A 134,951-nucleotide genomic window follows, 5' to 3' on the forward strand; every position below is an offset into this window, starting at 1 on the left:
TTTATTTATATTAAATATATGCGGGGCGGGGAATCCCTGCGGGGATTTAACAAATACCATACTTGCCCCATATTTTGGCGGGGCAGAAAATCATTCCCCGTCACTACCCCATTCCCCATATTAGCGGGGCGAATCTGCCCCATTCGGGGCGGGTTGGGGCGGGTTCCCCATTTTCCCCACCCCATTTTTAACCCTATGAATCATATTCTTCCGGTTTAAAATAAGAGTGTGTCTAGTGTGTGCGTTGTTGAATTTACAGGGGAGTCCACCACTATAAAAAAATAGGAGTCGATCAAAATCTCTCAAATTTATAAATTTTAGTGTTTAATGTGTGCCCATGAGCACACCATAGAAAAACCGTTAAAATAATAGGCCAATTTTCAGAACCTATCAATTGTTGTGTTACCTCTTCTGTAAAATTTCTTGGAAGATAAGGGATGAGACTCTGTAAAATAAAAAATCTATTAGCAATCTGCTGTTTTATGATGATAATCAGTTATTAATGAAAAATACCATCGAAACTATTTCAAGAAATATATATATATATATATATATATATATATATATATATATATATATATATATTCTACTGCGTATCTTAGATGTACATATTTAATTTATTTAGAAAAGTAATGAGTTTCAAGACAAAAATTATTTTCTACTTAAGTATGTTAAATGTACGTATTTAATCCATTTAGAGAAGAAATGAGTTTTAAAACAAAAACTCACACCAACCGAAACTCGGTTAAGATCTCCCGGATAACATCTCATGAATATATTAATGTTAATAAATAGATAAGAAACAATTCTTTCACACAAAAAAATCCCAACTTTACCCATGTCAAAAACCCCGGATAACATCTTATAAATATATTAATGTTAATAAATAAACAAGAAACTGATACTCTCAAGGTTTTGATGATGACACTAACAGCAAGCTAATAACATGAAACTGATATGTGTTAGCATGCTATCAAAGGTTGTTTATGCGGACTAACAGTATTTCAGGATGTTAGCATGATTATAGCTGTCAGCAAGCTTACAGGGTTATTTACAAGCTATCAGCAGGCTTACAGCGTGAACAGAGAAACAATCGGATAAAGATCAAAGTCTATTTTCAAGGAGATTTAATAGGAAACGACTTTGTAAGGATTCTAATATTTATATATATCTGATATAAATATTAGAGCTCAGTTTTATAAAGAGTTTTGTTCAAAAACGTTTTCCTAACAAATAGGAGATCTTATTTCAAATCGATTTATCTTTAACTAACTCCTACTTTGTTCAAACGGTTTTTTAGTTTAATTATCTTTACTGAGATGATTTCAAACTTGACTCATCTTTTACTCAGTAATCTTACTTCATTCAAACGTTCATCATTCAATTCAAATTTAAACGTGAGGTTGTTACCAAGATCGTTGGGAAGTTTGTTGGATTATGACCGTTGGTATGATGTATATAAACTTGAGTGTGGTTTCGGTTTTGAGGACAAGGAGAACACACCAAGCTTTCTGAAATACAACTCTTTACATTGCTAAATCTTTTATTGAGCTCTAGTACTTATATTTGCATATATATCTATATTGAGAGTTCATAGTTTCGGTTGTATTACACTTATTCATTGTATTGTTCAAGGTGTAATGTTTTGTTGCTGTGTATCGAGCTTGTGAAACAAGGGAACAAGGGAACTAGTTAGCTAGAAGAATATACTTGGGAAGTATAGGTCTTGGTAGGCTTTTGGTTCGTGGTTCAGGGGTTTCAGCAGGCTGATAACAGGAACAAGGGAGAAAGGGAGTTATATTATTGAATCTTGTAATCGTTGATATTATTGATTAATAATATAATCTCTTACCAGTTGGTAGGGGACCAGGACGTAGACCATTAGGGTTAGGGGTCGAACCTGGCTAAAATTCTCGGTGTTGCTAGCATACTGCTTTACATTATCTGCATTGCATTTATCTTATTAGCAGGCTAACAGTTTACTCTGGAAATTAACAGCAGGCTGTCATTGACAGATTAATTATTCGGTAACTTATAAAAATCGGGTATATTAGCCATAACACCTATTCACCCCCCCTCTAGGTGTATAATTTCAATTGGTATCAGAGCGAGGTTTGTACTAATACTTCTGTAACAGGAATAGTATCGATCGATATGGCTGATAACTTTCAGGGAAAGTCCGATTTTAGAGCTCCTCTCCTCACGGGTTCTGACAACTACAATTGGTGGAAAGGCCAAATGGAGGCTCATCTATCCAGAGATCCCCTAATGCAAAGAGTGGTGCAAAGAGGTCCTTATGAATATCGTGATAGCGATGGCAAAGTCAAGGACGTTGATGTTCTCACAGCGGACGAGCTATCAAAGGTTGCTGCCAATGGAAAAGCAAGGAGTACATTAATCAATGGGCTGAATCAAGCTGAATATGACAAGGTCTCTTCTCTCAAATCTGCAAAAGAAATTTGGGATGCATTGGAGACATATCACGAAGGCTCAAAGGCATTAAAGAAAGTCAAGCTCGGAAAGCTTATGAAAGAATTTGGAAGCTTCGCTATCAAGAAGGGAGAATCCATTCGTGAAAGCCAAGCTAGATTCCAAGTCACTCTTAACAGCCTTGAACGACTTGGCAAAAAGATTCCTCAATCGGAAATCAACATGAATATTCTAAATGCCGTTCCATTCGAATATGGTGCCAAGGTCACAGCATTGGAGTCAGCTCTCAACATTGATACTATGGATCACCTGGCTATATTTGCTGAGTTGGAACAATTTGAAGCAAAGATTGAAGCTAACAGCTCAGAAAGCAGCAAGCTGCCAACAGAGAAAATGAAGAATCTTGCACTGCACTCCTCTGTCAGCAAGCTGGAAACAGATGAGGAAACAGAATCAGATGAGGATCTAGCTCTTATGTCCAGGAAAATCAAGAGAATGATTGAAAAGAAAAACAAAATGAAGCGAGAAAAGGGCAAAGCGTTTGGTGCAAAGAAAGATCCAAAGGATGATGCATGTTTCGAATGTGGCAAGAAAGGGCATTTCAAAAGGGATTGCTACAAGCTGAAAAACAAGTCAAAGCCGCCTAGACAGCAAGCTGATTATAAAAATAAAAAGAAATCCAAAGCACTTCTAACTTGGAGTGATGATGAAGATGAGTCAGCTTCTGATGATTCTAGTGATGAGATGGTGAATTTGGCTCTTGTTGGTCTCGATGGCTCAATTGATACAACCGATTCGGATTCAGAGACTAATAGTGAGGTACATTCTATTAATTCTGAATTACATACTATTGATACAACTACTTGTGAACTAACCATGCAGGATAAGAATTGTTTATCAATAATGGAACTCATTGATCTAAAGAATGAGAATTATGAGCTCGAGAAAGAAAATGTTCACTTGAAGAAAGTCATAGGTGATTTCTTAAATGAAAAGAGTGCCAAGGCAAGCAGTGGAATCATTGCTACCCTCAAGGAACAAATCTCACAACTTGAAGGGAACAACATGCAAATCCAAAGAAGGAATGATACACTCATGAAGGAACTCAGCTCGCTGAGAGCAGATCTTAAATCTAAGGATGCAAGCTTGGAGGCATTCGAGTTAAGCAAATCCCAAAGCTTAGCCGAAATCTCTATTCAAGCTGAAAAGATCAAGTCATTGGAACAAGAAGTCAAAGATCTTCAGAAAGCCATGGGAAAGTTTGTTCAAGGAGAAGAAAGTCTCAAATCTATATTGAAACAAGCTAAAGGTTCTCATGACAAAGGAGGCATTGGTGCAGCTTCTACATCCACATCATCAATGAGATATGAAGGGAAAAATGGCATTCCATACAATTATGCCATGCCTTGGGTGACTTGTCACAAGTGTGGAAAGAAGGGCCATCTTGCTAATAATTGTCCAATGAAGAATACTCAATCAGCAAGCTGGGGAAGGAAGTCAGCTCACTGGCAGTATGCTGACAACAGAAACAGACAGAAGACAGCTCCGGGACAGTATGCTGATAAGACCAGCAGAACATGGAAGAAGAGTTCTAAAGTGGTCCAAATGTGGATCAAGAAATCTGATCTTAATGTTCTATATGTTGTATCAACTAACACTGCTGGACCCAACAAAATTTGGGTACCAAAACGTTGAGTTGTTTGTGTTTGTTTTGTAGGTTTGTCTCGTGTCTAAAGTAAAGCCAAATCAATGGATATTGGATAGTGGATGCACTAGGCACATGAGTGGAGACAAATCTCAGTTTCTAAGCTTGAAGATGAAGAAGGGTGGTCGTGTCACAATTGGTGATAGCAAAACTCTTCCTATTCTAGGCAAAGGAACTATAGGTAATAGTATCATTTCTATTAACAAGGTACAATATGTTAAAGGTCTTACTTATAACTTGCTTAGTATAAGTCAGTTATTTGATGATGGTCATATTGTTAACTTTGGTAAGGATGAATGTACTATACTTGTTGGTGCTAACAAAACTCCTCTAGTTGCAAAACGAGAAGGAAATATATATGTTTTGAACTTTGAAGAACAGGAGGCAGGTGTGTGTTTAGCAGCTGTGGATAATAATCCAGAAATTTGGCATAGAAGGCTTGGACATGCTCATATGGATCATCTCAGCAAGCTGTCAGCAAAGAAGCTTGTTCGAGGACTACCAAAGCTTAAGTATGTCAAGTTGGAGACATGTTCTGCTTGTCAATTAGGAAAGCAAACAAGGACTCCACATAAGGCAAAGAAAATGGTATCTACTTCTAAACCTTTAGAGCTTCTTCACTTGGATCTTTTTGGTCCCGAAGCTTATAAGAGTATTGGAGGTAAACAATATGCCTTTGTTATTGTTGATGATTATTCTAGATTCACTTGGGTATTATTCTTGCGTACTAAAGATTGTGCTTTTAGTGAATTTGAGAAACTAATCAAGTTGCTTGAGAACAAGCTAGATACAAGACTTGTAGGTATTCGAAGTGATCATGGTGGGGAATTCCAAAAAGACTTCATAACTTATTGTGAAGAAAGAGGAATCTCACATGAGTTCTCAGCACCTCGTACACCTCAGCAAAATGGAGTTGTAGAGCGTAAGAACAGGTCCTTACAAGAAACAGCTAGGACATTGCTGCAGGAGAGCAAGCTGCCAAGGAGTTTCTGGGCAGAAGCTGTCAACACAGCATGCTATGTTCTTAACAGAGTGCTTATCAGGCCAATTCTCAACAAGACTCCTTATGAATTGCTAAGGAAAAAGAAGCCTAACATCAGCTATTTCAAAGTTTTTGGATCTAAGTGCTTCGTACTCAAAACCATTGACAGGGATGGTAAATTCGACTCTAAATCTTATGAAGCTATATTTTTGGGTTATTCTTTAACAAGTCGTGCTTATAGAGTGTATAATCTTGCTAAACATACTGTTGAAGAGTCTATTGATGTTTCATTTCAAGAGTCTACTGATGATCTTGCAAGGGATGAGGAAGAATGTGCAGGTACAGGTACTGGCAGCAAGCTGACAGTGCAGGAAACTGGAAATCAGCAAGCTGACAAGTCAACTGCCACAACTTCAGAAGGCAATAAAGCTACTGAATCCACTCCATCTCTTGAAGAAACTTTGGATAAGATGTCTAAGCTCACATTGGATGAATCCAGAGGTCAAACTTCATCAGCAAGCCAAAATGTTGTTGATAAGACTCCTCCTAGGCAGACTAAAAGGAATGAAGAGGTCATAGCTCAACATAATCTACCAAAGTCAACTAGAACAGTGAAGAATCATCCTCCTCAGTTGATCATTGGAGATAAATCAGCTGGAATCAAGACAAGGAAAGCTCAAGCCAACATTTGTGCTTATGCTGCCTTCATAGCTCAAGAGGAACCAAAGAATGTTCAAGAAGCTTTACAAGATGAAAATTGGATCATGGCAATGCAAGAAGAACTCAACCAATTCGAAAGATGTGATGTTTGGGAACTTGTAGATCCACCAGAGGATGCTTCAATTGTTGGAACCAAATGGGTGTTCAAGAATAAAGTTGATGAATTTGGTACTATCACTCGGAACAAAGCTAGACTTGTTGCACAAGGATACAATCAACAAGAAGGGATTGATTTTGATCAAACATATGCTCCGGTTGCAAGATTGGAATCTATTAGGATGCTATTGTCATTTGCATGCTACAAGAAGTTCAAGCTACATCAAATGGACGTCAAAAGTGCATTCTTAAATGGATATCTAAAGGAAGAAGTCTATGTCAAGCAACCACCAGGATTCGAGGATGAAAAATATCCTAACCGTGTCTACAAGCTCAAGAAGGCACTTTATGGATTAAGGCAAGCACCTCGATCATGGTATGAAAGGTTAAGTGAATTTTTGATCAAAAATGGTTTCATTAGAGGTAAAATTGATCCTACTTTGTTTACTATTATTAAAGGTCAAGATATATTAGTTGTTCAAATATATGTAGATGATATTATATTTGGATCCACTAATGATTCTTTGTGTAAGTGGTTTTCAAAGTGCATGCATAGTGAGTTTGACATGAGCATGATGGGAGAGCTCAATTATTTCTTGGGACTCCAAATTAAGCAAACTCCAGAAGGAATTTATGTGCATCAATCCAAGTATATCAAGAATCTACTCAAAAGATTTGGATATGAGAATATCAAGGCGAAATCAACACCAATGAGTGTTGTCAGCAAGCTGACAGCAGATGAAAATGGTAAAGATGTTGATATTCGAACGTATAGAGGTATGATTGGAAGTTTACTTTATCTTACAGCCTCTAGACCTGATATTATGTATAGTGTTTGTGTTTGTGCTAGATTTCAAGCAAAACCAAAGGATTCTCACTTACAAGCTGTTAAAAGAATATTTAAATATTTAAGTGGAACCATTACTTTGGGCTTATTCTATCCTATCACAAATGCTTTTGATCTTGTTGGGTATAGTGATGCAGATTATGCAGGTAGTCAAACTGATAGAAAAAGTACAAGTGGTGTTTGTGCATTTTTGGGTCAAAGCTTAGTTTCTTGGTTAAGCAAGAAGCAAACTTCAGTTGCTCTATCTACGGCTGAGGGGGAGTATTTAGCAGCTGGTAGCTGTTGCTCTCAAATGCTATGGATGAGACAACAATTGAAGGACTTTGGAATCAAATGCAAGCAAACTCCTATCTTTTGTGACAACACAAGTACAATCAACATTTCAGAAAATCCAGTCAATCATTCAAGGACAAAGCATATTGATGTTCGACATCATTTTCTGAGAGATAATGTTGCAAAGGGTGCTGTCAAGCTAATATTTGTGGCTACAGCAGATCAGCTAGCTGACATCTTCACAAAACCTCTTCCTGAAGAACGTTATGTCGTGCTGAGAAGGGAATTGGGTATGTGTGATGTGCAGTCAGCAGGCTCTTAAGCATGGTCCGGGTACTATCAGCTTACTCCTAGCATCTTATATAACTTTTATTTATTTTGCATGCCGGTCAGTTTAAGTGGTTATTTGAGATATGTGAACTTAAATGACATTACCGTTGTGTGCTTAGACTGATGAATTTTTGTGTTGAATTTTGATACGTGAGTTTGTGCTTATCTGTGCAATTTATGATAGATTTTTTAAAATTCAAATATGTTACACTGGATATATATATAGATGTGATAAGTGATAAGTTGTTATTTGCTTTAAATCTTTCGGGAGCAAATAGATTAACATGAATTGTTTTAGGAATATCACTTCGTTTAATTTTATTCCTAAAAATACTCCCCTGATAATCGTTAAAAGAGTTTTGAAATACATACTCTCTCCACGCCTCTTCAACTACATATACAACCCTCCCCGAGACGCTAGGGTTTTATCTCACCTACTCCGAAAACTCTCTGTAATCACAATTGCATCAATCGGTTTGAGACTAGCGATGAGGAAGAAGACTCGTGCAAATGTCAAGGCTCACACCCCTACTCCGATATCGCAAAAGCGCAAGTTGATTGACGAAGACGAGGATGAGCTGGTGACTGTTGATAGTGGTGACGAGTTATCTGGAGTGAATCGAGATGAGGTCGGGGTTGAATCCACTCAGAAAAAGCCCAAATCGGAGATGTTGGCTGTCCGAGGTCTTGCCGGTCGCAAGGTTATTTTGGGTAAGCCTCTATCTGGAAAAGCTTTGTACTCTTGTGGTATAGTTAAGCTTTTTGAGGATTTAGGGTTTCAATCGTTTTTAGTGGATTTGCCTAAAACTTGCTATCCTGCATTAGTTAGAGAATTTTATGCGAATCTACAGTTGGTTGGATCTGATCAGTATGTGTCGTATGTGTCTGATGTGAAGATTTGTCTCTCCTCTATGTTTTTGGGGGCTATACTTAAATGTCCACCATCTACTCTGTCTATACATACTAAAAGAGGTCCTAAGGATATTGAAGGTTTTGCTCATTCAGATCAGTTAAAATTAATCACTGGGTCTGAAATAGTTTCTGAAAATGCTTATCCGTCTACTACACAATTGCTCCCACTGGCACAAGCTTTATTTAAGCTGTCTATTGAGAATGTTAGTCCACGTTTGGGAACTCGTTCCAATTTATCTTCTCAAGATATTGTTGTGGTTGCTATGTTGATGGGTGGTCGCAAATTTGATCTGAGTGATTTAATTTTGAAGAATATGTTGGATTCTGTTGAGGGTAAATCCACAGGTGGTTTACCATACGGTCTGTTGTTGACTCGGGTTTTCGAGTGGTTTGGTGTTTCTTTTGTTGATGAGGAAGCGGTTGTTGCTAAGGAGTTTTTGGATGTTAAGTTTTTAGGTCAATCCAATTTGAAATTGGATAAAGATGGGAATTTAGTAGCTGTTGAAATTCCTCCACCTCCACCTCCTACACAATCTGTGAACGTTGTTGATTTGGGAATCTCTGCACAAGAGATTCAGGAATATATGGAAGAGCTTCGTACTAATCATCAGCAGCTGGTGGAAGGGCAGAAGCAGTTGTCTGAGAAAATGACTGAGTTAAATTCTCAGTTTGCTTTCTGGAAGGATATGGTGTTTGGGGCTAGGACTTCCACTGCTTCTGAAAAATGCAGCTCTGGAAGTTTTGCTTATGAACTCTGCAAGCGGATGTATGGGTCAGGTGGTTCTTCTGATGTCAAGGCCACTTTCACTTCAGAGGATGATGCTACTGATAGTCCACGGCAGAGATCATGTATGGATGCGCTCAAGGAAGCTGCTGGAACAGACTCCAAGTATGCTGCTGCAGGGGAAGAGATGCTGGCTAGGAACGCGATTGCGGCAGAACTGGCCAAGAAGTATGGACTGGAGAAGGATGCACAGGACAAGCCTGGAACCTGATTTTCTAACCTTTTTAATGATTAAGGGGGAGGAAATTAGGAAAATAAGACTTTACTTAAGTGTTTATCTGCTTAAGTACATTATTGGCCCTAAGTTTGTTTGTTTCTAAGACTAAGTTTGTTTTGTGTTGGTTTGGATTTGAATTTGCTGGTCTCAGGTGGTTTATCCTGAGTTAACTTGGTTTGTTTTGTTTGGATAATTTTGTTGGATACCAGGTGGTTTATCCTGGTTAGGATTATTTGAAATATTTATGCAATTTGCTTTGATTAATTGTTTCTGTGTTAAATTTTGCATATCTGTGAATTAGATATATCTGCTAGATTTTATTCTCTGTGATAATTGTGAAAGTTTAGTGATATTAGATTGCTATATTTAGGGGGAGTTTATTACTTTTCCTAATATAGTGTAATCATCAAAAAGGGGGAGATTGATACTCTCAAGGTTTTGATGATGACACTAACAGCAAGCTAATAACATGAAACTGATATGTGTTAGCATGCTATCAAAGGTTGTTTATGCGGACTAACAGTATTTCAGGATGTTAGCATGATTATAGCTGTCAGCAAGCTTACAGGGTTATTTACAAGCTATCAGCAGGCTTACAGCGTGAACAGAGAAACAATCGGATAAAGATCAAAGTCTATTTTCAAGGAGATTTAATAGGAAACGACTTTGTAAGGATTCTAATATTTATATATATCTGATATAAATATTAGAGCTCAGTTTTATAAAGAGTTTTGTTCAAAAACGTTTTCCTAACAAATAGGAGATCTTATTTCAAATCGATTTATCTTTAACTAACTCCTACTTTGTTCAAACGGTTTTTTAGTTTAATTATCTTTACTGAGATGATTTCAAACTTGACTCATCTTTTACTCAGTAATCTTACTTCATTCAAACGTTCATCATTCAATTCAAATTTAAACGTGAGGTTGTTACCAAGATCGTTGGGAAGTTTGTTGGATTATGACCGTTGGTATGATGTATATAAACTTGAGTGTGGTTTCGGTTTTGAGGACAAGGAGAACACACCAAGCTTTCTGAAATACAACTCTTTACATTGCTAAATCTTTTATTGAGCTCTAGTACTTATATTTGCATATATATCTATATTGAGAGTTCATAGTTTCGGTTGTATTACACTTATTCATTGTATTGTTCAAGGTGTAATGTTTTGTTGCTGTGTATCGAGCTTGTGAAACAAGGGAACAAGGGAACTAGTTAGCTAGAAGAATATACTTGGGAAGTATAGGTCTTGGTAGGCTTTTGGTTCGTGGTTCAGGGGTTTCAGCAGGCTGATAACAGGAACAAGGGAGAAAGGGAGTTATATTATTGAATCTTGTAATCGTTGATATTATTGATTAATAATATAATCTCTTACCAGTTGGTAGGGGACCAGGACGTAGACCATTAGGGTTAGGGGTCGAACCTGGCTAAAATTCTCGGTGTTGCTAGCATACTGCTTTACATTATCTGCATTGCATTTATCTTATTAGCAGGCTAACAGTTTACTCTGGAAATTAACAGCAGGCTGTCATTGACAGATTAATTATTCGGTAACTTATAAAAATCGGGTATATTAGCCATAACACCTATTCACCCCCCCTCTAGGTGTATAATTTCAGAAACAACTCTTTCACACAAAAAAATCTCAACTTTACTCATGTGAACAACCTGAACCTTTTAGATTTGATCGAAGAAAATATGATTTTTCGTATAAATTATAGCTACTTTATCCATCCTCTCAGTTGTGAGACTTACTCTATAAGTGGGAGGAGACTTAGACGAGAATCCTTGAGATAGTGAATAGACCGACTCGATAACACTTCCGACTCTTTGTTTGGCAGTTTTTTTTTAGTATTAACTTTTATACATCTATACTATACTATAATATAATAAGCCAATATAGGTTTAATTTGTAGTCGTACAAAATTTTGGTTTGGTCATCTCCTTTATAACTACAACTCGGTCACATGTAGACTTCTCTTCTCTTACAATATTAAAGAATTTTATACCGTTCAAATTACAAACACATGTAATACAAGATAAAAAAACTCCACCATTAGTCTTTTAAATATAATTTATATATAATTTAAATACTATATTATAATAAATCGATATTGGTATAATTCGTAGTCATCCAAAAAATGTAATCAATTGGTAAATATAATCTGGTTAAAATCTAATTCATTAATACTAAAATATTAATAAGATGATATTAAAATTTAAATTATAATTAATAAATTACGAATTTTATACTCATCTGTGCTTCGCACGGATTAAAGGCTAGTATTAATAACAATTGAGATTTACTCGCAAAGAAAATGGAGTAGCATTTATATCCAATTTTCCAATTCGAATTAAGTTTTGAGCAGATAATATTTGAAAGCCATTCTACCCAATACGAATACTCTCAAACACTATTAGAAAATGTTATTGTACGCTAGCCGACTAAGAGCATCTTCAGCACGTTACCTATATCATGTCCTAAGCTAAAAATTTAAGGAATATGAACAAAAATTCACTCCAGCAGAATCTTTACTCATTCCCTAAACTTTAGAATCCACTTTTTATTCCTCATAAATAAGTAACCCCTAACTCATTCCTCATTTGTTTTTTAATGATTAAATATTCAACTCTTACTTTTTGGACACTCTTTCCCATATTTTTCTTATTATTTTTTTGTTAAAAAAATTTGAATTTAATACTATAATAATAATAGGGAACACAAATAGGGATCATTGTTGGAGTTCTCAATCAACATAGGATCCCTATTTCTTAGAATTTGAATTGTTTATTATATATTTAGAGAAACTATTTAGTACTCTGCTGGAGATGCTCTAACTCGTAACATGGCTTTTAAATAAGTATACGAGAATAATGTGGGAATCAGTGGTGCCAAAGGATATAATATCAGTATCTTCTTTGCATGAATTTTAGTGAAAACCGGTTTTAAAAATTTCAAAGATTTAGATTCGATGAATAACTAGTCAATTACCTTTCATACTTTGATTCAGTAAAAGCGATTGATCAATAATCTCAAGGTGAGTTAGTTTAAATCATACTGTAAATAGATTTTCATCTTTGATGGTACAACATCTAAATAATATACATTCTTCTAATTATCATATTCTGTGAAGTCTTCATTTTATAATTTTGTTCTTTTTTAATAAACATGTATCCATTGATACTAACACTCTAAAAATATGTGTGTGTGTCACCGTGAAAAATTTATTAATCATATCATGATAAGTTTGACAAGTTTATTAATCGTATCATGACACGTATGAAATATAATTTCAACTTTAGTCACCACGACTGTGACTTTTCTCTCTTTCGACACTTATAATAACAATTTTTTTTAAGTATTATTTTCTTATAATTTTTTACTACCTTTAATATATCATCAAGCGTATAATATCCATCATATAATAACTTTTATCTAAAATACATAAATTTATAATGATGATAATAATAATATTCATTATCTTTTATCGTTTATTCAATATTAACCGGATGACATACTTATTGATCAAAACAATTATTGTAATCATGAATTTTAATAAAAGTTAGTAAATTTTAAGCCCCATAAGAAGGATAATATTAAATTTTGAATGATAAATTAAAGAGGAAAGTTAAGAAAATTTCTTCTATTAAATTATCATTTTAAAAATTTGTTTTCAATTATTTATACATACATACAGTAAGACATGAACCAAAATCTGTTCATACAGCCTTAAAATTAAAATAAAAATAATCAATTTCATTATAATTTTTGTGATTAATAATTTTTTAATTATATACTGGTAGTAGTAATGAACACAAAAGTCGAGATCCAGAAATATCGGAGTATTTTTTCACATATCAATTTTTTTCAACTAAATATAATTTAAAAACAATAAAATATTTTAAAATCAAAGATTTAAATCGGAAGTTTCAAGAATAATGCAGCACCTCCTGCTCCTTATGTGTTCCCGTCGGAGCTACAAATATCTAATACTACTGCACAGATTCGTATCTGTATCTAGTCTAGAGAGAGAAAGTGATTGACGGGACTTTCTCTCTCTACAATCATGGAAACTGCTGCCTCCTCCGTCGATCCCTTCCTCGTTGAGGCTCTTCAAAACCCTCGTCATCGTCTCACCAGTATGCTCATTTTTTATTTATTTATTTTTGTTTGCACTCGAAAGATCTAATTGAGTTGATGTTATAATTAGGGTTTCGATTGTTACATATTGTTGTTTGTTTCTGTGTGTGTCAATTGAGTGCTTAGGGTTTGAATCGCGTAATTTATCGCAAAGTTTTGGGGATTTTTGTGTTTGATTATGGGGGTATAAACGGCTGTTGTGCAAGATTTCGGGTGATTTCGGGTGTCTAAATTATACGAGTTTACGAGTAATCGAATAGAAAATATTCGAGTGATTTGACCTTAAGCTAGTATAATTCTCTCTACGTGTCAGAATAGTAGTTCACTTTAGAGAAATAAGCATATTAAGGGAATGTAATATTGATAAGAAACTTCTGTCAGTACCCGTTTTAATAGCATTGATTGGATAAATGTATGCAAATTGAGTTAATATTGAATAAGGTACTCTTGGGAGCTTATTTGGAATATTATATTGGATGATTGAAAGTAGAAGTGGACAACTAATTTGAAACAATATTTGTGCAAACTGGACCGATATTTTGAAGAGAGTAGTATACTTTATAGGGTACAAGTCTTTATCGTTTTATCACTTATTAAACAAAAACAATGGTTCATATTGTGATAGTGTTTCTGGTGAGATGGGTAATATATCTTTATATTAAATCGATTATGTTATTTGATTTTAGAACCAGACTTTATGTGAAGCAATGACAAAAATTCTGAGGGCAATGAGCGTTTTCACCCCATTCTACGTGTAGCCTACGACGAGATGTATATTATTTTCAACTTAATACATAAAATTCAGACACACACGTATGATGTGTATCTATACCCCTAAGTTAACTTCTAAAGTGTATCCAAAGGTGTTATCCTGGTTATGCATCACTCGTATCAAGAAATCTAAGACCCGCATATAAGAGCTGGTTGCCATGGCAGAGCACGAGCTTTTTTGGTTTTAAAAAAGATGCTGAGTAAAAAGTAACACACAACTCCATGGTTTGTTTCTGACTTTCTGCTAAGACAATGTTCTGGTTTATTTGGTAAGATATATGCAATTATAAATGCTACGTATTGTGGTAAAAATGGCAAGTATTGGATGCTAGTGATTTGGTGAAACACCCATTTTATTTCTTGAAGTAATCATATGCCATCACTAAATTGAGATAAAAATGAAAAAAGAGAGAGAAAGAGAGAGCTTCTGAGAATGTTTCAGTGTCTGAAGGCGTCCTCACCGAAAGTAATATAGCTACCAATACTTGAAGTTTCAATTCTATCATCAACCGAAAGTTCCTACTGGAAACAGTCTTATGCTTGAACATTTCTAAAGAAGAACATCTTATTTCCTTATCAATAAGAATACTTATGTGCTAACAAAGGAATGTGTCGCTTAGATCACTATAATATATTGTAATTGTATAGAGCAGTGAAACATGTCGATAGTGATTAAATGAATAGTTTGCATGATTACATGTCATGGTTATGTGAAAAATGGATTCTTAATATGTTTGTTCATGTAATCATGTTGTAAATATGCTTAGTTTGGGTTTTAATTGAACCTCCTAGTTTTTGTCAGGATGTGGAACGAATCATTTGTTGCTATGTACTTTTTGATAGTTTACTTACTGTTTTAAGTACAAGGGGATGGGGGAGGAGGATCTTGACCATAACCTTGTCATGGGAAGGGGGTGGGGATTAGCCTTTGCACTTAGTTTATACCTGAATTCCCCTGGTTTATATGTTTTTTTTTTACCGTATCCAGCTATCACATACAAGTTCTATTCTAGCTATGTGAATTCGTTTAGATTTGTGTATAAACTGTATTAAGTCAGCATAGTTAATCTACAAGCCTAGATGCTTGATATTCTTAGCTTTTTGTATGGCTGTATCATCCCAATTGTTGTTGTAAACTTGTATGTTTCTTTTAGCTTCTGAATGTGTCAAGTAACTGGATTATCAATTCATCGGCCGCTAAGGAAACTGTTTGGATCGCCTCTTAAGTCTGATTTGATGATTATTAGCCTATCAATAAGTATTAGAATTAATTATTAAACTCATCATTCATCGTGTTCAAATGTATCAATTTAAATATTGAAATCGTAGCAAAAAGTGACCTACCTTGGTCACTAATTTAAATATTTGTATCAATTTGGTCATTAAAAGTTTGAAATTTGTATCAACTTAGTCATTGACAGATGATCTCCTTGGTACAAAATTTGAACTTACTGACCAAGTTGAGTCATTTTGCAACGAGCGACTCAAATGATACATTTGGAACTAGTGATAAATTAGATAATAAACCTGAAATTAAATGCGGTAGCAGTGTAGAACTGACATTATCTCTTTTCCTTTGACAGTCTTGCGGATGGAACTTGATATTCAGAATTTCCTTCGAAACTCTAAACAACAACAGTTTGAGTTTCAACATTTCCCAACATCTTACCTTCGTCTTGCAGCACATCGTGTTGCTCAACACTATGGTCTACTAACTATGGTTCAAGATTATTCCTTAGATGGGCAAGGAATGAAAATTGTGGTGAAAAGGTTGGCTAATAGTAGTTACCCCGCTGTTTGTTTGTCAGACGTACCAGTTCAACAATCAGACAATGACAAGCTTGAGCAGAAAAAGTTTGTCATAAGACCAAGGCCCAAATCCTCGAATGGATCTAGTGAGTTGGAAAAACGAAGTTCCACAAGAACTGTAGAAGAGAGAAAGGAAGAGTATGACAGGGCTAGAGCTCGTATATTTAGTGGTCCTAATAGTCCTGAGTCGGAAGACACAGTATCTCAGTCCCCCCTAAACAGAAAGATTGAAAATTCTGTCGTGGATGAAAGTGAAGCAAGTGACTTGGATAGAAACTTTAGCGCAAAGGATGGTAGTGTTCCCTCGCGTGTGGCTATTTTTAGGGATAGGGAGAAGGATCGTTCAGATCCAGATTATGATCGGAGCTACAACAGGTATGTATGCTCTATATGATATATAAATGGTCAAGCAGATTAATGTGTGCTTATGCTATGTGCATACCTTTCGTCCTTATTGCAGTCCTTTATTTCTGAAATGATGGTCTATGAATGAACTATATGATAGTCTTTGTCCTGTATCTTTTGGTACCTGATAAAATTGAATGTTAAGGTGGGATAGTTGTAGCCATTTAATGCTCTTTTGCTAAATATAGGAGATGTTCATTGGACATACAAATTGTACCTCATCATTCATGCTTATATCCTTGTATTCTCGTATGTAGTGTTATAACCACTAGTGCAGCATTAGCAACTGCGTCAGTACTCAGTAAAGCTCTAAATGTTTTTATATTACATATTTCTGCTTAGTTGAGAAGTATCTCATGATCTACGCGGCTCTAAATATATATATACTACACGTCTACAAGTTCACAAAATGTGGTGACGTGTTTACATATCGACCAACTGCTTGATGCATATGTTGTACTTTTATAATATAAGGCATTGTGGAATCTTGACTAGTGTGGATCCCTGTAAGTTCAGTTGTATTGCTTATGTGACTAAAGGATTTATTATTATTGGTGGATGCAGGTATGTCAGGAATGTTCCTAACACTCAAAACCTTAACTTGGCACCTTTCAATATGCAGAGTTTCCACCCTCCATATCTGCATTATGATTCTGCTACGCCGCAGTTGGGACAGTTGCCAAGCTCCCAAGCTTCCATTGGATATAGTAATACAGTCATGAGCCCCTACTGTGCTATTGGACTGAATCAGACATCACGAGATGCTGTCTATATGCAGTGGCCATCTCATGCCATGATGTATCCACAGCCATATGATCAGTTTACACATGCTGTTTTTCAGGTATTTATTTTCTACTCCATGTTAAAATTAAGATTCCATGATGATAAGTAGCAAAAAACAAATTTTAAAAAGGAAAGGGAAGAGATTTGGTGATATCTTGTTAAGTTTGAGCCATTTACCTTATGTGGATCATGAGAATTGAGGTAACAAAAAAAAAGAAAGCAATCTGAGACGAGCTTAATGGATAAGGATTGGGGTAGAAGGTTTATCTGCGTAACATTTTAGTGTTGTATGTGAGTAGTAAATTTTTTGATCTCTCTATTACCAGCAAATTAAGGACCAGTAAAATATCTTTTGTTGGGCTATATGCTTTTAGTTATGCTTAATTTATTATCATATAAATTGACCTTAAAAGATCAACAAATCACTGTGGAGGTGTTTGGTTCAGGGTTAATGAGCCCAGTTAACGGGAATTGGAACCTCAAACTCATGTGTTGGTGTTTGGATTAGACATTTTGTGGTATGGAATGGGAACCTTATTCCCACTTAATGGATTAAACACTTGATGTGTTGATTCGCTAGGTGTTGGGTTCAATAATTTGAGTTAAATAAGGTTTATCAGTTGATTGATATTCTTTTTTAATCATTGCAGGCTCCTTTCTGTCAGCAGCCCCTTAGTTTTGAATACTCTCACAATTACTGAATTCTATGCCTTAGCATCTGAAGGGCTCACTCAACTCATTCTTATCTTCATTCCTATTTGAGGTTCCTTTCTAGGATTGTTAGCTGTTTTAAATGTTCTTTAGATTTCTCATTGTACTTTATGTTAGATTTTGTTTCATTTTTTCTGGATCCTACTATGTGAGGGATGGAGAGAAATATATATTATACAATTACTCCAAAGCACTTGTGCTTTTTCAGAATTACCTATTACGTGTCTCTATTTGGCTTCTCTAAGAAGCTTTTGCTAATATGTCATGATTTCAGATTTCTCATGGGCTCTTTTTCTTCTTATGCCCATCAAAATTAGGGTGTGTAGCCTCTAAACTTTATACTACCTTTCTTTGAGTTGTGAAGAGAATCAAGTGATACAAGTCTTGTCCAGTCAGCTGGTAACATTTGATTACCCTGACCTTGTGTGAGTACCAGGTGAATCCAAATCTGACCAGCTGTCTTCTAATACATCTAGCACTCGATACCAACACAAAACATGTCTTTACACAATCACCATTGCCAGCATCGGCCATAGGGGTGGTGTTAATTTTACTAGCTTATGCTGAAATTTGTTATATGTTCTCAGTTTTTTCCAACTTGCATCTCATATTTGTGTCGAAGTTTTTTTGGATCGATGTGCTCAGATGGATCCAAAATTCATATTCCTTTTGGATCACGTCAAATGTCGAATTTTAAATGGTCCAGTTTATATTCTGAATCTGACATAAAAGTAATCCTTGTAGCAATTTGTTGATTGCAATATCAGAAAATGATCGACTTATGATAGCCAAAAAGAAATATTAGCCGAAACATCAACTCGTATTATTGCAAGTTTATACGGACAAGAGAGTTACGTAACTGTTTAGTGTTTAACATATGGTTCTCGATTCTGACATATTTGGTTCTTACGTAATTCAATTTGGGCTTAGACTTCTGTTGTGCAGGGAATACGGTTCTAAAATTACGGTTCCAGGATCAACAAAAAAAGTAATATAAGCACAGCATATAATCTTCATCTTGTATCTTTTATTTTCATTTTGGATGTATAATACTTTTTTTACTATTAATAATACTTCTACATAAATTTGTCAAAATATGAATCATCAATCTTTCAAAAATAATTTGGAAAAATAAAACAAACTAATACGTAATACCCCCATCTGTCCGCCTAAATTACATCGGAGAAATGGAACTGACACATATTTTTAACACACCTTTGAAATATACTTTCATTAAAATTTTAAATATTTTAAAATTTTCACCTTTGAATGAAAATTCAATATAGAAAAATTTATATAAAAAAGAACTTCAAAAAAATAATTTATGAATTATGTTCATATATAATTTAATATATCAAATAACAAAACAATAAACAAACGAGAGACGTAGAAAATATGATTTAGCAAACACAGTAACTTAAATATGTCCCAGTTATAATTTTAAAGTTCAATCAAGCAATAAAGCTATGCCATCAGTATTGACCACCACCTTAAATAAAAAAAACTCATCTAGATCCAAGGAGCAAAGCCATGTGGTTCATACTCAAAACATAATTTAACTATACCAACTTTTAATACACTCCTTAACCAATGAAAGTCAATACACACAACAAAGGAGATGAAACTAAAATTATTCTCTGATTCATGATTAACAGCCAAGTACATCGAGCATCCAAAATCTTATTCTCCCTCAAACAAAAGGTGACAATAATATCACCTTTTAAAAAACTAGATTATCTTAATTACTTACTAATCCAACACCAAATTGATTGATTCCCTTATCAACAACAACTATTTAAGCTTTAAAAACAACTTTACAAAAGTGACCTAACTTGGCATTTTTTTTTAAATTTTTTATCTTCTAAGTAAATGTTGTAGATATATAGGAGATTCTCTCTTCGATAATCCCGATTGCACCTCAACCGTACAAACCCTACTTGAAAGATAATGTTTTTCTTTTTTCTACTCTAAATCACTTGAAAGATAAAGTTAACAGGTTTCATGTAGTTTTAACTTTTGATTTACCCTTTTCGAGCGTGTGTTGTACACTTGACTATATATATTTGAGGTCTGCAACATGAGATACCGAATGAAGCCGATGAAGATAGTGATGAAATTAAATTTTATATTACGAAAATTTATTGATTTTAAAAATATTTTAAATATAAAAATTGAGATATGCTAAAATTGAAAATATAAGATCATCTTCAACCACAAAAAGCATTTAGCTAAATCGTAAGTTGACATGTCAAAATTAAAAAATATAACCAACCTCTTCAAAAACCCACACTCTAACCATACTTAGAGCATCTCCAATAGCCTCTTTATAGTGGCTCTTAAATTGAAATTTGAAGAGCATTGTAATTTTGCTTGCTTGAATAGACTCTTAGTCACCCTTACATTCTCTAAATTTCTCTTCTCTCTCCTCAATTGTAAGAGCTACTAGTCACTCTTAACTAAAATTTTATAATAAATTTGTAAGTACTCATTCTCTCTCCATCCATTTTCTTTTGTACTTTTATGCACATGACTTTCTTTTAATAATATTAAAACAAATAAGGAGTGAATATAAGAGGTGTTGTTGGAGTTGAACTTACATTAAATCACCAAGAGTCAATATTTTATATTATATTTAGGAGTGATTTAAGAGAATATTGGAGATGCTCTTATTTGTTATCTATAATTTTAGCCAACCTTTTGTGGATGGTTATATTTGTCAAACCATACTTATCTGTTATCTAAAATTTTAGCCAACCTCTTGTGGATGGCTATATTTGTCAAACCTATCTGTAAAAAATGTAGGAAGATTGGACATCATTTATTACCACATATATTCTATTTTAACAATCCAAAATATTAATAACATACTATTTTTACCACATATATTCTATTTTAACAATTATAACCAACGTTCCGTAAATGTGAATAGGAAATTATTTATTTAAGGAATGTCTTTTATCTTACAATTTTCTGTATCTCCGTACTTAAATCACAATTAGCTATATTGGTTGGTTATAATTTAAAAATAATATGTTATTAATATTTTAAATTAGAGGAAAGTTCTATGGAGACCGCATTTTTATCGGAGACCTCGGAGACCACGTATATTCTGCAATCAAAACACTGTAAAATACATTATTTTGTAAAATATGTTCTACAAATATCATGTATTCATTAAAATTGTTGAAGATCATCAATGTTTAATAAGTAGATAATGCATGTTTTGCAAGTTGAACAAATGTTCTGCAAATTAAACATATTTCATAGAACAAAACATTTTGTAATGTTCTACATGTAAAACTTATATGATATTCAAAATTTTAAATGTAATAATGATTTCGGAGAACATGATTTGTAAAATTATACGTTTTGCAATGTTTTTATGAAATATTTTACTTGCAGAACATATGTGGTCTCCAAGTCTCCAGAAAAAATGTGGTCTCCATTGAACTTAACTCTTTTAAATTATTACCACATATATTCTATTTTAACAATTCAAAATATTAATAACATACTATTTTCCGTATATATAACATGAAATCACAGAGTCGAACATTTTGAATATCGGGGACTGCACTTGAGAGTTAGGGACGACTTTTAAAGGAGACAATTTCAATAACATCTTTATAAGTCGCATGAGACAGTTCACAGTTCTCCCGATTCGCATATGACAAAAGCAGCAGTAAAAAATCTGTAGGAAGCTTAAATCAGAATACTCTCCTTTCCATCCTCTCCCTGCCACTCTCGACGCCGCCGAGAGTCTCCGTCGCCGACACGAGCTCCGGCCGTCCTCCTCCATTCCTCACTCACTATCAATTTTCACAGTCTCATCAAAACCCCTTCTACATGTGAGTCCAATTGTACGTGTGCAAACTCCTCAAATCCATTTACAACCCTGGCCTGAGTTTGATTTTTTATTATTTATTTATATATTGTTTTTGGTAGAGACGAAGACTTTGCTCTCAGAAAGCTTTGTATTCTGATTTCTCTGTTAAACTAAAATAGCCAGATTTGAACCATTTCATCCTCACCTATGATTTGAATCACAAAATCGATTAAAAACTCGAGGATTCCTAATCTTTTTTTCAGAAATCCCATAGCTGCGTGTTTGCTTTGTGTGTTTTTTTTGTTTTTTTAAGGGATATATAAAAACTAAAGAAAGCTACCGACGAGACTCGGCTAATGACTTCACGATCTCGTACGGGAGAGACAGGATAGCGGTGGTAGCCGAAGAGGATGGTGGTGACGGCAGCAGTTCCGGGATCAGAATGAGATATGTGTGTCGGTTTTAGAAAAGATGCATTAATTGTGCCTTAATAGCGACGTTAATTGCGGCGTTAATGTTTTGTTAATTGTGCCTTAATTGAAGGTTTAATTGTCTCTTGAGTTATGTTTGTGGAATATTTTGACCACAATTAAGTGTCATTTATTGACGTGTTTTTATTTTTAATTAATTACTATTTAATGTTGGTGTATTTGAATTGTTTCAATACTATTATATCTTTAGTGTTCGCTAACTATTTTTATTTAATGTTTATAATATCTTGCAGGTTCAATGTTAAATATTGCACTCTACGGAATTTTAGAGGTAGCAGATGTAAAAGGACATGAGTGTACAAATCATTTTAGCATCGGAGGATACGAGTTTTATCTTATAATTTCTTTGTAAAGGATGTATATTTGCTTTGTAGGGTACTCTTTTTCCCCCTTGAGTTTTTTTCGCATAGGGTTTTTACTCTTGAGGGGTTTTAACGAGGCCCAATTGGTGGGTTTTCTTTTCGGACATTAAAGGTCATATCGTCTAAGCGTCCGGAAGTACTAGCTTACTCTTCGGTTAGATGGTATACTTTTGTGGATGAAAGAAACCCTGTTCCGTCGGACATTGTATCTTTGATATTTAGTATCAATGGAAATTTATTTTCCTTTCAAAAAAAAAAACATTTTTATAATTTGGAGACTTTGTGATGATAACATTTATAACTTGTTCATGATATATTTATAGCAACTCCAATCTTGATCTAAATATTTAAATTTGTTCAGTTTTATCTGAAACCATTTATTCATGAACTAAAATATAATTAAGAGTTGCATCATCTTATGGTACTTTTCTGCTGCTATTCACCAATTCAATTTTTTTTTAATATTAAAATATTATTACTTATTAATATATGAGAATTTTATTAATTTTAAAAAGGTAAATTAATTTAATTTAAAATGTAATTAAAATAACGATTAATTAAAAATAAAATTATAAATACTTAAAATTTGAAAATAAATGAAAATTAAAAACATAAAACAAAATAATATATTAACAAAAGATACACGTGATTTGGATGCAAAAATTAGAGAGAATTTTGAAATTCCGGATAAAAAAATTGAGATAGTTTCAAATGATTAAAATACGTGATTTCAATTATTTATCAATTGCTACGAAAATATCAAAAATAAAGATGATCATCTCTTATTTCGAAATGTATTAATTAAGCATTTGCAAGAAGAATATACTAATTATAAGAATTAAAATTCTATATAATATTGCCACCAGTCAATTTGTTAAGACATTATACAAAGATCCGAACACTTTGTCGAATCTTTTAATATTTTTTTTGTATTGTTTTGTTTTTTTCGAATTATTTTACAATATGCTATTTTTGTTGAACCGTTGATGTTATTATAATTAATGATAAAATTAGTCATTCTTTTCTAAAAATATTTATAATCAAATGTATATGAATTTAATAATGATAATTGAATTTGAATTTATATTTGAATAATATGATGATTTTGGATCTCATCCTAAATTTAAATCATTTGATAATTCAAATTTGAATGTATGATCAAAGTTAGTCTTATTATTCATATACCCTCACGGCTGGCCAATGTTAAGCATTCGTTTAATTTTAATTAATCTAAATTAAATATGTTTTAACATATTTTTCAAATATTTTTATAACATGCAAAGTTTGTTAGTACTAAAACCTTAAGATGTTTTAATGTTTTTTGAGATTGATACTAAAATTTCACCTATAAACAACTTATCTTACCAATAATAAATATTTTTTTTAACCAAAGAGTTTCTTATACACTTAGAAAAACCTTAATAACTTCCACACTTCCATGTTGTACTTGATTCTATTTTTATTTTTATCATTCGGAGTACTAAGTCCAATTAATATTTTTAAACTACAAATGGTACATTTGGTTCCTCATTTCGTTGATACGTCTTTCATGTTCTACAAAAAATATTCCGTTCTTTAAGATATTCCTCTGTTTAAATATAATAGTCTTTCAATTTTTTTACACATAATTTTAAAATTTTGACAATATATTGAGAATTATTATTTTAAAAATTATTTGTGTATAAAAATATTAATATCATATTTTTATTGAGAATTAAATAATATAAGAAACTAATATATCTAAACAAAAGACCGTATCATAAATATATTATCTCAGCTCAGTATTGATGATGACATAATACACCCATGACTAAATGCTACGACAAAGAATTCCGTTGCAAGATTAATTTCAAAATGTTATTTAAGCATTTTATAATCATGCATGACATTTAAGCTAGTCAGATAATATAAAAATACCGAATTTCAGCTTTATTTTAATTTATTTCATTCCGTTTCTATTCGTAACGCCACCTTTCGTAAGCGAAGTGGACCCCAACCGGGGCAGCAACCTCCTATGAGAAAACGTGAGTAGTAAAGCATCGGCAACAGTTACCTTAGCAGTAAAAGCTGAAGCAGAAATTATTAAGAAAACAAAGATCCACCTCGAACACAACTCCATTTATCCCCTATCTTTCCTCCCCTGCACCTTCTCTCTCTAAGCTCACTATTATTTCTAGAGAGAGAAGAAGAACAACAGCACAAGATGATGAACCCCATCTCAATAATTTCATCCCCCTTTAATCATTCTTGATCAAGTCAATCTCAAGTCTTTTTGCTTTTGGTTTTTTCCTCGTTGTTTTCTTATGACAAATATCTAGCTTCATAACTTCTTGACCCACCAAAACAAATTTATTGTACCATTCTTGTTTTCATATTTAGTCAAGTTGTGATAATCTTGTACAACAGGAGAGAAAAACATGAGGGAAGATGAGTCAAATTGGTTCTCGAAATGGGAAGAGCAACTCCCATCACCTGATGAGCTCATGCCTTTGTCTCAGACGCTGATAACTCCTCATCTTGCTGTTGCTTTCGATATCACGAATAATCCGGTTATTAATACGAGTCCGGGTGGTGTTGCTACGTTGCAGGTGCAACATAGTTTACAGCCTCCACCACCATTATCTATGCCTCTTCAGTCGCCCAATTCAGGAGAATTTGATTCGTCTGAATTGGGTGGTGGTGGAGCTGCAGGCGACGAGCCTGCAAGGACGCTGAAGAGGCCTAGGCTTGTGTGGACACCGCAGCTCCACAAAAGATTTGTGGATGCGGTGGCCCACCTGGGAATCAAGAATGCAGTTCCCAAGACAATAATGCAACTCATGAGTGTGGATGGATTGACTCGCGAGAACGTCGCGAGTCATCTGCAGAAGTACAGGCTGTATCTGAAAAGAATGCAAGGTCTTTCTGGAAGTGGCGGTGGAAGCCATGCTTCTAGTGGAGATGCCGCCACTGATCATTTATTCGCTAGCTCACCGGTGCCAGCTCATTTTCTGCATCAGGGTCGTTCTAATTCGGAACATTTCTTGCCTTTTGTGCCTGTTTCTGCGCTGCAACAACAGCAAATGGTGGCTGTTGCAGGACATCCACAATATAGGCACGTGCCTCATTTTGGCTCTCCTTCTAACGCGCAATTTGAGCATCCATTTATGGCGAGACAGCCACATCAGCAGCAACAACAGGTTCACAGGATGGGGACACCTGTCCAGAATACACTGCAATCTTCTTACATTGAGGATTTGGAGTCCGGGAACGCGAGGAAAGTACTCACGTTGTTTCCGACAGGAAATGACTAATTTGGATTTGGTAAAATTGTGGTTGCCTTTTCTTCATTCAAATAATCTTCAGTGTGGGTCTTATGTATGTCTGCAGCAACTTGTTAGAGCTGGAACTAACATCTATAATCTAGTCATTTAAATCGAGTTCGTGTTATTCCATCATGTAACTGAAAATTGGGTAGATGTTTAATTTCCTAGTGTTCAGACAGAATTTTGTCTTGGTATCCCAGCAATAATGTTGCAGTGACAGGAGGAATAATAATGTCGGATCAATGATATTTGCGAATTTTCACCAAGATTGCTGTTGGAAGAATGAAGTACAGTTATTTTTTCGGAATGGTCGTTTGCAGTCCTCCAGTACTCTGCAATTGAATTGAACTACAAGGCACCGGATTCTCTAAATTTCTCTAGTATTAACTTCTGGCAGGCGATATCTACCTGAACGAGTAGGTATCAAAGGATGGCAAGTTCATTCAGTTCCAGTTCATCTGCTTGTATATTGTTTGATATTTTAAAGAATCGTTCTACATGAATGTTAATTTAATGTGAATGCCTTTCCTGAGTTAATTTAGTGTTAATTAGTTGATTTGTTTGGCGATGCTAGTGTTTGTTATTGCATTAGACGTGCAAGCCGAATTGAAAAGAATCCTAGTATCTGCAGCTTTATTGTATCGTTTACTTGCTGCACCAGATGCATCAGTTGAAGTACAATGATAATTAATCTGTTTCTGAACCAACTATAAAACGTTGGAATGCAGCTACTTCTGCAAACCTCAAACAAGATCTTGTCTGGTACGCCAGTTCGATCTGTTACAGAAAGTATATCTGTTTACAATGTTTAAAACTCCGACACGTAGCTGGCAAAATGCTGAGGGTGTCATCAATCACCAAGTGATCCTCCTCAGACTTTTCTCAAAAAGGTTCGCGGAAACAACATCCTTACTATCCTAACAACCTGATAACAAGGCGAAAGGGAAATGAACGTACATCTAACGCTCCTCGGACCTACTACATTCGTCGTGAGACACACTGGATAGGCAGTGTCTCCATACTGAACAGACACTGAGAGTTGCATATCTACTTGATATTGTTGTCTATCCCTTTCGAACTTTAATTTGTGGCTCTAGTCAACATTACATGAGCATGTTTGTGCTGTATAAGTTCATATTTACAAAAATTATTAAGCAGGACCACTGGCACGCCACATGAGCTGTTACCAAATTTAATTAAATTAAGTATGCCCTTGTATAATGGTGGACAGATCTAGTTCTGATAATGGTCCATAAGATCCCATGATTCTTTCAAAAATAATGCTTCACTGATTGAGATCATCTCTTTATCTTATATTGTACGGCTTGTGAATCAATCTTCAATTATCCTTCCAACCTTATTGTAATATAAAGAATTGCTGCAAGCTAGCACTCAACAACCAATAAGATCAACCAGATTTAATACTAGCACCGAAACAGATAGAGAACTACTTGCATGTCATACGACATGTTTTAATTAGTGATTCACTTACAAATCAACATATGGCTGTAATTTGGTCAGAGCGAGCGAAGTTTTGAACCGGACGTAGTTCGAGCCAAGGTTAATCGAGTTGGGCGAGTCGAACTCGTTTAACTTAATCGAGCCAAAACCTTAACCCGAACTCGACTCGTTTAAGTTTATAAATCGAGTCGAGCCGGCTATGTAGCTAAACGAGCCGGTCGAGTCTACTCGTATAATTTTACACTTAATCAAGTTTAAATCTTTAGATACACTGGGTTGAGTCTTAATAAACGAGTGTGAGCTCGAGTTGCCAAGTTCGGCTCTTACGATCTCGAATCCGGTCGAGCCTTATTAAACGAGTCCGAACTCGGGCTGCTTGCTCTTACGATCTCGAATCCGGTCGAGACTTATTAAACGAGTCCGAGCTCGAGCTGCTCGCGAGCAGCCCGACTTGACTCGAATTACATGCCTAAATCAACATTTATCCATGTTTTGACTCGTCACACCCTGCACGAGAAGTATTTAAGGAACTAGCTAATTCGAGATTCATTTCGGTATCGCGGCATTTTTCAATAATAATTGCACTACAATGAATGAGATAAAACGAAGCTGGCGGTCATGTGTCATGTATTCCAGGTCATGAAATGGTAACATAAACAGCCCTCGACCCATGTGTTTCCTCTTCTTTTGGAGATCAAATATAAAATCTACAACTTGGATTTGTTTGATGCACGGTGACTTCATTTCCACACATATAATATAATATATTACTTCCTCTTATTTGTCCCCATGTTCTTCGAGCAAGATGATTCAGATTTTGCAGTTCCGTAAAAGGAGACATGACAAATTGTTTTCCGAACACCCTTCGTTCTCTTTTCATAATAATCAGAAACCTCTTCTGTGATAACCTCTCGAAAATTAGAAGACCACTCTTACCGTTTCTGTGATAACCTCTCGAAAATGATATCTTCTTAAGTGTAAAACTTTTTATTAAGAGGGGTTTTAGTCTACACATGTTTATTCTTAAGTTAAACTTTTCAGAAAGTTCATCTAAGGTTCGAGTCTCTTTCCTTACCTAATCTACCAACTGTAGATAATCAAGTTTATCGGATTGCTTAAATATAAGATATCCATAAGAATAATGGAGGTTACATGCAGTTCATTAGCAGTACTTTGTATACTAAGTATAAGACTGTAAATTATATATTATAATCATTAAAAAACTTTCTTAAAAGCATCTTACAGGTCAGATATCATACAAGATCTGTCGATTCATGATTGAAATATGGGGGAATACAAAATTAGTTTAGATTACTAAAGATTAATTAAGACATTAAAAAGTATAACCCTTGCCACAAATCATGCTCCACGGACGAAGCTAATTCTCATTTCTCTCTATTCTACAAAGTGTACGACTGTATCTTCTTGTATTAAAATTATTAATACTTCTACGATTCTTTATAATGTCGGTTCGAAACCTCAACTTCCCGTAAAGAGATTTATAACTTCAATAATTTCCATGTTTCATCATCCAAACAGATTTATAACTTCAACAATTTCAGGCTGGATCGGAATCAGAATTTCCTTTCTTCATCTTTGAAGAAAAAGCACATTTATATTGTGTTAATTGATAGTACATTCTATGCAACATGTCTCCACACTGAGAAAAACGAAAACTTGGTCATATGAGACTGCGAAATATTAATAGACAAGTAACAGAGGATCAGGAAGCTGGATACAGAAGGTACAAAAATCTTGCAGGTCAACTTTCATTGTTTTTGTGTGTGGTTGTGTCGTGTGTGCGCATGCACGCCCTCATTCGTGTGTTATTGTGATAAGGCTAAATTTGTCTCTAGCTTTGATCCTTGAATGACATAGTGAGATTGTAGAGCAGTGTATGTTGTTGTCAATTTGATCCTGCAAAACAATGCTAGACCGGGGGTTTCAGGTTTGGCCCGTTAAGCACCGCTGGTGTGAGAGTAAGATGACTGATCTTTTGTTACTCAGTATACCAAAGTATGTGTGATAAATAGTTCCTTACCTTCCCTCAATGCACCATGTCTTTATTTACGGGGCTTATTGGTTTTTCTACATAATATATTATCAAATTTAACGGGAAGCCATGAATGCTAATGTAGAGTTCATTATCGTGTCGAAATCATGTTGGGTCTAGATTCGTAAGAGTATACAAAGCACCCAAATGTTATGGAAAAAAAAGGAGCTGAGGAAGTACGGAGATAAATACTTTACATGAGTTGCTGGGAACTGGCAAAGCTACTGCAATACTTCATAACAGATTTAATACGTTTTGTGCTTAAGATCAGTCCAAGAATCCTTAGATATGTAATTGCTCTGAGGTCTGAGCTTATGGAGGTGATCCGACGAAATGGTCATTAAGGAAATAGAATAGGAAAAACTCTGCAAATTCAGTAACTAATGCAACTGTTGGTATTGGATAGCGCGCGAGGAGCGGATAGTTGGAGTGTAACCCTTTCAGAGAGAGAGAGAGAGTGCAGAATGTACAGCAAAGTTACTTATATTCATACTAGATATCAATAAAAGAATGCTAAACAGACTTGAGAAAAGGGGCAAAATGAAGAAAAAGTATCACTTAAGGGGAATGGTATAAGATGACTCACTGGTTTCTTCCTCAATATAAAAAAAGTAGAATCTATGTTAACGGTCTGATGTTGTGCTTGTTATACAAAATAATGGGTTGCGCTGATTAATGGACTTTATGCCGTTTTCGACTTTAAATTGAAAAAATATTTATTTGTTTAATAAGTAATAAGTCGGTTTAAAATTAGAAATAAGACAAAAACCAACTTAATATAGAAGTTAGTTGAAAAAACTTTTTCTGATGACTTAATTTTTTTAAACTTTTTTTTAATAAAAATTATACATAAGAATATAAGTTGCTCATAAATCACTATTATTATATTATTGTTGTTGTTGTTAATTATAATTATTATTAATTCATAAATTATTAGTAAATCAAAAATATCTAAACAAATATTTTAAACTCGCAATTTATCACACAATTTGCCGAGATAATTTAGAGCCATACTTTAGAAAGAGAATAGCACTAGCGATTGATCATCAAAATTATTGTGGGTATTTGGAAGTTAGAGATTTGGAGTAAAATTAGAGGTTTGGGAGTGTTTAGAGGTTTTACCATTTCAATTCGCTAATGTTAGTGTTTGGTAGGTAACGGATTGAAGTAGAGGTTTGGGCTCAAAAAGCTAATTATCAAAAGCTTAGTTTGAGGAGATTTTTGGGTTAGCGGTTTAGTTATGTGTCACAAAACACTCATCAAACAGCTATTTACCAAACAGTTTTCAAGAAACTGCTAATTCAATCCGCTAGTCAAAATATTTATTTAAATCAACTAGTCAAAACATTTAATTCAATCTGCTAACAGCTAACCACTAACCGCTAATTCTCAAAGAGGGCCTGTATCGTTCAGAATCGTCAAATTATAATTTAATTTTAATCACTGTTGCGCACATGAATCTCCTTAAACAAAATGAAGAGAAAAACAAATCCCCGAACTCTATCCAAGAAAGCCCGATTAATAAAATGTCGGCCCGAAGGCCTTAATCAGGCCTCATTATTTTCTAACAAAATTCGAAAAAATCCAGATTTTAGTCCGAATGTAAAATTCAAATTTGGTCATGAAAAAGTTTAATGCAATCCGATTAAAAGAATCTACATTGTCTAAGTTCGATTAATATTCATTTATATACCAGATATATGCGTTTTAAAAAAAATAATGCTAATAAGTATCGTATAACTAACCCAATATAAATATATAAATATAAAATCTATTAAATGGGTAGCCAACGGTAACTTTAGAGCAACGCTGGAAAAAGAATCTTGAGGAGCCAATAATGAGACACGATCACAGCCGTTGAAAGTTGCCCACAAAAATCCTACGGCTAATAATTCGAGAACAAGAATACGACCGTTGTGTTTGAAGCCTCGCTCTGTTTAAATAAGGCCCATGCCTTCTGCTTATACTTTGTCTTTTCTCAATCTTCGCCTTTCATGTGACAAAACAGAGAGAGATTTGGGAGAGAGAGAGAGAGATTTGAGAGAGAGAGATTCTGGTGTTTCGTAGGTTTTCTTAAAGGGTTTAAGGTGGTGTTTTGTGTATTTCAATGGCTTCAAGACCTGCTGTTCTTCAACAAAACAGAGGTAATATCATTGTCTTCTCTGTTCTCTTTTGTCCATTCTTTTTTGGTCTTGATTTCTATCTATATGTATATTCACACGCACACAAAAGGGGAGAGAGGAGAGAGAGGGAGAGAGGAAAGAGAGAAACATAGAGATTGGGGGAGAGAGAGGAGGGAGAGGGAGATAGAGAGATTGTAAGACGAGAAGGGTTTTTGTGTGAGATAGAGATTGGGGGAGAGAGGGAGAGGGAGAGAGAGAGAGAGAGAGATTGTGAGACAAGAAGGGCTTTGATTTTTTTTTTTTTTCATGTTGCATTCAAGATTCAGAATTTAATTGATTATTCCGAATCTTTGTGAATTTAATTGGGTTTTTTTACTTTGTTTTTGGGGGTTATTTGTTGCTGATTTGTATTATATGACAAAGCAGAGGCCGCTGGAGGAGCAGTAAAGCCTAAGAACATGGCAGGCGGAGAGGTGAGGAATCGTCGTGCACTTGGTGACATCGGAAATCTTGTAACTGTTCGAGGAATTGATGGAAAGAAGCAGCCAATCCCTCAAGCCTCTCGTCCTGTAACCAGGTACTTACTAACATATGATGTATGTTATGTTTCCAGAATTGTTGTTATGTTAGCTGTTTAAATTTATACACAATATCGATAAAGTTCTTGATTGATATTTATTGGGATTTCTGAATTTTAATAATTTTAGCTGTTAAACCCCCTCCCCCACCTCCCCCAATGTTATTGATGAAGTTCTTGAATTCTATTTATCGAATTTTTAGAATCGTTGTTTTTAGCTTTTAAAATCTCAGAATACACACACATTGATGTTGGTTTATGTAATTCATAGACTTCTTGAGTGCTAATTTGTGGGAATGTTATTGTTGTGCAGGAGTTTCTGTGCCCAATTACTTGCTAATGCCCAAGCTGTTGAAAAGAACAAGGTAGTTTTCTTATGAGTTCTTTCATAAAACATGGTTTTCTAATACCTCCATTTGTTGAATCTTGGCTTATACCATCTTGTTTAATTTCAGAAGCAAAGGGCAATTGTTGGGGATGGGGCTCTCGAGGTCAAACACGTGACCAAAGCAGCAGTACCTAAGGCTGTTGTTCATCAAAAGAAGGTCAATGTAAAGCCGAAGACTGAAGATGTCACCGTAATTAGTCCAGACACCGAAGAGGAGGGCAAGAAAGTTGACAAGAATTTAAACAAGAAGGCCACAGAAGGGTCTTCGAAGGAGAAGAAAGGGCAGGCTTTTACATCAACACTCACAGCAAGGAGCAAGGTGTGACAAGTATATGTATTATGTAGATAGTTAATCTCTGTTCTATTTCTGATCATCAATATTGTTAAATCTTGCTAATGTAATCCAACATTTTGTAGGCTGCTTGCGGATTAACCAAAAAACCCAAGGTGCAAATTGTTGATATTGATGCCGCTGATGCCAACAATGAGTTGGCAGCAGTTGAGTATGTGGAGGACATGTACAAGTTCTACAAACTTGTTGAGGTACATTACTATCTTCAACAAATTGATTAAAATTTTGCAATACTATATTGCACAAGACTGACTTATTTAACTCTCTTCTGGTGCAGAATGAGACCATGGTTTTCGACTACATACATTCACAGCCTGAAATTAATGAGAAAATGAGAGCAATTCTTGTGGACTGGCTGATTGAAGTTCACAACAAATTTGATTTGATGCCAGAGACCCTTTACCTCACAATCAACATAATTGATCGCTATCTGGCAAGGAAGACGGTGCCAAGGAAGGAACTGCAGTTATTGGGCATTAGTTCAATGCTCACAGCCTCAAAATATGAAGAGATATGGGCACCTGAAGTGAATGACTTCACAAAAATCTCAGACAATGCCTACACTAGTCAACAAGTGCTTGTTATGGAGAAGAAAATTCTCGGTGGGCTGGAATGGAATCTGACTGTCCCCACTCCTTATGTGTTCCTCGTTCGCTTCATCAAGGCCTCCCTTCCCAATGAACCTGCTGTAAGCATCTTGAACAGAACTTCTGAAACCTTTATCCTAACCTTATAGTAGTACTCTTTTAGTAACTGATTAATGGTGAAATGTGTTTGTATAGGTGGAGAATATGACATATTTCTTGGCTGAACTGGGAATACTGAATTATGCGACGATTCTGTACTGTCCATCGATGATTGCAGCCTCTGCTGTTTACGGGGCACGTTGCACTCTCAACAAGACTCCTTTCTGGAATGATACACTCACATTGCATACCGGCTTCTCAGAGCCACAGCTAATGTATGTTAAATTACAGAGCAATTTCAGTTACTTAGGTGTTTGAGTTTTTATCACAAGTACTAATGTTACATGTGTTTAAACAGGGAATGTGCCAAAGCACTTGTAAGGTTCCACTCATGTGCAGCAGAGAATAAGCTGAAAGCGATTCACAAAAAGTACTCGAATGCTGAGCGAGGAGCTGTCGCGCTGCTTCCACCGGCCAAGGCTCTCTTGACTGTTGCTGCTGCGGCGCCACACTAGTGATCAGAAAAGCGAGAAATTAATATTTAGACTAATACATGTTTATCTCTGGAGTCTGTTGCTCTTAGGAGATGATGACTGTGTGTTCCTATAACTCATTATTTGAATTCTGTTTTATGATGTTCTTCATTCTTTTAATCTGCGTTTCTAGGATTTTCCCATAAATTCTTGGGACAATGAAATGAAAATGAGCTTATAGATATTATTATTACATGTTTGATCCAAGGGAGTTGCTGACACTGTCCCTTCTTAATCTGTTAAGGTTTATTGTATTTACACGCTAAGCATTCCGTAACTTGGTTATACAATCGATATATAATTTGATAGAATTTCGGTAACTTATTAATCGATATATATTTGGTTAAGTAGTGTTGCTAGAATTTTCCGTTAGACTGAGGAGTTTGACGATATGTATGTGTTTAATTAGGATTAATTAATAAATATGTGTTGGTCCTTGTTTGCTGCTTCTTTCACCAACGCTGTCTGCTCTTCTTAATACGTGTGTTTGCCGTTTACGTTACTAACAGATATGGAGTTTAGGTCGGGTCTCTTAACTCTGGAAAATATTTTGTAATTAAAATATTTTCATTATCTATCAGTAAAGTTCTATGGAAAGTTCAGTTGGGTCTCTTAATTCTGGAAAATATTTTGTAATTAAAATATTATAAAATTTAAATTCAGGTTTATGATCCTTTTTATCATTTCTACGTTTTCATAAAACAATATTTTTTTATTAACAGTAAATGAGTGACCGATTCATGATTTTTTGATAAATGAAGAACTTAATATTATTAAAATAAAAATTAATTATTGACAAATTTTAATATTAAAAATAAAATCATACATATCAAACCTATCACTAAACAAATTTACGGGAATACTTATATATGTAAAATTCTAATTTTATTATTAAATCTTATTTCTCGTTACACACGCCTCTGTTTATAGTAAAATTCTAATTTTTATTAATATGGCTCTGTTTGAGAATTAGCGGTTAGCGGTTAGCGGATCGAATTAGCTGTATTGACTAGCTGTTTTGACTAGCTAATTGAATTAGCTGTTTCTCGTAAAACTGTTTGGTAAATAGCTGATTGATTAGCTTTTTCTGACACAAACCAAAACCGCTAATCCAAAAAACTCCTCCAAGTAACTTTTTCAAAATTAGCTTTTTGGATCCAAACCTCTATTTCAATCCGCTAACTACCAAACACCAATACTAGCTTATTTTAGTAGTCAAACCTCTAAAACACCTCAAACTTCTAGTTTTGTCTCAAACCTCTAACTTCCAAACACGGCCTATATCTTATTTCTCAAATCTCTAACTTCCAAACACGGCCTATATCTTATTTTCTCACTACACACGCCTCTGTTTATTTGATTTTGATTTTTAACATACATTTTTAAATGTTCAGATGGTAAAATTTTTAATATGTACTATCAAAAATCAAAACATAAAGAAAGGAAGGGAGCCCTGTGCAAATTTCCAGAATCTTTTGTGATGATATTGTGGTGGTGATAAAATGGTGGCACTTCCCACTTCCCACTTGCCAGTCAAAACAGAAAACAAATAAAGTATAACAAACAAAGTACTACCATATTCGTGTCAGCATCGAAGAAAATATAATAGTATATGTTCTTAGTGGCAACTGGATATACAAGAGGAAAGAGCACATTAGTCATCAGGCCCACTTGGTCAACATTTTCAACTAGAAGGGGCAAAGAAAGTCAGTCCTAGACCACATACATTTTCACATGTTTTTTCTTTCAGCAATACAATATAACTATACAATCATATTCATGTTAAACTATGAGTCTGAAAACTATGAGCCTGTTCAATCTGGGTAGTTTTCGAGTTTTAAACTATTTTCAATTTTAATATAAAAAATATTTATTTATATGATAAATTAAAGACTTAAAATTAAAATAAGTCCAAAATTAATAGAACATATCTCTTCAAATAATTTATTTACTATTATTATATTTTTATTAATAGAATATATTTCTTCAAAATTAAAAAAATAATTTCATCATTCAAGTAAATAACCTACCAAATTTACTTATTATTATTATACTTTTAAAAAATTATAAATTATCTATAATATAAAGATATAAAACAGAAAGTTTAAACTAATCACATATCACAACAAATTATTATAAGTTATTATAAATTATAGTCATTATCTTGAACTCTGCTGCTGTATATATTATATACTTAGACAAGAGAGAAACACATGTGAAACTATGACACTAGCCCATCTTGTTGTTATCTCCTAGTTGTACTACAGTTTAGTTGCCCCCTTGCTATAAATGTATTTTAATGAAAAAGTTGACTAAACTTAATAGCCATCTTTGCAAGAGATCCGGGCAAGACTAATTCTTGAGTATTACCAGGTCCTAACTATCATTATTCCCTTTCCAGTAACCAGCAAAGATTCTAAACTTCCAAAACAGCATGTCAACCTGCTGTTATTAGCATATATGCTAAATTTGATCTACATGCACAATGTTATAACTATGTATGCACAAATTTCAGTAACTCATCTGAACGATTACGAGAACAATGACAATGTCATCTGTGTGTTCGATTGTAATGACACGACATCTGTGGCCTAATATGATGGCCATCTGTGACGAGTCAAAGTAACGACTCAAATAAGTTTAAAACCTTAAAATTTATCCTAATTTAAGTTTGCCTCTCTAATCTTGGAAGAATTACTTTTGACTCGACCAGAATTTACTTAACTATACATTCGAACAAGTAATAGGTACCCGGCTGAAGAGCAGTTAGGACAAACTCGAAAAAAAAACATGGCTGGCTAAGTCTGTGTAGTCAGAGAAACTAGCGACGTCTAATTGTCCCATGCCTGTTATGGCTGCCATTGCGGTTTCCTGGTCTCACATGAGGATTCCTGTGACCAAGTCCCTGCTTAGGAAGATCATGCAATTCCATAACTTGTATTGTCCGCTGTCTCTTGGCTGTAATAAGAAAAATTACAAAGCCTTTTAGACTATGATTTTATATCAGAAATAGGACCAATACAAACCACCTAACAGAACTGCATATATATAAAATCTAGCTACCCAATGAAATTATAACATTAGTGTGATAAAATTGAATGTATGCCTATCAAAAGTAGTCAACATGAATCCTACGGGCCAAAGTACCTAAATCACTGAGAGCCACTCTCTTTAGACTAGTTCTCAAATGTTCCTAACTCCACATTACCTATATAATTATATCTGTTTCAAATATTAGAAATCAAAGGTTAGGAGTAGTAGACAAACCGTTCTGAGCTTCTTGGTATCTTTCCTGGAGTTTCCTCTTTGTTGCTTCAAGTTTATCCTCATCTGAAGACTTTGTTTCCTAGTAAAGCAATTTCAATAACAATCAGATATAAACACTCAAACCTTCAATTAACTCATCATTTAAACATCTAACAATGTGGAGCATACCTTCTGTTTAGGTATGGGTGGCCTTTGGCTTGTTAAGTCTGATTTTCTCTGCAACTTTATCTCAGAAAGAACCTTGTTTTCCAAACTCGGTTTTGCAGGTCTATCAAATCCAGATTTAACGATGGGGGGCTTATTTGGTTTTACTAGTGTTGCTTGTTTATTCATTAGTGCTTCGGCGTCCTTCTTATTAAGCTCTTCCTTTTTGAACTTTGGAGTGGCACCAGAACCACCAAGAGGCTGCTGTCTCGGCTTTGAAATGTTATTTCTCTCCACCCGTGCCTTTCTACCACTTTCAGTGTTTTTGTTAAGTTCCTCACAGTTTTGAGGATCTGTAATAGAATGCATAAAAATTATGAATCCTGGGATAGGACAGAATAATTAGCTGAAGAAGATCCATTTCTAACTTACTTAGTTCATCTTCCAAGCCATCGAAGAACTTTGCTCAAGATAATCAAACAAGAGAGAAAACCTATTTAGCTTAACACCACAAAAACCAGAAGCACAGTGCTTTACTTTGTAAGAAGTATGTAGAAAGTCCTAAAGCGAGTACCTGAGAAAACTCCATTGATGAATCATGAGTAGCAAAGAATGCTAAATCTTCATACGGGGGTGTTGGGAGCCTTTCGTCTTCATCAACAATTGATGGATTCATAGACTCTGGCGTACCACCTTCTAAATCACCTAAAATTCATGTATGTCTTGTATATTAATCTTGTTCTCTAAAAATATATAAGAGCACATTTACATCAGACTTCTGAAAAGTTACCTGCAATAGTTTTTCTCGTCTCCACCCATTCATCTACCAATGCTATCCATACCCTGCAAAGTGCAAACAATAACAATAAGTTTAAAGAAAACCACGGGCTTCCAGAAAAAAGCCGATGCACAATGCCCAACAAAACTAAGTTAAGCATTTTAAATTACACAATCAATTCAGAAAAAAACCTTCCTTGGACTAAAAACATAAAACATTTCTTTTCTTATGAAACATGCAAAGATAAGTTATCTCCTCATGTTGGCAAATATAGTAGGTAGGCTGCATCTAGATAAAATTTAGGCCATTCGCTACACGACCATCTTGGGTTTAGAAGTTCGGAATCGGCATTTCCACAAGGGTAGAAGTTACCATATAGTTTTTATTGCTTAAATATCCAAGCATTGTATCCATTTGAAGTAGGATTGACATGCTGAGATAACAGAAAAGCGAAGGTATTTGCACTTCCCTATAGGTCAAAAGCCAATGATAAAATAAAGTCAAGCTTAAAAACTCTAAGTTCCATCAGCCTAATTCTTAAAATGACCGTGATGGTAACTAACATTTAGAACCACATGACATACTTATATGAACAAAAATGAGATAAATCTGTCCGCAGTTATTCAAACCACTTCAGATTCAATTCAATATTAAAAGCTCAAAAACAGAAACCCTAATTGGTTGACTGAAAAGATATCCGTACCTGAGGAGTTTATTAGCAAGATTCCGTATATCTGTTGAGGGATGCTTACGAACAGCTTTAACTGCCTTTCCAATCTCAGTTACCTGTAAGCACATCATATCCAATAGTGAATTAGAATGGTAAACAAGTTGCAACTGACCCTAAACCAATCGCAAGAACCAACTAAAGAGTTGCAAAAAACAATAAGCTCAAACCTGCAGAACTTCTACAGACAAAGGCATCAATTCAAGCCTCTGCAGTGACTCAAACACTAACGAAGTAGCCTGCCCAAAGTTAAACAATCAAAATAAATTCAACAATTTCAGCAAACAATTAAGCAAACCCCGTCACATAAGATTGACCCAAGTATTACAACTTCAAACAATCGATCAACGGATACATAAAATTAATACAGTAGGAGAAACGAACCTCATTATGGTTCTCTAAAATATCTTTGATCCTCAAAACCTCCCCAAATCTTCGAGATTCCTCTTCAAGCTCATCTGTCAAAGCCTCAGCATCCCTATAGCTATAATCGTTTTCAAACTTGTTCACATTCATCCCACCATTCCGATCATCACTAAAACTCTCCACCTTGCTTTCTTTAGAGCCTTCATCCACCTTCCTATCCTCACTTGCCACACTCAAATCAACACGATCACAACCAACACACTTAGTCAATTTAGATGAGAACAAAGTCTCAGCAATTCGATCTCTTCTAGCCTTAAATTCCTGTGGACAATCAGTAGCAGCAACCAAAATCCCATTTTCAATTATATCAAATATATCAGAACCACTACAAGTCCTGAAATAACTCCTCCACTTCTCAAGATTGTTCCCAGGTTCAAAACCAGCCATCACTCAAACCAAAATCACAAATGCCAAAAAGAACCCAACCCAGATCCTAAAATCAAATTCCAACCAATACCCAGATATCAAAATCCAATCTTTCTCAACTTCCCTTACCACCCACAATCCACAAATAAAACTAACCGACCCCCAAGCTCTGATTACTAGTATTTTTTATTTGTTGACTCCAAAACCAGATTGACTCACAAGATAAGGCCAAAAGCTTTCAACTTTGTAACCTCTGAATAAAGAAAAGCTGATTCTAATCAAAAGCAAAAAAGAAAAACCCAAAAATATCTCAGGATTATAAATAACAATCAAGAAAATTCAAGAACGTTATGGCATGAGGAACATATATATATATTAGATGCATGTATCTATTAGTTATGTATGTGTATCTATCTTCAACAAAAGGGAAGTTACAGCTTAAAATATTCTGATAAAATAACAAGGGGCAGAATAGAATTTTGTAGGTGTGTGTATTGTGTATGTATAAAACAAGAGAAGACAAGACACACACAAGAGGAAAGCCCACAAACAATAAAGATATATTTGTTTATGTAGGCAGGAGGTTTTGCACCAGCAGACCTTCTTCTTTTCCCCCCAGTGAAAAAAGGGCGGTAACCTTTTTCCTTCTTTTAATTTTTCACTGCTGATCAAATTTGTGATGATGGTATCTCAAGTACCAGTTCATATTAAATATAAACTCAGATTATCAAATACTCATGTATTCCATAAATGATGCCCCCATGTTCTTGTTAACTGCACTCATAATAAGATTTAGTACCATTTATGGGGGTCATTATTGATGACATTTTATACCTTTAATGGCTTTTAGTGCCATTTTTATGGCTTATTTTACCATTTTGATGGTCATTGCATTTAATATATTTAATTACGTGTTAAACTCTAAATTATTAAATTTTAATGTGTCTAACCAAAGGATTTTCCTTTGGTTAGATATTTATTAATAATTCTATATTATATATATATATATATATATTTCCTCTCTATTTTTTTTATATATAAACTCTTTTGTTTTTGTTTTTATTAGATTTTCTTGTATATTAATTTATATTTTGTTTGATTGTTTTTTCTCAGGATATTGTGGAAGCGAGCTGTATGGGTATTCTTTTCTCATTCATTTAAGCTTTATTGTCTAAACGTCCGGAGTTATGCTTGCATGGCTTTCGGTTAGATGATAAACTTTCTTGAAAGAAAGAAATCCCAGTTGCGGTTTATTGTATTTCGATACAATTCATCTACGATTATGTAGACCATACAAAAAAAAAAAAAAAAAAATATAAACTCAGATTATCAAATACTCATGTATTCCATAAATGATGCCCCCATGTTCTTGTTAACTGCACTCATAATAAGATTTTTATAAGAAGTACTGTGCATGTTCAGGTGATTTCGGGAACTATAAATATTCACATAAATGATTCGTCTATATCCGCATAAATGAGATTTTAGCCCACATAAATGAGATTTTACACTAATATCTGTAGTATGTATGTGATTTCTAAGAGATTTTGTCGGATTTCATCGAGGCTTTTTTGTCACTTTGTTTATTTTGATTTTTTACTAGCGTTTTAACCCGTCAGAAGTACGGACGTTATATATTTTGTAATTAATTTTTTATAATTTAAATTTTAATAACATTTTATTAGTTTTTTAATATTAATGAATTGAACTTTAATTAAATTATATTAACCAACAGATTATATTTTCTCACAGAAATTTAGTTTTTACAATTTATTATCTATTTAAAAATATTTTTTAGAAAAAATTATGTAATTATTCGTGTTTGTATTGAAATAGAACATGTTAGAATTCGAAAGAGTTATATAAAGGTTCTTGTTAAAAAAAATATTCAAAATTATATATTTATAATTTTATCGAAAGGTATATGTGTGTGATGTTTTGGATCGGTTTAAAACTTGTATTTATTATCAGATAGATTTGTAGTGTTGTAATTTATTTAAAACTTGTACTTATAAAAGATAATTTTTTAGTTTTATAATTGTGTAAGACTTGTACTTATTAAGAAGAGATAGACTTCTAGGGGGATTCTTTTTGTTTTTAACAATATAATAATATAAAAATGACTAAAAAAATATGACCAAACCAAAAAAACATGAACAAAATTTAGGATTACAAATTATACCTATGTTGCTTATTATAGTATAGTATAGATCACTTTAAGTTGATTTTATTTTCTCCCTCCTCTCGTATCTGTATCATTAACAAAAAGAATTTTATAAAAATATTATGCATATTCATGATGATTTTGGGTATTTAATACTCCCTCCGTCCCGTCAGGAAACTTACGTGCGCATGTATTTTGAGACTCTTTCTATAACTTATTTTTAATTTTATTTTTTTTGAATACAAGTTTAAAATTCAAACTTTTTTTCTGAATTTTTTTAAAAAAAATTATATAATGTAAATATAATTTATAAGAGTCTTAAAATGCGTGTTAAAAATAACGTAAATAATCTGATGGGACACAGGGAGTATTTAATTCAGTGATTCCTTTATATTTGCTTAAGTGAGATTTTGGTCCACATATACGAGACTTTATACTAAGATTTGTAGTATGCATGTGATTTGTAGGAAATTTGGTTTAATATGTTTGTTCTTTTCTTGCCACTTTCGTTATTTTGATTTTTTGTTATTTAAAGTTAATTGTTACTCTTGCTCGCTCTCATTTTTTATATGATTTTTTATTATTTAACACACATTTTCATTTTTTTTTATCATTTCTAACTATCCGACACACATTTTAAATTGTATATAATATACAATTTCTTAATTTTACTTTTCAAAATTTTCTTTCTTTTATAAACATATATAAATTAAATTTTATTTAAAAGTATAAAATAAATTACGAAATTACTCTTTATAGAAGGTCAAGTCTTCCCTCCCCAAGAACCAGAGATGGAGTATATTCTAGAAGATTAATTCATGAGGCTCACCTCATAGCATGTTAAGGCAAAATAAATTACTCCCTCCGTCCCATTTTATGTGACCCTTGTTCCTTTTTGGTACGTCCCAAAAAGAATGAACCTACAATACTTACTATTTTTGAACACTACTTTTCACTATTACACCCACTACTTTCTTCCACTATCTCTTTTCTATAATAATATAAACACTATTACACCCACTATCTTCCTCCACTATCTCAAATCTATTATTAAATATTGGTAGGTCCCACCACTTTACCCACTTTTCAACTAAACTTACTACATTTTTCTTAATCTCCGTGAAAGTCAAACCAGCTCACTCTTTTTGGGACGGAGGGAGTAGATCATAGAGTTGAGTAACTAAACAAAATCATTCAAATAAATAAAAATTAAATAAAAATGCGAGAAATCATACATCACTCCTGATATCACGTACTCCCTCCGTCCCACCAGATTCTTTACAGTTTCCTTATTTGGCCGTCCCACCCATTTCTTTACATCACAAAACTTTCCTAAAATAGTTAATGGGTCCCACCACTTTCCCACTTTTCCTTCTTTTTCACACTATTTTTACTCCACTAACTCTCTTTTATATATTAAAAATCAGTGGGTCCCACCACTTCACCCACTTTTCCTTCTCTTTTCCACTACTTTATACATATTTCTTAACCTCCGTGCCCAAACCCAATGTAAAGAATTGGGTGGGACGGAGGGAGTAGTACATATCACCACCCACTTTCGTTATTTTATCCTTTTCTCATTTTATGTGATTTTTTACATTTAGAATATTAATTCATCAGGCTGACCTCATTCTATATCACAAAGATTAAAAATTAAGAATACATAAATCGCTCGTGTGTATATATATATAGGAGGAAGATCCTAAGAAAACTCAGCTTATCAAGAAAACCGAGAAACTCGCTTAATCACCGTTGATTTTATAATCATAATATAAATTATAATTTATCAAAAACTCAATCAAATCTAATTCATAAGGGATATTATAGTAATCTTCTACATATATTTAATGCATTCAATCAGTAATATATTTAATGCATTTAATCAGTACATTTAATAAGATTTGCAATTAATTGATTTCCTTTTCTATATTATCCATATCTCAATCAATCAATCAGTATTTAATTTGAATTTCAAATTTCAAATTTTAAATTTGTCGTAGGTAGGAGATCTCTCAGCGGAATCCGATAAAATATTTTCTCATTTAATTATAGGATAGGTATTTCAGTTTAAGCGTAATGGAATTCCGTTAAGTGTTTATATTCATAAGAATAAGATTTAACAAGATTCCATTAAGTGTTTTGATGCAGATTTTTTTGATGATATATATAAATATAAAGATTCTAGTATTAAAAGAATATCACTCAAAAATAATTTCTTTGAGTGAAAGACTTGAAGAAATTAAAAGATTCTCTAAGAAATTATTAAAAATATTATCACTCAAAGAAAATTATAATATATATTTTTTAATATAGTATTTTAAAAATTATCTTAGAGAATCTTTTGATATTTGATAAAAAATTAAGATTCTTTAATACATTCATTTACAGATTTTTTATATTTAGAGATTTCGCATGTTTTAATATGAAATTATTTGAGAATTTTATTATTTAAAAATTAAGATTCTTCAAAATGTTCGCTTTAATATAAGTTTACTTGACGAATAATTCGAGTTAAGATTCTGGTAAGTGTTCAGTTGTACATTCATTTACAATGTATCTAATATAATATAAAAATAGTATCATAATTTATTATTATAGATAATTTTATAGTAGTGTTCCCGTAAATATTAGATATTTAAAAATAATAAAATAATATGATAAAGGAGTTATGATAATATGAAATTACACATAATTTATTCATAATTATTGTACATGGACAGATTATGCTGAAATGACAAATTTTTGAAAATGATATAATTTTGATCCAACTTTGTTATTAATCTTGATATTCTAATAAATGTTCACTCAAATATGTAGAATAATATATATTAGAATCTTTAAATTGATATTTTACGAAATTTATATTACTTTAAAATGTTCCCTCAAATATTATAGATTAATACATAGTAGAATTTTTAAATATTTATATATGAAGTTGAATTAAAAAATTTATTATAATATGTAGTTAATAAATAGATTCTTTACAATACCCGTTCAATTTTTTTTGAAATGAGGGTTCTCAAAAGTGTTGTTCCAATATTTAAATTTTATATTAAAAGCAAAAGATAATTAAAAAACTTGAGTCATTGTATATAATTTTTAGTAAATTTGTAATATTAATATTATAATATTAATTACTAGAATCTTAATTAATTATCACTTAACTAAATAAATTATGGTAATTCAAATTTTAATTTGTTTAAAAAGAACACATAATAAATCATATATGATCAACAAACGGAACACCTAACAACTTCAAATTAAGTTATAATTTTACTAATATCAATCTCATAATCATATGTTGAGATTATAGTAGATGTTTGATATTGGATTCTAGTAAAGAATCATTGAATAAAAATTGATTTGAATGAATATTTTAAATCAAGTTCTACAAGATTCTACTACTTGTTTTTACTATATGATATGATAAGGGTCCTTGTAATCAAACATATTTGTTAAACATTTTAAAAAATCCTTTAAATAAAAAAAATTAATATATTATTTTTGGCTTGTATTTTTAGATTCTCCTATGTGTTTGATATTGGGTTCTAACAAAACAAATAAATCAATTTAAAAGTTTAAAATAGAAAAAAATTGGTAACTTAATTGAGAACTTATTTATATTTTCTATGAATTTTTTTTAAAATAAATTAAATTTCCAATAACTATTCCAATATTAAGATTCTTTTCGATAACTATTCTAATATCACGATCTTTTCGATAACTATTCTAATAACTATTCTAATATCACGATTCTTTTAAGTATTCTTTTAACTATTCTAACAAGGAAAAGAACATATCCAGTGAAGCATTGTCCTGACGGGCTTATAATTCATTAATCAAACTTCTCACCTAGACATTGTAGTAGATAACCACACCAATTATATTTAAAGCACTGACCCAAATTCCCTGAATACGACAGAATTTTCAAACACATAAGGTGTTCTCGACCCCTGTATTAGAACATTGGTGAGGACAATGAGAAAGTTCAATTTATATCTCAAGTCAACCAATTTCGATGATTCCATAACATCACATAAATTTTTTGCACTAATCCTGTGAGGTTCCTTGTACTCTTTGAACTGTGATCTCCAAACATCTGTATACTCACTATTGTAAGAATCTTCAAACATTAACCCCCCCTTCGGCAAGCCAAGTATATTATGGACATCATTTTCCGAAAAGTTTACAATATTCTCACCAGTTGAAATGCTTGAATCGATTGATTTGTATGACTGCGCAATCAAAAAACTCAAAGGTTGAGGGTATTCATTGATGTTGAAAATTAGAACCTTTTCGAAACCAGTCTCCACAACCCATTGCCTTTGTACATCCGAAAGATTGTCCACGACTCTCTTTAAGAACATAGGTTTTGCTCGAAACAACAAACGGACGGTATTCTCATCGAGATTCTTCTCAGCCATTATATCTCTGAAAAAAAAATATATGGTTGCGGAGATTATACAAAAGTCATAACAGATATATTGGATGAAAAAGTTTTAAGCTCAATGAGAATGATAAGGGTTACAAACCTTCGATCGGTCGCTGTTCTTCCACGACCTAGTAGCTTTTTCTTTTCTTCCAATTGTATATAATCTGCAGCACACTATGTATATGTAATAATTTGAGATTGTTTTACGCGTTATGATTGGATTCTTGCAAGTGCCAAAAATAGAAAATCTTTAATTGATTAAAAACAGATTCGTTACGATTTTGCCCATGTGTGTTTTAGATTAGGATATATATTTGATTGATTTTAATTTGGGAAACAATTATATATGCCAAAAAAAATGAACGGTATCTAAGTGGTTTCCTCGGTTTTCTTGATAACTTGATTTTCTCTGGAACCTCATATATATATATATATATATATATATATATATATATATATATATATATATATATATATATATATTTTGATAAATATGACTTATAATCTTGGTTCTTACAATTAAGTATATGTTCTACGAAACTCTCGAGAGGTGAGTCAAGATCGAACCATGATTTTAGACGACAAAAAATAAGCTCTTAACCACTGAGTTATCCGGCGGCTCATCACAATACAGGTCCAAAAACCCCTGTCAGGCCCAATCCTACAACCTTGGCCCAACCTCATTTCGACTCCCCTCCGACCTCATCCTGATCCAAGTTGGGTCCCTAGCCAAAAAACAATTAACAGAGTTTTGTAAGTATGAGCCAAATTATAGATATCATGACAAATTTATAATGAAAATTTTATAATTTTAAAATAAGACTAATTTCAATTAATATAATGGCATACATGACGGTGAAATTAATATTATTATTTAGTTTAGCTTTCATATTATTGGAACAACATATATTAAATATATACTAAATCATTACATCTTTTATTTTTCAATAATTTCAAATATAATATAATATAATACTATATTTATCAGAATTTGATATTCATTCTGATACCAAATGCATCAAAAGAAATATTCCATCTCATGCACATTCACACATAATTTTCAGTGAATCTCTGTATCTCCTCTAATTTTCTCTCTTATCTATTTACTGATTTTTGTATTAGGATTTAGGTGTGGTTTGAGGTGTTTACTCTTTCTGTATGTGCTTAGATTTAAATATTTAATATATTAATGTCTGAGCTTGAGCATTAATTATTTACGCGCTACTAAAAATTCAGCTTAGCTTATTTGAGAAAAGAAAAGTCCAGATCAACTTGACTATGTTCGTTTTGTGGCCAAACATGTTACTGTTCTGCAATGGCTCATTATAGAACACGCCACAGACATTTACCTCCACATTTACATATGCCTCCTTTCGGAAAACCTACTAGTTACATTTTTCATTACTGTGTTATGCTTTATATGGCTAGTTTCTTGTTCTACATATCTATGTCCGATAAATATTCCTTCTTTTTCTAAAATTTGAAATGTCACTAAACGGGGCAAAATGGTCTGGGCACTGAGATTTGAATTATATTTAAACTAGAATGTAAACCAATCCAATCGTGACAAACAAAGAATTTTAGGGTGTCACGCTTTTTGTTCGTAGCTACTCACCATGATGAGACAAGTCTCCATCCACAGACAAAGAATATTTCATTTCTTGTTTATAAGATAATTATTGGAATTTTGAATAAAGAATTTGTTCAAAATTTAGGATATGAGTCGGAGGAGATACATTTCATTTTAATTTTTAACACAATATTTTATGACAAATCTAAATAAAGGTTTGGAATCGTTCTTATATTAACGGTGAGGAACCTTACAATTTTAGGTAGGTTTGGTGAAAGTTTGTGATACATATGCTATCCTCGATCAATGATTTTTAAACAAATGTGAATTATTATTTCCTACAAACAATGATACAATTGATGGAAGACCTTTAAATGAGACATGATATGGACATGTGAATATGAAAAATATAAGATACAAGGAGGTTCATAAAATTTGTAACGTCCACATTGATAAGATTTAAAATGTTCAGGACTTTATAGATGTAAGTAACTAAAGAATGTGCACCAAGTTGCTATTTCTTCTGAACTAACTTACTGTGGGTTATTAGGAATGCCTCCCTGTTATGAACTTGAGTTGTTAAAAATGGAATTGTATCAGAGTCAGTATGCTGATATAAAAGGCATTGGAAAAGGAGATCGCACAGCACCGGCAGATAGGGTACATAAAGAGCATTTTCACAGGGGTATGTACAAAAATTAGAGGGGAATTAAGGGGGGAGCAGCCTGTATATGAGCTTTTCGAACATCGTCAGTGTAACCTAAACAAGAACTCGCTGCAAAATATCATTTAGACGTCGGTAAGTTCTGTATTCAACACTTTTAATAGATGTTGGGATTCAAACCTGTCCACATATATCAGATTTATCCGAATCCGAAATGACTCACTAAAGTAACCAATCGAGCCGATTCTTAAGCCCTGATCCTCAACAATATTTCAAGAAACAAAAAGCTTACATAAACTCTGGTTAGGGAAGCCCAGTCGATGACCTGCAACTAAAAGATGGCATAATAAAAATTCACAAGACAATTTCCATTTCCGAGCAAGCAAATATTGGAGAGAGGATCGAGCAATTGTGTCTGAACTTTGGATACACGCAAAAAGCACATAGAAGATCAGGACCCGGCAGCTGTTCCTGGAGAACGAATACAGAAGTTTCCCCAATCAACATGCAGAGCTTGTGCATGAATCAAGTTATCCTGAATATCATTTGACACAAACCGTATGCATTCCTAATAATCATACACAAGAACTTATATGATGTAACCTACATATGATGTAGTAACCAATAGTCACCAAAGTAATTTCTAAGCTAAAAATACAATAAATACTTTTTAATGTTTTTTTAGTAAGTTGCGGAACATGTACCGCTTGCAACTATTTGTGCTTCCATTTATGCAAATAAGCAATAAGATACAAGTTTATAATTAATAGCTTGGTCTTTCTTACATTGGATTTGGTTGTTATACGCATACAGTTGTGCTCACATACTGTTTTTGTTGCAGCATTTATATATGAAATAGAAGATTTCAATAAATTAAAAATTATTTCTTCTATTGTTTTAATTATATTTCTATATACACTACAACAAAAACACCATTAGACAACACTGATCAGACAACGCACGGTGAAAAAAGCGTTGTTTGGAAAAAAAACACAACAATTTCTTTTCGTCCTCGAAAAACTATTGTCTAACACCTACGACCTACAACGGTTAAAAAACTGTTGTCTAATAAATTCAATCAGACAACGGTTTCTTAACTGTGGTATTGTGTAATGATGCACATTAGACAACTGTTTTTTGAGCCGACGTGTGAAGAAACTTCAGACAATATTTCACGAAACCGTTGTTGTAATGAGACAAGTGTTTTATTTGTTGTGTTGTTTACGAGCAGTTCAAACAAGAGTTCTATATAGTGTTGTGTCTAACATACAAGTGTTTTTGTTAGCATCGTATCATAGCCTTATAGACAAGCCTTTAACTAATAAAACATTGTCTGACTGAATGACTTTTAAGAAAATAAACGTACATAAGAGAGTGTAAATATTCAAATGTCCTAACCAAAATTATAACAAAATAGTCAACTTCTTCATAGTCATAGGTTTTTCTTGCAATAGATCAAGAATTGATCAAGGAAATGCGAATTTTTAACTCTTAAAAATGAAAATTTATTATACAACGGTTTCTTTCCCATAAACCGTTGTCTACACTACTTTTATACAACGGATTTTCCATGAAGCGTTGTTTGAGCCTAATTTAGACAATGAATTCTCTTACAACGATATACCTTTCATAACCGTTGTGTCATTTTCAATGATACAACATAAGTGCGTATATAAATTGTTGTCTGTAAGACACTACAGGACAAAAAATACCTTTTTATAATAAGACAAAATTTACGTTTGATTAGCATTGTTAAAAAAACATACAAAATAAACATAAAATTTTTTATTTTTATACATGACTAATATTGGTAGTTCTTGACATCCGTACGGTTAGATCATCGATAAAAATATTTATAAATTAATATTGAGCTAATCTTATACATAACAACGATTCTATCCAGTACTCTCTAAATTGTAAACATAAAACACATACTAATACATAAGTCCGAACTACAAAATTATTTTGATATTGCAAATGAACAATACATATTTGCATATATGTATGATATAAATATATTTGTAAAGACAAAGAGTACAAAAACAAGAATTGATCAAGAATATACGAATTTTTAACTCATAAAAATGAAAACTATGATACAACGGTTTCCATCCCATAAACCGTTGTTTACATTACTTTTATACAACGGATTATTCCTGAAGCGTTGTTTGAGTCTAGTTTAGACAATGGTTTCTTTTACAACGGTATAACTTCCGTAATAGTTGTGTCATTTTTAGTGATACAACATAGATGCATATAAAAACAGTTGTCTATTACACACTACAGGACAAAAAATAACTTTTTAGAATAAGACAAAATTTACGTTTGATTAGTATTGTTAAAAAAACATACAAAATAAACATAATTTTTTTTATTTTTCTTATACATGACTAATATTGTTAGTTCTTAACATCCGTACGGTTAGATCATCGAAAAAAATATATTTATAAATTGATATAAAGTTAATCTTATACATAACAAATATTCTATCTAGTACTTTCTAATCTGTAAACATAAAACATATACTAATACTTACGTCCGAAGTACAAAATTATCTTGCTATTACAAATAAACAATACATATTTGCATATATGCATAATATAAATATATTCTTTTAGATAAAAAGTATAAAAATAAGAATAGATCAAGGATACAAGAATTTTTAACTCTTCAAAAGAAGAATTTATTATACAACAATTACTAGGACACAAAATGACAAAAATTACCTTTTTATTGTTAAATTTTTTTTAGGATTATTGTTAAAAAAATTTACAAGATTATTTTTCTAATTTTCTTATATTTATACATCAACTATTACTAGGATCAAATATTTTGTTTACTAGACACAATAATCCTACTAATATTTTGTTAAAAGATCGTATAAGATAATTATAAAATATTTATTTTTTATATCACTAAATTATTATATATTTAAAATGCTATTTTTATGATATTTTGATAATCAACTATAAATGCATACTTACAAAATTCATTTTTTTTCAAATTCAACTACTGTATATAATATATCAAAATATAATATTTTTATTATTTGTAATATACAGTTTTTGTATCTCCACTTTCGAGATAAGCCATTCAATTTCCTCCGTATAATTTTTCGTTTCCCTCCTTTAGCGTCATCCCAAATTTTCATTTCCTCCCTTAGCTCATATGATTTGTTCTATACACTGCACACTCTTGTTGGCCCTTCTCCTTCTCACCAGATCCCTAATTTTCATATCGTCTCTGATCAAATAGAAATGGAACTCTACTTTTCTTCACTCCAGATCTGCTCGGCAAATCTCTCTCTCTCCCCCTCTCCCCCTCTCTCTCTGCCCCCCCTCCCTCTTCCTTTCTTTTCTCTCAGTTTTCGCAAATGTCAAGACCAGGTATATACATCTAATCATTTTATACTTTTATTGTTATTTTGGATTTTTTGTTGTGTGCATTCTAGACTATTTAACTTATAATATTGGATTTTATGGGTGGGATTTTATGGGATGGTAATTATTGATTTGTTGTTGGTTTTCTACATGTTCTCCCTGTAATTGCCCTGTTTCATAATACATGCCCTATTATATTGCTACTGGAATTTGTTTGTTCTAGATGATGGATGTTTGCAGTTTGTTCTAAACTTTTGAGCTTGCTTTGTGTTTTGATTGGAGAAATTTGTGTGAATTCATTTTAGGGATCGTTAAAATTCCTGTATTTCATTTTTTAGTAGCTGTTTTTGTATTTTACACTTGTTATAAAGCAGCTTTTGCCAAACTTTTATTTAAATTATCCCTGTTCAGACTTTAACTTCGAGTGTTTGATTGTTATTTTTTATTATGTTATCAGACTCCCCAAACTCCAATTGTACGCACTGGTACATATGAGAAGTATGGCATTTATGAGTTTCTGTTGGGTACAAATGCAATCGTGACAGTTTTGGCTTATTCAGGGTAAGTTTAACTTAAATCTATCAAGTTTAATTTAATTCAGAGAGAAAAGGATATCCTCTAATAACTTGGCATGATTTGGCTTATGTGTTCTGCAGATATGATATGGAGGATGCCATGGTTTTGAATATTTAGAATTTCTTCACACATTAGCCACAAATCTAGATTTCTATTTTTTTCCTTGCTCTTTACCATTTCTATTTGATTTATACTTTGTAGCCGCTACCTAGCCAAATTCAGGTAAATGTGTTGTTCCTATGCAAAATGGAGAACTTGATGCCAGAGGACTTCTTGCAGCATTGATTCAGTCTGCTGGAACACTAGAATCATTTGAGGTCTGATTTTAGTTTATACAAAAAAGGTGCATGACTTTGCATTGCCAATAGGCGATAGCTCTCAGTCAGTTGGGTAGTTATCTCTCTTGCAGTAGATCTTAATGGGATGTGTCTTTTTTCTATTTTATCATAAAGGGTATCATCTACCTTGGTCATTTTTAAGACATATCATTAGAGATCGGATTCTCATTTCTATATTAGATATGAAAATTTGCTTTGATAAAATGCTGGGACTATAGATCAGATGGTCAATTCCTGGAAACTACTAAACAATTGTTTTAATAACACATAGGTTGTTGTGATCAAATGATGGCAAAAGAATTAGATAGAATAGTGGGAATCAAAGGAATTCCTCGGGGAATAAGTAGAAATTATTTGATTTTATACAAGGGTATGCTACTTTTACTTCTAATATTGTCTGCTTGTAGAATTATTACATGCCCGTACAATAAAATAATTAACTAGACAGCAAGCAGTAAAACAATCTGCCCCATTCTTATTCTAAATATTCAAAGCAGCTATGAGTGAGAACAATCTGCCCCATTTGCTTTGGTGGATATTATTAAAGAAGTGACCATGTTTGTCTTTAAGATCAGGATGCCCTCAGGTGTTAGAGTTGGTCTCATCAACGGCCTGGCTGACTTTGAATGCAGGTTGAGTTTTGGATGCAATGATAAATTGCAACTTGGCTCTTAATTTGATTGCCACTTTCACACGCGCTAGAGCTGCACTGGTTGCCTATGCAAAGTAGTTCCTCTCTTTCCCAGTTGAGCTTTTGTTAGTATATAGAAACTGGTGCTTGCAAGCAAATTGGGTGGCAATGTGGCATACCTTCTGCACTTTAAGGTCCAACCCGATGGTGTTTTAGATTCTAGTATATGTTCTATCCGTATGTAGTATGCAAGTTTTCCCCGTCATTTAACTTATGTCCATTTTGGTGATGACCTTTGGTTTTAGATATTGTATCTTTAGATTGGCTGTGACAATTTTGTATATGTGATTGTATTTTGTTACTATAGTTGGTAATGAAAATTTTTGTTACTAATTTATGGCTTGTTAATTATATTGTTCAACATAGTATAATTATGTTATGTAAAACCATTGTCTGACATAACTAAATGCAAAAGGAAAAGAAAAAGAAAACAGTTGTCCCAAGTCCTACAAACAACACAATTTTAAGAATAAAATCGTTGTTTAAGACATACACAAAGAAGTATATAGTAGTAACAAACCATTGTCTAAGTCAATATTATTCGAGCATTCAGAACAAAAACCGTTGTAGAAGAGCTTTCACACAATGGTTTCATTATATAAATTATTGTTATAAGAAGCCTTACACAGGTGACCACTGATCGAAGCCCGTTGTACAAGATAGTAAAACACGAGCCTCTATAACACAAACAATCTTGTCTGATACTCTTATTAACAAGTAAATACATCCAAAAACTGTTGTGGATATCCTCTCTAACAACATCATTTTTGAAAACAACTATTGTTATGAAGAGTTTCTAACAACACCACGTTTAAGAGAAAACGTTGTTGCTTGCACAACAATTTTTTTAACGTAAACCATCGTGTTCAGCACTATCACACAACGGTGCGCACCGTTGTCTGATACGCATATCAGACGGCGTCTCGATAGACCACGGTTTTCCGTGGTCTCAGACAACGGACAAAAACCGTTGTGTGATGGTGAATCTGTTGTAGTGATATAACATTCGTTTCATCAATTAAAACTTATATTATAGTTATTTTATCTATAATGACTATTTATGAAAATTAGGTACGGCAACGAATAATTTTATAAAAAATAATATTTTTAATTCAAAACTTTCTTTGATAAAATATTATACAACAACAATCATTATTTTCAAAATGAGAAATTTATAACTTATCAGTGACCACTTTTTGTAATACACACACTAATATCATGACAAATAGATAAGTGATTAAATAGTTTCTCATATTCTTTAATCTGACGTCAATTTAAATTTATTTGATCATCAAATTTCCATATTCCAAATTAATGGAGAGAAGAACCAAGTTGCCCGGCACGGCATACAGCTGCAATTGCGGGAGATGCTTTTACTCACTTAACACATGGATAACAAAAGATTTGTATATACATTACTCGTTTCTTGTCAAAAATCTTTGCAACGCTCAACCATAAAAATACAATTTCAACCCCAATTTCTTGATACTCTTTGAACTTTGACACTAAAGGACGGGGTTGTGAACTTTAACTTAGTTTAATTTTCATAGAGAATGAAAAGTTAGTTTGTGTTGATAGAACAATTGACATATGAAGATGGAATTTTTAAAATACCAATATCCAGCAAATATAACTAAACCATATTGTTTTGAGGCGTGATACTATCACTTTGTTTAAGGATTTATTTCGCCCCAATTGACAAACAATTTGCTAAGAAATTATTAGCAAAATTGTTCTCATTGGATACAACAAAGTATGAAGAATGACTCACATCATATAAATAAAAAAATTTAAAGAGACAAACACACAAATATCTTTTTCCTTTTCATTTTATTGGTTCTATAAAACAATATTCCAACAGTTCGTGTATTGCATATATGCAAAGACAGGAGATGAATTCAGTACAGAATTATTAACACAGCTAAGTAATAATGCCTAGGCCTAGCCTTCCTGTCTAAAGCTTTGGATGCCATCCTCTACTGATCCTGGAGAGCCAACATCCGCTCCTCGATGCTGTTTCGGGCAACGATTCGTACAACAGTCACCTCTTTCGTTTGCCCTATCTGGTGTACTCTGTTTATTGCTTGTTCATCAACTTCTGGATTCCACCATGGTTCCAGGAGGTACACCCTATTAGCAGCAGCGAGGTCAACTCCGCTTAGACTGGCAAGCAAAACCATGGGACGACCATTAGGAGCTGGCTCACCGAAATCTTTGATGACTTGAGCCCTCTTTGTTGCGTTCATCGATCCATCCAAACGCAATACGTTGAAGCCAGCAGTCTTCAGAGGCTCTTCAAGTAATGTCAGCATCTTCCTGAACTGTGAGAAGACAACAGACTTTGCTGTGGGGTCCTGATCCCGTGCTTCTGACAGAAGTTTCAAGAGAGCAGTTATCTTCGATGATTTACCGGAAGAGGCCATTTCGGCATTACTTTTTTCTGTTGGAGCTGAGAAAATATCAGACTCCGACAGATCATGCCGGCAAAGAGGGCAGCAGCGTCTGCCGCGTCTCAGAGTCTTCAGGATGCAGGACTGGCATCATATGTAAGCACATCGTGTGATCACAATGTTTGTCGGCGACGAATGCCAATCGGACAGTCAATTTCTTCACCGTCGTCTAGTATTGCAACCATCTTCTTCGACCACCAACTCTGGGTTATTATAGAACTCTGCTTGCATTCAATTACGCTTGTAAGTACGTGTTCATTATGACATCTCTCAAGGGTATACAAAGATTTCATCTCAAAACTTTTTAAACTTTGACATAATTTAGTCAATATAACACATAAGCATATAAATCGAGTTATATAGACACCTTTTAGATCTCGATTTTTGAACATGTAAAAACGAAATTAAGGCATACAGAAAACATAACATATCAATAATAATTAATATCATACCATGATTTACAAAATGATATCATACCATCTCATAACATCTGGATTGTGAAGCAATCCACATACTCATAAAATCCCAAATAATGAAAAATGTTGGGCAAAGAATAATAAAAAGCCACAATAGTGCTACTTACAGGAAGACTTGCATACTTGCGCCGTAACCGATGAAGACCTCGCCAAATCCAATTTTACTAAGGTACCAAGAACAACCTCGATGATAAAATACCTAAAAGATTAAAAACAAGATTTTATCAAACAAATGATTTTAACACACAAATGTAAATCGATTTAATTTTATCAAATCACCACACATACCTGGAAACAACAATTTCAATCATCCCATCTACTTTTTGAATGGATCTCAACCATAGCAATTGCATCGAGATCTACTTCCTTTGGAAAGGACCGTGCCGGCGGTGATGTGATGACTTTGAATATGTATGTAGATCTGTATAACATCTATCAGTAGATGGAGAAATATGTAGATCGGAGGATATGAATATATAGATATCAAGAGGCGGTGAAACCAAGATGAATGATTACTAAAAGCCAAAGCTATGCTGGGGTATTAATTGAGATTTTAAAAGATTTTTTTTCATTTATTAAATTCTGTGATACTGTATTCTGATTTTATAAAATGTATCAAATTCTTGGGATATTCAATTAAGATTATAAATCATAGTACAAAATCTGATCGTATTCAATGTGAATTTTAATTTAAGCTAAAAAATATGATGATATTCAATTGAGATTATTTAAGGGTCATCTTCCCTCACAGCCGTGTGTCTGGGAGGGCTATCATCATATTTTTTAATGGCCCTTAAGATGACCCTTAAAATGGCCGTTAACTCAATATATTAAGGGTTTATATTCAATCTTATTTTTTAATGGATTCGTTATAAATATCCGCCGAACGGGAATTCGCTTTTCAGTGGATAATATTCGCGGAATGAAACTTTTCCGGTCTACGGATATTAATAGCAAATCCATTAAAAAATAATATTGAATCTGAACCCTTAAAATATAGATCCAACGGTCCCCGTATAGTGTGTTAGATAAGCCTTCTCTGACACATGATTGTTAGGGAACAAGACCCTTCTTTAAAATCTATTATTGTAAAAAGCGGGAAATGGACTTAATCGGTGAAGTTACGGAACAAAGATTAATCGGAGATTAATTGGATTGATCGGGGATTAATCGGGTAAATAATGAAATAGTCAGATATTTAATCAGTTCAACGAGCTCCGTATATTAATATTTTCCCCATCTCATATTTTCTCCATGTTTCTAATTTCTTGATAGATTTATCTTGAATTCCTCATTAATATTTCATGATTTTGGACTCTGTTAAACAATATTACAAAATGTGCTATGTTGGTTGAGAAAATTAAGTTAATTAAAATAATTTTGCTTTCTCAACTGGTCATTTTCGTCTTAGGTTTTTTTTAGGCTTTTTCTCAGAGAACAAAGAATAGTATTATGATGCAGACCTATGACACAAAAATTAGATTATACAAAAATTGATTGTAGATTCTCTACCTAATATGATTGGGAAAAAAAAAATTAAAATGCAAAAATTACTAAATCGAAGGAACACATTCCACTTAATTTGAAATTCATTAGTAAAAGAATGATTAACACAACAAATGGACTCGGCATGCACAGTATCAAACCAAGCAAGTCTATCTCATAAATTTTATTAGACATCTTAATAATAATATCTCATAAATTTTATTAGACATCTTAATAATAACATAAACATATCATCTAAAGGAACTCAGAGAAGTTTCGTATAACTTATATGATAGTCACTAATTATCATGTGTGTGAAATTATTGAACAACTACAAAAGATAAAACAACCAACTCAAAAAACTATAAATATTTGCCATGTAAGTGCTAAGATGATCTTCAAGGAAAGAATAAGTATATATATATAACAATAATATAATATTTTGTAGTATATAAGAATACATGTGAGAAAAATATAATCAAGTCACGATACTTTGGACACTGCTGAAATCAACATCTCAAGGATAATTCTATATGACAAATGATATATGACAATAACCTAGATTTCCACGAAACCAACTCTACTATTAATAAGGTAATAAAATAATTGTGATGTAATCTAAAGTTTAGCTTACACTTTAAATTAATATTATATATCAAAAGTGATCCTATTTTCAAATATAGTTAAAAAAAAGTAGGTTAGAATCAAGGAGGAGAAAACTATTTAGGTTATTCTGAAAATTCTAACAAAACTTTATTGGCAATTTGTACTAGCATGAGAAATTTAAAACTAATGTTGAAAACTATAAAGTTAACACTACTTTCCGAAATATATGGATATCGAATGTGACTTTTAAGTCCTATGTATTGTGTATTAAAAAATAATGTCCTTCTGAATGCAAAGTATATGAACTACCAAAATTATAAACCACTATCACAACTAAACCTAACCTAAATTGCTATGTGAATTGTCATTGAATTATGCATTACGGTTGGATTTACTAAGCGAACTTAGATATATCTTATGCTTAGGAGACGAGAGAAAAATTGACAAACATAAAGAAGAATTTCTAACAAACCTTGATAAAAATTCCTCAATCCTTTAAACAAAAAAAATCTTTCCAAGTTCCACTCAAGTTCTTTAAGCTTGAGTTTCATCCAATTCCATTATTAAAAGGCCACATGCACAGCTTGTACCTAAATCAAGTTATCCTGAACATCATTTGACACAAACCATATACATTCCTAATAATAATAAACAAGAACCTATATGAAGTAGTAACTCATAGTCACGAAAGTAAATACCATATCATACAAGGAAGGTAAAATGTACGCAGTCCTTCCCCTACCCTTAAAGTTAGAGGTTGTTTCTGTGAAGACTCCCGGCTTAGTGCATAATAAATAAAATAGTGTGTGTGATATAATATTAATATAATACCTTAGCCCATGGCCTTCTTCACATGGGACTTACCTAAATTCTTTTTGTCGATGATGGGTGACAATGATTTGAAACAAAAATATCAAAGTGGATAAACACTATCATTGCACACTTTCTTGAATTAACTTGATTCCTTCTTGTGTAATCCTTATCCTTATCGGTTCTCCTTAATCTACGCTGCCAAAGCAATCACCGCCAATACACTAACCGTATTTCTTTCCTTTCCCACCCCCATGTAATACTGACCGGGACGTTTTAAAATACACACTCAAAATCAAAACTAATTTGCTAGGAACTCTAGATGATTTGCATTGTAGACTATGTTGACACGAATTAAGACACCCCACCCACAAGAATACGGTTGTCACGTCAAAACCATTTAGAAACCCTGTGAAACCTTGCCAAATTCTTCGACGAACCAACATCCGTGATGTACATCACGAAGATGGTAAATAAAACTGACTTCACAATACCATTCCGCAACCGCCGTCTAGCCAGTCCCTCAATGATATTTTTAGTGACCACAGGCAACATGTGTTGCAGTCTGCTCTTCTCGCAAGTCTAATTTTCTCAAATATAATATCTGTATTCCAAAGGTTTAATTTCCATGAATTGTGATTCCTGCCCGACGTGTACACAATCCAGTGAAGAAGGGAAATGGCCTAACAATAATGAGACAATTTTCTAGAAAATGAGAAGAATATCAAACTCGATCGATAAATCACGCAAATATGTCGAGAGAAATCCAACAATGCCCACAACATTAGAGCAAGTCAATGTGACTACATGTCAATGTCTGATATGTGAATATGTGATGTTCGTACGTATCACGAAGAAAGCAAGCAACACACATGGAATACGTGTGTTAATCGCCAACAAGAGCATCCAGGAATTTTGGGACAAGCATGATGAGACCAGTTTTGTGAACCCTACACAATAAATACTTTTTAATGTTTTTAGAAAATTGCGGAACATGTACCGCTTGCAATTATTTGTGCCCCTATTTCAGCAAGTATGCAATATGATACAAGTTTAGAATTAATAGATTGGTATTTCTTACATAGGTTTTGGTTGTTACACACATATAATTGGAGGCATTGCACATATAATTCAAAATAGCAAAATAGTACAAAAGAAAAGAGTGGAAAGTGTAGAGTTACTTCAACTCTAAACAGATGCTTGCACATGAAATTGGCATAAATTCTTTCATATTTTGAACTCTGGTTACTCATTACGCTGCCATTTTAATTACATGTCATGGCCTTTCTAAATTCTATGAATTTTTTAGCATTCAAATTAAAATTTCTTAAATTATTATATATATATATATATATATATATATATATATATATATATATAGAGAGAGAGAGAGAGAGAGAGCATGATATATGGAAGTCCATAGAATGCATCGGAAACTCGATTTTGCATCATTGACGATGCCCTGGGGAGGAATTTAACACTACTACAAATTTGAACTTACATAGCGGTCATTTTTAAACTTACATAGCGGTTTCAGGCGCTATACAAGACAGCGCTATGCAAGTACAATAAGCTTACATAGCGTTTCTTTTTCCGCTCTCTAAGAACAGTAGTTGTATAGCGTTTAGAAAAGCCTTATGACAATAAGCATCATCTAAGTGAATCTACTTCAATAGCATTTTTATAAACACTATGGAAGTAACAAGTGTATTTTACAATCTTTCTTACATAGCTGTTATTTAAACGCTATCTTAGTGGAAACTTTATGAAAATCCTCAATATTTTAAAAATATTAATATAATTAATTTTATGCATTTTTTACACATACAATTTGAGAAAATTCACAAATTATTTTAAAAGACATACTTAAAAATTACTTAATTATTAATGAAAATATATGTGTACAACCGGATAATTACAAATAAATATATTGAACATAAAACATGAAATCCTCTATAACTCTTTTTCAAGAAACTACTGTACATAACTACAATTTCTAATAAAACACAAAACTACTACATGAGCAACTTGTTCTTGAGAAACCGATGAACCTGTGCTTGTTATTCCGCAAAATATCAATTATTAGCAGAGCGAATAAAGTCCACAAGATTAAAAGAACTTGTATTCCGCAACAATACAATGTTTATATCTGGATTGGCAGTGACAATTTTCCTTTCTGCCGGAAAGAACCTGTTCTGCTTAAATTCCATGTCTCCTATAAGAAGTAAATAAAACACTAATTACCAATGGCAAATAGTAACTAATAATATGTTCAACATTAAAAGTTATTAGCATAAAATAGTAACCAATACTATGTTCATATTAAAGAAATTAGCAGACTTAACATGTGCAATAATTATTGTCGTGAAAAAACTAAAAATAATAAATTTACTGTAGTGTTTATTGCACAAAATAGTAAAATAATAGCACATATAATTAAAAGATAGTCATACCTCCTCCTTCATAAGAGCTCGCCGAAGTAGAGCTGGCTGTCTTCTTTTATCCCATCCTGCCCCTTCAAAATCAATCATATATCATTTAATTACTTGTCATATTGTAGTAGAAACCCCAACAAATGTTCAGAGAAATGATAGGGTACAACGCCTAAATTATATTGATGCATTTCTGAAAGATTAAATTGCAGCAGAAGAGATGTAATCTTACAAGATAACAATGAACTATACCCTATCCATAAGCTCACCAAGTAGTACTGCTAGGCCATGGTCTTTCTTCATTCCTTAGACTCATTGCAGCAAATTGTCTGGACAAGGACTGTGCATCATCAACCAATGCACCTGCCATAACTCGAGCCAGACCACTACCTTTACTAGCACAATCAAACCAATATAGTAAATATCTGCACAATAATGAGAGACCATATTTGCTGTTTTACTATTTTGACTGACCTCTTTATAGTAGAAGGCTAAGTCATTGATGAAACAGTGCAGTATAGAAGAGTTGAATCCAAGTATCACGTAATCCAAGAAGGCACCAGTGGCTAGAATCATTATAATGGTCAGGAGAAAGCCTGAGTTCTAAAATAGATGTACTTCTTCAAGAAAACAGGGAACAAAACAAGAAACTTATAATGGAAGAAACATTGCTAAATCAGATATACATGGAAAAGACAGCTAAAGTTGGGGACCTCCAAAGTGAGGTATAACACCTTATTAACGAAAGTGACAGAGGACGAGCTTGATAGAATCGAAACAGAATAGGAAATCAAGGTTAAAGATTTAATTTCTAAGTTTGCACAGTCCAAACAGAGCCATGCCGACTATGAAATAGTCTTAAAGAGACTGACAAGTTACAGGTCTAGTAAAGAAAAACTCAAGACATGAGTAAGTAATCTCGAGCTGAAACTTACAGTATCTGAATATTAACGGCGATGACTAATAAACGAAATTGCTGGTCTGAAGGGTTAGATACAGAATGTAGCACACTCTCAGGACAACTCAATTTCTTCATGCAAAAGATTAAACAAGTTATATAAATAAGCTTCAATAATAAGCATGTTTTTTTAACAACAAAAGCAACTCACCCAGAATAGGATAAAAAAAAAAGATACATCAACACATCACATGCAATAGGAATTAAATTGTCACAGTCTTCCATTCTAGTTATAAAAACGCCACATTTTCACGCACTTTATACTAATGGTAGACTCAACCAACCACATAGATTTTAGCTATCAATCTATTAACAGGATTCATCAGGACAATGGTGGCAGTCACTTGGCATGGCATGTTCTGTTTTAAGCTTTTTCATTATCATATTTCACAGCAATAGAATAATGAATATTTTCATATATACTTTCATACTTGATGATAAAATTTTCATTGAATAAGAAGCATATCACATCTTTTATATCTAATTGGTACATAAATTGATTATATACACAAGTTGAAATTAATCCAACTAACCATCACCGAGGAAACCAAACATAACGTGCAAATATATACACAAATTAGAACAATAGAGCAGAGCACATAAATCAAAAACCTAAAATCTAAAAATTGAAAAGTTGAAGATAACACAATCAAGATAATTAATCAAAAATCACATATAATAGGAGACAATTGAAACCCCTTGAATATACACACATCTATACAGACAAGTTAGAGCAATACCTAATTTCTTTGATGAATGACTTTAATTCAGCAATATAGACACAAAGGATGTGGGGTGTAAACAGAGGAGTATACTATCAGTGTGTAATGGAGCAATTCTTCACCGATGGTTTTAACTTTTAGCGATGGTTGCAGTTTTGTATCACGCATCAGGGCAGTCTATGAGGGAGGTTATTTTTTAATGTAAAGAAATTTAATTAACTGTAAAAAGAAAGCTACTTGGGATATGTTAACTACAAAAATGGATTTCTAAACGCTATTTAAGGAAATATATAATATAATATTATTTAAAATAATGGACACTTCTATAGCATTTATTGAAACGCTATTCTAGTTTTCCTAATACTACTTAAAATATGTGTCCTTCTACAACGTTTATGAAAACGCTATTGTAGTATCAATAATATTACTTAAAATACATTTACTTCAATAGCGTTTATAGAACTATTATTGTAGTAATATTTCTTTTTTTTCCTTTTTTTAGTACTTTTAAATAGTAGCTTACGTACCGTTTTTTATAAAAAGGCTATACAAGTAATATACTTGTATAACGTATATACAAAAGCACTATTCAAGTACCATCGCATAAGATTAAATTTGTAGTAGTGTAAGTAACTCATCTTCAGATTGCTGAAAATAATTGCATAAAATACCATAGGTGTATATACATGAATAGCTAGGAACAAGAAAAAGAAAGAACAAAGAATAATATTGTAGGCAAAGGTGATTCATTATTATATATACTGTCACAAAATAAGAAAGATGAATTCAAATAAAGAAAAGAAAAGAAAGATGAACAACCAAATGGAGTTGAGAGGAAAAAACGTGAATTTAGAAGTTTATACACCTAAACTGATGAACTTCAATCTCTCTCCTTCAATTTAATCAACCATTTATAGTAAAAACATTATTGGACGACATATATCAGCTGCAGAACTCATAAAGGAGTTACATGAACTCATAAAGGAGTTACATGAAAAAATTGCTGATATAAAAGGTATTGGAAAAGGAGATCATGGGTTGAACGGATTATGTGAGCATTTGTTTATGAATAGGGAACATATAAATGAAAACACCGAGCATTATTTTTTAAAAGGCAAAATTTATAATTTACCCAAAAATACCTTTGATCACCCTTTGTAACACACACTAATATCATGATAAATAGATAAGTGATTTAAATAATTTCTCATATTATATAATCTGAAGCCAATTTAAGTAATAACCTATTTGGGAACCATAATTTCATTTTAAATTCTGGATTTGATCAAATAACCTGTTTGGGAATTCTGATTTGGATTTCATTTGAAATCCAGACATTCAAATATCAGATTTAGAATTTGAAATGACAAGTAAAATCTTTTCATTTGAAATCCATCATTCGAAATGAAATGCATGTTTCCAAACGGTCTCGAAACTTATTTGATCATTAGATTTCGATATTCCAAATTAATGGAGAGAAGAACCAAGTTGCCCTCAGGAGGCCTGATCCCGATTAAAACCACTCATACGTCAATCCCGCGAGATGTTTTTACCCACTTAACACATCACATGAATAACAAAGATTTATATATACTTTACTCATTTCTTATAAAAATCTTTGCAACTGTAGAGCATAATCATAAAAATACAATCTTAACCCCTTGTTTCTTGATACTCTTTGATCTTTGACATTAAAAGACGGGACCGTGAACTTTAATTTAGTTTCATCAAATATAGATAATGAAAAGTTAGTTTGTGTTGGTGCTTGGTAGAACAATTGACAGATGGAGATAGACAATTTTAGAACACCAATCCTGCAAAAATAATTAATATTGATTGCTTTGAGGCATAATACTTTCACTTTTTTAAGGATTTATTTCACCCCAATAAATAGACAATTTGCTAAGAAGTTACTAGCGAAATTATCCTCACGGGATGCAACAAAGTATGGATAGCTCACATTATTTAAATAAAAAACATTTAAAGATACAAAATAGATTTCACAGATATCTTTTCAATTTTATTGGTTCTATTTCTATAATACAATATTCCAATAGTTCGTGTATTGCATATGCAAAGACAGGAAATGAATTCAGTACAGAATTATTTACACAGCTATAAAGTATTAATGCCCAGGCTTCCTGTCTAAAGCTTTGGATGCCATCCTCTTCTTCCCATCCCGGACCTCTGGTATCCGCTCCTCGATGCTTTTTCAGGCTATGCTCCTATCCGAAGTACTCTGTCCATTGCTTGTCCATCAACTGCTGGATTCCACCAGGGCCCCAGGAAGAGGATATGTGTATGCTAAAACTATCTCAGAGATCATGCCTACAAGGCAAAATATACGGGGTCTTGGAGCTTTACAAAACTATGTAGTTCATAAATGTGAATAAAAGATAGTTCTGTAAAATACCTTCTTTATTGCTGCACGGAAGAGTTGCAATGTGATCTTTAGGGCATAGGTCCAGATGAGTACATGTCTGGCGGAGTCGAAGAACTATGCCAAGCACGGCTATATAGTGGATTCTGACTGCCTGTGGAGATGTAATCCTGAACGGCAGTCTTAGCCTCCACTTCCATCTGATCATAACGCTCCCTTTCCTCGGCAGAAAGATCGACAGAACATATTTTCATAATTTTTTGAGGCAATCCGAGTATGTTCTGCTCTTTTGTCCTCCTCAAGCAGATGGCTTCCATTACAGCCTAACACAGAACATGAAAAATCTTTCAAATATATAGGCAAAGAATGTTAAAATGTGTAGCTGATGACAATGAAATATATGTACCTCTAACCGAGTGACCTCACTAGTGTCCACTGGCTTTAGCAGCGTCTTTTTCCTGGAGTGTTTGTCTGTAAATGGATTATATTTCAAAAAGGACATGAGAGAATACAAGTCAATTGTAGTGTTTTGTATGGGAGTTCCAGTGACCAGACACCTCCGTCTAGCATTTAACCTAAGTACAGCAGAGGCTTGTGTAGGAGTGAAGTGCTTAATCAGATGTGCTTCATCCAAAATCACCCTCCACCAAGGTACTTGGAATACTGGTGATCCCGATTCCAGTTCAGACGCCAATAAAGAGTATGTGGTGAGTACCAAATCATACTTTATAAGCTCCATTGGGTCATCAGTCCTCTGTTTATAATACAGGTAAACACTTAACTTCCCCGGCTTCGTGTGCTTTTTCAATTGCTCTTTCCACGTCGAAAACACAGAAGTCGAGGACACAACCAATGTTGTCCTGGAAGCCACAAGATCAATCAACGCATTTCCATCATTACTTAGCTCTCCTACAACTCTCTGCCTTTTCCTCATTCTATCCACCGCTTTACTCCCTCTCGCCCTCTTTGGATCCTTACCTTGATAAATAGCAAATTCCTCCTTACCATCATCCACCACATCACTCCCCGAACCACTACCACTAGCACTACCACTACCACCATCATAACTACACTTATCCAACGCAACCAAAGAAAGAAGAGTCAAGGTCTTCCCCATCCCCGAATCATCCCCCAAAATCCCCCCACGCAAAGCCCTCGGCCTATGCGCCACCCCAACATTCATAACCTCATTAACAAAACTCCCATCACACTGCTCCACCCAAAAAGGTGGCATCCCAGCCCAACTCTCTGTCTTCACCATCCAAGCCAACGCCTTCTTCTGATGCAAAAACAACTCCGTCTTCACCACTTCCCTCGGCGTCTCCACCACTTCCACCACCGCACCATCACTCACAACTCTAGCTTCCAGGACACAACCAATGTTGTCCTGGAAGCTACAAGATCAATCAAATTAGACACATTTCCAGCTGAGGACACAACCAATGTTACTGTGCAAGACTTGCATACTTGCACAGTAACACCTGAAGACCAAATAAAACCCAATTTTACTAATGTACCAAGAACAATCCCGATGATAAAATACCTAAAAGATCAAAAACAAGATTCAGTAATCGCCATCAAATAAATAATTTTAACACACAAATATAAATCAAATCAATTTTATCAAAACACCACACATACCTAAAAACAACAATTTCAATCATCCCATCTACTTTTTGAATGGATCTCCACCATAGCAATTGCATCGATACTTCCTTTGGAAAGGACCGTGCTGGTGATGTGATGACTTTGACTATGTATGTAGATTTGTATAACATCTATACAGTACCCACATATGTAAAACAGATTGGAATTGAAAACTGGGAGTTCATTCTTTTTATCCCTAGATGGAGAGAGGGAGTTCATTCTTTTTATCCCTAGATGGAGAGATATGTGTAGATCTGATGATATGAATATATAGATATCAAGAGGCGGTGAAATGAAGGTGAATGATTGCTTAAAATCAAAGCTATGTAGGGGTATTAATTGAGATTTTAAAATATTTTTTGGATATTTAATTAAGATATTAAATCTTAATACAAAATCTGGTGGCATTTAATGCGGATTTTAATTTGTGCTTAAAAGATAATGGTATTCAATTAGAATTGTTTAAAATTCAATATTGTAAAAAGCGATAGGACTTAATCAGTGAAGTTACAGAACAAGGATTAATCGGGGATTAATTGGATTGATCGGGGATTAATCGTATGATTAATGAAATAATTAAATCTTTAATCAGTTCGACGAGTTACAAAACAGGGATTATTCGGTGATTAATCGTGATTAATCACCAACTTTTAGAACAAAGTTAAAATTAAATTGATGGTGATGAATTTTTTTGGACTTCATAAAATGATGGATTTTATAGGATTGTTTAGTATATTTTAAGATATTTGAATCCTACCAAACTCCATGAGATTTTAAAAGATTTGTTTCATTTATGAAATTAGGGGATATTCAACTCGGATTTTAAAAAATGTATCATAATCTTGGGATATTCAATTACGATTTTAAATTATGTTACAAAGTTTGGTGGTATCCAATGAGGATTTTAATTTATGCTTAAAAATTTGATGGTATTCAAATGATGAGATTGGTTCAGCTGGTTAAAAGGGGACTTGTATCCATGAGATTTTTAAGTTACTTAAATCCTAAAGACTCTACAATATTTTAAAAATTCGTATAAAATTAAAATCACACACAATCTATTAAAATATGTAGACTATATAAGATACATTAAAATCTGAGTTGAATACACCCCGTTAAGTTTTTATTTTTTTTATTGTTGTAAATGTCTTCTATTATTTAAATGACTAGAATTTCTCAATTAATAAAAAGGAAATGATTATTTGACCACTATTTTTTGTGAATCATTTGAATAAAATATTTAACTATTTTATAAGATATGATGAAAAAATGAAATTTAAAATTAATTTGAAAATACAATTGAATTATTTTATTGATATTTTCAATTTGAATCACTATGACAATGATAAAATGTTTCAACGAGGAATAGTGGAAATAGTTGACAAATTATAACTTGTTAAGAAGAAAAATTTTATAATTCATTCTAATTGAAATAATGATTATATTTCTGACCTAATTATTTATACATATATCTTTTTATTATTTAAAAAGTCATTACGAATCAATAAAATATATTCATTTTACTTCTATCACAACATCACAAAATATAGCAATAATTAAAGTTGAACTATTTTACAATGTTGCAGTCTAATCTATATATATTATACTATATCTCATTTTTAATTTGGTTTGTTGGTCACTAAAATTTAAAAGTTATAAAATTCGGCATTTAAGACAATATTTGTAATCAAACTCCAAATTTGTTATTTCTTGAAAATTAATGCTATTTTTGAAAGATATTTTACATGTTTTATCATAATTAAAACAGCATTTCATAAAAAAAAAATTTATTCTGTCCAACCACTATTATCTCATTCTCCTCCATTTTTTTGATTTCTTGAGAGCTTTATCTTGCATTTCCATTTAGTACTTCATGATTGTGTGGACTCTTAAATAATTTTACATAATGCCCTATGTTAGCTACAAATTAACTTTATTAAAACAATTTTTTTTCTTAGTATAGGTCATGTTCATTTAAGGTTTTTCTTAGGGATAAAAGAATATTTTCATGATGCGCACCTATGACACAAAAAAATTATATTGTACAAAAATTGATTATAGATTCTCTACCTAGTATGATTGAAAAAGATTTATAATACAAAGATTCCTAAATCGGAAGAATACATTCCACCTAATTTAAAAATTCATTAGTAAAATAATGATTAACACCAGAAATGGACTCGGGCACAATATCAAACCAAGTAAAATTCTATATCATAAATTTCATTAGGCATCCTAATAATAACATAAATATTTAATGTAAAGGAACTCTAAGAAGTTAAATAACTAATTATCATGTGTATGAAATTGTTGAACAACTACAAAAAATAAACCAGCTCAAAATTGTCAGAATACATGTGAGTTAAGAACTCAAGCGTCAATTATACACCATATATGACACAACCTAGATTTCCTTTGAAACCGACTCTACTCTTAATAAGGTAACCATATAATTGTGATGTAACCTAAAGTCTAACTTACACTTTAGATTAATATAATATAAAGAGTCATCATATTCGCAATTATAGTAAAAAAAATAGATTATAGCTTCGGGAGGAGAAAATTATATAAGCTGAGGAAGCATCGCATTCGAAAAATTTTGAATAAGTTTTATTGAAAATTTGTACTAGTATGAAAAAATTGAAACTAATTTTCAAGATCGTAAACTTAAAACAACTTTTCAAGATATATAAGATATAGAATATGACTTTTAAGTCCTATATATGCACTAAAAATAATATGTGTCCTATATATGCACTAAAAATAATATGTCCTTGTGGATGCGAAGTATGTGAACTACCATGATTATAAAACACCATCACAACTAAACTTAACCTAAATTGCTTCGTGTTAATCGTCATGATTGAAGTATTCATTGCAGTTGGATTTGTTAAGCGAACTTGGATCTTAGGCTAAGGAGAAGAGAAAAGAATTGCCAAACATAAAGAAGGATTTCTAAAAAAACCTTGATAAAAATTCCTCCATCCTTTAAATAAAAAGATCTTTTCAAGTTCCACTCAAGTTATTTAAGCTTGAGTTTCATCTAATTCCATTATCTAAACTCTAAAGGCCACATGCATAGCTTGTACTTAAATCAAGTAGTTATCCATAACATCATTTGACATAAATTGAATACATTCTCAATAATTATACACAAGAACCTATATTCTCGATCACACATATATTCTCGACCGACATATGAAGTAGTAACCAATAGTCACCAAAATAATTCCTAAGTTAAAAATATAATAAATATTTTTTTAATATTTTTCACTAAGTTGCGGAAGATGTACCGATTGCAACTATTTGTGCTTTAATTTCAGCAAGTAAGCAATAAGATACAAGTTTAGAATTAACAGATCGGTCTTCTTTACGTAGGCTTTAGTTTTTACACGCATATAATTGGAGGCATTGCACGTATATTTCATAATAGCATAATCGTAAAAAAGAATTACTTCAACTCTAGACAGATGCTTGCACAGGAAATTGACATAAATTATTTCATAATTTGAACTGGTTATTCATAATGCTGTCATTATACCTGTCATGCCGTCCTCAAATTCTAATCAATTTATTAGCATCCAAATTAAAATTTCTTAAATAATTATAGAGAACAGGAAACATGGAAAACCATTGCAAACAAATAGAATATTAATTTAAACGGTTAAAAAGCATCAGAAACTCGATTTTGCTTTATTTATGATTCCCTTGGGAGGAATTAGAGTAACTCATCTTCAGCTTGCAATGATTTTGAAACACGGTCGAATAGCTAGGAACAAGAATAATAGAGTAGGCAAAGGTAATTGATTCATTGTTATATACTGTCACAAAATAAGAAAGATTAATTCAAATGAAGAAAAGAATAGCCAAACAAGCACATCTATTTATCATCCAGATATGAGATAATAATTCATTTTTATAGAGAATTTACAAACTTTAAAGGCCCAGCATGGAGGGCATAAGTACTAGTTACGATATAAGTGCAAATGTAAATATATACTCTATGATCAATCATTGCACGTATCTAAGTGTGTATGTATAAAAATTAGAGGGGAAAAGGGGAAGGGGGGGGGGGGGGCAGACTGTATATGAGCTTCTTGAACATCGTCAGTGCAAACTAAACATCTTACTCGCTGCAAAAATTTAGTACGTTGGTAGAATGCACTTTTAATAGAAGATGGGATTCAAACCTGTCCACATATATCAAACTTATCCAACTCCAAATGAATCGCTAAAGTAACCAATAATCGAGCCGATTCTTAAGCCGTAATCCTCAACAATATTTCAAGAAAAAAAAAGCTTAGATATATAAGCTCTGGTTAGGGACGCCGAGTCGATGACCTACAAGTAAAAGATGGCATAATAAAATATCGGTCTTTGTAGTGTGTGCCCACAATAAGCACCAGCTCTCATGAAAATGACTTGTTTTTATTGGTGCAATTGGTGTGCATGCATCAACATTTATTATTCATCCACTAATTAAAACTTACTATTCTTATGAAAGTTAGTGATTGTTGTGTGCCCATAGGCACACCATTGATAATCCCATAAAAAATCACAAGACAACTACCTTTCCCATGCAAGCAAATATTGGAGAGAGGAACGAGCAATTGTATCTGAACGTTTGAACACGCAAAAAGCAGATAGAAAAGGACCGGACAGCTGTTCCTGGACAACCACTGCAAAATACACCGACCATATAAATGAAAACACCAAGCATACATCATAGATAGGGATGAAGGAGTAATTTCATTCTCGTTGAATGATGGGCAAGATTGTAATTTCTAAAAGAAATTGGGCTCACGTATCCTTTTTGTTGCAGCATTTATATATGTAATAGAAGATTTTAGTAAATGAAAAGTTATTTCATTTTATTGTTTTAATTATATTTGTATTATATTTTAAAATTATTTTTAAACACATACAACGATGCAAAAACATGTATTTAGATTTAGATCCTCAAAATCTATTTATAATTTAGGGTTCGGCATTTTAAGATTTTATTCCAAGGATTGATTCTTATATTTCTATATATACCATATGTTTGATCAATTAAAACTTATATAATAATTATAATTTTATCTGATATAATGACTATTTATGAAAATTAGGTATGATAACGAATAATTTTATTAAAATAATATTTTTAATTCAAATCTTGTTTTGATAAGATATTAAACAACAACAATCATTGTTTTTAAGGAGAAATTTATAATTTATCCAAAAGTACATGTGATCACCCTTTATGATATACACTAATATCATGACAAATAGATAAGTGATTAAATAAATTCTCATATTATTTAACCTGAAGCTAATTTAAACTTATTTGCTAACTAGATTTCGAAATTCCAAGTTAATGGAGAGAAGAACCAAATTGCCCTGCTAAATATGTAAAAACAGGAGGCCTGAGTCTGATCGCTGCTAAAACCACTATTCCTGGAAGGTGCTTTTGCCCACTTAACTCATGGATAACAAAGATCGTATATACTTTACTCATTTCATATAAAAAATCTTTTTGCAACTGTACAACTCAATCATAAAAATACAATCTCAACCCAAGTTTCTTGATACTCTTTGAACTTTTACATTAAAGGACCCGGTTGTGAGCTTTAACTTAGTTTAATTTTCATCAAATATAGATAATTAAAAGTTAGTTCGTGTTGGTAGAACAATTGACTGATGGAGATGGAATTTTTAAGTTTGTTAAAGGATTTATTTCACCCCAATTGATAGACAATATGATAAGAGATTAGTAGTGAAATTATTCTCACAGGATACAACAAAGTATGAAGGATGACTCAAAACATTTAAATAAAAAATATTTGAAGATACAAAAATGATTTCAGAAATATCTTTTTCATTTATTGGTTCTGTAATACAATATTCCAACAGTTCGTGTATTGCATATGCAAAGACAGGAAAGAATTCAGTACAGAATTATTTACACAGCTAAAGTAATAATGCCCAGCCTTCTTGTCTAAAGCTTTGGATGCCATCTCCGCCCTCTTCTTCTTTTCCTTTTGAAAGGCAACCATCCTCTTCTTCTCATTCTGGAGCTCCAGTATCCGCTCCTCGATGCTGTTTCGGGCAATGACTCGTACAACTGTCACCACTTTCGTTTGCCCTATCTGGTGTACTCTGTCCATTGCTTGTTCATCAACTTCTGGATTCCACCATGGCTCTAGGAGGTACACCATATTAGCAGCAGCGAGATCAACTCCGGTACATGATGCAGTTGAAGGCAGGTGGTCATGATGAACTTTTTACTCGAAATGGGACTTGGGAGATGGAACTTCAACAAGATTTTCTACAGTTTAGGGTCTGCCACCCACGTCCTAGGGTCTTGAGGATGCAGGACTGGCAATAAATGTGAGTGATCACAATGTTTTACTGATGTACCAAGAACAATCCCGATGATAAAATACCTGAAAGACTAAAAACAAGATTCAATAATTGACATCAAACAAATAATTTTAACACACAAATATAAATCAAATCAATTTTATCAAAACACCACCCATACCTAAAAACAACAATTTCAATCATCCAATTTACTTTTTGAATGGATCTCCAATATAGCAATTGCATCGATACTTCATTTAGAAAGGATCGCGCTGGTGATGTGATGACTTTGAATATGCATGTAAATCTGTATAACATCTATACAGTACCCACATATGTAAAACAGATTGGAATTGAAAACTGGGAGTTCATTCTTTTTATCAGCAGATGGAGATATATATATAGAGCGAGGGGCCATGAAACCAAGGTGAATGATTGCTAAAAGTCAAGGCTATACACGCATATTAGTTGAGATTTTGAAAGATTTTTTTTTCATTTATGAAATTCAGTGATATTATACTCAGATTTTAAAGATTTTTGGGATATTCAATTAACTACAAAATCTGGTGTTATTCAATGTGGATTTTAATTTATGCTTAAAAATATGATTGTATTTAATTAATTATTTAAAATCCATTAAAATATTTCATAAAATGATGGAATATATAGGATTGTTCAATATAATACATTTTAAGATATTTGAATCCTACCAAAATCCATGAGATTTTAAAAGATTTGTTTTATTTATGAAATTCGAGGATATTCAACTCGGATTTTAATAAATGTTTGATAATCTTAAAATATTCGATTATGATTTTAAATTATACTACAAAATATGGTGGTATTCAATAAAGATTTTAATTTATGCTTGAAAATCGATGGTATTTAATTGGGAACTCCATTAAAATCTGATCGCATTCAAATGTTTGATGAATTTTTTTTGACTTCATAAAATGACAAATTTTATAAAACTGTACAATATATTTTAAGATATTTGCATCCTACCAAAATTCATGGGATTTTCAACTAAACCAAACCAAACCAAACAAACCCAGTATATCCCGCTTAGAGCAGGGTCTGGGGAGGGTAAAATGTACGCAGACCATGCCCCTACTCATTTAGAGTAAGGAGGCTGTTTCCGTGAGACCCCCGGCTTAGTGCAAGACAAAGTTTTGTGTGAAATATAAGTAGATTGTACCTTGGCCCATGATTGCTAACACATGGGACTCACCTCCATCGGCAATGCATCTGTGCATGAATGATCTGAGCCGTTGCACCTGAGCCTTGTCCTAAAAGCATAACACCAGAACACTCAAAACCCCTGTAAGCCACTAAACCGAGTCTCAACTACTCTAATACGCCTTCGCCAATCATTCTTATCTAATGTCATATCTCCCGTTAGATTTAGGGCTCCCAAGTCCAAACTCAATTGATCAGACCACGTCCGACGGGGCCGACCTCTCTTTCTCTTTCCCCGAACCGATATGCGTTCCACCCTTCGAACCGGGGCTGAGTTACATTTACGCCGAACATGTCCATACCAACGTAAACGCCCCTCCCTTATTTTCTTAGAGATAGACTCAACCCCTAAAAGGCGTCGAAAAGTAACATTCGGTATATGATCTGTCATAGTCTTACCACAAATCCAACGCAACATACGCAATTCTGCTGTCTCTAGGCGACGTTCCTGAGCCTTTTTTAATGGCCAAGACTCAGAACCATATAGTAATGACGGTCTGATTGCCACTCGATAAAATTTACCCTTCAACTTCAAAGGTACACTTTTATCACACAACACACCAGAAGCAGCCCTCCAACGAAGCCATCCCGTCAAAATACGATGAGTCACATCCGCTGAAATATCACCATTACTCTGAATGATAGAACCCAAGTATTTAAATGTATTTGTTTGTCATACACGGGCTTGCCCGATACATACAACTACATCCTCCTCATGAACCTCCTCACTGAAATTGGCACATAAGTACTCAGTTTTAGAACGGCTCAGACGCAACCCATAACCCTCCAGCGATGTACGCCAACGTTCTAGGTTTATATTAACATCGTTTCGAGACTCAGCGATTAATACAATATCATCGGCAAAGGACTTAATACCGACCCTTGATGAAGCCCTACCTCAACTGGAAAATACTGAGTATCCCCAACAGGTGTCCGAACACATGTTCCCACCGCTGAATACATATCCTGTATGGTTCGAATATACACCGCTGGAACCCCGCGCTGCTAAACATCTCCAAAGAACCGCCCGTGGTACACTGCCATAAGCCTTTTCAAGATCTATAAATACCATATGAAGATCCTTACGACGCTCTCGATATTTCTCCATAAGACAACGAATCCTAAAGACTCTACAATATTTTAACAATTTACATAAAATCAAAATCACATACAATCTATTTAAATCTAAGTTAAATACAACTCCCTTAATTTCTTATTTCTATTTTTTTTATTTTTGTGAGTGTCCTCCTAATTAATAAAAGGGAAAATAGATTTTTTTGCCACTCAACTTATAGCGTTTTTCGAAAATTACCACCCAACTAATTTATTTTTTCTTTTAGTCACTAATGTTAGGTTTGGTTTTATTTTTCGCCACCAATTTAGGTTCGGATTTGATTACTAGTATTATGATAAAATTTTTTGTCACTAAACTTATTGCGTCTTTAGAAACTAACCACTCAACTATAATTTTTTTTTTATTTTACTCACTAGTGTTAGATTCAGCTTTTTTTTGTCACTGAAGTTAACATTCGGATTTAATTATTAGCATTACATATTATGTGTAATATTTTGATGATTTGATATATGTTTGTATTTTTATATATAGTACTTTTTATGTCTCCAAGGTCGTTCACCTTGGATGATAAGAATTTTACACGCATTTTATGGCCTTTAAAAGATGCAATTTCAAATATAACTTTATTTTTTTCTTCCGAATGACAATTCAGCGTTTGAATTTTTACACACAAAAAAAATCACAAAAATAAGTTATGGAACTATGTTTTATAAGAGTCTTAAATACGTGCTAAGCAGTAAAAAAAACTGTAAACTAATGAGAGGGACGGAGGGAGTAAAAATAATATAAAATGATGCATTATATATAGAGGACAATCATCGAAAATTAAGTTTTCTTCTCTATGTATTTATCTTGAAAATTGAAATAAGATAAAGTTATTAAAATTTTTGAAGATAAATTTAAAAGAGATCTTAGACTGAGCTAGTCGATTGAAACTTTAATAGCTAAAGATGATGTGTCATATCACTCAATTACAATTTATCTTAGGAGAGGAGGTGAATTGTTTGAAGTCATTAATTTCATATTCATGATTTATTGAATTTTTAGAATCTAATTACGATTTTTCCTGATTTTAATTTTCATCGGCTCATTTTATATTATTATTGCTATATATAAAGATATAAATATGCGACACATCATCAAAATATTACATACTATCATTTTTTTTGGTCAGGTCATACTATCATTATGTATAAATGATGCTACAAAAAATTATCATAATGCTAGTAATCAAATCCGAACCTAACTTGGTGGCTAAAAATAAAACCAAACCTAAGATTAATGACTAAAAGAAAAAATAAATTAGTTGAGTGGTAAGTTTCTAAAAACGCTATAAGTTGAGTGGCAAAAAAATCTATTTTCCCTTAATAAAAAGGTAAATGATTATTTGACCACTATTTTTTGTGAATCATTTGAATGAAATATTTAACTGTTTTATAAGATATGATGAAAAAAATGAAATTTTAAAATTAATTTGAAAATAAAATTACATTATATTTTATTGGTCACTAGATTATACTTAATCTCATTTTTAGTTTCATTTGTTGGCACTAGAATTTAAAATTTATGAATTTTGGAACACAATATTTGTAATCAAACTTCAAATTTATTATTTCTTGACAATTATGCAATTTTTGAAAAATATTTTTCATGTTTTATCATTAAAACAACATTTCATAAAAAAAAAATTCTATCTTTGTTCAATCACCACTATCTCATATTTCCTCCATTTTTATGATTTCTTGAGAGCTTTATCTTGAATTTTAATCTTTCATGGACTCTGTTAAATAATTAAAGTAGGGTTTTGGTCCTGAGAATAGTTGTGAGAATAGTTGTCAGGCATCGGATTTGTATTTCAAGGGTTAGGATTGAAATTCAAACTTTTTTTTTGAATTTTTTTTAAAAAAAATTATATAATGTAAGTATAATTTATAAGAGTCTTAAAATACGTGTCAAAAATAACGTAAAGAAGAGGGAGTATTTAGTTCAGTGATTCCTTTATATTTGCTTAAGTGAGATTTTAGTCCACATATACGAGACTTTATAATAAGAAGTATGCATGTGATTTGTAGGAAATTTGGTTTAATATGTTTGTTCTTTTCTTGTCACTTTCATTATTTTGATTTTTTGTTATTTAAAGTTAATTGTTACTCTTACTCGCTCTCATTTTTTATATGAATTTTTATTATTTAACACATATTTTCATTTTTTCTTATCATTTGTAACTATCCGACACACATTTTAAATTGTATATAATATACAATTTCTTAATTGTACTTTTCAAAATTTTCTTTCTTTTATAAACATATATAAATTCAATTTTATTTAAAAGTATAAAATAAATTACGAAATTACTCTTTATAGAAGGTCAAGTCCTCCCTCCCCAAGAACCAGAGATGGAGTATATTCTAGAAGATTAATTCATGAGGCTCACCTCATAGCATGTTAAGGCAAAAATAAATTAGATCATAGAGTTGAGTAACTAAACAAAATCATTCAAATAAATAAAAATTAAATAAAAATGCGAGAAATCATACATCACTCCTGATATCACGTACATATCACCACCCACTTTCGTTATTTTATCCTTTTCTCGTTTAATGTGATTTTTTACATTTAGAATATTAATTCTTCAGGCTGACCTCATTCTATATCACAAAGATTAAAAATTAAGATTACATAAATCACTGGTATATTTATTTTTTTTTGACAAATATTACTTATAGCCTTCGTCCTTACAAATGAGTATATGTTCTATCAAACTCTTGGGATGAGTCAGGTCGAACCCATGATTTGAAACGACAGAAAATAAGTTCATAACCACTGAGTTATCCAGCGGCTCACACAACACAGGTCCAAAAACCCCATTCAGGCCCAATCCTACAACCTTGGCCCAACCTCATTTCGACTCCAGTCCGACCTCATCCTGATCCAAGTTGGGTCCCTAGCCCAAAAACAATTACTGTGTTATGCTTTATATGGCTAGTTTCTTGTTCTACATAGCTATGCCAGATAAATATTCCTTCTTTTTCTAAAATTTGAAATGTCACTAAACGGGGCAAAATGGTCTGGGCACTGAGTTTTGAATTATATTTAAACTAGAATGTAAACCAATCCAATCATGACAAACAAAGAATTTTAGGGTGTCACATTTTTTGTTCGTAGCTACTCACCATGATGAGACAAGTCTCCATCCACAGACAAAGAATATTTCATTTCTAATAATCATTTGACACAAACCGTATGCATTCCTAATAATCATACACAAGAACTTATATGATGTAACCTACATATGATGTAGTAACCAATAGTCACCAAAGTAATTTCTAAGCTAAAAATACAATAAATACTTTTTAATGTTTTTTTAGTAAGTTGCGGAACATGTAACGCTTGCAACTATTTGTGCTTCCATTTATGCAAATAAGCAATACGATACAAGTTTATAATTAATAGCCTGGTCTTTCTTACATTGGATTTGGTTGTTACACGCATACAGTTGTGCTCATATACTGTTTTTGTTGCGGCATTTATATATGAAATAGAGGATTTCAATAAATTAAAAATTATTTCATTCTATTGTTTTAATTATATTTCTATATATAACATTCGTTTCATCAATTAAAACTTATATTATAGTTATTTTATCTATAATGACTATTTATGAAAATTAGGTACGGCAACGAATAATTTTATAAAAAATAATATTTTTAATTCAAATCTTTCTTTGATAAAATATTATACAACAACAATAATTATTTTCAAAATGAGAAATTTATAATTTATCAGTGACCACCTTTTGTAATACACACACTAATATCATGACAAATAGATAAGTGATTAAATAGTTTCTCATATTCTTTAATCTGACGTCAATTTAAATTTATTTGATCATCAAATTTCCATATTCCAAATTAATGGAGAGAAGAACCAAGTTGCCCGGCACTAATACAGGCATACATGCAATTGCGGGAGATGCTTTTACCCACTTAACACATGGATAACAAAAGATTTGTATATACATTACTCGTTTCTTGTCAAAAATCTTTGCAACGCTCAACCATAAAAATACAATTTCAACCCCAATTTCTTGATACTCTTTGAACTTTGACACTAAAGGACGGGGTTGTGAACTTTAACTTAGTTTAATTTTCATAGAGAATGAAAAGTTAGTTTGTGTTGATAGAACAATTGACATATGAAGATGGAATTTTTAAAATACCAATATCCAGCAAATATAACTAAACCATATTGTTTTGAGGCGTGATACTATCACTTTGTTTAAGGATTTATTTCGCCCCAATTGACAAACAATTTGCTAAGAAATTATTAGCAAAATTGTTCTCATTGGATACAACAAAGTATGAAGAATGACTCACATCATATAAATAAAAAAAATTTAAAGAGACAAACACACAAATATCTTTTTCCTTTTCATTTTATTGGTTCTATAAAACAATATTCCAACAGTTCGTGTATTGCATATATGCAAAGACAGGAGATGAATTCAGTACAGAATTACAGCTAAGTAATAATGCCTAGGCCTAGCCTTCCTGTCTAAAGCTTTGGATGCCATCCTCTACTGATCCTGGAGAGCCAACATCCGCTCCTCGATGCTGTTTCGGGCAACGATTCGTACAACAGTCACCTCTTTCGTTTGCCCTATCTGGTGTACTCTGTTTATTGCTTGTTCATCAACTTCTGGATTCCACCATGGTTCCAGGAGGTACACCCTATTAGCAGCAGCGAGGTCAACTCCGCTTAGACTGGCAAGCAAAACCATGGGACGACCATTAGGAGCTGGCTCACCGAAATCTTTGATGACTTGAGCCCTCTTTGTTGCGTTCATCGATCCATCCAAACGCAATACGTTGAAGCCAGCAGTCTTCAGAGGCTCTTCAAGTAATGTCAGCATCTTCCTGAACTGTGAGAAGACAACAGACTTTGCTGTGGGGTCCTGATCCCGTGCTTCTGACAGAAGTTTCAAGAGAGCAGTTATCTTCGATGATTTACCGGAAGAGGCCATTTCGGCATTACTTTTTTCTGTTGGAGCTGAGAAAATATCAGACTCCGACAGATCATGCCGGCAAAGAGGGCAGCAGCGTCTGCCGCGTCTCAGAGTCTTCAGGATGCAGGACTGGCATCATATGTAAGCACATCGTGTGATCACAATGTTTGTCGGCGACGAATGCCAATCGGACAGTCAATTTCTTCACCGTCATCTAGTATTGCAACCATCTTCTTCGACCACCAACTCTGGGTTGTTATAGAACTCTGCTTGCATTCAATTACGCTCGTAAGTACGTGTTCATTATGACATCTCTCAAGGGTATACAAAGATTTCATCTCAAAACTTTTTAAACTTTGACATAATTTAGTCAATATAACACATAAGCATATAAATCGAGTTATATGGACGCCCTTTAGATCTCGATTTTTGAACATGTAAAAACGAAATTAAGGCATACAGAAAACATAACATATCAATAATAATTAATATCATACCATAATTTACAAAATGATATCATACCATCTCTTAACATCTGGATTGTGAAGCAATCCACATACTCATAAAATCCCAAATAGTGAAAAATGTTGGGCAAAGAATAATAAAAAGCCAAAATAGTGCTACTTACAGGAAGACTTGCATACTTGCGCTGTAACTGATGAAGACCTCGCCAAATCCAATTTTACTAAGGTACCAAGAACAACCTCGATGATAAAATACCTAAAAGATTAAAAACAAGATTTTATCAAACAAATGATTTTAACACACAAATGTAAATCGATTCAATTTTATTAAATCACCACACATACCTGGAAACAACAATTTCAATCATCCCATCTACTTTTTCAATGGATCTCCACCATAGCAATTGCATCGAGACTTCCTTTGGAAAGGACCGTGCTGGCGGTGATGTGATGACTTTGAATATGTATGTAGATCTGTATAACATCTATACAGTACCCACATATGTAAAACAGATTTGAATTGAAAACTGGGAGTTCATTCTTTCTACCAGTAGATGGAGAAATATGTAGATCGGAGGATATGAATATATAGATATCAAGAGGCGGTGAAACCAAGATGAATGATTGCTAAAAGCCAAAGCTATGCTGGGGTATTAATTGAGATTTTAAAAGATTTTGTTTCTTTATAAAATTCAGTGATACTGCATTCGGATTTTATAACATGTATCAAATTATTGTGATATTCAATTAAGATTTTAAATCATGCTACAAAATCTGGTAGTATTCAATGTGAATTTTAATTTAAGCTAAAAAAATATGATGGTATATAGTTGAGATTATTTAAGGGTCATCTTCTCTCACAGCCGTGTGTCAGGGAGGGGCTATCTAACACACTGTACGGGGCCGTTAGCTCTATATTTTAAGGGTTTATATTCAATCTTATTTTTTAATGGATTCGCTATAAATATCCGCCGAACGGGAATTCGCCTTTCTGTGAATAATATTCGCGGAATGAAACTTTTCTGGTCTGCAGATATTAATAGCAAATTAAGTAAAAAATAATATTGAATTTGAACCCTTAAAATATAGTTCCAACTGTCCCTGTATAGTGTGTTAGATAAGCCCTCACTGACACACGATTGTTAGGGAACAAGACCCTTCTTTAAAATCCATTATTGTAAAAAGCGGGAAATGGACTTAATCGGTGAAGTTACGGAACAAGGATTAATCGGAGATTAATTGGATTGATCGGGGATTAATCGGATGAATAATGAAATAGTCAGATATTTAATCAGTTCGGCTAGTTCCGTATATTAATATTTTCTCCTTGTTTCTAATTTCTTGATAGATTTATCTTGAATTTCTCATTAATATTTCATGATTTTGGACTCTGTTAAACAATATTACAAAATGTGCTATGTTGGTTGAGAAAATTTAGTTAATTATAATAATTTTGTTTTCTCAACTGGTCATTTTCGTCTTAGGCTTTATTTTAGGCTTTTTCTCAGAGAACAAAGAATAATATTATGATGCACACCTATGACACAAAAATTAGATTATACAAAAATTGATCGTAGATTCTCTACTTAATATGATTGGGAAAAAAATTAAAATGCAAAAATTACTAAATCGAAGGAACATGTTCCACTTAATTTGAAATTCATTAGTAAAAGAATGATTAACACAACAAATGGACTCGGCATGCACAGTATCAAACCAAGTAAGTCCATCTCATAAATTTTATTAGACATCTTAATAATAATATAAACATATCATCTAAAGGAACTCATAGAAGTTTCTAATAACTTACATGACATTCACTAATTATCATGTGTGTGAAATTATTGAACAACTACAAAAGATAAAACAACCAACTCAAAAAACTATAAATATCTGCCATGTAAGTGCTAACATGATCTTCAAGGAAAGAATAAGTATATATATAACAATATTACAAGATTTTATAGTAAGAATACATGTGAGAAAAATATAATCAAGTCACGATACTTTGGACACTGCTGAAATCAACATCTCAAGGATCTTTCTATATGACGAATGATATATGACACGACCTAGATTTCCATATAACCAACTCTACTATTAATAAGGTAATAAAATAATTGTGATGTAATTTAAAGTTTAGCTTACACTTTGAATTAATATTAGATCAAAAGTGATCCTATTTTCAAATATAATTAAAAAAAAGTAGTTTAGAATCTAGGAGGAGAAAACTATTTAGGTTATTCTGAAAATTCCGACAAAACATTATTGGCAATTTGTACTAGCATGAGAAATTTAAAACTAATGTTGAAAACTATAAAGTTAACACTCCTTTCCGAAATATATGGATATAGAATGTGACTTTTAAGTCCTATGTATTGTGTATTAAAAAATAATATGTCCATCTGAATTATAAACTACCAAAATTATAAACCACTATCACAACTAAACCTATCCTAAATTGCTCTGTGAATTGTCATTGAATTATGCATTGCAGTTGGATTTACTAAGCGAACTTAGATATATCTTAGGCTTAGGAGACGAGAGAAAAATTGACAAACATAAAGAAGGATTTCTAACAAACCTTGATAAAAATTCCTCAATCCTATAAACAAAAAAATCTTTCCAAGTTCCACTCAAGTTCTTTAAGCTTGAGTTTCATCCAATTCCATTATTTAAAGGCCACATGCACAACTTGTACCATATACATTCCTAATACTAATAAACAAGAACCTATATGAAGTAGTAACTCATAGTCACGAAAGAAAATACCATACGATACGTACTCAGTATTCCCGCTTAGAGCAGGGTCTGATGAAGGTAAAATGTACTCAGTCCTTCCCCTGCCCTTAAAGTAGAGAGGCTGTTTCCGTGAAGACCCCCAGCTTAGTGCACAATAAATAAAATAGTGTGTGTGATATAATATTAATATAATAGCTTAGCTCATGACCTTCTTCACATGAGACTTACCTAAATTCTGTTTGTCGATGATGGGTGACAATGATTTGAAACAGAAATATCAAAGTGGATAAACACTGTCATTGCACACTTTCTTGAATTAACTTGATTCCTTCTTGTGTAATCCTCTATCCTTATCAGTTCTCCTTTATCTACGCTGCCAAAGCAATCACCGCCAATACACTAACCATATTTCTTTCCTTTTCCACCCCCATGTAATACTGACAGGGACGTTTCAAAATACACACTCAAAATCAAAACTAATTTGCCAGGAGCTCTGGATGATTTGCATTGTAGACTATGTTGACACGAATTAAGACACCCCACCCACAAGAATACGGTTGTCACGTCAAAACCATTTAGAAACCCTGTGAAACCTTGCCAAATTCTTCGACGAACCAACATCTGTGATGTACATCACGAAGATGGTAAATAAAACTGACTTCACAATACCATTCCGGAACCGCCGTCTAGCCAGTTCCTCGATGATATTTTTAGTGACCACAGGCAACATGTGTTGCAGTCTGCTCTTCTCGCAAGTCTAATATTCTCAAATATAATATCTGTATTCCAAAGGTTTAATTTTCTTGAATTGTGATTCATGCCCGGCGTGTACACAAACCAGTGAAGAAGGAAAATGGCCTAACAATAATGAGACGATTTTCTAGAAAATGAGAAGAATATCATACTCGATCGATAAATCACGCAAATATGTCGAGAGAAATCCAACAATGCCCACAACATTAGAGCAAGTCAATGTGACTACATGTCAATGTCTGATATGTGAATATGTGATGTGCGTACGTATCACGAAGAAAGGAAGCAACACACATGGAATACGTGTGTTAATCGCCAACAAGAGCATCCAAGAATTTTGGGACAAACATGATGAGAAAATCCCACTTTTGTGAACCCTACACAATAAATACAATAAATACTTTTTAATGTTTTTAGCAAATTGCGGAACATGTACCGCTTGCAATTATTTGTGCCCCTGTTTCAGCAAGTAAGCAATAAGATACAAGTTTAGAATTAATAGATTGGTATTTCTTACATAGGCTTTGGTTGTTACACGCATATAATTGGAGGCATTGCACATATAATTCAAAATAGCAAAATAGTACAAAAGAAAAGAGTGGAAAGTGTAGAGTTACTTCAACTCTAGACAGATGCTTGCACATGAAATTGACATAAATTCTTTCATATTTTGAACTCTGGTTACTCATTACCCTGCCATTTTAATTACCTGTCATGGCCTTCTAAATTCTATGAATTTCTTAGCATTCAAATTAAAATTTCTTAAATTATAAATATATATATATATATATATATATATATATATATATATATATATATAACATGATATATGGAATTCCATATAGCAGACATATAGAATTTTAATTTAAAAGGTTAAAATGCATCGGAAACTCTATTTTGCATCATTGATGATGCCCTGGGGAGGAATTTGAGTAACTCATCTTCAGGTTGCTGAAAATAATTGCATAAAACACCATAGGTGTATATACATGAATAGCTAGGAACAAGAAAAAGAAAGAACAAAGAATAATATAGTAGGCAAAGGTGATTCATTATTATATATATGTCACAAAATAAGAAAGATGAATTCAAATAAAGAAAAGAAAAGAAAGATGAACAACCAAATGGAGTTGAGAGGAAAAAACGAGAATTTAGAAGTTTATACACCTAAACTGATGAACTTTAATCTCTCTCCTTCAATTTAATCAACCATTTATAGTAAAAACATTATTGGACGACATATATCAGCTGTAGAACTCATAAAGGAGTTACACGAAAAAATTGCTGATATAAAAGGCATTGGAAAAGGAGATCATGGGTTGAACGGATTATGTGAGCATTTGTTTATGAATAGGGAACATATAAATGAAAACACCGAGCATAATTTTTTAAAAGGCAAAATTTATAATTTACCCAAAAATAACTTTGATCACCCTTTGTAACACACACTAATATCATGATAAATAGATAAGTGATTTAAATAATTTCTCGTATTATTTAATCTGAAGCCAATTTAAATAATGGCCTATTTGGGAACCATGATTTCATTTTAAATTCTGGATTTGATCAAATAACCTGTTTGGGAATTCAGATTTGGATTTCATTTGAAATCCAGACATTCAAATATCATATTTAGAATTTGAAATGACAAGTAAAATCTTTTCATTTGAAATCCATAATTCGAAATGAAATGCATGTTTCCAAACGGTCTCTAAACTTATTTGATCATTAGATTTCGATATTCGAAATTAATGGAGAGAAGAACCAAGTTGCCCTCAGGAGGCCTGAGGTCTGATCCCGATTAAAACCAATCAAACATCAATCCCGCGAGATGTTTTTACCCACTTAACACATGAATAACAAAGATTTATATATACTTTACTCATTTCTTATAAAAATCTTTGCAACTGTAGAGCATAATTATAAAATTACAATCTTAACACTTTGTTTCTTCATACTCTTTGATCTTTGACATTAAAACGGCGGGACTGTGAACTTTAATTTAGTTTTATCAAATATAGATAATGAAAAGTTAGTTTGTATTGGTAGAAAAATTGACAGATGGAGATGACAATTTTAGAATACCAATATCCAGCAAAAATAATTAATATATATTGATTGCTTTGAGGCATAATACTATCACTTTTTTAAGGATTTATTTCGCCCCAATAAATAGACAATTTGCTAAGAGGTTACTAGCGAAATTATCCTCAAGGGATGCAACAAAGTATGGATAGCTCACATCATTTGAATAAAAAATATTTAAAGATACAAAATAGATTTCACATATATCTTTTCAATTTTATTGGTTCTATTTCTATAATACAATATCCCAATAGTTCGTGTATTGCATATGCAAAGACAGGAAATGAATTCAGTACAGAATTATTTACACAGCTATAAAGTATTAATGACCAGGCTTCCTGTCTAAAGCTTTGGATGCCATCCTCTTCTTCCCATCCCGGACCTCCAGTATCCGCTCCTCGATGCTTTTTCCGGCTATGATTCTTACAATTGTCACCTCTTTCATTTGTCCTATCCGAAGTACTCTGTCCATTGCTTGTCCATCAACTGCTGGATTCCACCAGGGCTCCAGGAAGAGGATATGTGTATGCTAAAACTATCTCAGAGATCATGCCTACAAGGCAAAATATACGGGGTCTTAGAGATTTACAAAACTATGTAGTCCATAAATGTTAATAAAAGATAGTTCTGTAAAATACCTTCTTTATTGCTGCACGGAAGAGTTGCAATGTGATCTTTAGGGCAGAGGTCCATATGAGTACATGTCTGGCGGAGTCGAAGAACTATTCCAAGCACGGCTATGTAGAGGCTTCTGACTGTGCCTGAGGAGATGTAATCCTGAACGGCAGTCTTAGCCTCCACTTCCATCTGATCATAAAGCTGCCTTTCCTCAGCAGAAAGATCGACGGAACATATTTTCATGATTTTTCGAGGCAATCCGAGTATGTTCTGCTCTTTTGTCCGATCCTCAAACAGATAGCTTCCATTACAGCCTAACACAGAACATGAAAAATCTTTCAAATATACAGGGAAAGAATGTTAAAATGTGTAGCTGATGACAGTGAAATATATGTACCTCTAACCGAGTGACGTCACTACTTGTGTCCACTGGCTTTAGCAGCGTCTTTTTCCTGGAGTGTTTGTCTGTAAATGGATTATATTTCAAAAAGGACATGAGAGAATACAAGACAATTGTAGTGTTTTGTATGGGAGTTCCAGTGACCAGCCGCCTCCGTCTAGCATTTAACCTAAGTACAGCAGAGGCTTGTGTAGGAGTGGAGTGATTAATCAGATGTGCTTCATCCAAAATCACCCTCCACCAAGGTACTTGGAATACGGGTGATCCCGATTCCAGTTCAGACGCCAATAATGAGTACGTGGTCAGTACCAAATCATACTTTACAAGCTCCATTGGGTCCTTAGTCCTCTGTTCATAATACAAGTAAACACTTAACTTCCCCGGCTTCGTGTGCTTTTTCAATTGCTCTTTGCACGTCGAAAACACAGAAGTCGAGGACACAACCAATGTTGTCCTGGAAGCTACAAGATCAATCAAATTGGACGCATTTCCAGCAGAGGACACAACCAATGTTACTGTGCAAGACTTGCATACTTGCACAGTAACACCTGAAGACCAAATAAAACCCAATTTTACTGATGTACCAAGAACAATCCAGATGATAAAATACCTAAAAGATTAAAAACAAGATTCAGTAATTGACATCAAATAAATAATTTTAACACACAAATATAAATCAAAACAATTTAATCAAAACACCACACATACCTAAAAACAACAATTTCAATCATCCCATCTACTTTTTGAATGGATCTCCACCATAGCAATTGTATCGATACTTCCTTTGGAAAGGACCGTGCTGGTGATGTGATGACTTTGACTATGTATGTAGATCTGTATAACATCTATACAGTACCCACATATGTAAAACAGATTGGAATTGAAAACTGGGAGTTCATTTTTTTTATCCCTAGATGGAGAGATATGTAGATAGGATGATATGAATATATAGATATCAAGAGGCGGTGAAACCAAGGTAAATGATGGCTTAAAATCAATGCTATGTAGGGGTATTAATTGAGATTTTAAAAGATTTTTTGGATATTCAATTAAGAAATTAAATTTTAATACAAAATCTAGTGGCATTCAATGCAGATTTTAATTTGTGCTTAAAGGATAATGGTATTCAATTGGAATTATTTAAAATTCAATATTGTAAAAAGCGATCGGACTTAATCAGTGAAGTTACAGAATAAGCATTAATTGGGGATTAATTAGATTGATCGGGAATTAATCGGATGATTAATAAAATAATTAAATATTTAATTAGTTCGACGAGTTACGAAACATGGATTAATCGTGATTAATCACCAACTTTTAGAACAAAGTTAAAATTAAATTGATGGTGATGGATTTTTTTGGACTTCATAAAATGATGGATTTTATAGGATTGTTTAGTATATTTTAAGATATTTGAATCCTACCAAACTCCATGAGATTTTAAAAGATTTGTTTCATTTATGAAATTAGGGGATATTCAACTCGGATTTTAAAAAATGTATCATAATATTGGGATATTCAATTATGATTTTAAATTATGTTACAAAATTTGGTGGTATCCAATGAGGATTTTAATTTATGCTTAAAAGTTTGATGGTATTCACTGATGAGATTGGTTCAGCTGGTTAAAAAGGGACTTGTATCCATGAGATTTTGAAGTTATTTAAATCTTAAAGACTCTACAATATTTTAAAAATCCATGTAAAATTAAAATCACACACAATCTATTAAAATATGTAGACTATATAAGATACATTAAAATCTGAGTTGAATACACCCCCTTAAGTTCTTATTTCTTTTTTTTTATTTTTATTTTTGTGAATGTCTTCTATTATTTAAACGACTAGAATTTCTCAATTAATAAAAAGGAAATGATTATTTGACCACTATTTTTTGTGAATCATTTCAATAAAATATTTAACTATTTTATAAGATATGATGAAAAAATGAAATTTAAAATTAATTTGAAAATACAATTGAATTATATTATTCATATTTTCAATTTGAATCACTATCAAATCAAGGGCATATTCTTGGGCTTGGGCAGCTGGGCTCTTATCTGTAGGGCAGGAATGTGGCTGGGTCCTAGCCCCTGATCAGGTTTTTCGGACTCAAATCAAGAGAAACTTACAGCTGCTCTTGGATAGGTGGTTTGCTTTGTATTCTTATGTGGGCTTTGTTGATGGAGCTTGTATCAAATCTCAGGGTCAGGCTTGCTCTGCGGGATTGGGAGGCTTTATTCTTTCTAAATCCAGGAAAGTAGTTCTTATTTTCTCTGAGCCTTGTGTGGCTCATAATGGTTTTGAGGCAGAGTCTGAGGCCCTAAATACGCTTATGGGTCACTTAGAGCACAATCCTATTGGTATTCACAGCTGTGTTATTTTCTCTGACTCTCTGCAATTAATCAATTGTATTCAGAAAATTAAGGAGAGAGTGTCTTGGTGCAGAAGCCTAGAGAGAGTGGCCTCCAATACTTTCATTCAGCGAGCTAGTTTTTCTTTTATTCCCAGACACTTAAATAAATCAGCAGATTGGTTAGCCAAGGAAGGCAGGTCACGTAATACTGTGTTGGCTGCTTGGTTTTAAAGCCTATCTGCCTTTATTATGGGCAACTCTTCATGTTTATACCTTGTGTACGATGTTCAGTCTGCTTTAGTTTCTTTAGGGCTTTAGTTAGTAGTTCAGTGCATGCATGTGTTGGAAGAAAGGATTTCACACAAACTCACACAAGACAATTTAGGAGAAGAAATGTATTACTTGAAAAATTACTTGATTACAAATGGCTTGGTACAAGGCTTTATATAGGACTCAATAGAAAGATCTAGATAACTCTTAAACTCCAAGAGACTTCACCTACCAAGATACATGTACCTAGCCAATACGTTGAACATACTAATACATGTACCAAGATACTAATACATGTATCAAGATTATTCTAGATACTCCCACACAATTCTATTATTTTTAATAGTCAAAAATATATTATGTATTTTCAACACCCCCCCCCCCCCTAATTTTGACTATCCCAAGTAGACTTCGGAATTTGTTGAAGGCGTCACTTTTGAGAGGCTTTGTAAATATGTCACTAATTTGATCTTGGGACTTCACATAATTCAACTCCACTTCACGCCTTTCGATGCATTCCCGAATAAAGTGATATTTTGTATCAATGTGCTTGCTCCGTTCATGAAACACCGGATTTTTGGCCAAAGCTATAGCCGACTTGTTATCAACCAATATTTCCGTAGACTCATTTTGTGACATGTTGAGCTCCTCCATAACTCTCCTTAACCATATAGCTTGACAAACACAAGAACATGCCGCCACATACTCCGCCTCACAAGTGGACAAGGTAACAATGGGTTGTTTCTTTGAACTCCATGAGAACAATGTGTCACCCATAAAGAATACATATCCGGTGGTACTCTTTCGATCATCAATGTCACTGGCCCAATCACTATCACAATATCCAACAAGTTTGAACTCATTTGAGTGATGATACAATAATCCATAATCCATTGTACCTTTGAGATAACGAAGAATTCTCTTGGCCGCCTTCATGTGTGTTGTTGTTGGAGCCTCCATATAGCGACTAATAAGTCCAACACTATAAAGTATGTCGGGCCTCGTGCATGTCAAGTATCTTAAACTTCCCACAAGACTTTTAAAGTAACTAGGATCCACCTTCTCACTTTCTTCAAATTTTGACAACTTTGGTCCACATTCAATGGGGGTGCTCACGGCTTGACAATTTTCCATCTTGAATTTCTTCAAAATCTCCCTTGTATAGCTTCCTTGTGATATTAGAATCTCATCATCCATTTGATTTACTTCAATCCCAAGATAGTATGACATAAGCCCAATATCGGTCATCTCAAATTCTCTTGCCATGTCTTGCTTAAATTTCTCGAACATACTTGGACTATTTCCCGTGAATATTAAATCATCCACATATAAACACGCAAGAAGAAATTCTCCATTTTGAGCAACCTTGGCATATAGAGCATGTTCATGAGGACACTTGTAAAATCCTTGAGCTTGAAAATATTTGTCAAGTCTACTATTCCAAGCCCTCGGCACTTGTTTCAATCCGTACAAGGCCTTCTTTAACTTTAACACTTTTCCTTCTTGTCCTTTCACGATGTATCCCAATGGTTGCTCCACATACACGGTTTCTTCAAGAACACCATTCAAAAAAGCGGACTTCACATCCATTTGATGAATTTTCCATCCATTTTGAGCCGCCAATGAGATAATTAGCCTTATAGTCTCCATTCTTGCAACCGGGGCAAAAACTTCGTCATAATCAACTCCATGTCTTTGATTGTAGCCTTTGGCCACCAATCTTGCCTTATATTTTTCCACCTCACCTTGGGCATTCTTCTTCACTTTATAAACCCATTTTACACCAATAGCTTTTTGTCCTTTTGGAAGTGTTGCTAACTCCCATGTGTCATTCTTCTTTATAGACTCAATCTCGTCGTCCATTGCTTTCTTCCACCTTTCATCTTGCACGACTTCTTTGAAGCTTGTTGGTTCGGTTTCCGCTAGAAGACAAAGAAGTGTTAAGTCAGAAATAGCGAGAACCTCTTCCGTTTCATCATATATTTCTCCAAGATTTCTATAACGCCTTGGTGGTGTCTCTTCACCATCACTTGAAGAAGATGAGGGATTTTCTCCATCACTTGTTGCTCATGGTGATGTGGGAGGAGTGATATCTTCTTCACTTTCTTCATCAATAAATGGGAAGAAATTATAATCTTCTTGTGCGTTGCTCCAATCCTATGAGCTTTCTTCGTCAAATACAACATCTCGACTAATAATGATCTTTCCATTGATGGGGTTGTAAAGTTTGTACCCCTTGGCTCTTGCATCATAGCCAACAAACACATACTTTTCACTTTTGTAATCCAACTTGGTTCTCATCATCGACGTGTGCATAAGCTATGCTTCCAAAAACTCTCAGGTGAGCAATAGATGGTCTCTTTCCTTTCCATGCTTGTTGTGGAGTTATGTCTTTAACACTTCTCGTCGGACATCTATTTGAAAAGTAGACGGCACAATCTACCGCTTCGGCCCAAAATTCCTTAGGCATATTCTTGCTCTTTAGCATGCTTCGAGCCATGTTAAGATTGCTCCTATTTTTTCTTTCGGAGACTCCATTTTGTTGTGGTGATCTTGGAACCGTTGCAGGTCGTCTAATTCCATGATCTTCACAAAATTGTAAGAACTCCTTTGAATTGTATTCACCTCCTCGATCCGAACGAATGACCTTTATTTGATACTTGGTCTCCTTTTCAACTTGGGCTTTGAACTTTTTGAAGCATTCAAAAACTTGAGACTTCTCTTTGAGAAAGTACACCCATGTCTTGCAGCTAAAATCATCAATGAATAACAAGAAATAACGATTCTTGCTAAAAGATGGAGGATTAAAAGGACCACATACATCGGAGTGAATGAGTTCAAGTGGCTCCCTTGCTCTTGACATAGATTCCTTTGGAAAGCTCTTTCTTGATTGTTTTCCGAAAAGACATCCTTCACAAATTTGATTTGGATGGTTGATGTGAGGCAAGCCATTCACCATATGCTTCTTTGAAAGTGAATTTAGTCCATCAAAATTTAAGTGCCCAAGCCTAAGATGCCAAAGCCAAGAAGAATCTCCAACACAAGCCTTTAGACATTTTGCAACATCATTTTGAATTTTGAGAATAAACATACGATTCTTGGTCATAGGCACCTTTGCAATTAAATTGTCATTAGAATCTCTCAAATTGAGAAATTTATCTTTCATGATGATGGTTTAGCCTTTCTCCATTAGTTGGCCCAAACTCAAGATATTATTTTTCATGCTAGGCACATAATAAACACTTGAAATAAAATTATGATCTCCATTTTTCAAGCGAATTAGTATGTTACCTTTGCCTTTGATGGGCACTCCCGAAGAGTCTCCAAAAGTGACTTTTCCATTCACTTTCTCATCAAGATCCACAAACAAATTTTTATTGCCACACATATGATAACTTGCGCTGCTATCAAGATACCACAAATTATCTTCACAATTTACTTCTCCTTTATGCGCTAGAAGCAAAGTGGGCTCATCAATATTGCTTTTATCTTCAGCAAAATTAGCTTTCTCCTCCACTTGATTTTTTGAAGCGCGACATTCGGAAGCATAATGACCAAAATTTTGACAATTGTAGCATTTAACATTTGACTTGCCATACCTTGGTGTGACTCTTCCTCTTCCACGGCCTCTTAAATTTCTTGTCTCGTACAATCTTTCGTGCTTTTGATTTTCCTCCCTTTGTTGGCCACGACCTCTTCCATGTCCATATAGAAATCCTCTTCCACGACCTCTTTGGCTCCTCGTATACCTTCCATCATTATCTTTAAAAGATAATTTTGATTGTAAGGCTTGTTCAATTGGCTCCTTTAACATTTTTTCTTCATGGGCTTGTAATGATCCCATAAGCTCATCAATAGTCATTTCATCTATATCTTTAGCCTCCTCAATTGCCACAACTTTGTAATCAAATTTAGAGACAAGTGAACGAAGAACTTTTTCAATAACACGAACATCAGTAACCTCTTCTCCATTGCTTTTCATTTGATTGATAACGGTCAGGACCCTTGAAAAATAATCCGAGATTGATTCGGATTCCTTCATATGCAAAGCCTTAAACTCGCCACGTAGTGTTTGTAGCCGAACTCTTTTTACTTTAGCATCGCCACTAAAAGAAGATTTGAGAGTATCCCAAACTTTCTTTGACGTTGTTGCGGAAGCCACTTTTTGTAACATAGAATCATCCAAACATTGATGAATGATCATAATCGCCTTTTGATCCTTCTTTCTTTGGGCTTGAAGTAGATCTTTTTGAACTTGATTCAAATTTGCTTCATCTTCGGGCACCTCCAATCCTTTCTCCACAATTTCCCACACATCATTTGCTCCAAGGATCGCCTTCATACGAATACACCAATTCTCATAATTATCTTTGGTGAACTTTGGCATTTGCCATTGAGACATTCCATTTGCCATGATCCCCTTCTTCTTTACACCACACAAGCTTTCTTTGAAGACAAAGTAGAACCTCGCTCTGATACCACTTTGTTGGAAGAAAGGATTTCACACAAACTCACACAAGACAATTTAGGAGAAGAAATGTATTATTTGAAAAATTACTTGATTACAAATGGCTTGGTACAAGGCTTTATATAGGACTCAATAGAAAGATCTAAATAACTCTTAAACTCCAAGAGACTTCACCTACCAAGATACATGTACCTAGCCAATACATTGAACATACTAATACATGTACCAAGATACTAATACATGTACCAAGATTATTCTAGATACTCCCACACAATTCTATTATTTTTAATAGTCGAAAATATATTATTTATTTTCAACATCAGGTTCTTGTAGTTTGGCTTGTGTTAGGCCTGCAGGTTGTACTCTCCTTCTGGAGTTGGGTTTATTTTAATAAACTTTTGCTTATCAAAAAAAAAAAATGTTTCAACGAGGAATAGTGGAAATAGTTGACAAATTATAACTTGTTAAGAAGAAAATTTTTATAATTCATTCTACTTGAAATAAGGATTATATTTCTGACCTAATTATTTATACAAACACTTTATCTTTTTTATTATTTAAAAAGTCATTTCGAATCAATAAAATATATTCATTTTACTTCTATCACAACATCACAAAATATAGCATAAATTAAAGTTGATCTATTTTACAATGTTGCAGTCTAATCTATATATATTATACTATATCTCATTTTTAGTTTGGTTTGTTGGTCACTAAAATTTAAAATTTATAAAATTCGGCATTTAAGACAATATTTGTAATGAAACTCCAAATTTGTTATTTCTTGAAAATTAATGCTATTTTTTAAAGATATTTTTCATGTTTTAACATAATTAAAACAACATTTTATAAAAAAAATCTATTCTGTCCAACCACTATTATCTCATTCTCCTCCATTTTTTTGATTTCTCTTCAGAGCTTTATCTTGAATTTCCATTTAGTACTTCATGATTGTGTGGACTCTTAAATAATTTTACATAATGCCATATGTTAGCTACAAATTAACTTTATTAAAACAATTTTTTTCTCAGTAGGTCATGTTCATTTTAGGTTTTTCTTAGGGATAAAAGAATATTTTCATGATGCGCACCTATGACACAAACAAATTGTATTGTATAAGAATTGATCATTATAGATTCTCTACCTAGTATGATTGAAAAAGATTTATAATACAAAAATTCCTAAATCGGAAGAATACATTCCACCTAATTTAAAAATTCATTAGTAAAATAATGATTAACACTAGAAATGAATTCGGGCACAATATCAAACCAAGTAAAATTCTATATCATAAATTTCATCAGGCATCCTAATAATAACATAAATATTTAATGTAAAGGAACTCTAAGAAGTTAAAAAACTAATTATCATGTGTATGAAATTGTTGAACAACTACAAAAAATAAACCATCTCAAAAAACTAAAAATATCGTCATATAATTGTTAACATGATCTTCAAGAAGATAATAAATATATATTTAACAATAATACATAATTTTTTTGTCAGAATACATGTGAGAAAAAATATCATCAAGTTACTATACTAGGGACACGGCTGAAATTAAGAACTCAAGCGTCAATGATAAACCATACATGACACAACTTAGATTTCCTTTGAAACCAACTCTACTCTTAATAAGGTAACCAGATAATTGTGATGTAACCTAAAGTCTAACTTACACTTTAGATTAATCTATCTATACTATATTATAATAAGCCAACATAGGTATAATTTGTAGTCGTACAAAATTTTGGTTTGGTCATCTCTTTTGTAACTACAAGTATGTCACATGTAAACTTCTCTTACTCTTACAATATTAAAGAGTTTTATACCGTTTAAATTACAAACACTTGAGATATAGTACAAGATAAAAACTCCACCATTATTTTTTTAAATATAATTTATATACAATATTATAATAAACTGACATTGGTATAATTTGTAGCCGTCCAAAATATATAATCAGTTGGTAAATATAATCGGGTTAAAATCCAATTTATCAATTCTAAAATACTATTAAGATAATGTTAAAATTTAAATTATAATTAATAAATTACGAATTTTATATCCGTCTGTGCTTCGCACGGGTTAAAGGCTAGTATAATATAAAGAATCATCATATTCGCAAATATAGTTAAAAAAAAATAGATTATAGCTTCGGGAGGAGAAAATTATATAAGCTGAGGAAGCATCGCATTCGAAAAATTTCGACAAAGCTTTATTGAAAATTTGTACTAGTATGAAAAATTTGAAACTAATTTTCAAGATCGTAAACTTAAAACTACTTTTCAAGATATATAAGATATAGAATGTGACTTTTAAGTCCTATATATGCACTAAAAATAATATGTCCTTGTGGATGCGAAGTATGTGAACTACCATGATTATAAAACACCAACACAACTAAACTTAACCTAAATTGCTTCGTGTTAATGGTCATGATTGAAGTATTCATTGCAGTTGGATTTGTTAAGCGAACTTGGATCTTAGGCAAAGGAGAAGAGAAAAGAATTGCAAACATAAAGAAGGATTTCTAAAAAACCTTAATAAAAATGGCTCAATCCTTTAAACAAAAAGATCTTTTCGAGTTTCACTCAAGTTATTTAAGCTTGAGTTTCATCCAATTCCATTATCTAAACTCTAAAGGCCACATGCATAGGTTGTACTTAAATCAATTAGTTATCCATAACATCATTTGACATAAACTAAATACATTCTAAATAAGTATACACAAGAACCTATATTCTCGATCACACCTATATTCTCGACCGACATATGAAGCAGTAACCAATAGTCACCAAAATAATTCCTAAGCTAAAAATATAATAAATATTTTTAAATGAGAATGTTAAAATATATATTTTTTTACATGTTATTCCCTCCTTTCTTGAATATCTACATTTTTGACTTTTCGCATACATTTGAAGATACTTTGACCACATAGCTAGAAATGTTACTTTCAAATATATTTTTTAAGAATAAAAGTATTGATATAATATTTTTATTCAGAAAAAAATTCAAAAAGAAATTTTTTAACTATATAGTCAAAACACTTTAATATGCGTGCCAAAAAGTCAAAAGGAAGATGTTTAAGAATGGAGGGAGTATAATTTAAGGAGACCCATAAACCCAGATAGAAACAACCCAATTAGCATTTTAATATTTAGTTATTAATAGTTAATAATATAGTATAAAACATATTATAAGTTAAAGGGAAGCGTAAACTCAAATACTGATCATAATACTAACCTAATTTTTAATATTTTGATTTAATAGACAATAAAAAATATATATTACAATTTGTTATAAATTAAGGAGGTCCATGGATCGAATATGAAACGGTTTATTAAACTTGATCGACCAATCAACTGAATTTTTCATGTTTCGGTTTTAATAGTACAATAATAGATAGTATAGTATAGATTTGTAATATTATTTTTAAATTGAGACCATTAGAGTACTTAAAAATAACGTTAATATATTTTGGTCAAAAAATATCACCATTTATTTATTAATAACTATATATTAATAACATTATATATATATATATACACACACACACAAACACATACACATACACATATTGCTTGTGTTAATTATAGAAGATCGGTTTTTTTAGTTAGAAAATATTAAAAAGATAATGTGTTTTAGTTAAAAAGGTAATTACTGTATTCTTCGATGTTCATTTTGAAGATTGAATTTTTTAGTTAGAAAATATAAATAAGATAACACATTTTAGTTAAAAAGATATTTGTTTATATAGATAGGCTTGTATTTCGGCCCAAAGTTAAAAAGAATAATTAGTTATTTAGATAGATCCGTATTTCGGCTCAAGTACCGAGCGACCAAACTTTCAATGTTTTGGCTTTAATAGTAAAAAAGATAACATATTTTAGTAAAAAGAATAATTGGTTATATAGATTAGCCTGTATTTCAGCTCAAAGTTAAAAATAATAATTAGTTATATAGATAAGTTCATATTTCGTAGTTTCGTATTTCGAACCAAGTACTGACCGAGCAAACTTTCAAAGTTTTGGCTTTAATAGTAAAAAGATAACATATTTTAGTTAAAAAGAATAATTGATTATATAGATAGGCCTGTATTTCGGCCCAAAATTAAAAAATTAGATTAGTTATATAGATAGGCCCATATTTTGGCCCAAGTACCGAACGACACTTGTAGTAAAAAAGAATTATTGATTATATCGATAGGCCTATATTTCAACCCAAAATTAAAAAAATTGATTAGTTATATAGACGGGCCCATATTTTGGCCAAAGTACCAAATTTTTAATGTTTCGGTTTTAATAGTATAGTATAGATGAGCCAAATTATAGATATCATGATAAATTTATAATGAAAATTTTATTATTTTACTAATTTCAATTAATATAATGGTATACATGACGGTGAAATTATTATTATTTAGTTTAGCTTTCATATTATTGGAACAACATATATTAAATATCTATTAAAAAAACATATATTAAATATATACTAAACAATTACATCTTTTATTTTTCAATAATTTCAAATATAATATAATATAATATAATTATCAGAATTTGATATTCATTCTGATTACAAATGCATCCAAAGAAACATTCCATCTCATGCACATTCACATATAATTTTCAGTGAATCTCTGTATCTCCTCCTGTAATTTTCTCTTTTTTCTCTCTTATCTATGTACTGATTTTTGTATTAGGATTTAGGTGTGGTTTTGGGTGTTTACCTTTTCTGGATGTGCTTAGATTTAATATATCGGTTTTTCTAGTGTGTGCCCTATGGGCACATGCTAAGCACGGAAACTCATAAATTTGGTGTGTTTTGATTGGTGTGAATGCAGGGGGCCATGATTATTAAAAAGATGTAAGCCAATCAAAACAAAGAAAAGCTATCAAATTTTGTGCTTATTGTGTGTCCATGGGCACACCATAGAAAAACCGTTAATATATTAATGTCTGAGCTTGAGCATTAATTATTTAAGCACTACTAAAAATTCAGCTTAGCTTATTTGAGAAAAGAAAAGTCCAGATCAACTTGACTATGTTCTATTTGTGGCCAAACATGTTACTGTTCTGCAATGGCTCATTATAGAACACGCCACAGACATTTACCTCCACATTTACATATGCCTCCTTTCGGAAAACCTACTAGCAACTACATTTTTCATTACTGTGTTATGCTTTATATGGCTAGTTTCTTGTTCTACATATCTAGGGAACACTGATCAATACTAAACCCCTAGTTTTTGTATGCCCGATAAATATGTTTTCTTTTTCTAAAATTTGAAATTTCACTAAACGGGGCAAAATGGTGTGGCACTAAGATTTGAATTATATTTAAATTAGAATGTAAAACAATCCAATCATGACAAACAAAGAATTTTAGGGTGTCATACTCTTTGTTCGTGACTACTTACCATGATGAGATGAGACAAGTCTCCATCCACAGACAAAGAATATTTCATTTCTTGTTTATAAGATAATTATTGGAATTTTGAATAAAGAATTTGTTCAAAATTTAGGATATGAGTCGGAGGAGGACATACATTTCATTTTAATTTTTAACACATAATATTTTATGGCAAATCTGAATAAAGGTTTGGAATCGTTCTTATATTAACTGTGAGTAACCTTACAATATTAGGTAGGTTTGGTGAAAGTTTGTGATACATATGCTATCCTCGATTAATGATTTTTAAACAAATGTGAATTATTTATTATATTCTACAAACAATGATACAATTGATGGAAGACCTCTAAATGAGACATGATTTGGACATGTGAATATGAAGAATATAAGATACAAGGAGGTTCATAAAATTTGTAACGTCCACATTGATAAGATTTAAAATGTTCAGGACTTTATAGATGTAAGTAACTAAATAATGTGCACCAAGTTGCTATTTTTTCTGAACTAACTTAGTGTGGGTTATTAAGAATGCCTCCGTGTTATAAACTTGAGTTGTTAAAAATGGAATTGTATCAGAGCCAGTATGCTGATATAAAAGGCATTGAAAAAGGAGATCGCACACCACCAGCAGATAGGGTACATAAAGAGCATTTTCAGAGGGGTATGTACAAAAATTAGAGGGGAATTAAGGGGGGAGCAGCCTGTATATGAGCTTTTCTACGTGGGTATTTACGAAAATGAGAGGGAAATTAAGGGGGGAGCAGCCTGTATATGAGCTTTTCGAACATCGTCAGTGTAACCTAAACAAGAACTCGCTGCAAAATATCATTAGGATGTCTGTAAGTTCTGTATTCAGCACTTTTAATAGATGTTGGGACTCAAACCTGTCCACATATATCAGACTTATCCAAATCCGAAATGACTCGCTAAAGTAACCAATCGAGCCGATTCTTAAGCTCTGATCCTTAACAATATTTCAAGAAACAAAAAGCTTACATAAACTCTGGTTAGGGAAGCCCAGTCGATGACCTGCAACTAAAAGATGACATAATAAAAATTCACAAGACAATTACCATTTCCAGGCAAGCAAATATTGGAGAGAGGATCGAGCAATTGTATCTCAACTTTGGATACACGCAAAAAGCACATAGAAGATCAGGACCCGGCAGCTGTTCCTCGAGAACGAATACAGAAGTTCCCCAACATGCAGAGCTTGTACATGAATCAAGTTATCCTGAACATCATTTGACACAAACCGTATGCATTCCTCATAATCATACACAAGAACTTATATTCTCAGCCTATATATGATGTGACCTACATATGATGTAGTATATCCAATAGTCACCAGAGTAATTTCTAAGCTAAAAATACAATAAATACTTTTTAATGTTTTTTAGTAAATTGTGGAACACGTACCGCTTGCAACTATTTGTGCTTCCATTTCTGCAATAAGCAATAAGATACTACAAGTTTATAATTAATTGCTTGGTCTTTCTAGCTTGGTCTTTCTTACATTGGATTTGGTTGTTACAGGCATATAGTTGTGCTCACATATTGTTTTTGTTGCAGCATTTATATATAAAATAGAAGATTTCAATAAATTAAAAATTATTTCATTCTATTGTTTTAATTATATTTCTATATATAACATTCGTTTCATCAATTAAAATTTATATTATAGTTATTTTATCTATAATAACTATTTATGAAAATTAGGTACGGCAACGAATAATTCTATAAAAAATAATATTTTTAATTCAAATCTTTCTTTGATAAAATATTATACAACAACAATCATTATTTTCAAAATGAGAAATTTATAATTTATAATCAATGACCACCCTTTGTAATACACACACTAATATCATGACAAATAGATAAGTGATTAAATAGTTTCTCATATTCTTTAATCTGACGCTAATTTAAATTTATTTGATCATCAGATTTTCATATTCCTTCCAAACTAATGGAGAGAAGAACCAAGTTGCTCGGCACTGATATAGGCATACAACAATGGTGGGAGATGCTTTTACCCACTTAACACATGGATAACAAAGGGCCTTTGTTTGGCGGAAGTCACTTCTTCTGTCTTCTGTTTTTCTTGACCCGTTTGTGTAAATAAGTAGAAGCACTTTTAAGAAGCTAAGAATGCTAGTTTCTCTCTCAAAACTTCTATTTTTTTTCCAAACACTTTATTAACTTATTTACTTCTCACTTTTACTCCACTTCTTTAATTTAAGCAAAGAGTCACTTCTTTTAAACTACCCCAAACGGTCCCAAAGATTTGTATATACAGTACTCGTTTCTTGTCAAAAATTTTTGCAACGCTCAACCATAAAAATACAATTTCAACCCCTGTTTCTTGATGCTCTTTGAACTTTGACACTAAAGGACGGGGTTGTGAACTTTGACTTAGTTTAATTTTCATCAAATATAGATAATGTAAAGTTTGTTTGTGTTGGTAGAACAATTTAGAGATGAAGATGGAATTTTTAAAATACCAATATCCAGCAAATATAACTAAATTGTATTGTTTTGAGGCGTGATACTATCACTTTGTTTAAGGATTTATTTCGTCCCAATTGATAAACAATTTGCTAAGAGATTACTAGCGAAACTGTTCTCATTGGATACAACAAAGTATGAAGGATGACTCACATCATTTTTAAATAAAAAAATTTAAAGATACAAACACACAAATATCTTTTTCATTTTATTGGTTCTATAAAACAATATTTCAACAGTTCGTGTATTGCATATATGCAAAGACAGGAGATGAATTCAGTACAAAATTATTAACACGGCTAAGTAATAATGCCTAGGCCTAGCCTTCCTGTCTAAAGCTTTGGATGCCATCCTCTTCTTGTCCTGGAGATCCAGTATCCGCTCCTGGATGCTGTTTCGGGCAATGATTCGTACCACAGTCACCTCTTTCGTTTGCCCTATCTGGTGTACTCTGTTTATTGCTTGTTCATCAACTTCTGGATTCCACCATGGCTCCAGGAGGTACACCCTATTAGCAGCCGCGAGATCAACTCCGGTATATGATGCCCTTAGACTGGCAAGCAAAACCGTGGGACCGTGAGGAGCTGGCACACCAAAATCTTTGATGACTTGAGCCCTCTTTTTTGCGTTCATTGATCCATCCAAACGCAATACGTAGCCAGCAGTCTTCAGAGGCTTTTCAAGTAAGATCAGCATCTTCCTGAACTGTGAGAAGACAACAGACTTTGCTGTGGGGTCCTGATCCCGTGCTTCTGATAGAAGTTTCAGGAGAGCAGTTATCTTGGATGATCTACCGGAAGAGGCCATTTCGGCATTACTTTTTTCTGTTGGAGATGAGAAAATATCAGACTCTGATAGATCATGCCGGCAAAGAGGGCAGCAGCGTCTGCCACATCTCAGGGTCTTTAGGATGGAGGACTGGCATCATATGTAAGAACATCGTGTGATCACAATGTTTGTTGGCGACGAATGCAGATCGGACAGTCAAATTCTTCACCGTCGTCTAGTATTGCCACCATCTTCTTCGATCACAAACTCTGGGTTGTTATAGAAATCTGCTTGCATTCGATTATGCTTGTAAGTACGTGTTCATTATGACATCTCTCAAGGGTATACAAAGATTTCATCTCAAAACTTTTTAAAATTTGACATAATTTAGTCAATATAACACATAAGCATATAAATTGAGTTATATGGACGCCCTTTAGATCTCGATTTTTGAACATGTAGAAACGAAATGAAGGCATACAGAAAACATAACATATCAATAATAATTAATATCATACCATGATTTACAAAATGATTTTATACCATCTCTTAACATCTGGATTGTGAAGCAATCCACATACTCATAAAATCCCAAATAGTGAAAAATGTTGGGCAAAGAATAATAAAAAGCAAAAATAGTGCTACTTACAAGAAGACTTGCATACTTGCGCCGTAACCGATGAAGACTTCGCCAAACCCAATTTTACTAATGTACCAAGAACAACCTCGATGATAAAATACCTAAAAGATTAAAAACAAGATTTATCAAACAAATGATTTTAACAGACAAATGTAAATCGATTCAATTTTATCAAATCACCACACATACTCGGAAACAACAATTTCAATCATCCGATCTACTTTTTGAATGGATCTCCACCATAGCAATTGCATCAATACTTCCTTTGGAAAGGACCGTGCTGGTGATGTGATGACTTTAAATATGTATGTAGATCTGTATAACATCTATACAGTACCCACATATGTAAAACATATTTGAGTTGAAAACTGGGAGTTCATTCTTTCTATCAGTAGATGGAGAAATATGTAGATATCAAGAGGCGGTGAAACCAAGGTGAATGATTGCTAATAGCCAAAGCTATGTTGGGGTATTAATTGAGATTTTAAATGATTTTTTTTCATCTATTAAATTCAGTGATATTGTATTCGGATTTTATCAAATGTATCAAATTCTTGGGATATTCAATTAAGATTTTAAATCATGCTACAAAATCTGGTGGTATTCAATGTGAATTTTAATTTAAGCTAATAAATATGATGGTATTCAATTGAGATTATTTAAGGGTCATCTACCCTCACAGCCGTGTGTCAGGGAGGGCTATCTAACACACTGTACGAGGCCGTTAACTCTATATTTTAAGGGTTTATATTCAATCTTATTTTTTAATGGATTCGCTATATATATCCGCCGAACGGGAATTGGCCTTTCTGTAGTGGATAATATTCGCGGAATGAAACTTTTCCGGTCTGCGGATATTAATAGCAAATCCATTAAAAAATAATATTGAATCTGAACCCTTAAAATATAGATCCAACGGTCCCCGTATAGTGTGTTAGATAAGCCCTCTCTGACACATGAGTGTTATGGAACAAGACCCTTCCTTAAAATCCATTATTGTAAAAAGCGGGAAATGGACTTAATCGGTGAAGTTACGGAACAAGGATTAATCGGAGATTAATTGGATTGATCGGGGATTAATCGGGTGAATAATGAAATAGTCAGATATTCAATCAGTTCGGCGAGTTCCGTATATTAATATTTTCTCCATCTCATATTTTCTCCATGTTTCTAATTTCATGATAAATTTATCTTGAATTTCTCATTAATATTTCATGATTTTGGACTCTGTTAAACAATATTACAAAATGTGCTATGTTGGTTGAGAAAATTAAGTTAATTAAAATAATTTTGTTTTCTCAACTGGTCATTTTCGTCTTAGGCTTTTTTTAAGGCTTTTTCTCAGAGAACAAAGAATAATATTATGATGCACACCTATGACACAAAATTAGATTATACAAAATTAGATTGTAGATTCTCTACTTAATATGATTGGGAAAAAAAAATAAAATGCAAAAATTACTAAATCGAAGGAACATATTCCACTTAATTTGAAATTCATTAGTAAGAGAATGATTAACACAACAAATGGACTCGGCATGCACAGTATCAAATCAAGTAGGTCTATCTCATAAATTTTATTAGACATCTTAATAATAACATAAACATATCATCTAAAGGAACTCGGAGAAGTTTTTTTATAACTTATATGACAGTCACTAATTATCATATGTGTGAAATTATTGAACAACTACGAAAGATAAAACAACCAACTCAAAAAACTATAAATATCTGCCATGTAAGTGCTAACATAATCTTCAAGGAAAGAATAAGTATATATATAACAATAATACAAGATTTTGTACTGAAATCAACATCTCAAGGATCTTTCTATATGATAAATGATATATGACACGACCTAGATTTCCACGAAACGAACTCTACTATTAATAAGGTAATAAAATAATTGTGATGTAATCTAAAGTTTAGCTTACACTTTAAATTAATACTATATCAAAAGTGATCCTATTTTCAAATATAGTTTAAAAAATTAAAGTAGATTAGAATCTAGGAGGAGAAAACTATTTACGTTATTCTGAAAATTCCCGCAAAACTTTATTGGCAATTTGTACTAGCATGAGAAATTTAAAACTAATGTTGAAAACTATAAAGTTAACACTGCTTTCCAAAATATATGGATATAGAATGTGACTTTTAAGTCCTATGTATTGTGTATTAAAAAATAATATGTCCTTCTGAAATGCAAAGTATATGAACTACCAAAATTATAAACCACTATCACAACTAAACCTAACCTAAATTGTTCTGTGAATTGTCATTGAATTATGCATTCCTAATAATAATAAACAAGAACCTATATGAAGTAGTAACTCATAGTCATGAAAGTAAATACCATACCATACCATACCATACCATACGTACAGTATTCCCGCTTAGAGGAGGGTTTGAGGAAGGTAAAATGTACCCAGTCCCATGTACCCGGGCTGTTTCCGTGAAGACCCCCGGCTTAGTGCACAATAAATAAAATAGTGTGTGTGATATAATATTAATATAATACCTTAGCCCATGGCCTTCTTCACATGGGACTTACCTAATGTTTGTCGATGATGGGTGACAATGATTTGAAACAGAAATATCAAAGTGGATAAACACGGTCATTGCACACTTTCTTGAATTAACTTGATTCCTTCTTGTGTAATCCTCTATCCTTATCGGTTCTCCTTTATCTACGCTGCCAAAGCATCACCGCCAATACACTAACCGTATTTCTTTCCTTTCCCACCCCCATGTAATACTGACAGGGACGTTTCAAAATACACACTCAAAATCAAAACTAATTTGCCAGGAACTCTGGATGATTTGCATTGTAGACTATGTTGACACGAATTAAGACACCCCACCCACAAGAATACGGTTGTCACGTCAAAACCATTTAGAAACCCTGTGAAACCTTGCCAAATTCTTCGACGAACCAACTTCCGTGATGTACATCATGAAGATGGTAAATAAAACTGACTTCACAATACCATTCCGCAACCGCCGTCTAGCCAGTTCTTCGATGATATTTTTAGTGACCACAGGCAACATGTGTTGCAGTCTGCTCTTCTCGCAAGTCTAATATTCTCAAATATAATATCTGTATTCCAAAGGTTTGATTTCCATGAATTTTGATTCCTGCCCGACGTGTACACAATCCAGTGAAGAAGGGAAATGGCCTAACAATAATGAGACCATTTTCTAGAAAATGAGAAGAATATCAAACTCGATCGATAAATCACGCAAATATGTCGAGAGATCCAACAATGCCCACAACATTAGAGCAAGTCAATGTGACTACATGTCAATGTCTAATATGTGAATATGTGATGTGCGTACGTATCATGAAGAAAGCAAGCAACACACATGGAATACGTGTGTTAATGGCCAACAAGAGCATCCAAGAATTTTGGGACAAGCATGATGAGAAAATCCCACTTTTATGAACCCTACACAATAAATACAATCAATACTTTTTAATGTTTTTAGCAAATTGCGGAACATGTACCGCTTGCAATTATTTGTGCCCCTATTTCAGCAAGTAAGCAATAAGATACAAGTTTAGAATTAATAGATTGATATTTCTTACATAGGCTTTGGTTGTTACACGCATATAATTGGAGGCATTACACATATAATTCAAAATAGCAAAATAGCACAAAAGAAAAGAGTGGAAATTGCAGAGTTACTTCAACTCTCCACAGATGCTTGCACATGAAATTTGACATAAATTCTTTCATAATTTGAACTCTGGTTACTCATTACGCTGCCATTTTAATTACTTGTCATGGCCTTTCTAAATTGTATGAATTTCTTAGCATTCAAATTAAAATTTCTTAAATTATTATTATTATATATATAGAGAGAGAGAACATGATATATGGAAGTCCATATAGAAAACATATAGAATTTTAAATTTAAAAGGTTAGAGTGCATTGGAAACTCGATTTTGCATCATTGATGATGGCCTGGGGAGGAATTTGAGTAACTCATCTTCAGGTTGCTGAAAATAATTGCATAAAACACCATATAGGTGTATATACATGAATAGCTAGGAACAAGAAAAAGAACGAACAAAGAATAATACAGTAGGCAAAGGTGATTCATTATTATATATACTGTCACAAAATAAGAAAGATGAATTCAAATAAAGAAAAGAAAAGAAAGATGAACAACCAAATGGAGTTGAGAGGAAAAAACGAGAATTTAGAAGTTTATGTACCTAAACTGATGAACTTTAATCTCTCTCCTTCAATTTAATCAACCATTTATAGTAAAAACATTATTGGACGACATATATCAGCTGTAGAACTCATAAAGGAGTTACACGAAAAAATTGCTGATATAAAAGGCATTGGAAAAGGAGATCATGGGTTGAACGGATTATGTGAGCATTTGTTTATGAATAGGGAACATATAAATGAAAACACCGAGCATAATTTTTTAAAAGGCAAAATTTATAATTTACCCAAAAATACCTTTGATCACCCTTTGTAACACACACTAATATCATGATAAATAGATAAGTGATTTAAATAATTTCTCGTATTATTTAATCTGAAGCCAATTTAAATAATGGCCTATTTGGGAACCATGATTTCCTTTTAAATTCTGAATTTAATCAAATAACCTGTTTGGGAATTCAGATTTGGATTTCATTTGAAATCCAAACATTCAAATATCAGATTTAGAATTTGAAATGACAAGTAAAATCTTTTCATTTGAAATCCATCATTCGAAATGAAATGCATGTTTCCAAACGGTCTCTAAAGTATTAATGCCCAGGCTTCCTGTCTAAAGCTTTGGATGCCATCCTCTTCTTCCCATCCCGGACCTCCAGTATCCGCTCCTCCATGCTTTTTCCGGCTATGATTCTTACAATTGTCACCTCTTTCGTTTGTCCTATCCGAAGTACTCTGTCCATTGCTTGTCCATCAACTGCTGGATTCCACCAGGGCCCCAGGAAGAGGATATGTGCATGCTAAAACTATCTCAGAGATCATGCCTACAAGGCAAAATATACGGGGTCTTAGAGCTATACAAAACAATGTAGTCCATAAATGTGAATAAAAGATAGTTCTGTAAAATACCTTCTTTATTGCTGCACGGAAGAGTTGCAATGTGATCTTTAGGGCATAGGTCCAGATGAGTACATGTCTGGTGGAGTCGAAGAACTATGCCAAGCACAGCCAAATAGTGGTTTCTGACTGTGCCTGTGGAGATGTAATCCTGAACGCCAGTCTTAGCCTCCACTTCCATCTGATCATAAAGCTCCCTTTCCTCTGCAGCAAGATCGAGAGAACATGAAAAATCTTTCAAATATGTTCTGCTCTTTTGTCCTCCTCAAGCAGATATCTTCCATTACAGCCTAACACACAGAACATGAAAAATCTTTCAAATATACAGGCAAAGAATGTTAAAATGTGTAGCTGATGACAGTGAAATATATGTACCTCTAACCGAGTGACCTCACTACTTGTGTCCACTGGCTTTAGCAGCGTCTTTTTCCAGGAGTGTTTATCTGTAAATGGCTGATACTTCAAAAATGACATGAAAGAATACATGTCCATTGTAGTGTTCTGTAGGGGAGTTCCTGTGACCAGCCACCTCCGTCTAGCATTTAACCTAAGTACAGAAGAGGCTTGTGTAGGAGTGGAGTGATTAATCAGATGTGCTTCATCCAAAATCACCCTCCACCAAGGTACTTGGAATACGGGTGATCCCGATTCCAGTTCAGACGCCAATAATGAGTACGTGGTCAGTACCAAATCATACTTTACAAGCTCCATTGGGTCCTTAGTCCTCTGTTCATAATACAAGTAAACACTTAACTTCCCTGGCTTCGTGTGCTTTTTCAATTGCTCTTTGCACGTCGAAAACACAGAAGTCGAGGACACAACCAATGTTGTCCTGGAAGCTACAAGATCAATCAAATTAGACGCATTTCCAGCAGAGGACACAACCAATGTTACTGTGCAAGACTTGCATACTTGCACAGTAACACCTGAAGACCAAATAAAACCCAATTTTACTGATGTACCAAGAACAATCCCGATGATAAAATACCTAAAAGATTAAAAACAAGATTCAATCATTAACATCAAACAAATAATTTTAACACACAAATATAAATCAAATCAATTTTATCAAAACACCACCCATACCTAAAAACAACAATTTCAATCATCCCATCTACTTTTTGAATGGATCTCCACCATAGCAATAGCATCGATACTTCCTTTGGAAAGGACCGTGCTGGTGATGTGATGACTTTGAATATGTATGTAGATCTGTATAACATCTATACAGTATATAGATGTGAATTGAAAACTGGTAGTTCCTTCTTTTTATCGGTAGATGGAGAGATATGTAGATCGGATGATATGAATATATAGATATCAAGAGGCGGTGAAACCAAGGTGAATGATCGCTAAAATTCAAGGCATGCACGGGGTATTAATTGAGATTTTAAAAGATTTTTTTGATATTCAATTAAGATATTAAATCATGATGATACAAAATCTGGTGCCATTCAATGCGGATTTTAATTTATGCTTAAAAGATAATGGTATTCAATTGTAATTATTTAAAATCCAATATTGTAAAAAGCGATCGGACTTAATCGGTGAAGTTACAGAACAAGGATTAATCGGGGATTAATTGGATTGATCGGGGATTAATTGGATGATTAATGAAATTATCAAAATTTTAATCAGTTTGGCGAGTTACGAAACAGATATAAATTGGTGATTAATCGTGATTAATCACCAACTTTTGGAACAAAGTTAAAATTAAATTGATGGTGATGGATTTTTTTGGACTTAATAAAATGATGAATTTCATAGGATTGTTTAGTATATTTTAAGATATTTAAATCATACCAAACTCCATGAGATTTTAAAAAATTTGTTTCATATATGAAATTAGGAGATATTCAACTCGGATTTTAAAAAAGTATCATAATCTTATGATATTCAATCATGATTTTAAATTATGTTACAAAATCTGGTGGTATTCAATGAGGATTTTAATTTATGCTTAAAAATTCGATGGTATTCAACTGATGAAATACTTAAAATCCATTAAATTTGATGACATTAAGATGCTAATAGATTTTTTTAGACTTCATGAAATGACCGATTTGTGAAATTGTTCTGTTTATTTTAAGATATTTAAATCCTTCCAAAATTCATGATATTATCAAGTATTGTACTTAAATCCTAAAGACCGTAAACTATTTTAAAAATTCGTATAAAATCAAAATCACACAGAATCTATTAAAATACATAGACTATATAAGATACATTAAAATCTAAGTTGAATACACCACCTTAAGTTCTTATTTCTTTTTTTAGTTTTTGTGAATGTCTTCTATTATTTAAATGACTAGATTTTCTCAATTAATAAAAAAAAATGATTATTTGACCACTATTTTTTGTGAATAATTTGAATAAAACATTTAAATATTTTATAGGATATGATGAAAAAATAAAATTTAAAATTAATTTGAAAATTCAATTAAATTATATTATTGATATTTTCAATTCAAATCAGTATGACAATGATCAAATGTGTCAACGAGGAATAGTGGAAATAGTTGACAAATTATAACTTGTTAAGAAGAAAAATTGTATAATTCGTTCTAATTAAAATAACGATTACATTCCTGGCCTAATTATTTATACATATACTTTATCTTTTTTTATTATTTCAAAAGTCATTTCGAATCAATAAAATATATTCATTTTACTTCTATCACAGCATCACAAAATATAGCATAAATTAAAGTTGATCTATTTTATAATGTTGCAGTCTATCTATATATATTATATTATATCTCATTTTTAGTTTGGTTTGTTGGTCACTAAAATTTAAAATTTATAAATTTCGGCATTTAAGACAATATTTGTAATCAATCTCCAAATTTGTTATTTCTTGACAATTAATTCTATTTTTTAAAGATATTTTTCATGTTTTATCATAATTAAAACAGTCATAAAAAATTCTATTCTGTCCGACCACTATTATCTCATTTTCCTCCATTTTTTTCGTTTTCTTAAGAGCTTTATCTTGAATTTCCATTTAGTACTTCATGATTGTGTGGACTCGTTAAATAATTTTACATAATGCCCTATGTTAGCTACAAATTAACTTTATTAAAACAACTTTGTTTTCTCAGTAGATCATGTTCATTTTAGGTTTTTCTTAGCCTTTTTCTTAGAGATAAAAGAATATTTTCATGATGCGCACCTATGACACAAAAAAAATTAGATTGTACAAAAATTGGTTATAGATACTCTACCTAATATGATTGAAAAATATTTATAATACAAAAATTCCTAAATCGGAAGAACACATTCCATCTAATTTTAAAAATCATTAGTAAAATAATGATTAACACCAATAATAGACTCGGCACATAAATATTTAATTTAAAGGAACTCTAAAAAGTTTGTTATAAATAATTATTCATGTGTATGAAATTGTTGAACAACTACAAAAAATAAACCAGCTCAAAAAATTAAAAATATCGCCATATAAGTGCTAACATGATCTTCAAGAAAATAATAAGTGTATATTTAACAATAATACATGATTTTTTTTTGTCAGAATACATGTGAGAAAAAATATTATCAAGTTACAATACTTGGGACACAGCTCAAATTAACTCAAGCGTCATGTTAGATGATAAACGATATATGACACAACCTAGATTTCCTTTGCAACCAACTCTACTCTTAATAAGGTAAAAAGATAATTGTGATGTAACCTAAAGTCTAACTTACACTTTAGATTAATATAATACAGTATAAGAGTCATCCTATTCACAAATATAGTTTTAATAAAAAAATAGATTATAGCTTCGGGAGGAGAAAATTATATAAGTTGAGCAAGCATCGCATTCGGAAAATTTCCACAAAGCTTTATTGGAAATTTGTACTAGTATGAAAAATTTATAACTAATTTTCAAGATTGTAAACTTAAAACTACTTTTCAAGATATATAAGATATAGAATATGACTTTTAAGTCCTGTGTACTAAAAATAATATGTACTTGTGAATGCGAAATATGTGAACTACATAATTATAAAACACCATCACAACTAAACTTAACCTAAATTGCTCCATGTTAATCGTCATGATTAAAGTGTTCATTGCAGTTGGATTTGTTAAGCGAACTTGGATCTTAGTCTAAGGAAAGGAGAAAAGAATTGCCAAACAAAAAGAAAGGATTTCTAAAAAACCTTGATAAAATTCCTCAATCCTTTAAACAAAAAGATCTTTTCAAGTTCCACCCAAGTTATTTAAGCTTGAGTTTCAACCAATTCCATTATCTAAACTCTAAAGCCCACATGCATAACTTGTACTTAAATCAAGTAGTTATCCAAAACATCATTTGACATAAACTAAATACATTCTCAATAATAATACACAAGAACCTATATTCTCGATCACACCTATATTCTCGATCGACATATATATGAAGTAGTAACCAATAGTCACCAAAATAATTCCTAAGCTAAAAATATAATAAATATTTTTTAATATTTTTCACTAAATTGCGGAAGATGTACCGATTGCAACTATTTGTGCTTTAATTTCAGCAAGTAAGCAATAAGATACAAGTTTGGAATTAACATATCGATCTTTTTTACGTAGGCTTTAGTTGTTACACGCATATAATTGGAGGCATTGCACGTATAATTCATAATAGCATAATCGTAAAAAAGAATTACTTCAACTCTAGACAGATGCTTGCACAGGAAATTGACATAAATTCTTTCATATTTTGAACTGGTTACTCATTATGCTGCCATTATACCTGTCATGCCGTCCTCAAATTCTAATGAATTTCTTAGCATCCAAATTAAAATTTCTTAAATAGTTATAGAGAACAGGAAATATGGAAAACCATTGCAAACAAATAGAATATTAATTTAAACGGTTAAAAAGCATCAGAAACTTGATTTCGCTTTATTTATGATTCTCTTGGGAGGAATTTGAGTAACTCATCTTCAGCTTGCAATGATTTTGAAACACGGTCGAATAGCTAGGAACAAGAAGACGAAAGAACAAGAATAATTGAGTAGGCAAAGGTAATTGATTCATTGTTATATACTGTCACAAAATAAGAAAGATTAATTCAAATGAAGAAAAGAATAGTCAAACAAACACATCTATTTATCACCCATATATGAGATAACAATATATTTTTATAGAGAATTTACAAAGTTTAAAGGCCCAGCATGGCGGGCATAAATACTAGTTATGATATAAGTGCAGATGTAAATATATACTCTATGATCAATCCTTGCACGTATCTAAGTGTGTATGTAAAAAAATTAGAGGGGAAGGGGGGATCAGCCTGTATATGAGCTTCTCGAACATAGTTAGCGCAAACTAAACACCTTACTCGCTGCAAGACGTTGGTAAGTTCTGCATTAAGCACTTTTAATAGATGATGGGATTCAAACCTGTCCACATATATCAGACTTATCCAACTCTAAATGAATCACTAAAGTAACCAATAATCGAGCCGATTCTTAAGCCCTGATCCTCGACAAAATTTCAAGAAACAAAAAGCTTTCATATATAAGCTCTGGTTAGGGACGCCCAGTCGATGACCTACAAGTAAAAGATGGGATAATAAAAAATCGGTTTTTCAAATGTGTGCCCACAATAAACACCAACTCTGATGAAAATGGCTTGTTTTTATTGGTGGAATTGGTGTGCATGCCGCAGGGGCCATGCATGCATCAATATTTATTATTTATCGACCAATCAAAACTTACCACTCTCATGAAAGTTAGTGATTATTGTGTGCCCATAGGCACACCACGGATAATCTCATAAAAAATAACAAGACAACTACGTTTCCCATGCAAGCAAATATTGGAGAGAGGAACAAGCAATTGTATCTGAACGTTTGAACACGCAAAAAGCAGATAGAAGAGGACCGGGCAGCTGTTCCTGGACAACCACTACAAAATACACACCGACCACATAAATGAAAACACCGAGCATACATCATAGATAGGGATGAAGGAGTAATTTCATCCTCGTTGAATGATGGGCAAGATTGTAATTTCAAAAAGAAATTGGGCTCACGTATCCTTTTTGTTGCAGCATTTATATCTGTAATAGAAGATTTCATTAAAAATTATTTCATTTTATTGTTTTAATTATATTTGTATTATATTTTAAAATTATTTCTAAACACATACAATGCAAAACACATGTATTTAGATTTGTATCCTCAAAATCTATTTATAATTTAAGGTTTTGCATTTTAAGGTTCTATTTGAAGGATTGATTCTTATATTTCTATACATACCATAAGTTTGATTAATTAAAACTTATATAATCACTATTTATTTTTATCTGATATAATGACTATTTATGAAAATTAGGTATGATGACAAATAATTTTATAAAAATAATATTTTTAATTCAAATCTTGTTTTGATAAGATATTATACAACAACAATCATTGCTTTTTAAGGAGAAATTTATAATTTATCCAAAAGTACCTGTGATCACCCTTTATGATATACACTAATAACAAATAGATAAGTGATTAAAATAAATTCTCATATTATTTAACCTGAAGCTAATTTAAACTTATCTGCTAATTAGATTTCAATATTCCAAATCAAAAATCTTTTTGCAACTGTACAGCTCAATCAAAAAAATTACAATCTCAAACCAAGTTTCTTGATACTCTTTGAACTTTTACATTAAAGGATCCGGTTGTGAACTTTAACTTAGTTTAATTTTCATCACATATAGATAATTAAAAGTTAGTTCGTGTTGGTAGAACAATTGACTGATGGAGATGGAATTTTTAAGTTTGTTTAAGGATTTATTTCGTCCTAATTGATAGACGATTTGCTAAGAGATTACTAACGAAATTATTCTCACACAGATACAACACACTCACATCAATTAAATGAAAAATACTTAAAGATACAAAAATGATTTCACAAATATCTTTTTCATTTTATTGGTTCTATAAAATAATATTCCAACAGTCCGTGTATTATTGCATATATGCAAAGACAGGAAATGAATTCATACAGAATTATTTACACAGCTAAAGTAATAATGCCCAGCCTTCCTGTCTAAAGCTTTGGATGCCATCTCCCGCCCTCTTGTTCTTTTCCTTTTGAAGCAAATTTTGATACTGGTATTAAAGCAGTTGGCATTCATGATTATTAGAAATATGCAGAGCCTGCTAAAATTGGGGACTGGGCTGTTGTCAATTTTCTCTGCCCGATGTGATGTTCGCAGCCTCTGTTCTTGCCACGTCTTAATGTCTTGAGGATGTAGGACTGGCAATATATGTGAGTGATCACAATGTTTTACTGATGTACCAAGAACAATCCCGATGATAAAATACCTAAAAGATTAAAAACAAGATTCAATAATCGACATCAAACAAATAATTTTAACACACAAATATAAATCAAATCAATTTTATCGAAACACCACACATACCTGAAAGCAACAATTTCAATCATCCAATCTACTCTTTCAATGGATCTCCACTGTAGCAACTGCCTCGACACTTCCTTTGGAAAGGACCGTGCTGGTGATGTGATGACTTTGAATATGTATGTAGATCTGTATAACATCTACGCAGTACCCACATATGTAAAATAGATGGGAATTGAAAACGGGCAGTTCATTCTTTTTATCAGTAGACGGAGATATATATATATATAGAGAGAGACCATGAAAGTATGAAACCAAGGTGAATGATTGCTAAAAGCCTAAAAGTCAAGGTTATGCAAGCATATTAATTGAGATTTTAAAGATTATTTTCCATTCATGAAATTCAGTGATATTATACTCAGATTTTAAAGATTTTTGGGATATTCAATTAAGATTTTAAATCATGCTACAAAAATGGTGTTATTCAATGTGGATTTTAATTTATGCTTAAAAATATGATTGTATTTAATTGATATTATTCATAATCCATTAAAATATTTCATAAAATGATGGATTATATAGGATTGTTCAATATAATATATTTTAAGATATTTGAATCCTATCAAAATCCACGAGATTTTAAAAGATTTGTTTTATTTATGAAATTCGAGGATATTTAACTCAGATTTTAATAAATGTATCATATATAATCTTAAAATATTCGATTATGATTTTAAATTATACTATAAAATACGGTGGTATTCAATAAGGATTTTAATTTATGCTTAAAAATCGATGGTATTTAATTGGGATATTTAAAATCCATCAAAATCTGATGGCATTCAAATGTTGATGGATTTTTTAGATTTTATGAAACTGTTCAATATATTTAAATATTTATGAATCTTACCAAAATTCATGAGATTTTCAAGTATTGTACTTCAATCCTAAAGACTCTACAATATTTAACAATTCACATAAAATCAAAATCACATACAATCTATTTTTTTTGAAGTCAAAATGAGCTTTCATTAAGAAGGAACATCATACAAGAGAGCCTCCACCAAACTACTAGGAGGAGACGTAAAAATGCTTGGGCATTCTAGCAAATAAGGAACTCGAGCCATCAAATGGGCTACTTTGTTTGCTTGCCTTTTAGCAAAATGAATCGACAAACCCGGCCTAGATCGAATAAGAGAACTGCATTCATCTAGAACGTAACCAACTTCTAGAGTAATATCAGTGGGGCGAGTAAGAGCATGAACCGCAAGAAGAGAATCCGATTCAATCTCTATTTTGTGATAAGGCAACCCAGATGCCCATTGGAGACCCTCCCTAATGGCAACCACCTCAGCTTCAAACACAGAACTCACCATTAACATCTTCCTGACTTGACCCATGACAAAACCACCTGCATGATCCCGCAGAACAAAGCCAACAGAAAAGGTATTGTCCCCTAGCTTAATTGATGCATCTGCATTCAGCTTATAGGAACCCGTAGCTGGAGGTTTCCACCTGTGCATAGACTCCTGCCTGCTTATAGGGCCATGTACTGTCGTTGTGGCACGAGACTTCTTTGCCGCCTTCCAATCATTAAAGTACTTGAGACTCCACTCCATAGCGATTCTTCCATTAACTGTCTTGTCCTCCCAAACTCTTTTGTTGTGGAAAAACCAGATCCCCCACAGCACTCTTGCTATCTGAACTAATTGATCATGACCTGCTGTGCTCAGAGTTTGAAGTAGCCAATCAGGAGCATACTCGACTTCGCTCATCTCTAAATAGATTCCAACGTAGTGCCAGCAGCTAGTTGCAAAAGGGCAATCAAAGAACACATGCAGCAAGTGTTCGACGTCTGAATCACACATGGGACATATGATTGGTAGATCTACACCTCGAGCTCTCAATCTATTGCGAACAGGGATGTTGTTACGGCAAAACCTCTATAGAAATGTTTTAACTTTATGGGGAACCTCTAAACGCCATAATTTACCCCAGCCAGAGCTTTGTACAACGTTTGTGTTACACATATGAACGTCACACCAGTACTGATAACCTGTCTTGACAGAGTATTGGCCATCTAATGATTTCGTCCAAGCAATACGATCCTTGACAGGACCTAAAGGTATCCTAGTGGCAAGAATACAACGAGCATCTTCTTCGGTAAAGAGGTCACATATCTTAGGTTCGTCCCATCTTTTGTCGTCACCCAGAAACAAATCAGTAACACAGATAGTGGATATTCCATACTCAACCCCCTGATCTACACAGAAACCTGTCTTCTGCCTGAGCCAGGGATATTTAACAGCGTTGATGGCCATCCCATCCCCCAAGACCCATCTGAAGCCACCATACAACGAATCTTTGGCAGTCATCAACCCCGACCAAATGAAACTAGCTCCGTTTTCATTTTAGCTTGCAACAGATCGCAGTTCGGAAAATAGCGACCTTTATAGAGTCGAGCTACAAGCGACTGAGGATCTTTAATGAGCTTCCAACATTGCTTTCCAATCAAGGCAATATTAAAACCATACAAACTCCGAAAACCCAGCCCCCCTCGATGTTTAGACATACTCATATCACCCCAACCAAGCCAATTAATACCTATGTTTTGCCGCGGTTTCGAGTTCCACCAGTACTTGTTCATGATCCTCTCCATCTCCCGACAAAGAGTTTTCGGTAATAAGAAGCATGACGTGCAATACGAAGGAATGGATTGAGCGCCATTTTTGATCAGAATCGTCTTTCCTGCCTGAGATATAGATTTAGGACGCCAACTTTGCACCCTTTTCCACAGCTTCTCCTTGATGAACCCAAAAACCTTCTTCTTTGATCTCCCCACTAGAGAAGGTAGCCCAAGATATTTACTGTCATGAAAGTTGTTAGACACTCCCAGAATATTTGAGAGTTCATTTCTGACCCGTTGTTGAACATTTGAACTGAAATGAATTCCCGACTTTTGGAAATTCACAGACTGCCCAGATAAAGTTTCATACGTATTTAGCAGACCTTTAATAATTTCAGCTTCCCCCCGGCTGGCTCGAAAGAATAGAAAACTATCATCCGCAAACAAAAGATGTGTGACCACTGGAGCTGCAGAACAGATCTGTGCCCCATGAATGAGGCCTTCATTTTATGCATTACTCAGACTACTAGATAGTCCCTCCACACATAGAAGAAATAGGTACGGGGATAGGGGATCCCCCTGACGGAGTCCCCGAGTAGGCTGAATTGGACCAATCGAAGAACCGTTAACGCAAAATTCGTAAGAAACCGTGGTAATACACAGCATCATCCATTGTATCCATTGCTGACTGAAACCCATTCCTCTCATACTCTCCTTAAGAAACTCCCAATCAACTCTGTCGTAGGCCTTACTTATATCAAGTTTTAAAGCAACCTCCCCCACCTCTCTTTTGCTTTTCTTCTACATATGATGAATAATTTCAAAAGCAACCAAGACGTTATCAGTGATACTTCGACCAGGCACGAAGGCAGATTGATGCTCAGAAATTAGGGTAGGGAGAACAATTTTTAATCTATTCGAGAGAACTTTTGCCATAATCTTGTAGAGAACATTGCAGAGAGCTATCGACCTCAAGTCTTTCATACATTTAGCATTTTCCTTCTTTGGGATGAGGACCACGTTCGTATCATTCACGTTTGCAGGAAACGAGCAGTTGGAAAGCCATTCTTTACAACAAAGGAAAACTTCGTGCCCCAGAATAGCCCAGAATTGCTGAAAGAAAGCTAGATTCAAACCATCAGGTCCAGAGGCCTTGTCAGGGTGCATCTATTTAACTGCAGTTGTAAATTCCTCAAATGTCACTTCAGCCACAAGATCTGCATTCTGAGCCGCTGTGACACGCCTATCAGATGGCAGATTGGGACTAGCATTATGACTTCTGCCCCTCGAAAACACCTCTGTGAAATAGCCCTTAACAACTTGGCACATATCCTCATGGTTATGAATTTGCTCACCCTCATCGTTCTCTGGAAATGCAATATGATTTGTTCTCTTTCTTGCAGAAGCAGTGGCATGAAAAAACTTTGTATTCGCATCGCCCTCAGCTAGCCAGTAATTCTTCGCTCGTTGTTTCCAATAAGTTTCCTCATGAAGCAACAATACATTTAGCTTTTCTTTCTCAATGAAATACTGTTCCACTCCTGGCATATCAGTTCGGTCGGAAAAGCTAGCTACTATCTCTTTCTGTTTTTTGACTTTATCCCGGAATTTGTGGAAGAAGTTTCTGCCCCAACGAGCCATGAAACTCGACACTGAGATGAGCTTTGGCAGAATATTTATAGCAGGCATCTCCAACCAAAAATCTGAAACATCTTTTTCCGGAAGCTGGGTTCTCTCAGCCAAGTGTTTTCAAACCGGAAACGAAATACTCTCCTCGGAAAAGAAGTACTAACCAGGTCTAAGAGTAATGGATCGTGATCCGAAGCTGAAGCATGAGATACTGAAAGCTTACAGAGAGGGAATAGATTCCACCAGGCCTGATTAGCAAAACACCTATCGAGTCTTTCCTTCACCCACCCTGGTTTGCCTCGACATCGTTCCCAGGTGAATTTGCCTCCATAAAGATCAAGCTCAGCAAGCAGACTGTCATCTATAGCATTTCGAAAACCCTCCATTAAGCTTCTGGGATGTGGAACTCCGCCCCATTTGTCCGAATCATAAAGGAGATCATTGAAATCTCCCACGATACACCACGGGAGATCAGACAAATTTGCTAGATTGCAAATAAGGTTCCATGAGTTCTGACGCCTTGATCTTTCAGGGAACCCATAAAAACACGTAAGACGCCAACTAACGGTGTTATTATGTTTAAAAAGAATATCAACATGATTCTGGGAGTACCCATTTATTTCACAAGCTGCGTTGTTACGCCAAAAGATACCAAGACCACCACTACGACCAATACAATTTATTGCGAAACATTGAGAAAAACCAAACTTAATACGAAGTTGCTCTATACTATCTGCTTTTGAAATAGTTTCAGAAAGAAAAAGGACATCGGGTTTATGTGATTTTATCAAATCACAAAGAACACGAACTCTCTTAAGGTTCCCCAACCCCTGACAGTTCCAGCTTAACACATTCATTGCGACTGGCTAGCTTGCTTCGCGAGCTGAGCCAATAATTCAAGTGAAGAAGATGCAAAATCCCTAGAAGAAATTGCATGTTCAGAGACAGAGTTTCCATGGCCACCTTCTATTTCCATGAGCTCCTCTTTGTCAGCCCCACGCCGCCTTTTTCGTGCATCCATATTGAGCCCAATCAGCTCCTGAGCAGACGGCCCATTAACTGGTTTGAAGTTGTTATTTCCCGCGTCCATATTTGGAAAAACCAGCTGACAATCTGATCCCGGGATAGTAGCCTCGTTTGAAAGTTGATGCCTTATCCCACTCCTAGATTGTTGTTTGACTCCATCTTCAGTGGAACAATAACTGCCCGAGCCGTAATTCACGCCCCAATCCTCATCTCTCTCATCACGAAGCCACTTGCTCCGTTCTTGTCCTGCCATGCGCCGCTGCGGCGCTCTCAACCAGACTCCCCACTCCCTGAGAGATTCATCAGTGCCCATCCCCAGTCTCTTGTTACAGAACCTCTCTATGTGTGTTACCATACCACACGTGAAACAGAAATTACCCAGCCTCTCGTACTTACATTGTACAATACATTCAGCCCCATTCCTCCTACATATCTTCTTCTTCCTTTTTAGAGGTTTTCGAACGTCAATCTTAATCTTAATTCGCATGCACTCTCGCCATATGCTTGTGTTGTTGTTTGGATCGTAACTCTGAAAAGAGCCAAAGAAATCACCGAGTTGTTTGCCAGCGGCTTCAGTCATGAAACCATTTGGTAGGCCATGCAGTTGAATCCAAAACGATAACTCAAAAAGAGGGACCTCTAAAGGGTCCATCCCCTTGTCGATAATACTGATGATAAGCATAGCTCCGTCAAAAGACCAAGGTCCACCCGATAACACCCATTGCATATCATCTATATGATAAAACTGAAATAGAAAGATACCCGGTTTCAGATCCTTAATGTTTATACCCCTAACAGGACGCCAGATATCAGCAAGCTTTGACTTCATTGCTCTAATGTTAAGACTCTTTTCCGTCAAGAAACGGCCAACCAAGCATAGTTTGAACTTGTTTGATGCCTCCTCAGCCTCCTCCCCAAAACAGAGTCCTTCATTCTCCTTATCATCAAGACCCATAGCAGCCATACGTGCGCCAATATCCTCCACCCTTGCCATGAATGCCAGAAAAAACCAAGCTCTCACAACTCAAAGAGAGGAGAGAAAAACAAGACTCTCACAGAGGAGAGAAATTAGAATAGTTCACTACAAGAAAAAATGAATCAGACAAGGGTTTTTGCCCGTTGTCTGAAATCCTCAAATACCGTTGAGTATTGAGATGCCGTCTGATACTAGGATGAGACAACGGTACGCGATCGTTGTCTGTCTCTGGCTAAGACAAGAGGAAACTCTTTACAAAATGTTGTGAGAATGCTGGATGAGACAATTGTTTATGATCGCTTACCTATTGTAAAACAAGTGATTAGTCAAGTGTTTGTTAGGTGATAACCTGTTGTTAATCTTCTTTTCCACAACAGTGTCTTTAAGTGGACGTGTTGTCTTGCTTCAGTTTAGTCAACAGTTTATGGTATCATAAAAATTGCCCAGTTTCTGAAATTACAATGGTTTTGTACAATGGACAATTGTTAAACAAGGTACTACTCAAGGGAGTATAGTTCATCTACAAGTTCTGATTAGCCTTATGACAATGGTTTCTGTCAAATAAATTGTTGTCTTGCTCTAATATATTCCACGGTTTCTAGGATCCTACCCATTGTAAAGATTTTAATAAGACAACTGTGTCGTATTATGGACTATTGTAAGGTATCTTATTAGCCAACAGTCTATAGATTATCACACAATTGTTGATCTCGTTTACACACAATGGTCTATAGGTTATCAACAATTGTTAATCTGCCTTACACACAATAGTCTATAGGTTATCAACAAGTGTTGATTTGCCTTACATACAATGGTTTCTCTAAAATAAAGTGTAGTCTTGCTTTTACATATTCAATTGTTTTCTTTGGAGAAGCGTTGTGAGAATAATGTGGGACAACGGTTGTTATTTCTTAAAGAGTTGTGAACATTGTATTTTGCCAATGGTTTCTTTTTTAACTAACAGTTGTGTGTAGGCTATATTACTGTATGGTTTTGTTGTTAAAAGGAGTTGTGTATTATTTGTTTGTACAATCATTTGTTAACACCTTTTGGAACCAAACTATTGTCTCATACATATTGTAACAAGAAACCTGAATGTGAACTCATTGCCTAACAAAAGATCAAACAATTGTTTTAGCAAACCTATTTAAATCGAAACGGCAGAATTACAAGCTTAACCAACATCAATATAATTACCATATCCAACATCAATATATTGAACCATAACCAACAACAGTATACTAAAAACATCCATCCAGTTCATATAAAATATCACCCCATCAAACCGCCAATTCAACCACCCAAAACATCATAAATATCCACCAACAAAACCACCCATTTCTAGAAAATATTCCTCTGAACTGGTTCCCAAAAAAGAACTTAGATAAATATGTACTAAATATGTACTAAACCCCTCAAAAACCCACCAAATTATCCCAAATTAACCATATCCATAAAACAGAAGAGTCAAACACCCTAGGTGTGGTGCTTAAGGAAGAATTTTGCCCAAGAATTCTAAATGTCATTAACATCATCATCGTTGAAAATGTTGTTTCCCCTACGGAGCCACTGAAAAAGAATCAATTTAAGTTAAAGTGAGTTTTCACTGGAAGAGAACAAATTAGAAAGAACAAGTCTGCCATGCATAAATCGAAGTAGTTATCAATTTACCTTTGAGCAGAAGTCAAGTTCCCTGTCCTCACATATCTCCTTCATATAGAGCATGACATATATTCCACAGTCCTTGCTTCCATTCTGGACCGGAACTCCCTGAAAAATATTGAATTAAATATTTACATGTACCCTGATATAAATAAGAACTCATAACATAGATGCTATGAAAAAACATACCGCGAGATTCTCCCAGATTATTTTCTTCTTCAGCATCTTCTTCGCCTTGTCCTTATAAATTTTAATGGCACTTCAATAAAATAACAAATATAGACATTAGAAATCACTTGTCCAATTGCAAATGTGAATGTTAAATAAATTAAGTTCTTATGTGTTACTCACTTGTCAACGACTTCCATCCATTCTGGACTTGCAATTCTCCGCTTCAAAGGGTCCAAGTGGTAAACAACTTGTGCCTCTGGATTGACAACACTCAAAACCCAATGGTTCCTAGTAAAATCATGAATACAACATAAATGAAAAATACAGAAATGCATATTGATGTATTACAATTACAAGTCAAACAAAAAGATTTATGTTATAATTAATTGTAATAGGCTGTTTAAATACTAATATAGGAGGTCAAAAATAAAATAAAATACAAACCCATGGTGAAACGGCAGTAGAAAGTATTGTCCTTTCTTGGCAGTTCTGAACCTAAAAGAAAGGGCACGTGACCTGTCTGCACAAGAACCACAATTTGTAGCGCCAATTATGCTAGGATCAACGAAAGCTATCAGATCTGTCATCTTGTTCCTTTTCAAATTTTCTTGCAATAAACTGTATATAAAAATAGCATTGGTTAACACATAGCTCGTATATAAACATAACTGACAAGGCAAATTAATTTTGATACTTACTGAATGTAGATGCAGATGATCGAGGCTGATATTTCACCTCTCGTGCATAGAGCATAAACGTCTGAGAGAAAGAGACGTTGTTTTTTCGTAGATCCAAAAGCTTCTGCAGACAACTCAAAAGGCGCTGTCTCTCCGTCAACTAGGGTACCCTTTGCCCAAAGCCACAAACGCTTTAAAGAAGGAGGGTAATTTGCATCCATTTCAACCACATACTCAACACAGTCCTTGACATTCTTCATCTTTTTTGCACCATTTTTCTTAACACCCTGAAAATAAAAAATTAGCCAGCAAATTTAAGGTACAAGCATATATACAAAACAGGACTTCTTTTACAAAATTATAAATTAGAAAAATGTAACCTTTTTAGTTGGTTCTACTGGAGAAACAGATGTTTTTACTTCAAGTATAAGCTCTCTTGGCCAGAAACGGCAGGGAAAAAGGAGAAATTGCCTTTGGCATCTTGGAATTTGACCCATCAGGAAAAGAAAATTGTTTGCTCATCATTTTTAGGAATGAAGTTGCCTGATGGATTTTGTTCTAATATTAGAAGTCTAGTATCAATGGAAACTCTCCGACTCACCAAAATGAAATCTCATGACTGCCATATGATTTTACATCACTTACTCCCAATTGCGATTCGGTCATCACTGCATAAGAAGGTCAGGGACACTGTTATTAGATTTTGTCTCTTCTTTAAGGCTATTTGTAGTAAAGTCATTGAAGTTGATAAATTGGAGAAAATGCAGTCTCAATTGGTTATAACAATATGCCAACTTGAAAAATATTTCCCCCCTTCCTTGTTTGACATAATGATTCACCTTTCAATTCATCTTGTGCGAGAGGTTGAGCTGTGCGGACCAATTTTCCTTAGGTGGATGTATCCATTCGAAAGATACATGAAAACATTCAAAGGATATGTAAGAAACAGGGCTCGGCCAGAGGGTTGTATTGCAGAGGCATATATTGCAGAGGAGGCAGTTGAGTGTTTAGTTAATTTTGAAGAAGCAACTGTCGGAGTTCCAGAAAATGGAAGGCGTACAAAGGATTTAATTTGCAGACCACTATCTGGTGCCACAATGATCACCCCGAGCATCAAAGATTTAAACCTTGCACATTTGTGCGTCCTACAAAATAGCACGGATGTTGTGCCATATTTTGAGTAAGTTGTTTTTAATATCATCATATAAGAAGTAAAATATCAATTACAAAGCTATCCTAATTTTTATGTCATTGTTTTAATTATAGTGAACACATGTCATTCTTGATGGACGAATTCCCAGAACATGGAAATGATGAAATGTGGTTAAAGAACAAGCAAAATGAAACTTTTCCGAAATGGTTTAAAGAAAAGGTATTACGAATGCTTTATTGTTTATATTCAACCATTTACATCTATTATTATAAACGTTCAAATTGTATGTATCTTTATTTTTGTACAGATTGCATCAGATTTACTAGATGGGAAGGAGATACCACACGAGATAAGATGGATTGCAGATGGGCCTAACAGCGATGTGCCTACATTCAGTGGTTATAAGGTACATGGGGTTCCATTTAGCACCAAGTCTCGGGATGATGCACGTCAAGTTCAATGTAGTGGAGTGTGTGTAGATGCTGAAACAATGGTTGTGCAAGCTACTGACAGAAATATTAATCATACGTCACATACATACTATGGAGTTATAAATAATATATGGGAGTTGGACTATAACAGCTTTAGGATCCCTCTTTTTTTATGCAAATGGGTTGATATGAATAGAGGGATCAAGACTGATGAACTAGGATATGTATTAGTCAATTTGAACAAGTCTGGTTTTTTGAATGATCCATTTGTATTAGCAACACATGTTAAGCAGGTTTGTTATATTGATGACCCCCTCGAGAAATCATGGTCAGTGGTATTGAAGTTTCCCGAGAGAAAACACTACGATGATATTGAAGATGAAAATGAAGGATCCGTTGAAGTTGAGCTTGAGTCTGAGTTTTTTATGCCCGATTTACCAGATGATGATTTGCACGAGGATGCTAGTTACATGCGTGATGTAGATGAACGAATTCAACTAGAATGATGCCTTTTTTTAACATATTTCACATTGTTGTAATGCACAATTCAAATATTTGGTCTTCGGTTTGATTGTTGTTTTTATGTGAAATTTTGAAAGTTTGATGATGGTCAAAATTTACTCTTTATTGTTTTGGTAGTTGTTTGGTAATGCAGGGGCTTCACTCTTTCTGCTCATCTTTTTTAAAAATTTACAGTGATATAGACAACGGTTTTACGAAAAAGCACATGTCTTAACAAATCAAAGACAAGACATAATATAAGATAAACTATTGTGTGAGGTCTAAAGAACAATGCTACCAAGAAAGGTTGTCTAACAAAGAATACACAATAGAATTATAAACCGTTGTAAACTCTTTACAACGGTTCAACAGAGTATTGTGTAATATCTGAAAACACAACTGTTTCTCCAACCGTTGTTTATTACATAACAACGGTTACTCGTCCCTGTTGTATGACTTTTCTAATTACAATGGTTTAGGAAACCCGTTGTATATTTTTTAACAACAGTTTTACACACCGTTGTGTGAATGTCTAAAAAACAATGGTCTTTATAAACTGTTGTGTCAAGCACACTTTCTGGCATACTTTTTAACAACGCTTTTAAAAACAGTAGTATGATCCTCGTTTAGACAATGGTTAGTTGAGGTCCAGAAAACGACCGTTGTGTGTTTCTTTTTTGCAACGGTTTTTCTTCGTAGCGTTGTCTGAAAGGTGTTGTCTGAGCCTGTTTTTCTTGTAGTGGTTACTAGTGTTTTTTAATTGAGATCGGATTCTCTTGTGCAGCATACTTCACAAACAGGTTCTTTCTCTCACTACATAATATTGGATGATATATATAACGTATGTATATGCTTAATATTTATGTTTTAGTTTTAATTTATTTTATAAATAAATTTAATATAATTTAAATTTATATATATGTGTATCAATATAATATATACAAATATTGTGACAAAAATATATTGTTATGTTTACACTGATCAATTTGTTTTTATTATTATTTGTTGATAAATTAGTGATACAGAATTATTATATTCACACTAATATCTAGCTCCATGTCTGGAAATAATATAATAATATCTATGTCCGCCTGTACTGTACTTTGTACTTTATACGACTCGAATCAATGATAACCACTGGTGCTCTTACTTTGTTACTTTGTTACATTCAAGTTCTCTTTTCTTCAAGATTTACGATCTAATGTTCATGTAGCCATTTATAACTATAATTGCTAAGAAATTCATTTTTGGTTGAAAAAGTTGAGCAGGATAGAGTTTATTTCTTTATTTTTTTATTAAATCAATTAAATATATATATATATATATATATATATATATATATATATATATATATATATATATATTAATACAAAATTAAATCAACGATGCTAAAAATATATGATAATCATAATTATATAATATTCTAAAATACAACACTAAATTATTATTATTTTTGTAATATTGTAATTACTGTGGTAGACTTTCATTTCACTGATAAAAATAGGCCAAGACTTTTTAACACCTTTCCTTCATCTAAATTTCATTTTACCATATCAACCTCTAATAATTTGAGTGATAAAAAGATCAAATAGTGGTCAAATTATTACCAGAACACTATATTTCTTATTTATGATCTTCACTGATAAAAATGCATTAGAGCCAGCTAGCTATGTATACTGTTAGGACCATATTAACAAGGTTCTTGTAATTCAGATCACCATGATGTGTTATGATACAAGTCTCAACAGTGATGCTAGGCTATCCCCTCCACACAAGCGGAAAAGATTGGAAAAAGATGCTGTCATTGCGATTCATGATGGAGAGTATCATGCTCGAGAATTCCTATTCAAAAAAGTACTTGCCAAGAGTGATGTTGGTAGGTTAAGCAGGTTGATCATCCCGAAAAGGTTTGCGATTCAGCACTTTCCCAGCATTGATGTCAATGCACGTATAGAAGATTGTGTGTTTCACATTGATTTTTATGATGCTCGAAAAAATCTATGGACTTTCCACTATTGCTTCTGGAAGTGTAGCCGGAGTTATGTCTTCACAGGCGGCTGGAATAAATTTGTGAAGGCGTATAAACTCCAGGCTGGTGACAACGTTCTGTTTTACAAGAATTACAGTGGAGATGAAAGCTTTTTTGGTATTGAAGTTCGTTATGCAGGTGCAAGAAACGTTGTTGGCTCCTTAGCAAATAATTTATACAATGGAGAAGAGTTGATGAATGATGATACTGTGAGGGTCAAGGAAGAACATGAGGTGTCAGCATCTCAACTCAAGGAAAAAGATGTTATGCTATTTGGCGTTCGTATAAAAAGAGCGTCCAAAGATTTTCAAGGTAAAAATCTCGTGATAATGTGAAAAACTTCTTATATAAAGGGCTAGTTAAGTTAATATTGTACTAAAGTGTCTATAATGTTGTTGATGTATTTTGTGAAGGTGGAAGAAGCAACGACGTGATTAAAGAAGAGGAGGATTATTCAGTACGCAGGGCCGACTGTTGGAGAGTGAAGGAAGAGGAAGAGGAATTTGAAGGCCTGAAACTAGACCTTAACTTATCACTCTGATTTTGTTAAATACGAAGAAATCAGTTCTTATTGGAAACTTCAGGTGCAATAAGTATTTAGACGGCAAGTCTTGTTGGTTTAAGCTGGCGAATTTAGAACACTGGTTTTAGTTTCATTTTTCTAGTATTCCAGCTTATGCTGGACTGTTTTTTTTTTGGTCGAAATAAATTACTATAATTTTAAGCTTGGTTTCAGAGTCTTTTTCCTTATATGTGAGAACCCCTGCAAGCCTGCGTTATCTGTTAGATTTATAACAACATTGGGTAGATACCAGAAAATATGAATAAATTAAATGTTGGCTGAATTCATTTAGACTACAAACAGGATACTCAACTTCAATCTAATCTAGCAGTGAATTTTATTCTTCATGAGACTGAGAACAAAATCAAACGGTGGAACGGCCCTCGATTAAACCAGAGCTTTCATCTTTCTGATTGTCACCCCTCTTTTCATCAGAATTATTGGTTTTTGAACTAACTGAATACTGACCATCAGTAGTAATAGAGAAGCATAAATAGCTATAATCAGAGCCGGCACGTAAATTACCAAAGCAATGGCAACGATAGTACCAAGAGCCCAAATGGCTCTCCTTGCTTCAGCACTCCCACAAGAATACAAGCCTATTCGAATCTGAACTATATTAACCACCGAAAGTGTTAGCAGAATTATGATTCCACTAACAGATGCACTGGCAGTTAAAATCAACAAAAAGTCTTTCAAATCGAATCTATCTTGAACCAACTTGAATCTCTCACTATCCAAGCCCAAGAGCAGCTTAATAACCTTCGCGACAAGGCTTGATAAGAGGAAACAAGCAGCAAAGGCCACAACTTCGTACAGGACCAGCATTTTAGCTATACCCCAGGACCAGCATTACACTACTCTTGACGATTCTCAAGGCTGATGGCGCCTGGTGAAGCCTGAGATAAGCCCACAAACACGGCTAAAGTGAATAGTGAATTGACACTAACAAGATCATCCAGTGTTTTAATATGAGCTTCTGTCCTCTCTTTTTCCGCTTTTTTATGTTCATCACTCACTTGTGCAGCATCCGGACTCGCCTTTCCACCCATCTGCAATACAAAACGAAGAATGCAATCACTTTAATTTGAGAAAACGATTGATGGAATGTCAATAGTAGTAATGTTTTTGTTATATTCATACTTGACAGGCCTGATATATATACATGCAGGCAGGAGAGAATCAAACAAGCGTAAGTGCAACCAAGCTCTCCGATAGACATTTTTTCACTGTCAATTTCAAATAATCAGAGAAATTATAATTGAAATCAAATAGAGATCATGAAACTTAAAAAATCACAAATTACAAAAATGTTACCCGAAGATTTGAGTCTTCGCCGCAATGTAGGTTTAGGGTTTGTGATGCAATAGAGGGGTTTATTCGTGAAATGCGTGCGTTTTTATATGGTTACCCTAACGTTAGGCTTTTGTACGGGCCTTTTAATTCTTTTAACGGGCCTTGTGTTTTGGGCTTGTTGGATTTCTTTGGACTTATTTAAGCAGTTTTTCAATAATGTATAATGCATAATATATTATTTCTTATGTAAAACTTTTTTTTTTTGAGGAAATTCTTATGTAAAACTTAGTTCTCGGTTACAAAAGTAAAAAGTAAAATAACTGTTTTGGATATAAAATTTAATTTTATTACAATAAAATAATATATGTGATTTTTTATCATATAAATTTAATTTGTAAATTAAATTTTCTATGTTACAAAACATGCCTGATTATTTGTCACAAATTATATTTCAATTTTAACTTTTTCATTTGGGTTGAGGCTCATTTCTCATATGTATTCTAACTATTTCTTAATATTTTACAATAAATATAAAATGTAGAAGCAATCCGGATGTAGAGAATAAAATTTATTAAAAAATTATTCAAGAGAATTTTGCAATTGTTGAATATAAATTTATGCACTTTGTTCTTGATATATCCCGAGTTTGGAAAAGAACACTACACGTACCACTCAACTCAATACCCTAATGACGACAATGACTGTCTCATACTCTCATGAGTCATAGCTACCAAACGCACCAAATTCTCCTCCTATACAGTTGAAGAAATTCTACTCCCATCTATCGCATGCATGTCATTGGTTCAATCTGTTGTATTTTGTCGAATAATTTGTATGACTTAATAGGACAATATTTACAAATGATGATAGGCTACATAATATTGTTTTTCTTGCTCATAATATATCCCAAACCTTTAAAATATATATCTTTTTTAAAATTCATAGGGGTAAAACAAAATATCTACAAAAAATGCAAGAGATACATGCATGTATTTTGAAGGGATAGTGTTGTCTCCGTCCCTGGATGCGCAGACTAATTGATTAGCCGAAGTTGTTACGTGAATTTCACTTTGATGCGAGTGTACATGGAGGCAAGTTGTTTGCTGGATATATATTCTTTGGCATGATTTCTTCATATGATTTAATACGCTGCTGTAGTTATACACCTACTGTCCTACTCTGTTTTTCATTCAAGGAAAGAAGTCTGTTCATTTAACAACTCAAGCTCTGTGCATCTGGTTGCTACAGCACTCCTGGGCGATTAATCAATTCATTGAGAGGCTAATCATTCTCTCGAGGATCTTTTGGCGGTCTGGACAATATGTATGTGTTTGATTGAAGGCTCGATGAATAGAATTAGAGTGTTTTACGTGAAATCGTGAAATCACCTGCTTCGAGCAATTATATTGTGTTTTAGAATTCATTCTGTTTAGCACGCAATTTGAAATCGGAGTTTTATTATTTTTATTTAGTTTCAGGAGTTCAAGAAGAACCTGCTATGAAATGGTTAGTATTCTTGAAATAATAGTATTTTTTTTTATATATAATTTAATAGAATGGTTCAGATCATTTGAATAGTTGTGTATGTTGGATGATGGAGTATGTCAAGTTTTTTTAATGTATGTATATGATTTGAATGGTTGTGATTGTTTGAATAATTGTGTCCGTTGGATTATATATGATTTGAACAGTTGTGATTGTTTGAATAGTTGTGTCTGTTGCATGATGGAGTATCTCAAATTTTTTCAAGATCTATATATATACAAAACTTTAAAAAATATAATTGTCACAATACACACAATTACTTCTAATCGGATTCTCTCTTGCACCATACTTCACAAACAGGTTCTTTCTCTTATGCTACAAAATTTTTTGGATGATATATATAATGTGTGTATATGCTTAATATTTATGTTTTAGTTTTAATTTATTTTATAAATAAATTTTATATAATTTAAAATTATATATATGTGTATCAATATAATATATACAAATTTTGTGACCAAAATATATTGTTATGTTTACACTGATCACTTTGTTTTTATTGTTATTTGCTGATAAATTAGTGATACAGAATTACATATATTAGCACTAATATCTAGCTCCATGTCTGGAACTAATATCTATGTCCCTCTGTACTTTTCTTTATAGTACTCGAATCAATGATAACCAAGTAGTGCTCTTGCTTTGTTAACTGTTATATTCAGGTTCTCTTCTAGTGTTCTTGGTTTGTACTCTTATAAATATTTATAAAGATATTTGACATGATATTTTCTTCAAAAATTACATCTAATGTTCATGTAGCCATTTATAATTGCTAGGAAATTCATTAGTGGTTGAAAAAGTTGAGCAGGATTGAGTTTATTTCTCTATTTTGTTTTTTTATTAAATCAATTAAATATAAATATTAAATACAAAATTAAATCAACGATGTTTAAAATATATGATAATCATAATTATCTAATATTCTAAAATAAAACACTAAATTATGATTATTTTTTTTGTAAATATGGTAATTACGGTGGTAGACTTTTCTTTCTGTGATAAAAATAGGCCAAGACATTTTAACACCTTTTCTTCTTCTAAATTTCAATTTACCATATGAACGAGTGATGAAAAGATCAAATAGTGGTAAGATTATTACCGAAAAACTATATTTCTTATTTATGATCTTCACTGATAAACATGCATTAGAGCCAGCTAGCTATGTATACTGTTAGGACCATATTAACAAGGTTCTTGTAATTCAGATCACCATGATGTGTTATGATACAAGTCTCAACTGTAATGCTTGCCTATCCCCTCCACACAAGCGGCAAAGATTGGAAAAAGATGCTGTCATTGCGATTCATGATGGAGAGTATCATGCTCGAGAATTCCTATTCAAAAAAGTACTTGCCAAGAGTGATGTTGGTAGGTTAAGCAGGTTGATCATCCCGAAAAAGTTTGCAATTTCAGAACTTTCCCAGCATTGATGTTGATGCACCTATAGAAGATTGTGTGTTTCACATTGATTTTTATGATGGTCGAAAAAATCTATGGACTTTTCGCTATTGCTTGTGGAA

At 33.1% G+C, this 134,951-nt stretch overlaps 10 protein-coding genes, 3 long non-coding RNA genes, 2 other non-coding genes and 4 pseudogenes across 16 annotated transcripts; 6 read left to right on the forward strand and 13 right to left on the reverse strand.

Annotated features, from left to right (window-relative positions):
* The first annotated feature begins 13,242 nt into the window (after positions 1-13,242).
* LOC108210624 (uncharacterized) lies at positions 13,243-18,129 on the forward strand. Its single transcript, XM_017381990.2, has 4 exons — positions 13,243-13,436; positions 15,792-16,392; positions 16,987-17,263; positions 17,856-18,129. Exons 1-4 carry the CDS (start codon positions 13,364-13,366, stop codon positions 17,904-17,906), a joined length of 1,002 nt encoding a protein of 333 aa, XP_017237479.1. The 5' UTR covers positions 13,243-13,363; the 3' UTR covers positions 17,907-18,129.
* Positions 18,130-21,498: 3,369 nt separating this feature from the next.
* Positions 21,499-22,628, forward strand: LOC108213616 (uncharacterized). The gene is made up of 2 exons (XR_010290544.1): positions 21,499-21,764; positions 22,467-22,628. It is a non-coding gene; the product is annotated as an uncharacterized LOC108213616 (long non-coding RNA).
* Positions 22,629-24,661: 2,033 nt separating this feature from the next.
* On the forward strand, positions 24,662-26,437 carry LOC108211036 (transcription factor MYBC1). Its single transcript, XM_017382514.2, has one exon. It carries the CDS (start codon positions 25,013-25,015, stop codon positions 25,886-25,888), a length of 876 nt encoding a protein of 291 aa, XP_017238003.1. The 5' UTR covers positions 24,662-25,012; the 3' UTR covers positions 25,889-26,437.
* A 4,950-nt stretch (positions 26,438-31,387) lies between these two features.
* On the forward strand, positions 31,388-34,268 carry LOC108214715 (G2/mitotic-specific cyclin S13-7). Its single transcript, XM_017386871.2, has 8 exons — positions 31,388-31,558; positions 31,964-32,114; positions 32,428-32,479; positions 32,570-32,821; positions 32,920-33,045; positions 33,132-33,542; positions 33,637-33,815; positions 33,899-34,268. The coding sequence occupies exons 1-8, from the start codon at positions 31,522-31,524 to the stop codon at positions 34,053-34,055; spliced, it is 1,365 nt and encodes a 454-aa protein (XP_017242360.1). The 5' UTR covers positions 31,388-31,521; the 3' UTR covers positions 34,056-34,268.
* A 2,314-nt stretch (positions 34,269-36,582) lies between these two features.
* Positions 36,583-40,326, reverse strand: LOC108214716 (probable mediator of RNA polymerase II transcription subunit 26b). Its single transcript, XM_017386872.2, has 9 exons — positions 39,374-40,326; positions 39,160-39,228; positions 38,966-39,048; positions 38,275-38,327; positions 38,059-38,189; positions 37,917-37,944; positions 37,509-37,837; positions 37,341-37,419; positions 36,583-37,031 (listed from the first exon to the last, which is right to left on the reverse strand). Exons 1-9 carry the CDS (start codon positions 39,800-39,802, stop codon positions 36,895-36,897), a joined length of 1,338 nt encoding a protein of 445 aa, XP_017242361.1. The 5' UTR covers positions 39,803-40,326; the 3' UTR covers positions 36,583-36,894.
* An 11,417-nt stretch (positions 40,327-51,743) lies between these two features.
* On the forward strand, positions 51,744-53,857 carry LOC135151759 (uncharacterized). Its single transcript, XR_010290650.1, has 3 exons — positions 51,744-51,997; positions 52,449-52,552; positions 52,648-53,857. It is a non-coding gene; the product is annotated as an uncharacterized LOC135151759 (long non-coding RNA).
* A 1,715-nt stretch (positions 53,858-55,572) lies between these two features.
* Positions 55,573-56,875, reverse strand: LOC108212083 (putative SWI/SNF-related matrix-associated actin-dependent regulator of chromatin subfamily A member 3-like 1). Its single transcript, XM_017383814.2, has 3 exons — positions 56,811-56,875; positions 56,646-56,721; positions 55,573-56,130 (listed from the first exon to the last, which is right to left on the reverse strand). Exons 1-3 carry the CDS (start codon positions 56,873-56,875, stop codon positions 55,573-55,575), a joined length of 699 nt encoding a protein of 232 aa, XP_017239303.1.
* Positions 56,876-61,286: 4,411 nt separating this feature from the next.
* LOC108211891 (uncharacterized) lies at positions 61,287-63,765 on the reverse strand. 2 transcript variants are annotated; one of them, XR_010289714.1, is made up of 5 exons: positions 63,554-63,765; positions 62,330-62,421; positions 62,125-62,250; positions 61,877-61,938; positions 61,287-61,638 (listed from the first exon to the last, which is right to left on the reverse strand). It is a non-coding gene; the product is annotated as an uncharacterized LOC108211891 (long non-coding RNA). The 2 variants fall into 2 exon arrangements; XR_001805132.2 differs by having other exon boundaries at positions 62,125-62,245; positions 63,554-63,762.
* Positions 63,766-65,570: 1,805 nt separating this feature from the next.
* Positions 65,571-67,812, reverse strand: LOC108211892 (putative SWI/SNF-related matrix-associated actin-dependent regulator of chromatin subfamily A member 3-like 1). Its single transcript, XM_064089205.1, has 4 exons — positions 67,557-67,812; positions 66,322-67,458; positions 65,949-66,238; positions 65,571-65,863 (listed from the first exon to the last, which is right to left on the reverse strand). Exons 2-3 carry the CDS (start codon positions 67,174-67,176, stop codon positions 65,987-65,989), a joined length of 1,107 nt encoding a protein of 368 aa, XP_063945275.1. The 5' UTR covers positions 67,177-67,458; positions 67,557-67,812; the 3' UTR covers positions 65,571-65,863; positions 65,949-65,986.
* LOC108212085 (putative SWI/SNF-related matrix-associated actin-dependent regulator of chromatin subfamily A member 3-like 1) lies at positions 67,266-89,133 on the reverse strand (annotated as a pseudogene).
* On the reverse strand, positions 71,233-71,303 carry LOC135151847 (small nucleolar RNA snoR60). Its single transcript, XR_010290757.1, has one exon. It is a non-coding gene; the product is annotated as a small nucleolar RNA snoR60 (small nucleolar RNA).
* Positions 86,065-86,132, reverse strand: LOC135151849 (small nucleolar RNA snoR60; annotated as a pseudogene).
* Positions 89,134-94,088: 4,955 nt separating the features above from the next.
* Positions 94,089-95,327, reverse strand: LOC135151108 (uncharacterized). The gene has a single exon (XM_064088666.1). The coding sequence runs from the start codon at positions 95,325-95,327 to the stop codon at positions 94,089-94,091; it is 1,239 nt and encodes a 412-aa protein (XP_063944736.1).
* Positions 95,328-103,583: 8,256 nt separating this feature from the next.
* LOC135151109 (putative SWI/SNF-related matrix-associated actin-dependent regulator of chromatin subfamily A member 3-like 1) lies at positions 103,584-117,347 on the reverse strand (annotated as a pseudogene).
* Positions 108,644-108,711, reverse strand: LOC135151848 (small nucleolar RNA snoR60; annotated as a pseudogene).
* LOC135151853 (small nucleolar RNA snoR60) lies at positions 114,665-114,735 on the reverse strand. The gene has a single exon (XR_010290761.1). It is a non-coding gene; the product is annotated as a small nucleolar RNA snoR60 (small nucleolar RNA).
* A 3,593-nt stretch (positions 117,348-120,940) lies between the features above and the next one.
* LOC108212086 (uncharacterized) lies at positions 120,941-122,259 on the reverse strand. Its single transcript, XM_017383818.1, has 2 exons — positions 121,567-122,259; positions 120,941-121,435 (listed from the first exon to the last, which is right to left on the reverse strand). Exons 1-2 carry the CDS (start codon positions 122,257-122,259, stop codon positions 120,941-120,943), a joined length of 1,188 nt encoding a protein of 395 aa, XP_017239307.1.
* Positions 122,260-129,721: 7,462 nt separating this feature from the next.
* On the forward strand, positions 129,722-130,569 carry LOC108212087 (AP2/ERF and B3 domain-containing transcription factor At1g51120). Its single transcript, XM_017383819.2, has 2 exons — positions 129,722-130,340; positions 130,442-130,569. Exons 1-2 carry the CDS (start codon positions 129,722-129,724, stop codon positions 130,567-130,569), a joined length of 747 nt encoding a protein of 248 aa, XP_017239308.2.
* A 385-nt stretch (positions 130,570-130,954) lies between these two features.
* LOC108212089 (uncharacterized) lies at positions 130,955-131,418 on the reverse strand. The gene is made up of 2 exons (XM_017383821.1): positions 131,116-131,418; positions 130,955-131,053 (listed from the first exon to the last, which is right to left on the reverse strand). The coding sequence occupies exons 1-2, from the start codon at positions 131,416-131,418 to the stop codon at positions 130,955-130,957; spliced, it is 402 nt and encodes a 133-aa protein (XP_017239310.1).
* Between the last annotated feature and the right edge of the window lie 3,533 nt (positions 131,419-134,951).

The sequence above is a fragment of the Daucus carota genome, chromosome 3 (genome assembly GCF_001625215.2).
Source record: "Daucus carota subsp. sativus chromosome 3, DH1 v3.0, whole genome shotgun sequence".
Lineage (NCBI taxonomy): Eukaryota > Viridiplantae > Streptophyta > Magnoliopsida > Apiales > Apiaceae > Daucus > Daucus carota.

What these genes read in the sequence shown, in the direction of transcription:
- LOC108210624 (XM_017381990.2), top strand. Translation starts at nt 13,364, where the DNA reads ATGGAAACTGCTGCCTCCTCCGTCGATCCCTTCCTCGTTGAGGCTCTT. An exon ending in TATGATCGGAGCTACAACAG is followed by an intron (nt 16,393 to 16,986) that starts GTATGTATGCTC and finishes TGGTGGATGCAG; the next exon opens with GTATGTCAGGAATGTTCCTA. An exon ending in TTACACATGCTGTTTTTCAG is followed by an intron (nt 17,264 to 17,855) that starts GTATTTATTTTC and finishes TAATCATTGCAG; the next exon opens with GCTCCTTTCTGTCAGCAGCC.
- LOC108211036 (XM_017382514.2), top strand. Translation starts at nt 25,013, where the DNA reads ATGAGGGAAGATGAGTCAAATTGGTTCTCGAAATGGGAAGAGCAACTC.
- LOC108214715 (XM_017386871.2), top strand. Translation starts at nt 31,522, where the DNA reads ATGGCTTCAAGACCTGCTGTTCTTCAACAAAACAGAG. An exon ending in TGTTCTTCAACAAAACAGAG is followed by an intron (nt 31,559 to 31,963) that starts GTAATATCATTG and finishes ATGACAAAGCAG; the next exon opens with AGGCCGCTGGAGGAGCAGTA. An exon ending in AGTTCTACAAACTTGTTGAG is followed by an intron (nt 33,046 to 33,131) that starts GTACATTACTAT and finishes CTTCTGGTGCAG; the next exon opens with AATGAGACCATGGTTTTCGA.
- LOC108214716 (XM_017386872.2), bottom strand. Translation starts at nt 39,802, where the DNA reads ATGGCTGGTTTTGAACCTGGGAACAATCTTGAGAAGTGGAGGAGTTAT. An exon ending in TTTTAGAGAACCATAATGAG is followed by an intron (nt 39,229 to 39,373) that starts GTTCGTTTCTCC and finishes AACTTTGGGCAG; the next exon opens with GCTACTTCGTTAGTGTTTGA. An exon ending in CTTGCTAATAAACTCCTCAG is followed by an intron (nt 38,328 to 38,965) that starts GTACGGATATCT and finishes TGCACTTTGCAG; the next exon opens with GGTATGGATAGCATTGGTAG.
- LOC108212083 (XM_017383814.2), bottom strand. Translation starts at nt 56,875, where the DNA reads ATGCAATTGCTATGGTTGAGATCCATTCAAAAAGTAGATGGGATGATT. An exon ending in ATTGAAATTGTTGTTTCCAG is followed by an intron (nt 56,722 to 56,810) that starts GTATGTGTGGTG and finishes TTAATCTTTTAG; the next exon opens with GTATTTTATCATCGAGGTTG. An exon ending in CTTCATCGGTTACGGCGCAA is followed by an intron (nt 56,131 to 56,645) that starts GTATGCAAGTCT and finishes ATATGATGCCAG; the next exon opens with TCCTGCATCCTGAAGACTCT.
- LOC108211892 (XM_064089205.1), bottom strand. Translation starts at nt 67,176, where the DNA reads ATGGTGAAGACAGAGAGTTGGGCTGGGATGCCACCTTTTTGGGTGGAG. An exon ending in GTGAGGTCACTCGGTTAGAG is followed by an intron (nt 66,239 to 66,321) that starts GTACATATATTT and finishes GTTCTGTGTTAG; the next exon opens with GCTGTAATGGAAGCCATCTG.
- LOC135151108 (XM_064088666.1), bottom strand. Translation starts at nt 95,327, where the DNA reads ATGGCAAATGGAATGTCTCAATGGCAAATGCCAAAGTTCACCAAAGAT.
- LOC108212086 (XM_017383818.1), bottom strand. Translation starts at nt 122,259, where the DNA reads ATGAATGTGTTAAGCTGGAACTGTCAGGGGTTGGGGAACCTTAAGAGA. An exon ending in ATCCATTACTCTTAGACCTG is followed by an intron (nt 121,436 to 121,566) that starts GTTAGTACTTCT and finishes ATTCTGCCAAAG; the next exon opens with CTCATCTCAGTGTCGAGTTT.
- LOC108212087 (XM_017383819.2), top strand. Translation starts at nt 129,722, where the DNA reads ATGTGTTATGATACAAGTCTCAACAGTGATGCTAGGCTATCCCCTCCA. An exon ending in AGCGTCCAAAGATTTTCAAG is followed by an intron (nt 130,341 to 130,441) that starts GTAAAAATCTCG and finishes TATTTTGTGAAG; the next exon opens with GTGGAAGAAGCAACGACGTG.
- LOC108212089 (XM_017383821.1), bottom strand. Translation starts at nt 131,418, where the DNA reads ATGCTGGTCCTGTACGAAGTTGTGGCCTTTGCTGCTTGTTTCCTCTTA. An exon ending in CTATCGTTGCCATTGCTTTG is followed by an intron (nt 131,054 to 131,115) that starts GTAATTTACGTG and finishes ACTGATGGTCAG; the next exon opens with TATTCAGTTAGTTCAAAAAC.